Here is a 144179-nt window from a genome sequence, read left to right as displayed (position 1 = left end):
GTTGAATTAAGCAAGTATTCAATTGAAAACGACTTGCAGGTTTGACTGGTCAAAACATTGCTAAGATGGCAAAATAAGAAAATAAGGCTTGTCTGGACAATTAATCACTGCCAGTGGCCTGCTGAAGACTGGAAGACTGGTCTTACGTATCAACATTTGGAATCTTCAGTTCGTCATGTATTGTGGATTTACATGGTTTTGATACACTGCCCAATAGACAAAAGGATGGTACCTAACTGTGTGACACCAACTGTCAAACATGGAGGACAAAGCATGATGGTCTGGGGCTCTTTTGCTTGATCCAGAGTCTCCAACTTGCACAGAGTGAGTGGCACCCTGAACCAAAATGGCTACCACAGCATTTTGCAGCACTATGCAATACCCTCTGTTGTAAAACTAGTTGGTCAGGGGTCATCCTACAGCAAGATAATGACACAAAACACGTTATGTCAGAAATACTTTAGAAGAAATGAACAAGACGGTAGGCTTTAAATCACAGAATGGCAAGCACACTCTCCAAACATAAACCCCATTGAGCTTTAGGATGAACTGGGCAGAAGGGTGAACACAAAGCAACTTACAGGTGCAACATATTTGTGTGAACTTCTACAAAACTCTCCGGGAGAACTTTCTGAACAATATTTGATTTCCATGTTTAATACGGTTAGTTCAAGACCAGGCATTGGCTGTGACAATCAAGGACATTTACAGACTTGTCACAAAGCCACTCCAGCATTGTCTTTGCTGTGTGCTTGGATTCATTGTCAAATCTTTGAGTCCTTCAGCCTGCATATCAAATGCCTTTTACCCAGGACTGGCTTCCACCTAGCCACTACTGTTAAGGCCTGATTGATGGAGTGCTGCAAAAATTGTTGTCTTTCTGGCAGGTTCTCCCATCTCTGCAGAGAAATTGAAGCTCTGTTAGAATGATGATTGGGTCATCTCCCTGACCATGGCCCTTTTTTCACGGTTGCTTATTTTCTTGATGGTTCCAAAGGGAAACATAGTAAATAAGAAAAAGTTAAACAGATCAGTTGTGTTGTGACATGGGTGGGTTTGTATGCAGAAGACCATCATTATGTCTGTACTGTAGTAGTATGTCAAGATCAGCTCAAATAAGCAGAGAAAAACCTCATTCCATAATAACTCTAAGACATGATGGTCAGTCAATTGGGAACATTTCAAGAACTTCAATTGTTATAATGAAAATGGCTCTCATAAGGACCTCCACAGGAAAGGAAGATCCAGAGTTAATCAGGCCTTTATTGTTGAATTACTGCAAAATCAGTACTGAAGGCCATCAATAAGAAGACACATGCTTGGTCCAAGAAAAACAAGAAAAAGACATTGGTCTGATGAGTTGAAATTTGAGATTTTTGGTTCCAACCTCCTTGATTTTGTTACGCAGAGTGAGTGACTGGATGATATTCACATGGGTGGTTTCTACCATGAAGCACGGAGGGGGTGTGATGGTGTGGGGGTGCTTTGCTGGTAAGACTGTGATTTATTTAGAATTCAAGAAACACACAACCAGCATGGCCACCACAGCATTCTGCAATGATACACCACCCCAGCTGGTTTGTCCTGAGTGGGACATTCATTTGTTTTTCAACATGACAATGACTTAAAACATACACCGATCAGCCATAACATTATGTCCACTGGCAGGTGAAGTGAATAACACTGACAATCTCGTTATCATGGCACCTGTCAGTGATTGGGATATGTTAGGCAGCAAGTGAACATTCTGTCCTCAAAGTTGATGTGTTAGAAACAGGAAAAATGAGCAAGGATCTGAGCGACATTGACCAGGGCCAAATTGTGATGGCTAGACGACTGTGTCAAAGCATCTCCAAAACTGCAGACCATATGGGGTATTTCTGGCCTGCAGTGGTCAGTACCTATCAAAAGTGGTCCAAGGAAGGAAAAGCGATGAACTGGGAACAGGGTCATGGGCACCCAATGCTCACTGATGCCCATGGGGGGTGAAGGCTGGTGGTCTGATCCAACAAACAAGCTACTGTAGCTCAAATTGTTGAAAATGTTAATGCTGGTACTGATAGAAAGGTGTCAGAATACAGAGTGCATCACAGTTTGTTGCGTATCGGGCTGCGTAGCCGCAGGCCAGTCAGGGTGCCCATACTGACCCCTGTCCACTGCCAAAAGCACCTACAATGGGTATGTGAGCATCAGAACTAGACCATGGGGCAATGGAAGAAGGTGGCCTGTTCTGATTAATCACATTTCGTTTTACAGTATGTTCCATCTCATCTCATCTGAGAAGAAGATGATGAGATGAGTATGTTGAAGGCCAGTTGCGTGTGCGTTGCTTACCTTGAGAACACATGGCACCAGGATGCACTATGGGAAGGAGGCAAGCCGGCGGAGGCAGTGTCATGCTTTGGTCAGTGTTCTGATGGAAAACCTTGGGTCCTGTCATTCATGTGGATGTGACTTTGACACGTACCACCTACCTAAGCATTGTTGCAGACCATGTCCACCCTTTCATGGCAACGTATTCCCTGATGACATTGGCCTCTTTCAGCAGGAAAAAGCGCCCTGCCACAGAGCAAAAATTGTTAATGGAATGGTTTGAGGAAAACAGTGAGTTCAAGGTGTTGACTTGGCATCCAAATTCCCCTGATCTCAATCCAATCGAGCATCTGTGGGATGTGCTGGACAAACAGGTCCGATGCATGGAGACCCCACCTGGCAACTTACAGGACTTAAAGGATCTGCTGCTAATCTCTTGGTGCCAGATACCACAACACACTTTCAGAGGTCTGGTGGAGTCCATGCTTTGCCGGATCAGGGTTGTTTTGGCGCAAAAAGGGGACCTACACAATATTAGGTATGCTATTTGACCAAGAAGGAGCGCTGCGTCAGATAACCTGGCCTCCACAATTACCCAACCTCAACCCAATTGGGATGTTTATGGTGGGTCTGACTGCGGAGTGAAGGAAAACCAGCCAAAAGGTTCTCAGCATACTGTATGTGGGAACTCCTTCAAGACTGTTCCAGGGGACTATGTCATGAAGCTGGTTTAAAGAATGCCAAGAGTGTGCTTAACTTTATCAAGGCAGAGGGTGACTACTTTGAAGAATCTGAAATATAAATGTATTTAGATAAATTTTAACACTTTTGGTCACTACATGGTTTATTGTTGTTATTTCATAGCTTTGACATCTTCGCTATTATTGTGTAGGGGAAAAAACATGAAATACAATGTAGTGAGTACAATGTAAGCATGAATATGTTCACAGAACTCCAAACAAATTAAGGCAATCAGATGCCTTAATATTTTAAATTTAAATCTCCTGAACTTATAGGTTTATGTCTATTTACTCCATACTAGTTAAATTATTGAATAAGCACACACAAAAAATGGTCAGTTGATACTACTCAAACGGGGTCCAGATTTGAGTTGTATTTGGAATGGTGTGATATACTAAGCCACACCTACAATAACATTTCCCAGAATTTATTGCTTATTATATTATGCTTATATTATTATTATTTATCAGGTGAACTCTAGTTTCCATCTACCTCTGTGTTTGTTAATGATAGAGACATGGTTGTTGGACTCATTAATTTTCAGTCATTTCAATTCCTAGGCAATTCTTATAAATGCTCAACTCTTAATACTTTACATGTACAGGAAGATGGATTTGGATTTAATTGTAACAATTTCAGTATAGGATACAAAAAATGAAAAACTTTGGATTACTTTAGAAAAATGTATGTATTTTATGTTTGTGTAGCTCAGATGAATTAATCAGTCAATGTACATGCAACAAAGGAAAATAAACAACTCTAACTAAATATCAACTGAAGCAGAGCATACAGTACATCACATAAACATTCACTACACTATAAAGTAATTAGGAAAATTTCTCAAACTTTGAGAATTATGAGTAAAAAAAATACTTTAGGGTATATAGTCTAGGTGTATCCAAATGTTTGACTGGTACTGCAAGTGATGGTCAAATTAGAATTTTCTATGGTCAAAAGCAAATGTTTAATGTCAGTGTACTACACTTTACCCAATTCTGTGTGATATGTTAAGAATAAAAACATAAACAGGCGCATCTCAAAAAAATTGAATATTGTGTAAAAGTTCATATATTCTAGATTCATTACACATTAAGTGAAATGTTTGTTTCAATCTTGATGATTACGGCTTGCAGCTCATGGAAATCATGAAAAATATGCAATGAAAATGTGAATATTTGCAATGCAGAAATGTCAAACTGAGTAGAGTTCTAATCAGCTAATTAACTCCCTGAGCCTTCAGTACACACAACCACAATCAGATGCTGATTTCCTTTTCCAGCAGGACTTGGCACCTGCCCACAGTGCCAAAATGACTGGTAACTGGTTTTCTGACCATCTTATTACTGTGCTTGATTGGCCATCCAACTCCCCTGACCTGAGGAGGAAAATGAGATACACCAAACCCAAGAGGAAAATGAGATACACCAGACCCAACAACATAGACGAGCTGTTGGCCACTATTAAAGCAACCTGGGGTTCCATAACACTTCAGTAGTGCCACAGGCTGATTGCCACCATGCCACGCTGCACTGATGCTGTAATTTGTTCAAAAAGAGCACCAACCAAGTATTGAGTGCATAAATTAACATACTTTGGAAATCCTGCAGGTGTTTTGAGTTAATTAGCTGATTAGAGCTCTCTCAGGTTTACATTTCTGTATTATACACTCACCTAAAGGATTATTAGGAACACCTGTTAAATTTCTCATTAATGCATTTATCTAATCAACCAATCACATGGCAGTTGCTTCAATGCATTTAGGGGTGTGGTCCTGGTCAAGACAATCTCCTGAGCTCCAAACTGAATGTCAGAATGGGAAAGAAAGGTGATGTAAGCCATTTTGAGCATGGCATGGTTGTTGGTGCCAGACGGGCCGGTCTGAGTATTTCACGATCTGCTCAGTTACTGGGATTTTCACGCACAACCATTTCTAGGGTTTACAAAGAATGGTGTGAAAAGGGAAAAACATCCAGTATGCGGCAGTCCTGTGGGCGAAAATGCCTTGTTGATGCTTGAGGTCAGAGGAGAATGGGCCGACTGATTCAAGCTGAAAGAAGAGTAACTTTGACTGAAATAACCACTCATTACAACCGAGGTATGCAGCAAAGCATTTGTGAAGCCACAACACGCACAACCTTGAGGCGGATGGGCTACAACAGCAGAGGACCCCACCGGGTACCACTCATCTCCACTACATATAGGAAAAGAGGCTACAATTTGCACAAGCTCACCAAAATTGGACAGTTGAAGACTGGAAGAATGTTGCCTTGTCTGATGAGTTTCGATTTCTGTTGAGACATTCAGATAGTAGAGTCAGAATTTGGCGTAAACAGAATGAGAACATGGATCCATCATGCCTTGTTACCACTGTGCAGGCTGGTGGTGGTGGTGTAATGGTGTAGGGGATGTTTTCTTGGCACACTTTAGGCCCCTTAGTGCCAATTGGGCATCGTTTAAATGCCACAGCCTACCTGAGCATTGTTTCTGACCATGTCCATCCCTTTATGACCACCATGTACCCATCCTTTGATGGCTACTTCCAGCAGGATGATGCACCATGTCACAAAGCTCGAATCATTTCAAATTGGCACCTTGTTGAATCAATGCCATGTAGAATTAAGGCAGTTCTGAAGGCGAAAGGGGGTCCACCACAGTATTAGTGTTCCTAATAATCCATTAGGTGAGTGTACATTTTTTATTCTAATCTTGTGAGATACTGGATTTTTTATTTCCATTAGCTGTAAGCTAATTTTCTTTTCATAAAAAAATTAACAAAAAGGCATGAAATGTTTCACTTTATGTGTAATAAATCTAGAATATATAGGGTCACTAATTGATTTGAATTATGGACATTCAAAACATTTTTAGAAGCATCTGTACACACACACACACACACACATTATCCAGACATATTAAGTAAAAATACAATTCCAATTATTCAAAAGCGCTGCCTAGTGAGAATGTTTCGACTAGTGTGGTTCTGTTATTTCATTCAGACTGTTTGAGAAGATGATCAATAACATTGTGTGGGGACTGCATACTGTCTTCAGTGAGAAATGAATAGTAAGAGGATGGCTTGCATCAGAACTTGGCAACAGGAACAATCCATTCTAACACCCTGCTGTTTTACCAAATCCTGTTGTTTTCACTCACATCCTTTCTCAACCAACTGTAACGTATAAAAGCTATTAGTAACAGCACAATCCTGAAACAGTGAAACAATGTTCAGGTTTGTACTGAAGCTATAATTTTTCATTTTTTCAGACAGTAGCCAACATAAATGATTATACTTATATGTTTATAGTTCGCCTCTTAGTTTAACTCGTTTTGACAGCCTTGTCTTAGTCCTGGGAAGGGTGAGCTGTTGTGTGAACTTTTATAGTTTACCGCAAGGAAAATCTGATTTGGTTATAGAGTTGGCAGTGGTCAAGAGGAGCCTTCCTGCTGTTCTAACTGATTCCCATCCTGTGCCATTGAAACATGTTGTTACTTCCCCACATACAAAACCAGATTCATTACATTGAAGACCCCTACAATTAGCCAATAAATAACAGAAAGCAGTGGACTGTGCTCTTTGTAGTTACAGTACTACTACACTTTGCTCAGTACCATCTTGAGAAGTCCTATTTCCAGATGGTGGGCCTTTTCAGTGTTTTAGCACAATACCATTACATCTAAGGTTTAGAACTTTTCAATAACCTTAGTCCAAAACTAATTCTGTGCATTTTATATTTTCTGTCAAATATAACACAATGGTTTCAATAGTTAGTGTAGAAAGTAGAAATCATCTCTCCACTTCTATTTCCCATCTAGGACAAATCTGCTCTGAGATAACATACATAAAATATTCACATGACACATTAATTCTTGACAAATCACATTCTGTTGTACCTTATCCCAAAATTTGATAATAACCTTGACACACAGCGCAGTGAGAGATGTGACCATTTGGACCGGAGCCTAATGTACTGTAAGCTAAATATTTGCTCACAAAATGTTCCAAGCCTCCGTGGAAATAAAAACATGTTGTGTTTCAGTAAAATATAATGACAATCAAATTTGTTTCACTGTCTCTTCATTGATTTTTTTATTGAGTCTAACTTTTAATGTATTTAACTGGTTTGACTTCCTCACATGGGTAATTCAGAACACCCTATAGGCCTAGAGAGAGCTGTGCAGGTCAGTGATAAGATTATTGGGAAAAAGCAACAGTCTCTCTCAGGCATTTACAAAGAGTGCACACATGAGAGGTGAAGCAATTACTTTGGATCTCATACACCTACTAAACAGTCATGCAGTACTACCATCAACAATTTTGGTGTTTACCATCTTAAAATCAAGACAGCTACCAACAGATTTGTACAATGCAACTAGCTAGTAGTGCAATCAAGAAGCAGAGCCCAAATGTAGATTAAAGCAACAATTGTTTTTTGTTCAGTCAGATATTCTTCAGGAATCAATAGGTATGTATAATTCATTTAAATTATAACAAAAAGCAGCACACATTACAGATTATCCATGCAGGTAAACCTGTGAGCATTCCAAATTCTGATTGTGAGACCTACATCCTGCTGAGGGCAGTACCTTCTGACAATTCACTTTTGACAGGCCAGCCTTTTGGATGGAGAGTGCTATTGTTTGCTTTTAACAGGCTTTCAGTCCTGCCAGTAGTGCCTGTAAGACATCCATTATGGCCGGTGAGCCCCTTCCCTCCAATCATTCGCCCATTGTCAGTTCACAGCTGACAAGCTGCCTTATTATTTCTGTCTATCTCTCAGAAAAATCAATGCGATCTGATTTTGTGTCACCCTCGTGAGAGTGCTATCTGAGTAACTAGAGTGGGATTTGGCTGAAAGGCTGTCAGGCAACAGGCATGAGCACTTCCATTTTTTACACTACCGTTCAAAAGTTTGGGGTCACTTAGAAATGTCCATGTTTTCGAAAGAAAAAGCAAAAAGAACATACTGGACACAAGAAGATTGGAAAAAAGTTTATGGACAGACAAATCTAGCTTTGAGGTGTTCGGATCACGAACAATAACATTCATGAGATGCAGACTCCATTTTGCAACACCATGCCATACCTTGTGGACAGCGCTTGATTGGAGCCAATTTCCTACAACAGGACAATGACCCAAATCACAGCTCCAAACTATACAAGAACTATTTAGGAAAGAAGAAGTCAGTTGGTATTCTGTCTATATTGGAGTGGCCAGAACGGTCACCGGATCTCAACCCTGTTGAACTGTTGTGGGCTCCGTATGGTCCGTATGAAGTGACCATCAAGCCACTCCCTCTTGTGGGAGGTGCTTCAAGAAGCATGGAGAAATTACCTCAACAAATTGACAACTAGAATGTCAAAGGTGTTAGAAATCGGTGGTTACGTACAGTGGTCAGATAATGTAGAACCCATATCAAATCGAGGGAGAAGTTCGCTCAAGTTTATTGGAAAATTGCAGCACAGATGTCATTCGGTGAAAGTGCCATTATCTTCTCACTGTAATGTTAGTTGCCAGCTAGCCTATACATTAAGGGTGTTTCTACCTAGCAGAGATCATGTTTCTAGAAGTTAACCCCCATGCCAAATGGTCAATGTGAACATTCCTGGGGTTATCAGAGCGCAACCTACAGAGAGATAATCTAAACAGAGATGTTTCTGTTGTTCTCATTATCTAAGATCATTCACGTCCAGTGAAACGTACATATTGTAATTGTTAATGCTCAGATTCCACACTCCCCCCTATCAATCATTTAAAGAAAAACATTACATGTTTGAATTGAACATTACAATTAAATGCCTAATGAAAAGAAAAGGCCCATACACTTTTATTACAAATGACTAAGACAAAACAACAAAAGGAGTATCTGACCAATCAGGTCTCATTGTTCCTCAAATGAAAATGAATGTAAACAAGACAATTGACACACCACACTCCGACACATAACTCAATTTATGACAGTCATCAATCCCGTCCCCACCTCAGATTATAAGGGTCAAGAAACTGTAACGAGGACGCGTGTGGAGGACGCGCGCCATCCCTCCCGGTGTGGTATTCGGTGTGCGTCATCGCTGGCCTTCTAGTCACGCCGCTCCTCCTCCCACGGCTCTGTCATGTCTTGTTATTGCACACACCTGGTGTCCATTCCCTCATTAGGTTGCCTATATTAGTTCCTGTGTTTCTGGGTGTCTTTGTGTGGTATTGTTCTATGTTTGATGTATTGCATTGTGCGATCTACAGAACACGTTATCCGTTTGTTTTTGTGCTTTGACGCTTCCTTTCTTTTGGAGACTGTGTACGGATAGTGTTCAGTTGTTTTTCCTGGAATTTGGAATATCTTTTTACTTCGATAAAGTAATCGAATATTAAAACTCCAGCGTTTGGCTCCTTCTCCCTGCACATCACCACAACATCTGTTACAGAATACCACACCTTAATAATGGAGCCAGCAGGGAGCGACCTGCTGCATCAGCACGGCAACATGATCACGTCCATGGGGGAGGCCATGACCGAGATGGTCCAAGCATTGCAGCAGTTGGAGGCGAGGTTGCCACCTGAGCAGCCACCACCAACACACAATCCTGCTAGCCACCCGCGGACGCACCGGGAATGATCTGCCCCCTCCGGCACACCCCGTTGTCAGACCTGAACCTAAGGAGGTGGGAGGCGCCGCACAAAGGGAGACGGTGCGGCCTAGGGAGTGTTCCTTTTCTGCCTCCCACTGTTTCCAGCAGAAAAGGGTCGAGCGGAGGAAGCCTGACACCCCTACACTGAGTCAGGTGAGTAGACCACACACACTGTCAGGGCTCTCTGCGAATCACATGACACTTTTGGTGGCCTTCCCTGATTTCCTGTCTAATTCTCAGTGTAAGGCGCTCGTAGACTAAGGAGCAGCTGGGAATTTTATGGACAGCGGTTACACACAGAGACTGCACATTCCGCTGGTGGTCACGGTGCCCCTCACTATGACTGTACAGCACGCCCATACCGAAAAGATTTAATTTCATGTTATTTTATGTTCATTCTCCTGCTTTCCCTGTGGTGCTGGGTCTTCCGTGATTGTGGGGACACAACCCAACGATTTTCTGGTCGCAGAGAGTGTTGACAGGGTGGTCTCAGGGGTGTCAGGAGAGGTGTCTAGGTTTTTCCGTTGGTGCGACCTCGGTGGAAAGTCCAGACAATGTCTCTACAGTGCGCATTTCCCCGGAATATGCCGATTTAGCACTGGTCTTTTCTAAGACCATGGCTAGTCGTTTGCCACCACATCGGCCCGGGGATTGTGCTATAAACCTAAAAGGAGATGCTGTGCCACCTTATTATCATGTGTATCCCCTGTCGCAGGCAGAAACAGCAGCAATGGAGACCTATGTGGCCGAATCCCTGCGGCAGGGGCAGATCCGCCATTCCACCTTGCCCGCCTCCTCAAGTTTCTTTTTCATGAGGAAGAAGGATGGAGGTTTGCGTCCATGCATTGACTACAGGGCGTTAAATAAACTGACGGTCCGGTATTCATATCCCATCCCCCTGATTTCCCAATACATTGAGTCAATGCATGGGGCGCGCTTCTTCACGAAACTGGACCTCAGGAGCGCATATAATTTGGTGAGAATCCGAGAGTGAGACGAGTGGAAAACGGCCTTCAGCACCACCACAGGTCACTACGAATACCTGGTGATGCCATATGGGTTGATGAATGCCCCGGCACTGTTTCAGTCCTTCGTGAACGGTGTGTTTAGGGACATGTGGTTGTGGTTTACATTGACAACATCCTTGTGTATTCCACTACGTGTGCTGAGCATGTGTCTCTTGTTCGCAGGGTGCTGAAGTGGCTGTTGGAGCATGGCCTGTACGCTAAAGCAGAGAAGTCTGTGTTCTTCCAGCAAGCCGTCTCTTTCCTCAGGTTTCGGATTTCTGCCAATGGGGTGGAAATGGAGATCGATCGCATGTCAGCCGTGCGTAATTGGCCCGTTCCTACCACAATTAAGGCGCTGTAGCGGTTTATTGGGTTTGCCAATTTCTACCGTAGGTTTTTACGGGTCTTCGGCAAGGTAGCAGCTCCTATTACTTCCTTATTGAAGGGTGGGCCGAGCCGGATCACCTGGATGGCCGAGGCAGACGTTGCATTTTGCACACTTAAGAGAATGTCCAACTCTGCCCCAGTTCTGGCTCACCCCAATCCGTCACTGCTGTTCATAGTGGAGGTGGATGCCTCAGAGGTAGGGATAGGTGCTGTGTTATCCCAACTGTCAGGTACCCCTCCTAAGCGTCGCCCCTGCGCTTTTTACTCGCGGAAGCTCAGTGAGGCAGAGCGCAACTATGGCGTCAGTGAGAGGGAGCTGTTGGCTGTGTTTAGTGCCTTGACTGTTTGGAGACATTGGCTCGAGGGAGCGAGACACCCGTTTGTAGTCTGGACCGACCACCGTAACCTGGAGTACATCCGGGCGGCAAAGAGACTGAACCCTCGTCAGGCCAGGTGGGCGTTGTTTTTTGCCCGGTTTCATTTCACGCTTTCATACATGCCAGGTCCGAAAAACGCCAAGGCAGGCGCGCTGTCTCGGTTGTGCGACGCAGTTGTAAGGCAGGTAGATGAAACACTGATTCTGCCTGCCTCGTGCATTGTGGCGCCGGTTGTGTGTGACTTGGACGCAGACATTCAGCGAGCGTTGCGCAGCAATCCTGGGCCTCCTCAGTGTCCTGCGGATCGTCAGTACGTCCCGCTGGATGTCCGTGACCGTCTCATCTACTGGGCCCACACGTCCCGGGCATAGACCATACTGTACGTTGCCTTACCAATAAGTACTGGTGGTCTGGTCTGGCCAAGGATGTGAGGGCGTACGTGTCCTCCTGTTCGGTAAATGCCCAGTGTAAGGCACCTAGACACCTTCCGGCGGGTAAGTTACTCCCTTTACCCGTTCCACAACGACCATCGTCTCACTTGTCCATTGATTTTTTTAACCGATCTTCCCCTCTCAATACCACGATCCTGGTTGTTGTGGACTGGTTTTCAAAGGCCTGCCGGTTCCTTCCCCTCCCCGGTCTCCCGACGGCTCTGCAGACCGCAGAGGCACTGTTCACCCATGTCTTCCGGCACTACGGGGTGCCGGAGGATATAGTATCTGACCGGGGCCCTCAATTTACGTCTGAGGTTTGGAAGGCCTTTATGGGCCGATTGGGGGTCTCGGTCAGCCTCACCTCCGGGTTCCACCCCGAAGCTAATGGGCAGGTGGAGCGTGTGAACCAAGACCTGGGGAGGTTCCTGCGGTCTTATTGCCAGGAGTGGTCGGAGTTCCTGCCCTGGGCAGAGTATGCCCAGAATTCGCTCCGCCACACCTCTACTTCCTTGACCCCCTTCCAGTGTGTCCTGGGGTACCAACCGGTCTTGGCACTGTGGCAAAGCCAGCCCGAGACCGGGCTCCGGCGGTGGATGACTGGTTTTGGCGCGCCGAAGACACCTGGTCCGTGGCCCATCGACACATCTGGCGCGCCAGGGAACGCCAGAAGTCCGCTGCTGACTGCCGGCGTAGTGACGCCCTGGTCTACACTGTGGGCGACCAGGTCTGGCTCTCAACCTGGAACCTCCCTCTCCGTCTGCCCAGCCGGAAGCTGGGGCCGCGGTTTGTGGGGCCGTTCAAAATCCTGGGGAGAGTGAACAAGGTAACTTATAAATTACAACTTCCCCCTGATTACAGGATTAACACCTCGTTTCACGTTTCTCTCCTCAGGCCGGTGGTGGCTGGTCCCCTCCAGCAGCCTGAGGTGCAGGAGGTCCCTCCGCCGGTATTTCCTGAGGTGCAGGTATTTATCAGTGTAAACGGTGTTCAGCAGAAAATCTGACTCAACATGACATCATGATTAAAATATTTTCCCCAAAGTCCATTGAACAATCAAAACCCCCCTTGTCTGTATCATGATCCATGCGACAATATCATACAAAAGACTTCATATCCTGTTGTACCTGTGAAAGATTCTACCTTTAAAATAGGGAAAACATACCTTTAATAGGGACCCCTCATCATAAGGAACAATTCACTATCCAAACAAACCATGATAGCTGTCATAATTTAGATCATTAAGCATCACAACAAATACGCTGAAGTCCAATATTGGGATTGTCATGTACAGAGTTTCCCACCTGTCTTACGAGAAACAAACCTTCATACATATGAAATCACCATATCAGTTCATTTAGGAAAATCTCAGATTGTAAGAAAATAAGTTAGTTTCCAATCAAGTGTCCTTCAGTTCTTGTCTTCAGTTTTCTTTGTCTTGCATCAGTGATGAAAGTCCAATATCAGTTATTGCAGTCAGTGTGATGTGGACCCAGCAAATTGCCTGGTTGTCCTAACAAGTCAGTGTAGGTGTATAATGGAACAGTGAGTTTCCAACACTTCACTAATTCAAGATTAACACCACAACAGTGTCTTCTACTGTGTTGGGACCATGTGACCTTTCCAGTCAACTGGCCTGTGGTACTCTGACCTGTAGTATGTGGAGTCCTTCAGGACTCCGGTGGATTCTCCTCTCATCTCGCTGTCGTTGATTCATCCAGAAATGGAGTGTGAAGCCAAGTGATCTGACCCTGGCATCGTTCTGCCATGTGAGTGGTCAGGAAGATTTGGAACAGATTCCACCAGTGTAGTTGTAGAAATCCTTATTGAACATGTTGCTGTTACTCACACACTCAGTTATCTGTATCCAGTCAGTTGTGATGTCCAGATCTGTTGAAAGTATAACTGCAAAACAACGATTAGTGTGGTTCAACCGTCCATCAGACTTTAATCCTCTGGGTATGTTTCCATCAACCCCCAACAATGAAGACAATAGATCAGTCCTGAAAACTTGTGGATCTCAGAAGTTCCATCATCAGAGTGAAGCGTACACCCTATTCAGACAAGTTTCCATAAGTCTATTTCAAAGTTCCTTTTCCACCCAGAACTGGCTTGGTTTATGTTTGGTTCCTTGTGCTATATTATTGCCCAATAGCAACTAGCAGTGGAATAAGATTGTAAGACTTGACTTTGCTTAGCCAAATCAGAAATGGTTAGATCTATTCTATTCAACCATTAAAATGTTAGACCTTACATCAAACAAAACAATCTCCAAATAAACCAATTAAAAACATCCCGTAAATGGAAAATATAAAACATAACAGATGCCAATGCTCCATTATAACTATGCAAACAGGAGAAACATTTTTTTTTTACATAACTCCTTATAAATACCAATTTATTCAAGCCCTAAGCTCAACTCTTTCCAATCAAAATCAATTATCATTTCATACATCCCCCTGCCTTCACTTCATTAAGTCAACGGAAAATGACACCATGAGTGAATGCAGAACAATGACAAATACGGCCACAGGTTGCGCCATCCTGAACCCGCACAGGCCATCTTTTCAGGACGGACATGAAAAATAGAGAATCGCTAATAGGGACGGATCTATAATCCATTCAGTAAGGAGTTGCATCCTGTACATTCATCAAAACAAAGTGAACATGTTAAAAACCCGAACATTCACTAACACCATCAAAGACATCAATTTGCAACACGGTCGCTTGTTCGAAGGAATTATAAACCATATAACCTATTAACAAATTTTACAACATAGTAGCTAAACAGCTCTCAAATTTGACTTTCCCACGTTACCATCACACAGGTCTTTGAAATTGGGTATCATGCATTTATAATATCCTTTAGTTTCTTGGCACATTCCTAACTAAATTGTTTGTCCCCCTAGGGGATAAGCTGCACAATTAAATTGTAGGAGTGAAAAACCCCAGCCCATGTGGAGTGGTTTACCTGTTACAACCACCAGGGCAATTGTATTAGCATAGCTACAGCATACAAATTTAGCTTTTTTACAGGCAACGGCCAAACAACCTCATGGCAAACACCAAGTGTCTTGATTAACCTCTTAAATTGTAGGGAATTCACAAAGTTAGATACATTTTTATTCCAAATAGTGGCGGTCAGCCAAACCCTAAATCAAAACTATGCTTTTTCTTTGTTCTATCATCAACAATGGGGGATGACTTTAGGTCTCTATCCTCACTTCAGTTGGTTTCAAAATCATAAATTTCAACATTAAAGATAATGAGAGGAGAATATATTTAGCTTTCATTTAATGTTTGTTCATCCCAAAAGTGAATATGCTCGTGTTGGTGAAATTACCATAGATGAGACCAGTCTGAACACTTAACATTCAAGTCTATCACCATGCGAAAACACAATATGTTAACATTTTGTAAGACAACCATAAGACAATTTTACCACATTAGAAAATCATTGTACCAAATTCTAATTAATCACTAGGTTTCAGACATACCCACTTGTACTACGAACAGCTCAGCACGCAACAGTTGGGTTAAGGCCTACCTACATTGCTGTGAGACCCCCCTTGAGGCCTTAGGGTTTTAAACAGTATCATCAAGCAATAAATAAGTTTGACTAAAAACTACATAAGTACACATGACAAAGCGCAACAAAACAGGTTATTTCTTGAATACCCATTAAAACATGTTCAAGCATGACAGAACAAAACAGGCTATTTCGAATGCCTATTAAAACATGCTATATACCATCAAAGTGTTTTTCAAACTACATGTAATATTCAAGTAAATAAGCTTCGCTATTACAGAGGAAGGTGATCAGGTTTCCTTGATAAGTTCCAGCTTCATTTAATGGTTAGGTTCAATACATTTTAAGAAATAAACATTTAAGAACTCTGAATCAATGATTATGAAAGCTCACATCAGTTCCTAGTATCGTCCATGATTCCAGGATCCCATAAGTGAGACTCCATCTTGAGACTACTGTCGGTCAGCCAGGTGGTCAAACAGAATGAATCTTCGTCCATTTCGACTGTCTCCTTTCCCGCCTTTTGACTGTTGTTCTTTCTCGGCCATCTTAACTTTCCTTGGTCTTCTATCTTTGTCTGTACGACACTCTCCATCTCTCTATACACAACTTCCTCGGAATCCATCTTGTTTAGCCGGAAAACGTATTTTTCTTTCTGTCCATTTCGACTCCAGGCATTGTTGTTAATGATCCTTTTCGTTCTTGATGGTGTCCTATTCGCGCCATGCTATTTAAATATGAACGCATCCTGCCAGAGGCTGCACTCCTCTTCCCGTCGTTTTTGTACAACTGGACGGCATTATATAATACTTCGCCTAAAGCAATTCGCATTGTCAACGAAATACAGTTCAGCGCTACTCTCCAATTTATCCACCCCTGGAGATTTTTACACAATTTTATTTGTAGCCTAGTCAGGGACTAACCAGGTCTTCTTTCCAATTTATCCACCCCTAGAGATATTTTACACGATACACAATGTAATTTGTGGCCCAGTCAGGGAGTAACTAGGTCTTCTCTCCAATTTATCCACCCCTAGAGATATTTTACACGTTCTAATTCATGGCCCAGTCAGAGAGTAACTAGGTCTCCTATCACTACCTGTGCTCTTGTATTACTCGATTTGTTCGTTAAATGGTTTGGATTTCAGAATCACCAACTTTTCAGAATTTTTGGTAGAATCTAAATCTCCAACCATAAAGGTCACAGCAATCTTGACAGTTCTTTATATGGCATAGTTTTATGACTCACTGTTCAGTTGTTCTCAGCAACCAGTAATTGGGAAAAACTACTTCTTCCTCGCAATTGCAAATCAAGCCCCTAAGCTCTCCAGCCGAAGTTCCATAGAATCGGTAAAACTTGTCCATCCGGTCACGGCACCAAACTGTTAGAAATCGGCAGTTACGTATAGTGGTCAAATAATGTAGAACCTGTATCAAATCGAGAGAGAAGTTCGTTCAAGTTAATTGGAAAACTGCAGTACAGATGTCATTCGGTGAACGTTCCATTATCTTTTCACTGTAATGTTAGCTAGCCTATACATTAAGGGTGTTTCTACCTAGCACAGATCATGTTTCTAGAAGTTAACCCCCATGCCAAATGGTCAATGTGAACATTCCTGGGGTTATAAGAGCGCAACCTACAGAGAGATAATTTAAATAGAGATGTTTCTGTTGTTCTCATTATCTAGGCTCATTCACATCCAATGAAACGTACATATTGTAATTGTTAATGCTCAGATTCCACAAAGGTCTGCTAATATGTAATTGCTGCAAATGGAGGCCCAAAGTGTCAATATTTTGTGTGGCCACCATTATTTTTCAGCACTGCCTTAACCTTTTCACGCGTGAGTTTCAAATATTCCTTACCGACCCCCCAGTGTGAGTTTTTTTGCACGTGACTTCAGTACTCTCCAGCATTTGAACTCATGCCAGCATTTGAACAGTCACCTTTCTAGGTAAGGAACACTACATGCATTGCATTGCAAGCTTCTCTCATTGACTCCAATTCTAAGAGCTGCAAAAGTTGGTTGATTTATAACTGTAGCTAGAAAATGTCAGCTAACCGCTAGCAAACATCAGCTGCCCGCTAGCTAACAAATCGTGACCAGTAATTCAGTGCAGTGAAAATGAATAAACTATATAAAATGCATACAACGGGTAACGTAACTTCTAGAAAGTTTTTGCAATGGTTATGATCGGTAGTAGTCGCTAATATAATTTGTTTTTGTGTATTAGTGTTGGCTGTCTGTTGGTACGTAAGTAACACTTCTTGTCCCGATTTGAATGCTTTCTACCTGATTAATATCATAGTATGGTCTTGAAACAATTACAATCAGGAAATAAAGTTATAAACACTGTTTGAGCTAAATGTGAGTAAATAACAGCGCAGTCTGACCAGCCATTGTTACGTTACTTGTAGCTAGGCATGCTAATGGTGCGTTCTATACATGACGTTCTAATCACACTGGTGTGACCGTACGCGTCAAACGGTTAAGACTCTTGTGCATGTAGTTCACCAGAGCTTCACAGGTTGCCACTGGAGTTGTCTTCCACTCCTCCATGACGACATCACAGAGCTGGTGGATGTTAGAGATGCCCATTTGAGGATGCCGCACATATGCTCAATAGGGTTTGGCTAGCCCATCAGCTTTACCCTCAGTTTCTTTAGCAAGGCAGTGGTTGTCTTGGAGGTGTGTTTGGGATCGTTATCATGTTGGAATACTGCCCTGCGGTCCAGTCTCTGAAGGGAGGGGATCATGCTCTGCTTCAGTATGTCACAGTATATGTTGGCATTCATGGTTCCCTCAATGAACTGTAGGTCCCCAGTGCCTGCAGCAGTCATGTAGCCCCAGACACTCCCACCACCATGCTTGACTGTAGGCAAGACACACTTGTCTTTGTACACCTCACCTGGTTGCCGCCAGACACGCTTGACACCATCTGAACCAAATAAGTTTATCATGGTCTTATCAGACCACAGGACATGGTTCCAGTAATCCATGTCCTTAGTCTGCTTGTCTTCATCAAACTGTTTGTGGGCTTTCTTGTGCATCATCTTTAGAAGAGGCTTCCTTTTGGGACGACAGCCATGCAGACCAATTTCATGCAGTGTGCGGCGTATGACCTTAGCACTGACAGACTGACCCCCCACACCTTCAACCCCTGCAGCAATGCTGGCAGCACTCATACGTCTATTTCCCAAAGACAACCTCTGGATATGACGCTGAGCATGTGTATTCAACTTCTTTGGTCGACCATGGCGAGACCTGTTCTGAGTGGAACCTGTCCTGTTAAACCGCTGTATGGTCTTGGCCACCATGCTGCAGCTCAGTTTCAGGGTCTTGGCAATCTTCTTATAGCCTGGCCATCTTAGTGTAGAGCAACAATTCTTTTTTTCAGATCCTCAGAGAGTTCTTTGCCATGAGGTGCCATGTTGAACTTCCAGTGACCAGCATGAGGGAGTATGAGAGCGATAACACCAAATTTAACACACCTGCTCCCCATTCACATATGAGACCTTGTAACACTAACGAGTCACATGACACCGGGGAGGGAAAATGGCTAATTGGGCCCAAGTTGGACATTTTCACTTAGGGGTGTACTCACTTTTGTTGCCAGCGGTTTAGACATTAATGGCTGTGTGTTGAGTTATTTTGAGAGGACAGCAAATTTACACTGTTATACAAGCTGTACACTTACTAATTTACATTGTAGCCAAGTGTCATTTTTTCAGAGTTGTCACATGAAAAGATATAAGGGTCTACTCACTTTTGTTAGATACTTTATATATACTGTATGTACAGTGAACGGTATTGTATGTGCCTAAGTGCTGCTCAACATCCACACACACCCAAGGCCATTACAGGGGAATCAAATGAAAGAATAAAAAATAAACAGGTGGTATAAATCAAGTCCAGGTTATCTAAAGGCCAGGAGAGGGTTTTGTAGATCACTCAGTCTGCCATCTAGGCAACTCGGTCTCCACAGAAGAGAGCCAGAGAGATAGATCTGAATAGATAGGAGTGATGGGGGCGGCATACAGGGTGAAAAGCTGATCCTTGCGGCGCTAAATCTTTCACTGTTGTGACTGTACCCCCTGAGTCAGTGAATCAGTCTGGGCGCAGTGACTGGTCAAGGTAAGGTAGGAACCAAGGGAGATGGAGGGATCATAGTCACCTGCCCGCAGAGATCGAACCAGAGGAGGAGAAGGAGGAGGAAGTGACGAGAGCACTACAGGACTTAGAGTGGGTCTTTTCAGTGAAAGTGTAACATGATGTCCTGATAGAAAACAACGCTCTGAAACACTGAGAATGTAGCCCACTGCTGCCTTTCCAGAAGGGACCTCCAAACTTCTGTGTCAGCATTCCCACCTTCCTCCTATCAAATTTGCCCTATAAATCTTTGCTATAAACCCTGATCCCTCCCAGCCCTGAAAGGTGACTTAAGAAAACCTGTTAAGCAGGAAATTGAGTTGTGATTTTGTGGTATATATCACTGCCATGGGTACCTCTCTGGGGTGGGGGGGGTGGAGAAGCGAGATAGTACTTATAGGTGTATCATTGTCATGTCAAGTGGGGAAAAGCGGATGGAATCATCGTGTACTGGTCAGAGGAGCTGACGGATGTGAGCCCTTACCCACGTAGTGATATATTACTCCGTCTACCCCCTGGAGATCACTGGCTGAAGCCATCTAAAGCTTCTGTCCAAACACTCACACCCATCACCTTCAGCATGTATTACAGTACAGTTTACAGATGGCTCTTGAATGGTTACAGCAGGGCGGGTTCCATTTTACTACCTCAATATCATAAGTAGTTCATATGCCTCAAAGTTTGATAACATGGGCATAGAAATACACGCACAATGACTTCCTAAGTGACTCCTTAGGAAGGAAACTGTCATTTATCAGTACTGCACTATTTATCTCCCCCCTCATGTATTATTCAGAGCCCACTCCAGGTAAGAGGCTCAATAATGTATCAGATGAGCAGGATATCTGATGTTAAGTACGGGGCCCATATCCAGTGACCAGGCTTAAGTAGGATCACTTGATGAGCAGAGCACTGCTGTGACTAAGGCCACAATAATCTCAGCTAGCACTCAGACCTGAAAGAAGGCCTCCATGTATTAACTAAAATTGAGAAGACAGATTTGTCTGCTGCAGATACGATTTTTGCAGTATGGGGAGATTTATATTTTCTTCCCATACTGCAGTATCCACCTGATGATTTCACTTACACTTGACCCACTTCCTGTTCTACTGCAATTGTTTTTTAATTCCATCCCATTTAAATGCATACCAACATAAAAAGTAACACAATTTGTCCAAACAAAATATCATGCACTTGACAAATGTAGTATAAGCATTCATAATGTTAGCAAGGCTAATCTGTTCTCAAACATTTCTCAACATTTGTTGGATTGAGTTTAGTGACATTTACTGGATTAATTGACAGTGCTGGTCAAGACAACAATGTGGGAGATCTTTCAGGCATCCATAATGTTAAGTTTCTCAGAAGCTGACATTAGTCTGCATTAGTTTACTCTTAGAGAAGGACTGATGTTGTACCATACCATACCATACCATCTTCTTCCGCTTATCCGGGGCCGGGTCGCGGGGGCAGCAGTCTAAGCAGGGATGCCCAGACTTCCCTCTCCCCAGACACTTCCTCTAGCTCTTCCGGGGGGACACCGAGGCGTTCCCAGGCCAGCCGGGAGACATAGTCCCTCCAGCGAGTCCTAGGTCTTCCCCGGGGTCTCCTCCCGGTGGGACGGGACCGGAACACCTTCCCAGGAAGGCGTTCCGGAGGCATCCGAAAAAGATGCCCAAGCCACCTCAGCTGACCCCTCTCGATGTGGAGGAGCAGGGGCTCTACTCTGAGCTCCTCCCGGGTGACCGAGCTTCTCACCCTATCTCTAAGGGATCGCCCGGCCACCCTGCGGAGAAAGCTCATTTCGGCCGCCTGTATCCGGGATCTTGTCCTTTCGGTCATGACCCAAAGCTCATGACCATAGGTGAGAGTAGGAACGTAGATTGACTGGTAAATCGAGAGCTTCGCCTTGCGGCTCAGCTCTTTCTTCACCACGACAGACCGATACATCGACTGCATTACTGCAGAAGCTGCACCGATCCGTCTGTCAATCTCCCGTTCCATCCTTCCCTCACTCGTGAACAAGACCCCTAGATACTTAAACTCCTCCACTTGAGGCAGGCACTCTCCACCAACCTGAAGCGGGCAAGCCACCCTTTTCCGACTGAGGACCATGGCCTCGGATTTGGAGGTACTGATTTTCATCCCCACCGCTTCACACTCGGCTGCAAACCGTCCCAGCGCATGCTGAAGGTCCTGGTTAGAAGGGGCCAACACGACAACATCATCTGCAAAAAGCAGAGACGAAATTGTGTGGTCCCCAAACCTGACACCCTCCGGCCCCTGGCTGCGCCTAGAAATTCTGTCCATAAAAATTACGAACAGAACCGGTGACAAAGGGCAGCCCTGCCGGAGTCCAACATGCACTGGGAACAAGTCTGACTTACTGCCGGCAATGCGGACCAAGCTCCTGCTTCGGTTGTACAGGGACCTGACAGCCCTTAGCAAAGGACCCAGGACCCCATATTCCCCAAGCACCCTCCACAAGATGCCGCGAGGGACACAGTCGAATGCCTTCTCCAAATCCACAAAACACATGTGGATTGGTTGGGCAATCCATTGTGATCCATTGTGATCCCCCTATAGTTGGAACACACCCTCCGGTCCCCCTTCTTAAAAAGAGGGACCACCACCCCGGTCTGCCATCCCAGAGGCACTGTCCCCGACCGCCACGCGATGTTGCACAGGCGTGTCAACCAAGACAGCCCCATAACATCCAGAGACTTGAGGTACCCAGGGCGGATCTCATCCACCCCCGGTGCCTTGCCACCGAGGAGTTTCTTGACCACCTCAGTGACTTCAGCCCGGGTGATGGACGAGTCCACCTCTGAGCCCTCATCCTCTGCTTCCTCAATGGAAGAAGTGACAGCGGGATTGAGGAGATCCTCGAAGTATTCCTTCCACCGCCCGACGACATCCTCAGTTGAGGTCAACAGCTGCCCACCTCTACTGTAAACAGCGTTGGTAGGGCACTGTTTCCCTCTCCTGAGGCGCCGGATGGTTTGCCAGAATCTCTTCGAGGCCAGCCGATAGTCCTTCTCCATGGCCTCACCGAACTCCTCCCAGGCCCGAGTTTTTGCCTCCACAACCACCCGGGCTGCAGCCCGCTTGGCCTGTCGGTACCCGTCAGCTGCGTCAGGAGTCCCACAAGCCAACCAGGCCTGATAGGACTCCTTCTTCAGCTTGACGGCATCCCTTACTTCCGGTGTCCACCACCGGGTTCGGGGATTGCCGCCTCGACAGGCACCGGAGACCTTACGGCCACAGCTCCGAGCGGCCGCTTCGACAATGGCGGTGGAGAACATGGTCCACTCGGACTCAATATCTCCAACCTCCCTCGGGATCCAGTCGAAGCTCTGCCGGAGGTGGGAGTTAAAGATCTCTCTGACAGGAGACTCGGCCAGACGTTCCCAGCAGACCCTTACAGTTCGCTTGGGCCTGCCGAGTCTGTCCAGCTTTCTCCCCCGCCATCGGATCCAACTCACCACCAGGTGGTGATCAGTTGACAGCTCCGCCCCTCTCTTCACCCGAGTGTCCAAGACATACGGCCGCAGGTCAGATGAGACGACAACAAAGTCGATCATCGACCTGCGGCCTAGGGTGTCCTGGTGCCACGTGCACTGATGGACACCCTTATGCTTGAACATGGTGTTCGTTATGGACAAACTGTGACTAGCACAGAAGTCCAATAACTGAACACCACTCGGGTTCAGATCAGGGGGGCCGTTCCTCCCAATCACGCCCCTCCAGGTGTCACTGTCGTTGCCCACGTGGGCGTTGAAGTCCCCCAGTAGAACAATAGAGTCCCCAGTCGGAGCACTTTCCAGCACCCCTCCCAGAGACTCCAAGAAGGTCGGGTACTCTGCACTGCCGTTCGGCCCGTAGGCACAAACAACAGTGATAGACCTATCCCCGACCCGTAGGCGCAGGGAAACGACCCTCTCGTTCACCGGGGTAAACTCCAACACATGGCGGCAGAGCTGGGGAGCTATAAGCAAACCCACACCAGCCTGCCGCCTCTCACCATGGGCAACTCCAGAGTGGTGAAGAGTCCATCCTCTCTCAAGGAGTGTGGTTCCAGAGCCCAAGCCGTGCGTAGAGGTGATCCCGACTACCTCTAATCGGAACCTCTCAACCTCACGCACTAGCTCAGGCTCCTTCCCCGCCAGCGAGGTGACATTCCACGTCCCTAGAGCTAGTTTCTGTGTCCAGAGATCGGGTTGTCTAGGCCCCTGCCTTCGACTGCCGCCCGATCCTCTTCGCACCGGCCCCTTATGGTCCCTCCTGTGAGTGGTGAGCCCACGGGAGGGCGGCCCCACGTCACCCGTTCGGGCTGAGCCTGGCCGGGCCCCATGGGGGAAGGCCCGGCCACCAGGCGCTCGCATACGAGCCCCAACCCCGGGCCTGGCTCCAGGGTGGGGCCCCGGCTGCGCCATACCGGGCGACGTCACGGTACTCATAATGTTGTTCTTCATTAAGGGGGGTTTGAACCGCTCTTAGTCTGACCCGTCGCCTAAGACCTGTTTGCCCTGGGAGACCCTACCAGGGGCATATAGCCCCAGACAACATAGCTCCTAGGGTCACTCGGGTACTCAAACCCCTCCACCACGTTAAGGTGGCAGTTCTTGGAGGGGGTGGCAGTTCTTGGAGGGGGTGTTAGCTACCTAACATATTAGATTGTCTAAAGGACATTATCCATACAAGAGGCATCCCTTTTTAAACAAACATCAATGCCTGAAGTAGTAATGTTGTTACATGTAATAGCAATGACAGAATCACAGTTGCCTAAAGGCTTTAGGTAGAAAACTTTCAGACATTTGCAGCTGACCTAACATCAAAAGTCATTATTTTTGGCGGCTAAATGCTAACAATCAGCCTTGAATGTCATGTGCACAGTTGTGTGGGTGAAACAAAAACATTATTTTGATTGGTTAACAAATTTGGAAGAAACAGAACTCTGTTCAGCTCTCTCTCAGCTAAACAAGCCCAAGATAATCCAACCGACATGTTGGCACAACGTGTATAACAGTTGTTATCCTCAGAGTGTAATAAACTTTTAAAAGCAGTGAAGCTTTTCTTTCAAAGGTAATCTCATTTCCAGACACACCCAAATGTGCAGATTTGCTTGAATGCCTTGGGTTGTTGTTTTGTTGGAAGAACCAATTTTGCCCAGCTTTAGGTCCTTGACTGATACATGCCTGACATTCTGTTCAAGAATCTCCAGGTCTACATCAAAGACCAGGTCCAGAGGAAAAGGATGACCAGATCAGAAGTGACTCTTAAATATATAAGAGACTCATAAGACTCACTGATAGACCCTTGGACACTACAAGACCATACAAGGATAGAGTGAAAGATACACATTTCTGTTTGGAAGATGTCCAGGCTGTGGGGTCTGAGAACCATTGGTTGCCTATATGATCACTGACCGCCTCCTATGGATTTTGCCATAAAATAATAGAATACTTTGTCATCATTTGTTTGTCAGAAAACATGTACCATCTACAGACGGTAACATCTGTAACCCTAACTCATGCTTATAAAGATGGGCACCCCTAACTTTCTGGTTTTATGATTTTGTTCACAGATCAAAAGTAGACAATTTTTAACAACTGTGACCAAAAAGACAGAATGTTGGTCTAATCTGTCCACAGAACGGACTTCCAAAAACCTTCAGGTTTGCGCAGTAGGTTTCTGGCAAAGTTATTATGGGCAGTTTGGTTCCTATCAAACGTCCCACGAATACCATTTAAATTCCATGTTCTTATTGTTGAAGCATGCACAGTAACCTGAAATGCAGCAAGCAAGGTCTGCAAATCTCAAGATGTTTTGTTTTGGTTGGCATTTACCTGATTTCTTATTTTTCTTGTGGCTCTTGGGGATATTTTGGAAGGGCAACCACTTGTAGGTCGAGCTACTGACATGTTAAATGCTTTCCATTTGTAAATGATTTGCCTCTCAGTGGACTGATGGAGCTGAAATCATTTTGAGATGGTTGTACAGCCATCCTCATACTGATGTGCTCTCGCTACCTTATTGCTGATGTCCTCTGAGATCTCCTTTCCACTCAGCATGGTGTGTTTTCATGGGGAACACTAAAAATCTATAATTGCACAAAGGGTTTACATACTTTCAAGCAGCATTGTATACAGAGAGATAAGGTGCATGTATGAGGATATACACCAGATATACAGATGCAGATGGAATAAAGTGCTTAGCAGGTTCAGTGAGCAGCACAGGCAATTTTAAAGAGTCTGGAGTGCTCTTTTAGCAATTAAACATGGACTTAGATTAGTCGAGCTGAAATTGAATGACTCACAATATCTGTCATATCCCAGGATGTAAATCAACTGAGCGAGTGAAATGGGCTTATTCTTATTCTCAGTCAAAACTCTGGGTGCTATGTCTTATAACAGTATAATACGGTTTTGACTGACCTCTGGATTGATCATCATTCCAAATACACATACATCAGGAAACCTAGTAACTATCACTAGAGATACAGTATCACTATTACACACAGAATCAGTTGGCATAAAATGATAACGGCAATATAGCTGTGATTTTGATACTGTCTCAGAATACCCTGACAGTAAGTTCATATTGTTAGTCAAGAAAAAGGGTGATTTATCATTCTTTTAAATTCTTTGCCTGGTATAACAAAGGAAACATGTCGTTGATGACATGACCTGTATCATGCCTCAAACAATTTTCTCTGCAAAATACCCTGGTTATGGTTAAGAGTTGTTCATGGAATGTTGGATATCTGACAAACAGCCGCAATATACAATATACTTTTCATTGTTTCAAAAAGAGAATACAGTTTACTAACATACTTCGTCATAGAAATATGTCAACATTGAGTCCTTAGCCCCTGGGTGGTACAGTGGTCTTAGTCATTGCATCACTGTACAGCTGCATCAATGTAGCGTGATTGTGCCCAGGTGGTCAAGCTCTAGTCACGGCACACAGACAATGCCTACGGGTCCAGCATAGGGTGGCACCATTTGGCTCAGCGCAGCCCAGGCAGGACAGGAGGAATGTCAGACAGAGGTGTCCTGTCACATGGCGCTGAAGTGAATCAGGGGCCTGGGAACATTCTCCTTGGTGAGTGTGTAACAGCATAAACATCCTGATTGAGCAGATGTGCTTTGAGGAAACATGTCTCATTCTTCAACTATCCCGTACTTGCTATGGAGTTGTTGTGAGGCAATAATCATGAACTGGACATTATAAAATTGGCAGTGTATATAATTGGGGTAAAATATAAAAAAAATATATATATGTAAAATATATATGTAAAAAAATTATATTATATATATATATATATATATATACACAGAATCTAGAATATATTTAAAAAGCCTAAGAGTAAGGAGCTGCCACAGACTACCCGATCCTCAAGGCAAAAATCATTGCCCTGATTTCAGCTCAACCCAAGACAGAGGGCTTAACGCTTCCATGACTGGACTTATCGCGGAAGGAGACCCTCCACTTCCCCAGCTTTTCATGTTGATCAAGACTGCAATGAAGAAAAGGGATCCAGATTGTCATGGAGACCATCGTCACTTACGAGTGTCTCTGGGAGTTGCCCCCAGATATGCCGCAGATGGTTTGGCAGGAAGGATCCCAGGCTGCAGACCAACTGTGCCAGATGACTGAAATGTTCCATTCCACCACTCAACTGTCCAACAGATGGGTGGACTCCCCAACATCCCTGAGAAGGATCCATGACAAGTCGTCTCCGGTCTCCCTCAGGCCTGTCAGAGCAGAGAAGTGGGTTGCACAACAGGAGGGATGGAGAACAAGTCATGGGAGCTACCAGGCACCTTTTGGTGAGGCCCCGATCCACAATGGTCGGGTTCGCATTAAGGACGACTAGACCGGTGCCTATGCCCCAATGAGTAAGAACATCAGAGGAACATCGCTTCAGCAGGGAAACGGGAGAATGCTAGGGCCAGGGTAAAGAACGCTTCCAACAACAGTGTCAGGAAGAGCCAAAGACTTTTAGTACTTCCAGGAAGCAATCCCCTAAGACAGTACATCCCAGCAGCGATATTGACACCAACGAGAAGTCCCGTGGCCTGGGAGGACTTTGCCGCCCATCAGTTGTGGTGAGAGCTGATGACCCTGAGGTTCCTACAGAGGAGGTGCGCCCAGGACGTCCAGGAGCAGCCCTAGAGTACCAGCAGTAGAGCACCATGCCTCAGCCCCATTGAACCCCTGGTTGTAACCCCTGGTCCCAGAACTACGATGGGGCCAATTACGGTGAGTCCCATAGGGATGTCCGACAGTTCCCTCCAAAATATTAACCTACTACAGGGTTACAGGTCCAAGTGACCAAAGAAAATAGTCCCAGTTGTATCTGGAAGTTAAACTGTTGCCCGGTGTAAGTTTGGGAGCTCAGCACCACTATAGGTCTCATTTCCACCTCAGCTCCGGCTGGCCCCCACCCAATTTAACCCCTGTTAACTACTATATTGTCTCTGCCCTAGTTAAGCACCCTCCGGGTGGGAGCTCAACAGCTTTGAGCTCATTTTGGAGCTGACATGGGGGAGAGTAGACGTGATGCCTGAGGAAGAACAGCAGCTGTCAGCATGCTCTGAGTAGTGCTAATTATGTAGTTTATGACAGCTCTAGTCTACTTTATCTCCTCCTGCATGTACAGGACTAGTCAGAACAGTAATTGCTTATTGAGATGTTCTGATAATCTTTGTTGTGTTTTTACACAGCTAAATACCAAAAGATTTTGTTTCACATTTCGTATCACCTGTTTTGTTGGTTTTGTGAGACACTACTTTGTTTTGAAAAGATAAGGAAAACTTAACTCCTTCAATAAATTATTGAACCTTACTTACATCTCTGGTCTTCTACTTTAACTGTCCAGCTTTATTTTGGTGTTTGTTGGTTACGGAAATTCCGAACCATTGTAATGCACTTGCAATATCCACTGTAACTTCAGCATTTTTCTTAAAAGCATCAGTCTTCAGGCTTGACTTCCTGGCAAGACCCATTCAATTGTTGTCCTCAATTGAGAAAGCAATTATTTGAAGTTGTGTACTCTCAAAGCCTGTCCTCTCAAATCTAATTGTTTTCATTCTTCAGAGAATTGTGTGTTACATTTACACTATGGCATCCAGTGACACTACTCCTGGTAAGTAGCCTACCAGTCACACCAAAGGTAAAAGAACGTTAGTTACTAGTATATGGTAATAAGTTCTGCTTGAGTAGGCTTACATTCGGTTAACAAAAAGCCATGTGATTAAATGTGATGATGGTTTAAAGGCTGTTCATATTTACAATATTACATTACATTACATTATTAAGATGTTAAGACACTAACATTGGTGTATTACATTTCAGGCTGTATTTTATGTAGAATATTGGCTGCCTCCTGAATTCTAGTGTTTGACAGAGTGAGGGACAATAATTTAACAACTCTCTTTGTATGAGCTAAAGTTCTTTTTAATACTTCGGTCACCCTACTTTTAACCGGTTTCATCAAAATATCATTCACCTAGATGAAAATGTTTTAAAATTAAATTTGTTAAATGTGGACATTTGTAATTACAGTACAGCCAGTTATTACATTATAGTATTTTACAGCACAGTAATAAACAGTCCATTAATGTACAGTAATATACAGTATAGTAAATAAGAGCACAGTATTGTATGCACATGGCACATGGAAGAGCCAAAAAAGCCCTGAGGCATGATGAGCAATGAGGACAATAAGAGCCTTGGATGTACAATAGGTAAAAGGATGTGTTCAAACAGGTGGAAATCACCCAGTCTTGAACATGTCATCCTTCAGAGTCAGCATTCTGAATTTGTAGACTCTGACAAACCAATTAAGAGTCCTTATGTCTAGAATTGTACAAAAAATCCCACTTCTTTTGGGAACCAGGAAGTAGCAACTGTAGCAGTCATCCTAGGCCTCTATCATGGGAAATATGTAAATGGTATGTTTCTGCAAGTGAGAAAAAATCTCTCAACAAAGGACTGGTGTTGTCACCATGGGGACCGATCATGTGACTATGCTCTGAAATAGGAAAGTGAACTGGAGCTTGTAACTCAATACAAATGTCTTCATCTTCCAGGGCTGCACATTTGTGCCATTGGTCATTATAAACAGCAAACCAGTCACATTCAAATGTCTGTTTGTATCATCTACTCTCAACACGAAGTGCCTGACTTTATTATTTATGCCTTTGGGACTATAAGTGAAAGTTTTAGAAGACACATTTCGTTATATGCACAGATGTCATGACAGAAAGCAATTTCAGATATTTTCATATCTAAATGGTGAATAAAAAATTTCAGTCACGTCACCGCTGGATTTTGACGTTGATTCTGTATTTGTTCTTGTATCCATAGGGGTTGCCAAAAAGGTTTCCATATCCATAGGGGTAGCCAAAAAGGTTACCATATCCATAGGGGTAGCCAAAAAGGTTTCCATATCCATAGGGGTAGCCAAAAAGGTTTCCATATCCATAGGGGTAGCCAAAAAGGTTTCCATATCCATAGGGGTAGCCAAAAAGGTTTCGTTATCCATAGGGGTAGCCAAAAATGTTTCCATATCCATAAGGGTAGCCAAAAAGGTTTCCATATCCCTAGGGGTAGCCATGCATTCCATGTATCGACACTCGGAGTAAGGGACACTGAGACAAAGTTCTCTTTGTACATTATAACCGTTTTATTAACTATTATGCACAGAGACTATTATGAGAGATGCGTCAACCGCTTACACACACATAATCGTCTGAGGAGTCTCTAACTCAAAACATGTCCTTCAACAGTATTTATTACATAGAAAAAGGGGTGTGGTAAGATGCTGCCATCTGTCTCATGTCAATCAAACACCTTTGTTCTATCACACAAGTCAAATGCTATCTTCCCCCACCTTATCCTTCCTGCCATAATGTTTACTGTAGTGTTTACCTAAGCTTCACACAAAGGACAGCTCTCCTTCCCGCCATAAGTAACTTCTTCAATTCTAAGAGTTCTTACAGCATCTGGACAGACAATAGATGCCCCCTATGCAAATACCAGCTCCCCCACATTCCTGAGGAACAAAAGACTGATACCCTTCTTCTAGGCAGGAGGACATGGCCCAAATACCTAATAATCCTCTGATATTATACAGACATGTGTGTCACAATCAAAGTAAAGATCTACATATCAGCCAAATGGAAAGACAGACATTTCTCAAATGTACCTTAGTTCAAAATTATCATAATACTGTTCAGCCCTTCATCGCTGATGTCCTCGCAACTGTTTCCACCATCCTCACACTTAAGAGATTCCTCCAAGTTGTGGGTGTGGTACAGAAATATATCTAAATATGTCATATCTCAATCAATCATAGTTTCTGAATATTGTAAATTTTTTTGTATTCAACCATGTTGTATTGTGTGGGGAGGAGTGTATAACCATGTAGCATGTAAATTCTCAAGTAAGAGACATGCACACATTGACATTAAGTCAGGGAGGCTTAAACATCTTTGAGATTTGCAGTCTGTTTTTGTCTCGCTTTCTATTCCATCTTTGAAATTACAACCATAGAAATGTCCTCTAATGAGCTAGTGAAGGGAAGGGCCTGGATAATTCTGACATCTATATTATGGTAAAGCATGTGATTAATCGTTTTAGAAGGAATTACATAAAATGTATTTCCCACCAAAAAATGTCTGGTGCGGGCTCTTAAAAGCAATGTAAATGTCAAAATATAATATCCGACCAAAAGATTTAGGCTTCACAAAATGGGATTGAGTCATGACTCCCTGCTGCTTGTAGGCAAATTGAAGAGGGTCTATAATGTCTCAAACATTATTTTTTGTTTGTGGTAGAGAACCAAGGGCTCAAATATTTGTATTATGACACATGTTAATGCAACTAGACAAGTAATAATTAAGGACATCAAGATGAGTCTTATTGGCCACTGGGCATGAGATGATGCACTTCCACAGACCTGGTACTGTTTGCTCTCTCAGTGAGTACACCTAAAATGTCCTTGTGACAGCACTTCAGAACATGGTTGCTGATATAATCTGGGCCAGTGGCTTCCCTGCTTGGTATTCATTTTAATACCCTATGAACAGCATCTTGTGCTTTTAGAACCAAATCAACTTCCTTTAGCTTAAGATAACAGTACTCGCAAAAGCTCATCCTTCCCAATACTGACATTCACACTCAAACATTTTGAGTAAACAGAGATCAGACTCTTTAAATTCAAAGAGATGTCCTTTTTTGATTGACCTTATTGAGGTTGATGGGTAGACTAAAAAGGTTTTTAGGCCCTACCTAATGTTAGTTCTTCAACCCTCTCTTTGTATGACCTTTATGCTTTGCCTGTTTGACTTCAGTTCTATGCATTTCATAACAACTTTCATTTCCTTTGTAATCCAGGGCTTAAAAAATGTTTTTGAAGGGACAACTGTATCCCCACCAATAAAAAAACAAATCTGATAAAGCTTTATCCAGTGTCGCATTTCTGAGAACACAGTCCAATCAGTACTTTCAAAGCAGTTTTGCTGTGCTGCATTGAGAGTGTCATTCCACTTTTTTGTAGGATTAACAGAGAGCTCTGTGACGAGGAGGATTTCTTAAAGATTTTAGATGAAAGTGAAAGACGGACCGATCTGCATAGCTAGTTTGGATTTCCCACTGTGGAGGCTAGTTTATCCAGACAGCAGTGGTGGCGTGGCATAATGGCTAGTCTAGAACTCCCTTTATTGTGTACCACAGCAGATGGGGATTATTTGAGATGACAGCTTGGGCTCCAGGCACACCACACTGACTGTGGCTCCACTGTCCTGTCTGACTCTCTGCCTCTGCCTGCCTTACAGATGCTCCTTTTTAAATATTTTATCCAGACCTTCCTGGGTTACATATTATGTGTAATCATTCAATAACTTTAGCTGTCATCAATTGAGCTTGTGTAAAACAAATTGACTAACAGGAAAGTCCTGCGAGGTTAAATCTCAGATACCTTGCACCATAAGCAAGCTAAAGCCAAATAATTTGTCTGAGAGATTTTAAATAGTATTTGAACCCGGATATGCTTTTCTTCAGATCGATGCCATTGTAATGTCACATGCAATGCACTAGGTATTTAGTTAATGAGAGGAGTCAATGCTGTAACACCATGCACAATTAAATCACAGTAGGGTACTTCAAAATGTGCTGTTAGACAAACAAACATAAATTAAAGGTGCCTCATGGGCAATACAGCATCTATTAACTTCTGTGAGATTATTTATATATCATTTCTCTAGACTATAACCTGATATTATTTACTAATAATGTAAATAAAATTGCTGAAAGTTTTTTGTTTTACAAGTAATTTACAAATGCATTAGAAAATATACCTTAAAAATAATGCCACTGTTTTCAAAACTCCAGCGCCTTCTCCTTGTAAGGTTAACACTGAACCATTTCGAGATTAGAGAACACATTTTTGATGCGATTTAAGTCCAGACACTGAATTGGCATTTGCAAGATCGTGATCAATTAATTGTTTATTAGTGGATTTGTGGATCAGCATCTTATGCCAGTGTTTTTAAACAAATAACAAGAAAATATATATATTCATTGCTTTCCAGAACTTTTGGCCCTTCAACTTTTTTGGAAAGGAAAGAAAAAGGTGCAGTGGTCTCTTAATTTTTTACAGAGCTGAATATAAAGGCTATGAAAAAATTACATTGTTTTTAATCAGACTGAACTTATCATTTGAATCTGACCTGAAGTGAAAAATTGTCCAGAAAGAAAAAAGATGATTTCTGTGTGCCACAGTTATCCTGCATTTGATCATTTGGTCACCCTTCCTTTGCCAAAACAGCTCTGTGTAAGAAAACGACATGGACCCAGATGGTGGAGTGGTTCTCTACACAGAGCGTAGGTTTAATTCAAAATCCAATCAGCAGTAGGCAATGGTCAATACACAGCAGAGCAGAAAGGCATAGGTACAATATCAAGCAGGCTCAAAACAGGGTTGAGAATAAACAGGCAGGAAGACTGGTCGGTACACAGGAAAAGCTAATAATCAAAAAGCACTCTATAGAAAAGGCTTAGCATATCGTAGGAATACAAAACAACACCTCACAGAGAAAAAGGAGCATCAAACTAAACTAAATAGGGAACAACTAATGAAAACCAGGTGGGTGAACATGTGATTAATATTCTGGAAATGGGGTGTGAGCTGCCTTAATTGAGAATGAAGTACGCTGTGTTCTGGAGGCTGAGGATGTGAAATGACAGGTGAACAGGGAGTCGGTCTTACACTCTGAGTCATCTCCTATATTTTATTGAAAAGGTGGGAGAACACACGATGGGATTGGAGACCTTTTATCAATAAAGAAACTCCCCACATCCCTCAGAGTCCTTGGTCCTCACTTGTGGGCTCTCCTCTTCAGCTCACCCCAAAGGTTTTTAATGGAATTTGGGTCTGAGTACTGTGACGGCCATTGCAAAAGCTTGATCCCAATGGTCAGTGAACAATTTTTGGGTGGATTTGAAGAAATGCTTTGGATCATTGTCCTGCTGACAATGACAATCCATTTTTTGCATCCTGGCAGAGGCAGACAGGTATTGTTCTAAAATCTTGTTGTGCTTGGAGTCCATATAGCCATGTACAGTGCTGTGAAAGTATTTTCCCCCACGGGGACACAGGTTCTGTTATTTCTGGTATAAAATAAACACTGCATTTCAAGATAAGAAAATCCTCCCAAAAGTCAAACATGGTAGTGGTAGTGGGGTGGTGTGGCAATGCTTTGTTGTTTCAGAGCCTGGAAGGTCTGAGCCTCACTGTACCCACTCCAACCCATCAATAGGGCCTGGAGGACTTGCCATCATTGAAAGAACCATGAATTCTACTACCTGCCAGAATATTCTGAAGGAGAATGTCAGGTCATCAGCCCGTGATCTGAAGTTGAAGTGTAATTGGGTTATGCAGCAGGATAATGATCCAAAACACAAGAGTCCACTTCAGAATAGTTCCAAAGATATATTACATTTTGTAAAATGGTCTGAAACAATTAATTGCGACAAATATGCAACAGGAGAGGAAATCAGGAAGGGGGCAAATATTTTTTCACAACACTGTATCCTAAAAGGTTCCCAGTACCTTTGGAAGTAAACAGAATCACAGATCCACCCTTTCACAGTGGTCAAACCCACCTCTGGTGGGTTTGAGTCAAATCAGACCATAGAGTCAAATCAGACCATAGAATATGATTCCAGTCAGAAAAGTCAGATTTTATGTGTTTTGATTTCATGCTGTACATCAAAAAAACTTTATATACCCACTGTATATCAATTACATGTTGTTCATAAGATTTTATAGGGGTGCCTATGATTGTGGCACATGTTTTGAATTAAATAATTAAAAATTATGTTTTTTGTTGACTCAATAAAATGTTTAGATTTATATGATTATTTGAGTGTAAGTTTAACCTGGTAATTTGTTTTTAACTAACTTTATTGAGGACTGAAATCTGGGTTTCCAATAATTTAGATGCTAATACATTTTTATTTTTGCCAGAGCAATTGGATTAGTATAATTTCCCTGTGTTTTGAGATACAGTTGGGTCAGTATTTGTATTGCTTATTATATAGTTGTCAGGCCTAACGAATGAGGAGTCAGAACAGAGGAGCATCTTGAAGGAGTATTTAATAGTAACCTCACAGGCAAGAGGTAAATTACTCAACCCAACAGTAAAGGACTCCTAGAAAATAATAAAGAGGAGATAATTACACACAAAAACAATGGGAGAAGAGGGAATATATATACAGCTCTGGAACATTTTAAGAGACCCCTGTAAAATGATCAGTTTCTCTGGTTTTACTATTCATAGGTATGTGTTTAAGTAAAATAAACAGTTTTGTTTCATTCTGTAAACTACTGACAACATTACTCCCAAATTCCAAATAAAGATATTGTCATTTAGAGTACTTATTTATAGAAAACAACAACTGGTCAAAATAACAAAAAAAATATGCATTGTTTTCAGACCTCAAATAATGCAAAGAAAACTAATTCATATTCATTTTTCAACAACTAAATATTAATGTTTTAACTTAGGAAGAGTTCATAAATCAGTATATGGTGTAATAACCCTGATTTTTAATCACAGCTTTCATGCGACTTGGCATGCTCTCTTCCAGTCTGTCACATTTCTGTTGGGTGACTTTATGCCACTCCTGGCACAAAAATTCAAGTAGTTCGGCTTTGTTTGATGGCTTGTGACCATCCATCTTCCTCTTGATCAAATTCCAATGGTTTTCAATGGGGTTCAGGTCTGGAGATTGGGCTGGCCATGACAGGGTCTTGATCTGGTGGTCCTCCATCCACACTTTGATTGACCTGGCTGTGTGGCATGGAGAATTATCCTGCTGGAAAAACAAATTCTCAGAGTTGGGGAAAATTGTCAGAGCAGAAGGAAGCAGGTGTTCTTCCAGGATAACCTTGTACTTGGCTTGATTCATGCGTCCTTCACAAAGACAAATCTGCCCGATTCCAGTCTTTGCTGAAGCATCCCCAAATCATCACCGATACTCCACCAAATTTCAAAGTGGATGCAAGACTTGTAGGACTTTCCAGGTCTCAGTCTAACCATTAGATGACCAGGTGTTGGGCAAAGCTGAAAATGTGACTCGTCAGAGAAGATTACCTCACACCATTCCTCTACGGTCCAATCCTTATGGTCTTTTGCAAACTTCAGCCTGGCTCTTCATTGCTTCTCATTGATGAAGGGCTTTTTTTTCTAGCTTTGCACAACTTCAGCCCTGCCTCTAGAAGCCTGTTTCGAACCATCCTTGCCATGCACTTCACCCCAGCTGCTGTTAGCCATTCTTTTTGTAGGTCACTTGATGTCATCCTATGGTTGTTGAGTGACATTCAAATTAGTTGATGGTCATCTCGGTCAGTGGACAGTCGTTTTCGCCCTCTGCCAGTCTGTAGCTTTGTTGTCCCCAATGTCTGTTGCTTTTATGTTTGTTTACATATTCAGTGATTCTTCATTATTTACAAACCCAATTCCAAAAAAGTTGGGACACTGTACAATTGTGAATAAAAACTGAATGCAATGATGTGGAAGTTTCAAATTTCAAAATTTTATTCAGAATACAACATAGATGACATATCAAATGTTTAAACTGAGAAAATGTATCACTTTAAGGGAAAAATAAGTTGATTTTAAATTCCATGGCATCAACACATCTCAAAAAAGTTGGGACAAGGCCATGTTAACCACTGTGTGGCATCCCCTCTTCTTTTTATAACAGACTGCAAACATCTGGGGACTGAGGAGACAAGTTGCTCAAGTTTATGAATAGGAATGTTGTCCCATTCTTGTCTAATTCTTCTAGATGTTCAACTGTCTTAGGTCTTCTTTGTCGTACCTTCCTCTTTATGATGCGCCAAATGTTTTCTATGGGTGAAAGATCTGGACTGCAGGCTGGCCATTTCAGTACCCGGATCCTTCTTCTATGCAGCCATGACATTGTAATTGATGCAGTATGTGGTCTGGCATTGTCATGTTGGAAATTGCAAAGTCTTCCCTGAAAGAGATGACGTCTGGATGGGAGCATATGTTGTTCTAGAACTTGGATATAACTGTCAGCATTGATGGTGCCTTTCCAGATGTGTAGGCTGCCCATGCCACACACAATCATGCAACCCCATACCATCAGAGATACAGGCTTCTGAACTGAGCGCTGATAACAACTTGGGTTGTCCATGTCCTCTTAAGTCCGGATGACATGGCGTCCCAGTTTTCCAAAATGAACTTCAATTTCGATTTGTCTGACCACAGAACACTTTTCCACTTTGCCACAGTCCATTTTAAATTATCCTTGGCCCAGAGAAAACGCCTGCGCTTCTGGATCCTGTTTAGATACGGCTTCTTTTTTGACCTACAGAGTTTTAGCCGGCAACGGCGAATGGCACGGTGGATTGTGTTCACCGACAATGTTTTCTGGAAGTATTCCTGAGCCCATGTTGTGATTTCCATTACAGTATCCTTCCTGTATGTGATGCAGTGCTGTCTGAGGGCCCGAAGATCACAGGCACCCAGTAATGGTTTTCCGGCCTTGACCCTTACGCACAGCGATTGTTCCAGATTCTCTGAATCTTTGGATGATATTATGCACTGTAGATGATGATTTTAAACTCTTTGCAATTTTTCTCTGAGAAACTCCTTTCTGATATTGCTCCACTATTTTTTGCCACAGCATTGGGGGAATTGGTGATTCTCTGCCCATCTTGACTTCTGAGAGACACTGCCACTCTGAGAGGCTCTTTTTATACCCAATCATGTTGCCAATTGACATAATAAGTTGCAAATAGGTCCTCCAGTTGTTCATTATCTGTACATTTAACTTTTCCGGCCTCTTATTGCTACCGGTCCCAACTTTTTTGGAATGTGTAGCTCTCATGAAATCCAAAATGAGCCAATATTTGGCATGACATTACAAAATGTCTCACTTTCAACATTCAATTTGTTATCTATATTCTATTGTGAATTAAATATAAGTTTATGAGATTTGTGAATCTCACAATTTGTTCATTGTCCCAACTTTTTTGGAATTGGGTTTGTATTATAGACATGTGTACCTATGTACTTAATTTCTATCCTAGTAGGCAATCATTGGAATGTCTACAGTTAACAGATGTTTTGGTAACGTGTGAATGCAGCGACAAAAGGTTTGCTTGTTATTGCCTAGTTTGGTTGCTTCTCAAGATAACACTACTCTATTATATGAGATGGCCCCAGAACAGATTGGAATGTGTCTTTAATTGATAAGGGATCTATTCTTCAGGACTAGTTTGTTATCCTTAGGTCAGTAAACCAACCCCCACACATTTGGTTTGGAGATATAAACCAGAGTGGAGTTTGGGAAAGCTCTCTCTAGCATTTTCCTCACTTCTGTCTGCATGTTTGCTCTTGCAAACATCTTCAATCTCCAGAGAACTTTTATCTTGGATACTTGTACTGTAATTGTAATACTCTCTTTATAAATTAAGTTCATTTGTTACATTAATTAATTGCCTATTTGGAATTAATCTAAAACAGGTCAAAATCCAGTTCCTTTAGTACCCCTCCCACTCAACAAGGTACTGGAGGCCCCCCCCCACCCAGCGCCTCGAGTCAATGATGGAGCGCACGGAGTGCACAGAGTACAATCAATGGAAAGGTGAGACCATGGTCATTGTGGGATGGGCAAGGGGTGTGACTTACCCAATGGTAGCTGTCGGGGTGCCTTGCTTTGGGGGCACACACTGAGCAGGAAGAGACGTACACCCTCACATCCTTAAATAAGGCGGGCCACCAGTACTTACCAGGGCGCGCACCATCCGTCTGATACCAGGATGACTGGAGGAGGGACCGCAACCTGGTTGGCCCACCCTTAAGGAGAGAGGTGATCGGAGCAGCAACCTGGCTAAAGCCCCAGATAAACCTTCTTTAGTAATTGGCGAAGCCTAAAAATCGTTGCTCTCCCTTTACTGTGGTTGGGGTTGGCCAATTACACACGGGATCAATGCGCGGTTCCTCCATAGCCATGACTGCGCTGGAAAAACAGTACCCAAGGAAGAAAGTGGACCACTGGAAGAACACTTCTCACTTCTCGGCTTTGACATACATGCTCCAACAGTCTCACAATCACTTTACTCTCCAACGAAACAACGCGGGTAGCAGTGTATCAAGATGTCATCAATATACACCCACCACAACTCAACATTTCCCTAAACACATCGCTGATGGAGGATTGAAAGGCTGATGCAGCATTCATTAACCCGTACGGCATCACTAAGTACTCACTGTGGCCAGTGGTAGTGCTGAAGGCCTCTTTTCCACTCGTCCCCTTCCTGGATGCCTATCAGGTTATAAGCACTCTTAAGATCCAATTTTCTGAAAAAGGGAGCCTCGTGCATCTTCTCCACCTCCACTGAGATTAGAGAGAGAGGGTACCTGAACTGAATGGTGATTTTATTCAGCACCCTGTAAAAGCTCCCGTGCCAAATCTATGTATTCGGGTGGGGATTGGCACGGTGGGGACACTGTCTGGACTTTCCACCATGGCAGACGGAAAACACCCAAACACCTACCTTGACACCACAGGAATCCAGGGATTCTATAACGTCTGACTAAACCAGACCCTTACGGACGGTTGTTTAAAGCTTTAACAGGCAAAGGACAGGTGAGAACCTTGAGGGGAATGCGTGCGCGCAAGGCAAACGACCTATCCATGAAATTCCCAGCTGTGCCTGAATCTACTATTTCCCCAGATTGGGTAGCCTGCGGAAACCCGGGAAACCTAACAGGGACGGTGTACTGGGATGGGAAACTAGAGGAGAGCAAGCATGGACTACCTGGTGTGACACGGAAGTGTCTTGCCTGCCGCCTCTCAACCCAGCGGAGCGTGAACGAGGTGCTACTATGGAACGGCCTTGTCTCCTTTCGGAAGCTCTCCGCACCACACGTCCACGCCCTCTGCCCGGTAGCGCAGATACCCCCAGGTCCTTGGGGACGGCGGTGTCCTGATGTTGGGGTGGAACAGGCAGATCCTTTCCAGGACGTCTTCGGTGCAGTCAGCAAGTTGTCGAGACGGATCGACATCTTCACTAGTTGGTCGAATGAAGGATGGCGTCTCGACACGCTAGCTCCCTCAGGATGTCCTCCTGAAGACTGCAGCGGTAGTGGTCTATCAGGGCCCACCCAGACCCCGCTGCCAGTAGATGGTATAGTCGTTCGGGGTGGTTGGGGTGGTGGCTGCACTACCGGTCTTACAGAGTTCTGCTTGCTCAGTTAGGCGCCGCTATGGTCAGTGTTGTCAAGGCGGTGCTGCACCTAGACTGGCCAGCATGGCCGAATGTTCCTTCACCTGTTCCGCAACACCGGGTGCTCCTTGAGCTCCTATTTCGGCTCCATGGTTTAGTACGTAATTCTGTCAGGCGTAACGAATGAGGAGTCAGAACGGAGGAGTATCTTGAAGGAGTATTTAATAGTAACCTCACAGGCAGGCAAGAGGTAAATATCTCGACCCAACAGTAAAGGTCACATAGAAAAAGAATAAAGAACGGAAGCCTGATGTCGCTGCAGAAGAGACAGTCACACACAAACACAAGGGGAGAGGGAACATATAAATGACGGGGATGATGACTGGATGAGAATCAAGTGTGTGCAATTAAGGAGACAGGAGTGCTGGATGATGTGATGGGCAGGGCGGTGGTGTCAGAAGGCCGGTGACGTAGAACGCTGAAGCCTGCCCAAAACAGTGGGGGGGGGGCGTGTCCAAGCATGTCAATTACCATTAAACATTCTGTCAGATAAGCTGTTGGAGTAAATCACAAGGTTGTATAAACCTTTGATCACAAAGTAGTAAAATGTACAATACCAACATTAATGCTTGTTCATAGTCAGTTGCATAATAGTAAGACTAACAGTAGGGCGGTTTGAAATGTACAGTGTGGGAATCAGAGAGGCCCTCAAGTTAACAATCCTGACACATAGTACATGCTTATGCGTCTTTTACTGGAACGTTTATCGTAAATGCTGTATTTACAAAGGTTAATTTTACACATCACCCTCCTAAGTGATATTCAAGAAGACGTTGAACAGCTTAATATCAGCTACAGGAAACAATGGAGCTGTTTGACATTGAGGTGTTAGTGAATAGGGATCTCATACTTACCCTGGTCTTTTGTACTTGACCTTGAATTAGAAATAAATTATGCACATGAGTTGTAACAGATCCTACGACCTGCCTGCCATGTGCTAAAATCTCATTCCACCATTTTCATTATGCACAATGACCATGCCCCATAATTGATTATTCTGTCTTGTCCTGCAAACAGCGCGCACACACACACACACACACAAACACAGCAAATGGCATAAACAAAGGAGGAAAATACTACCTTTTTTCATCAGGGAGTGGTCCTAAGGACACAAAGGTTGGGGACAGGCTGGCAACATCTTTACTACTGCTAAATGCTTCCTTTAATTTCAGATAGCCAGAGAATCAGTTCAGGGAAGAACACACATCCTCTCAGACATGTACAGACTGTACACATCAACACGGGCCCAAGTGCATGTACACACACACACACACACACACACAAACAGTGAGAATATTTGTATTGTTATTCTGTGTGAAATTCCAGGTTTCTATTCAGGTACTTCTCTCAGCTCCCCACTTGATAAGAGCTATGATTTGGGGTCTCTGTCTGACTGAGTGAGCTATCCTGAGCCTTTGCTGATCTTATAGTTTTGAATGTGCTGGTCGTCAAAGACAACGGTGAAGTGAGTGTAAGGCTCTGGGAGAACAGCTTCTTCCCAGCCTGTTAGAAGACAGTGTCTCTCCCTACAGTCCTGCTGCATGGTGTTTAACCCAGGTGTGGGGGGTGGGGTTCTACGGCTGCTGGCCTATTTTATCACTCCTTTAAAAGCCTGCAAATGAATAGTTATCTGAAGGTCAGCAGCAGTTGTATTGTTTATATTTAGAAGTGTCAGAAGCATCAGAAACATTCCACAGAGCTATTACGTTGGTACAGTGTGTTGCACTGCTGGTTCACCTCTGAAGTCAAGCAGGGTTGGTCCTGATCAGTCCTTGGGTGGGAGACCAGATGCTGCTGGACGTGAAGGGTCAGCAAGCAGCACTCGTCCATCTGGCCTAAAGATTGAATCCAAATGCCTCAGGGCAGTGAACAGGGCATTGCCCTGGGTAAACAATGTTATGAATGGGACGTTAAATGGGTGTGTGGGAATCAAAGATTCCAAAACAATTACTGCACATGCAATCAATGTAAACCCAGGTTTATAGCTTCCATTGGTTAATTTGTAAAAATAAAATGTTTTAAGCACTTTAGATATTAAATATTTACAGTATGTATGTATGCATGTATGTGAGGTATTCTTTCCTAGGCTCTGTGCCTAGGAAAGAATCAAGACCAAAATGTAATGCAAGTCAAATCCATCTATTTTCCTCTAAAGCACTGCGATTTTGAGCCTTCAAGCATAGTCATACAGACACATCCATAGTGCCCCCTACTTGTAAAAATAAGTATGGAAATGTAAAAGGGGTGTTTAATAGTTTAATGATATGTGAAAAGACTTGGATTGGTTTCGGTTACTCCATAATATTTCCCTTCCATTTGAGATCAATGGCCACAATGTAAATAAGGATAAGCACTTTTTAAAAACGACTGACACAAAGAACCGGTATTGCTGCATGTGTAGTATGTGGAGATGTGTGAAACGTATTCCTCAGCATTGGAAATCCATATTTGCTGTACTGTTTTCCTCCCTATTCCAGACATATGATGGGGAGGAACCTGTACTCGCTAAACATGCAGTAACATTCTTTCCAAATTCATGTCCCAATGGCCATGAAACGTCCATGATCAGCCATATATGTCCACTGCCATAAATGGCAGATCATTTATGCAGAAATAGCTGTCTTTTGCCGCCTGCAGTAGTTATCAGTTTTGGCAGACCGTTTTGTCCTGAGAGCTGTTGCTTGTCCTACACTGCCATCTAGTGTATCAGCACGTTTCCAAGCAGAATTTAATGTAAATTTGCCTGGATTTTATAAATCCTCTCACTGAAATTGACTTGTAACTATGCTAATTAATATTGTCAAGTGGCTATAACAATTAATATCTTGATCATGAGAAGTAGTTTATTATATTGGTATATACCGTCAAAAAAGGCAAATTCTATTTTGATCGGAAAATAATTTAATGATAACCATAAAATCGGATAATTGCTTAAAAGTACAACCGTGTTATATCTGCCATGACTCATACCCTTCTTATTACCCTTGTATATCATGTTTGAGTTCGTTTTACTCTCACTTTTGTCTCGTGTCTGTTAGTTACCATGCCGACCCAGGTTTGGTGGGTGGAACTATTGAAACTTGGAAGCAATGGACACTGATAAAACAGAGCAAGTTTTCCGCACATAGTTTACATTTGACATGGCATCTTGCTTAGTGCCTGATTTTCCAGCTGTTCTTGTCGCTTTGGAGCATTTGGGGGAGTTAGGTAAGAAAACACGCCAAGCTTTCTCTCTTAACACTTTTGAATTCTGCGAAATGCATTGTGATGCCCATTGTGTAAGCTAATCTACTACTTTGTGTTGAGCCTTTAGAACTTCCAAATGACAGCAAACTTGATACAACTCGTTAACATTGATTTATTATTGCCTAGTTGTTTTATTTTAAGAAAAGTAGCCTACCTATCATTAAAATTACATTTATAACACATTTTACCTATTTGAACGTTTGATTTGACAAAGACAAACAGCTGAGTGATGAGGGAGTTCCATTCAGTCCAGAGGCAAGTCATCATTTGAGAGAAATTGCAGCTGCCATCACTGAACTGGTAGGCATATCCCAAAACTCAACCTGGTCTCAGGAACCTACGTAGACTATTTTACGAAAATCCATGGCACCTGATTTCGTATGATATGTGAAGTTACATTAGGTTACATTACAATGCGCCACCAAAACGTATGATACATTACGAAATTATTCAAACGTAACATATCTTATGAACGCCATTACAACGTATCAAATGTTTACGAGCACTATTAAAACGTAAAATAGAATACGAACGCCAGACAAACGTATTATACAGGTGCTGGTCATAAAATTTGAATATCGTCAAAAAGTTGATTTATTTCAGTAATTCCATTCAAAAAGTGAAACTTGTATAATGTATACATTAATTCCACACAGACTGATATATTTCAAGTGTTTATTTCTTTTAATTGGGATGATTATAACTGACAACTAATGGAAACCCCAAATTCAGTATCTCAGAAAAATGTTATATTGTGAAAAGGTTCAATATTGAAGACACCTGGTGCCACACTCTAATCAGCTAATTTACCCAAAACACCTGCACGTGCCTTTAAATGGTCTCTCAGTCTAGTTCTGTAGGCCAGTGGCTCCCAACCTTTTTCAGTTACTGTACCCCCAAAAAGAATTTGCACTGCTTGGAGTACCCGTGAAGTACCCCCTCATGTTCATTTCACTAGTAAGTCTATGGTGTCATGAGTGTTTTCAAGTACCCCCTGTGGGAAGGCCAAGTACCCCCAGGGGTCCTAGTACCCCTGGTTGGGAACCACTGCTGTAGGCAACACAATCATGGGGAAGACTGCTGACTTGACAGCTGTCCAAAAGACGACCATTGACACCTTGCACAAGGAGGGCTAGACACAAAAGGTCATAGCTAAAGAGGCTGGCTGTTCACAGAGCTCTGTGTCCAAGCACATTAATAGAGAGGCGAAGGGAAGGAAAATATGTAGTAGAAAAAAGTGTACAAGCAATAGGGATAACCGCACCCTGGAGAGGATTGTGAAACAAAACCCATTCAAAAACATGGGGGGAGATTCACAAAGAGTGGACTGCAGCTGGAGTCAGTGCTTCAAGAACCACCATGCACAGACGTATGCAAGACATGGGTTTCAGCTGTCGCATTCCTTGTGTCAAGCCACTCTTGAACAAGACACAGCGTCAGAAGCGTCTCGCTTGGGCTAAAGACAAAAAGGACTGGACTGCTGCTGTGTTATGTTCTCTGATGAAAGTACATTTTGCATTTCCTTTGGAAATCAAGGTCCCAGAGTCTGGAGGAAGAGAGAAGAGGCACAGAATCTACGTTGCTTGAAGTCCAGTGTAAAGTTTCCACAGTCAGTGATGGTTTGGGGTGCCATGTCATCTGCTGGTGTTGGTCCACTGTGTTTTCTGAGGACCAAGGACAACGCAGCCGTCTACCAAGAAATTTTAGAGCACTTCATGCTTCCTGCTGCTGACCAACTTTATAGAGATGCAGATTTCATTTTCGAACAGGACTTGGTTACCAGTACCTGGTTTAAGGACTATGGTATCCCTGTTCTTAATTGGCCAGCAAACTCGCCTGACCTTAACCCTATAGAAAATCTATGGGGTATTGTGAAGAGGAAGATGCGATACGCCAGACCCAATAATGCAGAAGAGCTGAAGGCCACTATCAGAGCAACCTGGGCTCTCATAACACCTGAGCAGTGCCACAGATTGATCGACTCCATGCCATGCCGCATTGCTGCAGTAATTCAGGCAAAAGGAGCCCCAACTAAGTATTGAGTGCTGTACATGCTCATACTTTTCATGTTCATACTTTTCAGTTGGCCAACATTTCTAAAAATATTTTTTTTGTATTGGCCTTAAGTAATATTAAAATTTTCTGTGATACTGAATTTGGGATTTTCATTCGTTGTCAGTTATAATCATCACAATTAAAAGAAATAAACATTTGAAATATATCAGTCTGTGTGTAATTAATGAATATAATATACAAGTTTCACTTTTTGAATGGAATTACTAAAATAAATCAACTTTTTGATGATATTCAAATTTTATGACCAGCACCTGTATTTTACGACCGCTATGAAAGGCGGGTTTTTGACAAAATGTTAGTCCTATGTTTCGAACCAGCAACGTTTGGATTAGAAGGCAGCTGGTATCAGTTACAGGTTCCCCAGTGGAGCAGTTGGTAGTGCACCTGTGTAAGATGCGGAAGGTTGCTGGTTCAAACCATGGTTAATGCTTTTTCTTTTTTTTATTCCGACTCTAATGATATTTTACTGCACGTAATATATCTTACGAAATCCCCTGGCTAAAATGTACGTAAAATAGTCTACGTCATCATTCTGAGACCAGGTTGCAATACTAGGCAATTGGGACAAAATAAATATATTTTTTAGTCAATACATGATTTAATGTAACAAAGAAATGCTTTACAATGCAGACTAAAAAACTATCCTCAGCTGATAATCTGAAGCGCGATGCTGGGCTATGAATGCCAGAGAAATTGCTTTACACACTCTTTATGAACCCTTTTTTTATACATAAGGAGTATTCTAGGAGAGCAACCCATGAAAAACTTGAGGTAGAAACTATTGAAACAAGCAAACTTCGTTATCAAGCCCAGAATATCTGTGATGATGTCCAGAAAGAGATTTCAGGTAATAACGTCATGATATGATTTTCCAGAGAGTACAAGCTTTGTGCAGACTCACTCCATACTGTGTCATTTTCTCTTTCAGCCGGTGTTGCTGCTGCAAGAAACATAAACATGGGTCAAATTACTCAACTCCAAGATGAACTGAACAGTGTAGTACAAGAAATAGAGTCTATGGAGAAAAAACAGGATGTCCTCGAAAAGCAAAATGCAGTTCTTTAGTAAGTGTTAAAGATAATGTGTGTTGGAGTCTGCTGTAGTGTTCTAAGCTCCCAACTCCAGAGCGCAAATACTGACATGACGGGTGATCTTGTCTGTCTCCTTCTACATGCCTGTTTCCCTACCCTCTATTTCATACTGTCCTATCATTAAAATAATATCCAAACAAAGATTTTTGATTATATATTTAATGAACTTGTAATGCAGAACAATCTATTTTTTAAGTGTAACCAATCATTTAGAGAGTATGGAAGCACTTAATATATATATTTCTTTGTATGATGTTATAACATTGTAATCTTTTTTTTGTAATCTTTTTTTAGTCCTGAGAGAGAGTTGGTGAAAGGTGACCATGAAAATATAATCAACCAATTAAACTACCAGCTGTCAGAGAAGGCCAATCAACAGATTCTGCTTAATGAAACGATAAATAAGATCCGGGAAGTGAAAACCAAGATCTCAGATGTGGAAACCGCTAAAGTGAAGCTAGTGGAAGACATGATTCAAAAGAACGAGGTGTTCATTGAATCAAAGGAGAACCTTCAGAGAGAGGTACATCCCAGCCACAGATAACCTCTTGTTATATATGAGATACTGTGTGAGAAACTGTTTTCATCTTAACCTCCCCTGCTGATATAGTACGAGGAAACCAACAGTAACATACACATGCAGAGGAAAAGCAATGCAAAGAAACGCAGAGAGCTGGATATTGTTTCATCGCAACTGTTGGATAAGGAGGACAAGGTTGCAGAGCTAAAAAAAGTATGTTAACTAATGAATTATATTCTGGCAATAAATTAATACATTATTTTCCACTAATGTTCTTGACTTACTGTCTTTGCCTTGTATATCATTTTGTAATATCATAGAAATCTGTAATTTCTGTAATTTCTCAATACAATTTTTGCAGCACGTTGCACAGTTAGTGCAGAGTATAGCTAGACTGACAGCATCTGAAATCCAATCAAAAGAGCAGCTGGTGGACGAGATCAAAACATTTCAGGAACTTGCTGTTCAAAAGTAAGATTTGCATTAATTGACTTACTGTAATGTATACATGAAGCACACCTGAGATGCAAATATTTATGCATGGATTCAATCTGAAAGCAGGGTATTGGCATTTAAACATTTAAAGGCACTGAATCAAGGCCTAGTTTTATATCACATGTGTTTCTACCCTTTAATTTATTTTATTAATCAACGGTTCAACAGGAAATTTCATGAAAAGGAATTGGCTGAAGTGAGAATGGCGTTTGAACTGAAAGTCAAGTCCCTACAGGACAAGATTGAAGAGGTGAAAAATCCTTTGGGTATTCCATTACATTTCTTCATCTTCCTCTTCCTCCATCCCCTCTTTGCACTCTGACAGCGTGTCCATGGTGGGAGGGACTTTAAACACCTGTATTATGATAGATTTGAGGCATCGATTTTCTGCCACTGCCAAAGGCCTCAGCCTGCTGTTCTGTAGTCAAGTTGATCTTTTTAGAAAGTATTCCTTTAAAGGTACTTTGTGCAAAATCTGACCTTTAAGAGTGTCAGTTTACTGGAGGGTCCTCTGATGTTTTGGAGTTCACACAGTCCAATAAAGGGCATAGCAACTGTGTCTGGCCACATAAGCTGATGAAAGGTTACCTGAACGTGAAGAATATGCCCTTTGAATAGAATTATCTTTACGTTTTTTTTTTTCAGTGGTCTGGGTGTATTTGCCAAAAGGCTGAATGATTTATCAAAAATATTTTTTTATCTTCAATTATTTTTTTCCACTAAACTGTGTTTTTTTTTGTAGCACTAATTCAGATAGTACCTAAGCATTTCAAAACATTTGTTTACACAGGGCTGGTCTGGTATGTTTTGTTGTATGCAGGGGACTGTCATGCATTATTGGTAGATGGGTGCTGTGTAGAAATAACTAAGGTTCGGTAATGTGTGCAGATGGATATTGAGTGGGAGGAAGGACAGAAAGTGAATGCCATTCACCTGGATTCTATTGTTAAGCTCTCTAACAGCTTCAAAGCTCAGAGGAAAGCAGAGGACGACTTTATGGCTGAACACCTCATTGTCTCAAGACGGTACTCCATATTAATATTTGCCATAAAGTATACCAGCCACTTTGTTTTCCCTTTCTTTGGCTAAAAGGCTAATTTTTATCAAATGTTTATGTCTGCTTTATTTTCAGGTTTGAAAAGTCCAAACTCAGACTTGAGGAACGTATTGCATCAATTGCTAAACATAAAATTGAGATCAGAGAAATGGAGGAGGAGATCAAACAACTTAATGAAACCAATATGTAAGAAATATGGTCTGTTCTATCCTATTAAGCAATATGCACCACTACATGTTTACACTTTTTTTAGTAGTTCCAAATAATTTTTTCTTTAGGGACATTATTTACCATTTGTTCAAATAAGAAATGTAAAATATGGCTCAATAATTACTTTAAAAATAACAGATTTCCTGGTCCACAATTGGGCTCAGCAGTGTCATAGAATCTTTACTAGTTTGCCTTCTGTTTCTCAGAGTTATTGCAGACCATTTTGAAAGAAATATGGAGGAGTTGCATGGACAGCTCAGTAAAGAAAAGAAGAACATGTGAGCAACAATTTATATTGTAGATCATTTCATTGTCTTCAGAAGTTGGACTATACAGTCTAAGGTTTTCACATTTGCATTTCAGAGGAATGTTTGAAGTTGAAAAAGAAGAACTGTGCCAGTCTCTTGAGAATCTAAAAAAAGATCACGAACAGCATGTGAAAGAGGTCAACTCTAATATTGATTTAGCCAGGAAAAGATATGAGGAACTGCTTGACGAGGTTTGCCTTTTGACTTCATTCTTTCATAATATATCAAGATAGTGCATACACATTGATATATATATATATATATATATATATATATATATATATATATATACACACAGGTGCTGGTCATATAATTAGAATATCATCAAAAAGTTGATTTATGTCAGTAATTCCATTCAAAAAGTGAAACTTGTATATTATATTCATTCATTCCACACAGACTGATATATTTCAAATGTTTATTTCTTTTAATTGTGATGATTATAACTGACAACTAATGAAAATCCCAAATTCAGTATCTCTGAAAATTTTAATATTACTGAAGACCAATACAAAAAAAGGATTTTTAGAAATGTTGGCCAACTGAAAAGTATGAACATGAATAGTATGAGCATGTACAGCACTCAATACTTAGTTGGGGCTCCTTTTGCCTGAATTACTGCAGCAATGCAGCGTGGCGTGGAGTCAATCAGTCTATGGCACTGCTCAGGTGTTATGAGAGCCCAGGTTGCTCTGATATTGGCTTTCAGCTCTTCTGCATTGTTGGGTCTGGCTTATCGCATCTTCCTCTTCACAATACCCCATAGATTTTCTATAGGGCTAAGGTCAGGCGAGTTTGCTGGCCAATTAAGAACAGGGATACCATGGTCCTTAAACCAGGTACTGGTAGCTTTGGCACTGTGTGCAAGTACCAAGTCCTGTTGGAAAATGAAATCTGCATCTCCATAAAGTCGGTCAGCAGCAGGAAGCATGAAGGGCTCTAAAACTTCCTGGTAGACGGCTGCATTGACCTTGGACCTCAGAAAACACAGTGGACCAACACCAGCAGATGACATGGCACCCCAAACCATCACTGACTGTGGAAACTACACTAGACTTCAAGCAAAGTGGATTATGTGCCTCTCCTCTCTTTCTCCAGACTCTGGGACCTTGATTTCCAAAGGAAATGCAAAATTTACTTTCATCAGAGAACATAACTTTGGACCACTCAGCAGCAGTCCAGTCCTTTTTGTCTAGCCCAGGCGAGATGCTTCTGACGCTGTGTCTTGTTCAAGAGTGGCTTGACACAAGGAATACAACAGCTGAAACCCATGTCTTGCATACGTCTGTGCATGGTGGTTCTTGAAGCACTGACTCCAGCTGCAGTCCACTCTTTGTGAATCTCCCCCACATTTTTTAATGGGCTTTGTTTCACAATCCTCTCCAGGGTGCGTTTATCCCTATTGCTTGTACACTTTCTTCTACCACATCTTTTCCTTCCCTTCGCCTCTCTATTAATGTGCTTGGACACAGAGCTCTGTGAACAGCCAGCCTCTTTAGCTATGACCTTTTGTGTCTAGCCCTCCTTGTGCAAGGTGTCAATGGTCGTCTTTTGGACAGCTGTCAAGTCAGCAGTCTTCCCCATGATTGTGTTGCCTACATAACTAGACTGAGAGACCATTTAAAGGGCTTTGCAGGTGTTTTGAGTTAATTAGCTGATTAGAGTGTGGCACCAGGTGTCTTCAATATTGAACCTTTTCACAATATTCAAATTTTCTGAGATACTGAATTTGGGGTTTTCATTAGTTGTCAGTTATAATCATCACAATTAAAAGAAATAAACACTTGACAAATATCAGTCTGTGTGGAATAAATGTATAAATTATACAAGTTTCACTTTTTGAATGGAATTACTGAAATAAATCAACTTTTTGATGATATACTAATTATATGACCAGCACCTGTACATTTGTATTTATTTTAGCCTTGGAAATACCAGACCTATAGAGCAGCATCGGCACCAGGTCTGGGATTTATTACAAATTCTCACTGGAAAAAGATGAACAATTCTCCCAACCAATCACAATGCAAACCTGCCAGAACATCACAGATCAGCCAAAGATAATTAAGCCAAAATCTTTGTAGTGGCTTTAAACCAGTCCCTTGTAAAATGCACTCCTTAATAATAACTTCTGTGATTTTTATGTTGCTACAGTAGCTGCTGTTTTGTGGGGGATGTTTACACTAAACAACTTGTGGATAATGCAGTGATGCAAAAATGTTGGATGGGCCAACTCCACTGTTTTTCTCTTTGCCAAACTGACGTTGTTTCCACACAGCACAGACATATATCCACAGACATGTTGCTGTATCTTCACCCGGCAACAGCCAGAAGAGGACTGGCCACCGATGAGAATCTCGTTCCTCTCTACATATCTTCCTAAGTTTCGACCCTACTAGGGAGTTTTTTGATTGATGTTACTGAAGCCCTGGCACATTGTCTAGAGAGATTGGATTTCACTTAATTTTTGTTTTATCAGGAGAAGAAACTCCAAGACCATTTATTGATGGACAAGTTGATTGATCATCTTAGCAACCAGATTGTTGAGGCCAAGGAGGGCTATGAACAAATGACCATTTCCTACAATGCAGAGATCCAGCAGCTGATAGTAAGTATGTTGATGTATTTTACATCTAAATCGGCAAACAGGCATTGGGAAGCCTCATCGCATATAAAGTGGGGAGAACAAGTATTTGATAAACTGCCGATTTTGCAGGTTTTCCCACTTACAAAGCATGTAGAAGTCTGTAATTTTTATCATAGGTACAAAAATCCAGAAAATCACATTGTATGATTTTTAAGTAATTAATTTGCATTTTATTGCATGACAGAAGTATTTGATACATCAGAAAAGCAGAACTTAATATTTGGTACAGAAACATTTGTTTGCAATTACAGAGATCATACGTTTCCTGTGGTTCTTGACCAGGTTTGCACACACTGCAGCAGGGATTTTGGCCCATTCCTCCATACAGACCTTCTCCAGATCCTTCAGGTTTCGGAGCTGTCGCTGGGCAATATAGACTTTCAGCTCCCTCCAAAGATTTTCTATTGGGTTCAGGTCTGGAGACTGGCTAAGCCACTCCAGGACTTTGAGATGCTTCTTACGTAGCCACTCCTTAGTTGCCCTGGCTGTGTGTTTCGGGTCGTTGTCATGCTGGAAGACCCAGCCACGACCCATCTTCAATGCTCTTACTGAGGGAAGGAGATTGTTGGCCAGGATCTCGCGATACATGGCCCCATCCATCCTCCCCTCAATATGGTGCAGTCGTCCTGTCCCTTTTGCAGAAAAGCATCCCCAAAGAATGATGTTTCCACCTCCATGCTTCACGGTTGGGATGGTGTTCTTGGGGTTGTACTCATCCTTCCATCTTCCTCCAGACAAGGCAAATGGAGTTTAGACTAAAAATCTTTATTTTTGTCTCATCAGACCACATGACCTTCTCCCATTCCTCCTCTGGATCATCCAGATGGTCATTTGCAAACTTCAGACGGGCCTGGACATGCGCTGGCTTGAGCAGGGGGACCTTGCGTGCGCTGCAGGATTTTAATCCATGATGGCGTAGTGTGTTACTAATGGTTTTCTTTGAGACTGTGGTCCCAGCTCTCTTCAGGTCATTGACCAGGTCCTGCTGTGTAGTTCTGGGCTGATCCCTCACCTTCCTCATGATCATTGATGCCCCACGAGTTGAGATCTTGCATGGAGCCCCAGGCAGAGGGAGATTGACTGTCATCTTGAACTTCTTCCATTTTCTAATAATTGCGCCAACAGTTGTTGCCTTCTCACCAAGCTGCTTGCCTATTGTCCTGTAGCCTGTCCCAGCCTTGTGCAGGACTACAATTTTATCCCTGATGTCCTTACACAGCTCTCTGGTCTTGGCCATTGTGGAGATTTTGGATTCTGTTTGATTGAGTGTGTGGACAGGTGTCTTTAATACAGGTAACAAGTTCAAACAGGTGCAGTTAATACAGGTAATGAGTGGAGAACAGGAGGGCTTCTTAAAGAAAAACTAACAGGTCTGTGAGAGACAGAATTCTTACTGGTTGGTAGGTGATCAAATACTTATGTCATGCAATAAAATGGCAATTAATTATTAAAAAATCATACAATGTGATTTTCTGGATTTTTGTTTTAGATTCTGTCTCTCACAGTATGATAAAAAAAAGTAGGAAAACCTGCAAAATCGGCAGTGTATCAAATACTTGGTCTCCCCACTGTATAAGCTGTCGACATCACACATCATGTATTTATTATCTTTTTTAAATTTTCTTCTATGGAAACAGACTGAAGCTGAGTCAGTGACACAAAGCCGACTGGTGGAGGAGGAGGGCCTGATGAGTAAAGAGTCTGTCTTGGTAGAGGTGGAAGCCCAGTTTGATTTTGACCAGTCCAGACACAAAAAACTGAAAAAACATACCTCAGGTATTGCCCAAATGACAGTTGAATAAGTAAATATGTTTTGTTTTTATATTTAATAGTCCAACATATTTCTTCTCCAGATTTAAAGAGTAAGAAGAATCATCTAGAATTCTCAATTCAGGATATGAAAGAGAACATTAATACTCTTCTCAAACCAAAGGTGGGGATTACGCAAACTACAGTATGAATATTTTTGTTACCACACGCTAACAAGGCAAACAGTGCTGTCCAATAGTACTGAAAGAGTCTGGCTGTTACTGACAGGAGAAGATGAAGAGGAGTCTGGGGAGTTTACGTGAGAAACACATGGAGCTGCTTAGATCTCATGCTTCAGACATCAGTACCACTGAGAAAAACATCTATGAGAACGGATTAATGCTGGAACAAGTCAATATGGAGAACAGCAGGCTGCATGTGGTAAGACGTGTGTTACTCTCTCACAATGTGTTGCCATACTGAACTAAACCATTCACTCACCTACTAAGAAAAAAACTAAATGTTAAGATTTTTTTTCAGTGTATTGAACAAATGAAGGAGGACATATCGAATGCCAGGAAAGACAAGGAAAGACACAGCCAGGAGATTGAGTGGTTAAAAGAGGAGGTTCACTCTCTATTTGGTGAGTATCAGGGTTCAATAATAGGAATTACGTTACAGAAATCTACCACCAAACCCACTCCAGTTTACAGAGAGCCAGTCATTGTGAGAAACTAGTAAATTATTATAATTTATGTATACGACATAAGGATGTAAAAATTATAAAATGATGTGTTATATTTAAATATGGCATCCCTATGGCATTTGTGATGGCAATTTCTAAAATTCCAAAGTTCTATGAAAATGGTAGGTAAGACAGGAGAAATCAATTGCGCAATAAACGGTTTTAATCTTGCTTGCAAGGAGAAAGTATACAGGTTACAAAGTAACGGTGGATAGTTTCTAAATAAAAACATCATTTCGACAGTATTTATTACATAGGAAGAAGGGGTGTGGTAAGATGCTGCCATCTGTTTCATGTCAATCAAACACCTTTCCCTTTGTTCTATCACACACGTCAAATGCTATCTTCCCCCACCTTATCCTTCCTGCAATAATGTTTACCCAAAGGGGCCAACTGACCTTACTGCCCCCTGTTGTATCTTCTCCTATCCTGTCCTAAAACCCATTGATCTCCATCTGGACAGACAATAGATGTCCCCTATGCAAATACCAGGTCCCACACATTCCTGTACCTATCTTAACAGTGGGACTCCATCCTTTATACAGTCAGAATACATTGTATAAGAAATTTCCACAACAATCCATCCTCTTGATACCATGTCAAACCTTGGTATCAAACCTTAAACAGTTCACTCATTAGGATGTAGACTGCAACAAAACAGTACTCTTTAACAACATGACCCATTCAATATTATTATCCTTAATGATTAGAGAACTGAGCAAACTGAAATGTCTGAGTCCTCCTTTACATTCTTCTAGATCAGTACCTTCCGTATAGACACCAAGATCTCACATTGTCATCATACAGAATCATAACATAGTACAGCAAAACTTTTATGTTAAAATCATCATAAACACCTATCACTGAATGCATCCTTCAATTCATCACTGTTACAAAGTTCTCTCATGCCAATTGCTCAATTCACTGAAAAGTCCTCTCCATGGTTCCATTTGGATGTCCTTCCAAAGTCATCACAACTGTTCTGCTCTTCCAAACGTCAGACAGTCAGTTATGAACCATTTCTTTGAAAGGTCGATGTAACAGAACGAAAAAGTCAGATGTGTATTCCAAGGTGTTGTCCTTCACAGCTCAAATGCAGACACAGCTCTTGTTGTCTCCATTCTAGCTGCTTTATCAGCCAGGCCAGGAGAATCTGTGTGTTCTCCCTGGTGAACTCCAAGATGACCAGTTTTAGCTAAAGGTTCTAGAGCTAAAGGCCATGTAGAAAGTGACTGGTTACGAGCACCAGAAAATTCACTTTCCCTCAGTGACTTCAATTCACTGCGTCTAACCTTTCAACACTGCAATCCTTGTGTAGCGTGTCGTCGACCCCAGGTTCCTCTCTCAGCTACCTGGACAGCAGATGAGATGTACCTGGTATGGGCCCAATCAGCGTAGCATGATGTTGTGCAGTAGATCTTTCCTACGCCTCCATCCTCTCGGTCGGAGGTTGTCTTCTCCATCACATTGCAGAACCAGCAGGACTCAAATCAGTTCAGCTCACAGGAACTCAGCATCCTGTAGACGTGCAGCACCTAGACGTGCAGCGAGCCAGAGTCGACTCCTCTCTCAGCTGTAGGACAGTCTGTCTGTGTGTCTGTGTGATCCATCTCACCTCAGCCACCCCACAGTTGTCCTTTTAAGCCAAGCTCAGTCTCTCCCAGGGCTCCAACAAGTCCTCTCTTGTTGAATCGCTTTCAAGTGTTCTGTATCTGAATGTGTGAATTATCCTTGAGAAGATTAGTTCCAACTGCATAGTACATCATCACATATGTCCATCACGCAGTCCAGCTGCTGCACGGGAATTGGTGTCAGGACATGGAACAAAAACGACATGTTTCTAACTACAGCCGCCCTGACTGCAATACTCAAAAAAACTTCTAGTCACCATACTTACTCAAATCCATCTATCAATTTCTACAAAACCATCAAATCTGACTTACAAAAACAACCACATTGTTTACTAAAGCATATGAAAACTGTATTAAGGAACAATCTCACCGGTTGATGCTCCCTCTGGTCCCCTGTCTGACCGTCCGCACCCCTCCCTCAGGCGGTTCAGCGTTCCTGCGTGTTCCCGTTGAATCACTCGCGGCAAGGCCAAAGAGATTACGGGTGTGTACACCTGGTGTGTACAACTCCCCACTTTTGGAACTTTTCTTGAAACTCGTAGACATGCTCAACACTTCCAAAGCGGAGCAGAAAACGGCCTCCAGCGGCCCACAGCATTTCCACGTTCACAACGAAAAAGTCCACAGAGCTTATGACTCCAACGATGCAGTGTCCCGATCGGGCCTCCAAGGAGACCCACCTATCGGTCCAACTGAACTCCGCGGGGTGGGGTGACGGGCGATCAGAGGAGAACGAGCCATCTAACCTGAGCAAAAAAAAAACTACAACACAGATCAATATACTCCACACTGTCTACACACCGTAGCCTACGCTTTCCAAACAACTTTTCATACGTTACCACGGCCATCTACCTCCAATCAGCCCGACAGGCCGCGCATCCATCACCGAATGAAAACGCCAGTCGCCGGAAAACCTAATAACACTCAAAGAAACATTGTTCACATGTCCAAACACCATATACGTCAGTGATAATTTTTGCCGGTCCAGCGTAAACACGAGAGACCGGCAAAGATTTACTGTCGCACGTCCCCATGTTTCAGATTTACCCAGTAAATCTAATTTATACTCAACCAACCAGAAAGCGAAGTCAAGCTCGTCAGCCCACAAATGAGATTTTAAAAGGTCCAACCTTTTACTGCAGATTTTAAACTATAAAGTCCAACTTTAAGTTTTTAGACCGAATTGCGTTCTTGCCTCCAAATTCAATTTCCGCAGGAAACCTGTACTGATCAAGCACGAGTCACAGCTCCCGTCAGGCACTCTTTCTCAGCCCGTCAAAGGATAAGAAATTTCCACAACACATTCTCTGCTGTGACATCTGCATCAAATCTCAATATGGGGAAAGAGTGTGGAACGCTGTCCACAATTCATGTATGGCGAGATCCAAAATATATTTTTTTAAATATCTGTATTGCATGTAAATGGTACAATGACAACGGGGTTAGAGTGCAGACCGTCTGCTTTAATTTAAATGTTATTAATTTAATTGAACTATTTTCTAATTCTAACATTTTGTATGGAGTCCCCCGATTGTAGACAATTGCCATTTGTCCAAATACATTTGGGAACTTAAAATGGGAAAGTTATACACTATAATTCTTACAATATAAATGTACTGACATTTCTAAATGGTTCAACCACTTCTGGTTTGGTTTCTTCAAGTTAATTCCACTCATCTGGTGTCCCAGGTCTCTGATAAGGAGAGGATGAAAACCAAAAGTGTTCCAGTCCTTTTATAGTTATATTATAGATTACAGGGGTATTCAACTTTGGACCTTAAAGCCACTCCATTTTTTCATTGCAACACTCTGATCAGGGACTTGTTTAGACCTGGGACACCAGGTGAGTGCAATTAATGAGGAGGTAGGACAGAAAACCTGCAGGCTCCAGATCTCATAGGATAAGAGCTGAATAACCCTGGTATACAATGCATAGATATATATTATTCATAACAGTTTCACTTCATACCTTACCTTATGTAATTTGTAACATGCTGTATCATATGTTACATGTAATTCATACCATTAAAAAAATAATAATAATCGTAAAGATCTTGTCTTACCGCCGATCGCTAACTCATGCTGTGTTTTGAAGATCACCCACAGCTAACGTCTAATGCTTAGCATTTCATCTTGATGAATCACTAGTTGTCAGCTCTGAGACAATCAGAAAACAGGAGAAGAAATTGTGAGTACAAGTCAACAAGAGCGAGAACAGGTTATTTCTTGCGCATGCTCAAAACTGAGAAGTAGGCAGCGTGAACATGATGATCTCTAATCGGAATGAGGAGCTAATTTCTCTTGCGTCTGCACGTTAACCAAAAGCCTGTATGTGCCCAAGCCTCAAGGTATTTGTTTTAGTAGTATTCATAACATATGTTTTAGTAACACTTTATAGTGTACCCTAATGTAATGTCAAAGATTTACATATACTAAGTTACGTATTTCTCTGAGACCAAGTTGTCATACCTTGTTTTTTCCCAGGGAGTTTACTTGATGCTCAGGCAGAAGACATGAGGGTGACCAAGGTAAGGACCCTTAAAACATGACTGGACAGCCCAACAGTTTACTATAGGGGCGAGTGGGAAAGTTGACCCACCCCCTGTAACTAGACAACTGTACACAAACGTTGTCATTTGATCATTTAATCAGGAACAACTGACAAATGGCAGTGATGGAGAAAGGCTCAGAAAAAAGTAGTATTTCTTTCCCAAAAAACAGTTTTCTTGATTGTCAGTAAATGTTTTTCTCGTCAGGCATAATTAATGTTAAATCAAAGCAAATTTATCCAGGTCTAAAAATATATATCATACATGTTGGTGAATTGCCACTGTATAAATTAAAACAATAATTGCTAAGCTAGGCAATCTTTCCAAAGTGGTGGCTGTGGGGCAAGATGTGCCAAAGACCGGGGGGTAAGTTGGACCAATGGTTCACTTTGCCCCACGATGAGATAAGTTACGTTTCTGATGGATCAAATATTATTTCAATATAAAACTGCGTACCTTTCAGTTTATTTCTTATTTTAGTTATTGTAGAAAAGCTATCATGACACAACGTTTGTACATCTGTGGTGTGTCTGTTATTGGAATTCCAGTGGAATTGACTTGCCCAATGATGAAGAAATTTAATAGAGGTTTTGTGTAGACCATGAGTGTGAGCTAAAAGCTTTCTATCCCTAGAAACATATTTCTCTGCCTTTTGTTTTCATAGTTTGCCATCCAATTGTATTTCTGTATATTGTGACGTGTACCACCTATTTTCATCCACAGCTGGATAGAGTAGTACATAATAAAATAGTAAGGAATGCCGAATAATATTTATTTGATTTGCTGATTTTCATTACAGTGTTGTAGGTAGAATTCCCATAACCAAAGATGCCACAGTTCGCCCTCGCCAGGCTCTTTAATGGACCGAATGTGCATGGGCTCAGCCCAATTTAACCCCTAATTGTTCCTTTAGTAAAGTAATACTGTTTTGTATTCATATTTTCTGTTTTGAAGGTAACTTTTAACAATATAAAGTTTTAATACTTAATGTTTTAATGTTTGTCGGAGGTGAAACAATTAAAAATAAATCTGAGTAATTATCCAATCTAAGGGACACTCCCCATACCGTAGTGTCCAGAATAAAAAATAAATGAATCAAATGACACTGAACTACCGTAAAACCTCACATATCATAAACTTCTAAAAAAAAGTCAACATTGATTCTCTCCTTTAGTTACTTTTGTAATTTTAAACATTGTAATGAAGACAGAAAATATGGAACACTGTTTGGAAAGGGAATGCATTATCAAATTATATTTGAAAAATAATTAGGAATTGTGTTCAGGTTTTTATTTGTAAAAAAGGATCCACGTACCCCTACCTGGGGCAGGTTGAGCCACGGGACAACTTATCTTTAAGCCATTATGTCATTGTTGTGTTGTTGCCATTTCACAGGACAGATGTCCTGAAATAAGGGTTTATGTATGTTTTATTACTATCTCTTCCCCTTGTGACTGTGGGACAACTTAAGTAAAAATTGGTTCAACTTACCAGACTCTCCCCTATAGCCATTTTAATATGTACAACTGGTGATGTTAATTTATACTGTACTTGCTGACATAACCTGACCAGATTTCTCAGGAAAGTGTAGAGTAATTGATAGAAGCCACAGTGTAGGACAAACTACAGTATGACACTCATGACACAATCATCCAGTGACTCATTTTAACTCTTCAGAAATCATCAGAGAAAGACCAGAAGATTCTGGAAGCTATCCACAGACTCATGACCAAGATACACAACAGGATGTTCAAACTGGGGGACATCAACAGCAGGATACAAGAGGAACTGAAGGGCATGGGTTCTCTGTTGGCCAGTAATAAATCAAGTATTAAACCTACACAGCCAGGTATCTAATGAAACATTAAGAATGAGTACAAAACACGTTACAAAAGAAGTACAAATGAAACATTTTAGATGAAGTAGATGAGTACTCTTGTGATTACTTCACTACATTTATTTTGAGCAAAGCAACATTTCTGACTGAATGTACAACCAACAGTCAATTGTAGCTTATCAAGTCCTTGTTCAATGTTTTAAAATTCATACTGTGGTATGATGATAAACATCCAACTATTTTTTAAACATACCATCTAATAAATTCACAATTTGCCTCCTATTCAATGTATTTCCACCACAGAATTTTTATTCAATTTTTATTGAAGCAAAGCAATGGAACTTCATCTATATACAATTCCAGGTTATAATGAACTATTGTATCTGCTTCAGGGCATAATGCATGTGTTCAGAGATTTTTGGCACATTAGATTATTTCACGAGCATCTAACCTATTGGACAATACAGAGACCACCTCTGATGTCACAACAACCAAGGGCTAAAAACAATTAACAGTAACTTATGAAACAATGCAGAAAATGTCCAGTATAACCACCTCCATACAAACATAATAACCACATTCAAATGTCCAAAAATCAACACAATTCAATAATTTAAAACATAATAAATCTCATTCTACAGATGGTTTATCCAAAGCAAATTTACAGTAATGCGTTCATACATTTTAATGTGGGTGGTCCTGAGAAACAAACCAACAAATCCTGGCATTACACTTGGCATGTTCTACTGACAGAGCCTTACAGAACCTTTTAAATATATGGAGCCTTATTTACAGACATATGTACACAGTGATCTTTTTTCTCCCTTGTCATCATTTGAAGTGTACTGCACTTTCCTGTTAAAGCAGTCAAGGCCACTGCCCATATACAGCAATTGCACAATATTTCGTGGATCAATGACAGGTGGATAATATTGTCCACGTTTCTCTATAACAGTTCTAGTGTCCATTGCCGCCTTCCGACAGAATCCGGCTAGGTTCAGTAAACTTGGCAGTGAGCAGGTAGAATAGGGCAGGTCCAGGTACCAGAGCCAATAGAGGGAGGTCCTGCTCCAGTTTATCCAATCGGGAGATGGAGATGATGCCATACGCATGAAGGAGCCAATGGCTGAAGAGCACCACCAACCTCTTCTTCTTAGCAATGAGATTCTTAAAGGACTATTAGTACGAGGAAAGAAAAATGAATGCCATAATTGGTCATATAATGACAGAGTCAATGTAAATCTTTTAAAATGTTGGTTAGGTAAACATAAGGAGCATCTTACCTGTATCTCTGACGCTGACATGTACACTGCCAGGGTAACCAGGGACAACACCAAAATAATGTATGGAAAGGCATAATCTGAAATAAACAGGAAAATAAACTTATAGCAGCCAGTTGATCTGAGGAGGGTGAGTGAAAGGACTCCAGGTTGGCATTTACAGTGAGGGAAAAAATTATTTGATCCCCTGCTGATTTTGTACATTTGCCCACTGACAAAGAAATGATCAGTCTATAATTTTAATGGTCATTTTATTTGAACAGTGAGAGATTTTCTTTTTCAAAAATGTTATACACTGATTTGCATTTTAATGAGTGAAATAAGTATTTGATCCCCTCTCAAAGATTTCTGGCTCCCAGGTGACTTTTATACAGATAGCGAGCTGAGATTAGGAGCACACTCTTAACGGGAGTGTTACCTGTATAAAAGAAACCTGTCCACAGAAGCAATCAATTAATCAGATTCCAAACTCACCGCCATGGCCAAGACCAAAGAGCTGTCCAAGGATGTCAGGGACAAGATTGTAGACCTACACAAGGCTGGAATGGGCTACAAGACCATTGCCAAGCAGCTTGGTTAGAAGTTGACAACAGCTGGTGCGATTATTCGCAAATGGAAGAAACACAAAAGAACTGTCAATATCCCTCGGTCTGAGACTCCATGCAAGATCTCACCTCGTGGAGTTGCAATGATCATGAGAACGGTGAGGAATCAGCCCAGAACTACACGGGAGGATCTTGTCAATGATCAAGGCAGCTGGAAACATGGTCACCAAGAAAACAATTGGTAACACACTACACCATGAAGGACTGAAATCCTGCAGCGCCCGCAAGGTCCCCCTGCTCAAGAAAGCAAATGGATAGACCCGTCTGAAGTTTGCCAATGAACATCTGAATGATTCAGGGGAGAACTGGGCGAAAGTGTTGTGGTCAGATGAGACCAAAATTTAGCTCTTTGGCATCAACTCAACTCGTCGTGTTTGGAGGAGGAGTAATGCTGCCTTTGACCCAAAGAACAACATCCCCACCGTCAAACATGGAGGTGGAAACTTCAGGGGTGTTTTTCAGCTAAGGGGACAGGACAACTTCACATCAAAGGTACGATGGAAGGGGCCATATACCATCAAATCTTGGGTATGAACCTCCATCCCTCAGCCAGGGCATTGAAAATGGGTCATGGATGGGTGACAATGACCCAAAACACACAGCCAAGGCAACAAAGAAGTGGTTCAAGAAGAAGCACATTTAGGTCCTGGAGTGGCCTAGCCAGTCTAAAAGACCTTAATCCCATAGAAAATCTGTGGTGGGAACTGAAGGTTCCAGTTGCCAAACGTCAGCCTCAAAACTTTAATGACTTGGAGAAGATCTGCAAAGAGGAGTGGGACAAAATACTTCCTGAGATGTGTGCAAACCTGGTGGCCAACTACAAGAAACGTCTGACCTCTGTGATTGCCAACAAGGGTTTTGCCACCAAGTACTAAGTCATGTTTTGCAGAGGGGTCAAATACTTATTTCACTCATAAAAAATGTTGACATGCGTTTTTCTGGATATTTTTGTTATTCTGTCTCTCACAGTTTAAATAAACCTACCATTAAAATCATAGACTGATAATTTCTTTGTCAGTGGGCAAACTGCAGAGGATCCAAAAAAAAAATCCCCTCACTGTATGTTCTCCCTGATCAGCCGCTCTTAACGGTTGGACCAGCCCAGCCACAATATACTTTGTTTGATAAGTGAAAACATGACACATTCTCATGACCCCACTACACTTCATCCATTTTAATGTTCAAATAATGCAATCCACATACAGTGAACCCCGAATGTATTCGGACAATGACATTGTTTTTTTGCCTCTGCATTGCAGAATTTGGGATTCTCAATGGACCGGATATTGGGTTGAATTGAAGGTTGTCAACCATAATTTGAGGGTATTCTTTTCCCATATCAGATAACCATTCACTACGGTACAAGTTGATCTTCATCTGTCTATAAAACGACTAAAGGCTCTCTAGGTACTTTTTTAGCAAACAGAACTGGCCATTCTGTTCTTAAGGCTTGCTAGTGGTTAGCATATTGTACTTTACCTTATAAAGTTCTATTGTTGTACTCTTCCGCATGTGGTTGTCTGACTAATTTTGTCTACCTTCTGGAGTGTTCTGTTAGACTTATTTCTTTCTTCACCATTCTTTGGTAATATTCCTTTCTCTAAGAGAGAATTTACCATTGCTAAGCTCACCAGTGTTTCCTTTCTTCTTAATGTACCAAACACTTGATTTTGGCACCCACAATGTTTTGGCTATGACAGATCTCTTGAGCATGCATCATCAATGCAAACAAACACACCTGCCAAATAGTAGAGAGCTGTGAAGCCAATTGCCCAAATACTTTTGTACCCTAGAATTCGGGTGTCTATTTGATTTTGCAAAAAGAAATGCCTCATCTAAAATGTACAGAAATACCCTAAATCAGTGTCTCCCAACCCTTTTCAGTTACTGTACCCCCAAAATGTTTTTGCACTGCTTTCAGTACCCCTGAAGTACCCCCTCATGTTAATTTCACTAGTAAGTCTATGCTGTCATGAGTGTTTTCAAGTACCCCCTGTGGAGAGGCCAAGTACCCCCAGGTCCTAGTACCCCTGGTTGGGAACCACTGCCCTAAATAAGCTGACATTCTGCATTTAAAACCTATGAATTCAAAGTTCTGGAATACAGTGCGAAAAACAAACTGTTACTGTCCAAATAAATTCACAGTAATAGATATCAAAGTATTTGGACAGTAAAAATGTTTCTCCTTCAATTTTTGGCAAATACACATCCAGGGATTTTCCTGCATATAAAACTCAAAGGCAGCTGCCTTCCCAAAATCTCGCACGCCTCTGTGTGTGGGCATGGTAAAACATAATTTTCGGCTCACATCCTAAACAGCCTACCAGTGAAATACTGCAGCAAATGTGACAATAGAAGGAAACTTTCATATTGGCAGTGTTGACAGGTGAGTAGGTTTCCCCCACTATTGGGCTATTATTTTAATGGGCTTGGGCGGGTCAACATACAGAGAGCGTTTGTTCGGATTTCACGGTTTACTGACAGTATCTGGCAACTTCGAATACAGGACCTTACCAGTCCTGACTTCGCGGAGATGAGTAACATTAAAAAAACAAGTGGAACCTAGTTCTTTTACACCCATGCGTGTCAAAATATTTAAGTAAAACTTAATAGCACCTAAACTACATCCAATCCGCATAACATTTGTTAACGTTTCAGATGAGTTCTAGTAGAATCACAGATTCTTTCAATGGAGTTCACGAGACAGACAAAAATGACTGGTGAAAAAACAATTAGATTAGGGTATGTAGGCTACTGTCCCCAACAACATTTTATATGCAATATACAGTGTAAAGACATACAACTAACATTTATGTCACTAACAATATAAATACATGAACGTGAAGACACTGCATGAGCACAAGCAACCTACAGCTGAAGAAAGCCGAGAGAGGGGGATAAATGATGTGGCATCAAGGCAAGGATGGAGGAAAAAACAACGCAACAAGGCTGAAATGTATAGGCCTGTATAACAAGGCTGTAATATGTCAAATTAACAAGAACATAGTATAACAATTAAAAAAGACAACAATAATATTGACTGATTAATTATAAAGCTTGATGAGTGATTTTTTTTAAAACATAGTTTTGATGCTCAATTGCAAAATGTTTTCAGGTGGCTCAGACATAACAAAGAGGGAAGGATATGCTATACATGCTAGAAGCATTGTGGAGCCAATGTGTTTGGGGACTAAGTGGAAACTATAGGCTGGGTGCGCTTAAATCCAATAAAATGTCTACAAGTCCCGGACAGGCAGAGGAAACAAATGTATTACTTGTTTTTTGGTTACTACTGTATTAGGGAGGAGATAGTAGCATGCATTAGCTGCTCAAGTGGACATGGACAACAGGGCAGATTTAACAGTATAATTGTTTTTTGTTTTTCAAACAGCCAGATATTATATAAAGTATATCACAGAGGGGCGACCGGTAGAGCGTGGGGTAGGGGTGTTGGTGTACCACCTTTGATACATTTTCAGTCAGGAAAAACCTTGACATCTAGGGCTGCACGATTAATCGAATCATCGAAACTGCTAAATTGACATGGGCAATATCCAAATCGCCAACATCCAGGATTTTCATCTCCAAAAAAAAGGTGAATGAGGTGCCCTTCACGTGAGGCAACGGGCACGCATCGTATGTCTGTAATAGTTTTTCTTGCAGAGGCTGTAGGTATTTTTGTAGATTAACACTGAAAGACCATCAGGTATTTAAGTAGTTTGAGTTAACACTGCAGCTGCTAGCAAAGTCATCTGCTTCAAGCTAGTGAGTGGCACCAAGATATTGTCCCACATAGCTTACAAAACAGCATGATTATTTAAATTCTCGGCTTCAATGCTGGTGCAATGTATGGCAATGGCACAAGTGTAGCAATTAGCAAATGACATTGCATTAAATGGGTAGGTAAACAAATAGCCCTTTATATAGGACAATACACCGATCAGTCATAACTTTATGACCACCTGCCTATCAGTACCAGCATTAACTTTTTCAGCAATTTGAGCTACAGTAGCTCATCTGTTGGATGGGACCACAATGGCCAGCCTTCACTCCCCACGTGCATCAATGAGCCTTATCTGCCCATGACCCTGTCGCCAGTTCACCGCTTTTCCTTTCTTGGACCACTTTTGATAGGTACTGACCTCTGCAGGCCGGGAACACCCCACAAGGTCGGCAGTTTCGGAGATGCCCTGTACCAATTGTCTAGCCATAATAATATCCCACCCACTGACAAGTGCCATTATAAGATTATTAGGGTTATTCACTTCACCTGTCAGTGGTCATAATATTATGGCTGATCGGTGTATGTAGGCTATAATCTCTAATTTAAAATTGAGATTATCTACACTGTTTACACCATGTTTGAAAATCGCAAATCATAACCGTAACTGCAATATTTGTCAAAGAAATCACAATAAAATTTTTCGTCCAAATCATGCAACCCTACTGACATACATAAACATATACACAGCTAACTCACAGACACAAACTGAACTTCAGCTGAAAGCATACTCACAAAGCAGACCACCTCCCACAGCTTGCAGGACTGTTAGGATGGGGAAGAAGTAGAGAGCAGCGTAGATGCTCTTGAAGCGGTCCGATTTCCCCAGACCACAGGCAATCTTTTTGACCAGGAGTGGACGCAGCAGCATCATGAACACCAGACAGAAGGCATAGTAGATCAACACTATAGTGTACCTGTAGACAAACAACACAAGCCATATGTTAGTAAATCACACTGTTTGATGGTGTGCACCCTGCTCTGAACATACCAACTACTTGAATATGTTCAACTCATTAACGAATTCAGTTCATTATGAGACTGTCTCAGACAGAAAGTAAACCTGGATGAAAAGCAATGTCAGCATTAGTTTAGCGCCAGGCTATCTGGGAAAGCAGCTCTACATTGCCATCAGCATGGGTCTAAATCGTGACCTAGATCTTAGGCTACTCACAGCGGAAAAACAGCTTCCTGTGTGCAATGCAGAGTGGTGACATAGTCCGGGCTGGGATTGTACAGCATGGTGTACCAGTCTGACAGCATCTGGACACCGCAGGACCTGATGGAAAGCAGACCTACTGGGTCGTTGACCAGCAGAGTCACCACAGCCGCAGCACCGCACTCAAACAGGGCCGTGATGTGTTGGAACAGGGCACTGGAGCTGTAGAAAATACAAAGGCACACTAAGTTGATTTACTGTTTTAGTAATACCCAGCCACTTGACATTCCTTAAAAATTATATATATATATATATATATATATATATATATATATATATATATATTATCATCATCATCATCATTATTATTATATATATATTAATTATATTTCAATTAATGGTTGTCTATGTCTTGAGGCAGAGGATTTACATTTTTTTGAAGATTAATTAAATCTGTGTGGCTGAATAGCAGAAACACAAGTTATCAGTTAGTCTACCGCAGGGCAATAAACCCACCCTTTTCAAAATCTCTCTACATAACACAACAGGTAGCTTATTGGACATGCGTTAGTAGTATGGGCGAAGAAGTCATTGGTTACAGCTGTACTTACACTGACGAAGAATGTAAACACAAAATGCAACAATTTCAAAGATTTATAGTGCAAAAGATTGTTTGTTTAATAGAAATCTATGAAACAGGCCCTAATCTAGGAATGTCACAACAGAGAATAAACATGCATCTGTTAGTCCCAGACACATGGGACAGAAAGGTAGGTGGTGGACCAGACCAGTCAGGTGGTCTAAAGTCTAAGCCAGTGCCTCTGACACACATACGAAGATTGATTCAAATCCTGATCACTGCTTTTTCAACAAAAACACCACTTCCTCTGTCATGCCCCCCCAAAAAATAATTACAAATATAAAGCTTATTAAGTGATTGAACACTACTGACTGGCATTTGCGAGGCTTTGGATATCTTTTTATATCCTTTTCAGTCTTTCTAAAGTCCCATTACCTTGTTAAGCGGGTCTTTTGACAGTTCATTTCTGCTCCCCATGGCTCAGTATCTAACCTGCTCAGTGCATCCACGTGAGACCTAACAAACTCATTGACTATTTATACACAGACACTAATTGCAATTTAAAAAGCCACAGGTGTGGGAAATGTAACTTTAATTGACATTTTCACCTGTGTGTCACTTTGTGTGTCTATAACAAGGCCATGGAAACCTTTGATCAGAGCTATTTGGGTGATTTCTGTTATCATTATGATTTAAAAAGGAGCGAAACAACTATGAGATAACAAATGGCTTCATATGATCACTATCCTTAAACTAAAAAAAATAAATCTTTATTTTCAAAATCAATGCCAAAATGTCACCTTTTCTGCCAGGGTATGCAAACGTATGAGCACAACGGTATATACTTCTGAACATGTAAATCCAGAGCATTCTAAACATGTACACTGGGTGACTGAAAATGAGTAACTATGCATACAGTGAAAGAAGCAGGAAATGTTTCCAGGAGATGTGTATAGATTCTTGCATCACGGGGCTGTACATTATGATACCAAAACACGAGGTGATGAACAGCACGACAATCAGCCTCAAGATATTGTCACAGTAGACATTTTTTGGTTGTACAAACAGTTTTATTCAACCAATCTTGCAGGTCAAAAGGTTGGAAATTAAGATGCTGGTTTGGTTGCACACAGTTTGCGGGTTCTGAAGCCAGATGGATTAAATGCTAAAATCCCTAAAACAAAAGTGTAGTTGGCTTTTGGTAAATAAATAAACATTCAGTTGCCTGGCAATAGCTCTGGTGGACATTCCTGCTTTCTGTATGTTCATTCCACACTCCAACAAATTGTTAGGGCTGGATGTGTGTGGCATTACCTTTTCTTTCCAGAGTACCACTCGATAAAGAACCAGTGCAGAACAAGTGGCAGCATTGCCATGAAGCCCAGGTACAGCCAGTCATAGAGTTCTGGAGATTCTTTACATTTCTCACAGATCTTCTGGATGTTCGTCCTCTGACCTCTGGGACATACCTGACAGATCAACTACATTTCAGTGTTTCGGCAAACTATTATGTTATAGACAGTGTTACAGAGAGTTGATGTAATAGCGTGACAACATACACAAATAAGTTGATTACTCACCCCACATTCCCCATCTAATGAGCCATTTATCAACGTCTTGCCGCAATACAGTCCCGGACATGTTGAACTCATAGCTACGGCTGAAATAAAGAACCCAACAAATTGCCAGATGAAAATACGGTTATACGGCATACGACGCGTCTAAAGTGCTCTTTGGCATTATATCTAGCAGTCACATAAACTAAAAATTACGAATGAACGCACTCGCTAGAGAATGCGTTACGCTAACTGAACGTACGTACTAGCTGAAACCGCGACATGACGATTTACTTTTCGAGTAGACGTTTAATCTGAGTCTACGAAACCGTCCTAATACAACATTGTTAGTTACATACCCATGGTTTTAGTAAAACTCCATACGATTGAGCTTTAATACTTGGTTAACTATCTTTAGCGTTTACAGATGATCATGTTGATGTCTGCAACGATTTCATTTCGGCTAGCTAAATCAAAACGCTTGACCGGAAGTTTATGCAACAACGGTTTCAGTTTTCTTCTTCGCAGCTTTTGGGAAGTATAAGCAAGAGAGAAGCGATATCTGCCACAGCGTCCCCCATGTCTGATGTTCTCCAGAAATACTTGCAATATTTTTAAAGGACATGCATACTGAAATCTTCCTTTATATTAAATTATATTAACATTTACAAAAGCGATAGATGTTACTTCTATCACAAAAGACTGATATCTGAAAATCCTATCACATGACTTCAGTGGGAATCACTTGGTTTCAGTTTAGCTCTGGTGTGAGTGGACCGGTGGGGATATCGGCTCACATATTGGTTTTAATGTCCAATGATATGCTTTATGTAATCCCCCACCGAATGTAAATCTGATATATCTTCTGATTCAGCAAGCAGCAGGTCAGAGAGATTAGATGGTTTGTTGTTAAGGCTTTTTAAGTGATTAAAATATTGTTTATCACAGAAATGACTTCAATATTTTTTGAAGTTGGTGAAAATATTGTTTATCACAGAAATTACTTCAATATTTGTTGTCCACTTTGTCCTATTCCAGTCTATTGTATGTGGTATATGTAACTTAATTCATACATCTGTCACAGCCAAATTTGTATGATACTGTATGTTATGTTATTTTGGGGTACATTAGAATGTGCTAACACAATGTACAACCCCATTTCCAAAAACATTGGGATGTTGTGTAAAATCTAAAGAAAAACAGAATGCAATAATGTGCAAATCATTCAATAGAAAATAGTACCAAGACAACATATCAAATGTTGAAACTGAGAAATTGTATTGCTTACATTGTTCTCCTGAGGAAGATGAAGCCCTCCACCTGTGAACTGGACCCTTTTCCCTCAATTTTAATTAAAAGTCACTCTTCTGTGGTAAGTCCCATGATCACCAAGATCATTAATCAGTCTCTTCGGTCTGGCCAAGTCCCTGCATCTTTGAAAACTGCGGTCATCAAACCTCTGCTTAAAAAGCCCAGTCTTGACCCCGAAGTATTTGCCAACTACCGACCCATCTCCAACCTCCCATTTTTGTCAAAGGTGTTGGAAAAGGTAGTTTCTGCGCAACTTCACAATCACCTCATTACAAACAGTCTTTATGAGAAGTTCCAGTCTGGCTTTCGCTCTGGCCACAGTACAGAAACTGCCTTGGTTAGGGTCACCAACGACCTGTTGATGGCGGCTGATGCTGGATCTCCATCACTTCTCATCCTTCTAGATCTCACTGCAGCATTTGACACTGTGGACCACCATATCCTTTTAAACCGCCTTCACTCTTCCATTGGACTTTCTGACACTACTCTGGCTTGGTTTACTTCATATCTCACGGACAGAACAGAATATGTATCTTTGGGTGGTGCTAAATCGGACACACACTCTGTCACTTGTGGTGTCCCTCAAGGATCAGTCCTTGGCCCCACCCTTTTTACACTGTATATGCTCCCCCTGGGTCATGTCATTAGCCGGCATGGAATATCTTTCCATTGCTACGCTGATGACACGCAACTGTATATCAAAACAAACCCAACCCCGGCTACAGCTCTCTCCACACTTTCCATCTGCTTGGAGGAGATAGAGACATGGATGGCGGATAATTTTCTGCAACTAAACAGTTCAAAAACGGAAGCCATTCTTGTTGGCACTCCACACCAAACCCGGTCATCTACCATCACCAGCATCACCTTCTCTGGTCACGATATCCACCTCTCATCCTCAGTCACAAACCTCGGTGTTAGAATGGATCCCCATTTGACTTGTGACGCCCATATTAAACATCTGTGCAAAACCTCCTTTCACCTCAGGAACATTGCAAAACTCCGCCCTACACTTACTCTCCCAGATGCTGAGAAACTTGTCCATGCCTTTATCTCCTCCAGGTTGGACTACTGCAATTCACTCCTCATCGGGATCCCAAGCAAGAATATCCAGCCGTTGCAGTACGTCCAGAACTGTGCTGCTAGGATCCTGATGGGGGTGCGGAAGCACCACCACATCACTCCCATCCTTAAATCGCTTCACTGGCTTCCTGTCCAATACAGGATTGAATTCAAAGTTTCCCTTCTGTCCCATCAGTGTCTCTATGGCACTGCACCATTATACCTCAAACAAATCATCACTCCCCTTTCTGCCTCACGCCATCTCCGCTCTGGACAGGCTAACCTCCTACAGCCTCTGAGGACAAGGCTGCGAACAATGGGTGACCGTGCCTTCTGCTCAGTTGCACCAGCTCTGTGGAATGCTCTCCCTGTTCATCTAAGGGCCCCACAGACTGTGGACTCTTTTAAAAAGGGCCTGAAAACCCATCTTTTTAGAAAAGCCTTTTTTGTTTAATTGTGTTATTTTAATGTCGCTGTTCTATGCTTTTAGGCTAATGCATTGTAGCACTTTGAGGTCATTTAATTGATATAAAGTGCATTATAAATAAAATGTATTATTATTATTATTATTATTATTATTGATGATGTGACAGAAGACAGAAGCAGCATGAATTTGGAAATGTAAAAGGGATATATTGTCTGCTCAGATTCAGATGAATGCAGCAAAGTTGATTGGATGGTGCCTCACTTTACAGATGGACAATGACCCAAAACATACTACAAAAGCAACCCAGGGTTTTTTTAAGGTAAAGAAGTAGAATATTCTGCAATGGCCGAGTCAATCACCTGATCTCAACCCGATTAAGCATACATTTCACTTGCTGAAGATAAAACTTAAAGCAGAAAGACCCACGAACAAACAGCAACTGAAGTCAGTTGAGGTAAAGGCCTGGCCAAGCATCACAAAGGAGGAAACCCAATGTTTGGTGATGTCCATGCATTACAGACTTCAAGCAGTCATTGCCTGCAAAGTATTAAAAATTAAGATTTTATTTATGATTACGTTAATATTGTCCAATTACATTTCAGTCCCTGAAATAAGGGGACTGTGTATGAAAATGGTTGCAATTCCTAAGCATTTCATATGATATTTTTGTTTGTCAACCACTTGAATTAAAGCTGAAAGTCTGCATTTCAATTCCATCTCATTTAATATCCATTGTGGTGGCACACAGAGCCAAAATTATGAAAATTGTATATATATATATATATATATATAAATGAGGGAAGATACTTCATTACCCCTATTCAAAATTTACCTCCTATGTTTGAAAAAAACATAACAGAAAACCAACATTTTCTCTGGCTTTTCAAAATCGATATTCTAATAAGAAACCTTTATTAATTGTTTAAACAGCTATTCTAATGGCTACCCTACCGTATAGGCTAATTAACTTTACCATAGCAGAATGCCTGAAATATCAACCATTCAGCCCCAAGTAAACTATGAACATTTTGGAGAATGTACCGGTTACCTCAACTTTGCAGTCTTTCTATTAACAGCCTACTTTGGGCAACCAACCGAGCCATCACGTGATTTCCTATATACGCAAAACAGGGAAAGCCTATAAAACTGCACAGATAAAATCATTCAGAAAGTGCGTAAACCCGCAGAAAAGAAAATCATCACTGAGACCATGGCAACGGCTCTTAACGTCACAAGGACACAAATTGTACGCAATGAAGGCGGGGACTCTAGAAAATTGGATACAGGTCAGGATGGAAAACAAGGAATGAGAATACCAAGCGAGAATTGCAATCTGGGGCGCTTTTCTATCGATATCCTATTTGTAAGGGAAATTGATCCCAGTTCGAATACGCTATTATAATGAAGAATATATTAAGGAGCCTATAGTGCTGTTGCAGAGGGGATTTAAATGTAATTTATGTGCCATCTCTAAGTCGCTGCGTCTAAACTATTAGAGGGATGAATCTCCTTCCAGTCTGTGGAGGCCCCCCATTCATGACCGATGGATTACCCCGTGAACACTGCATTACTCGGAACCAGCAACTCCACCGCTCCGGACAACACTACTGGCACGGGTTTAACGCTGCAAATAGTTACCATAGCACCGGCGTTACAAGGTATTTTTACGCAGGCCAGTCTTGGAAACATTACGGCCAGAGGCGAGGAGAACCAAGAACACAAACTTGTGCAGAACACTGATGGGAATTCGGTCCTCCGGGACATAACGGTGGCAGCTCAAGCTTTGGTGCTTCTGGCCATCTTCCTCCTTTCTAGTTTAGGAAATTCTGCAGTAGTTATCGTCATTATTAAACATAGACAGCTGAGAACGGTTACAAATGCTTTCATCATGTCCCTTTCATTGTCAGATTTTTTGACCGCAGTTCTTTGTTTACCGTTCTCGTTCATGATGCTTTTCAGCAAAGATGGTGTGTGGATGTTTGGAGACCGCTTCTGCGTAGCCAACGGGTTCTTCAACACATGCTTTGGTATTATTTCCACACTGACAATGACTCTAATTTCATTTGACCGGTATTATGCCATCGTGAGGCAACCTCAGGAGAAGATAGGCCGGAAAAAGGCTGTTCAGCTTCTGTTGGCTGTGTGGTTAACAGCGTTGTTTTTCTCCATACCATGGTACCTGGTGATGCGAACATCCAAGGATCTAGTCGTCCATAAAAGGGGCTTCTACCACTGTATGTACGTATTTCACTCTGGTACCTCTAGGATGGGCACTTCATACAGTATAACTTTAATAGCGGTCTGTTATCTACTCCCCTTTGCGCTCATGTGTTTCTGTCATTACAACATCTGTAAGACCGTTAGGTTGTCAGAAATAAGGGTGCGGCCGGTGACTACATACGCATATTTACTCCGGTTTTATAGTGAGATGAGGACTGCCACGACAGTGCTGATTATGATCGTTTTTATTATATTCTGCTGGGGCCCCTACTGTCTGATGGGTATTATCACCGCAGTCGGGGATTACTCCTTCAACCCCATCATGGACACAGTGGCCATATGGATGGCGTGGGCAAACGGTGCCATAAACCCACTGATATACGCAATTAGAAACCCAAACATTTCGATGCTTTTAGGAAGAAGCCGAGAGGAGGGATATAGGACTAGAAACATTGCTGCTTACCTATCGACACAAACCCAAAGCAGGGATGTCAGAACGAGGACCGACCGAATTAGAGACCGGTATGTTAGCAGGCAGGGTACAAACAGTTGGTTGTCTTCCTCCAGCCCCGCAAACGGAGGAGAGGTTGCGATGTGGGCTTGCAAAAACCCCGCGGTGTTCTTCTGTAGGGATGCTCAACCTGATACGGTGTCCGAGCCCGCTGTACCAAAAGTTGAATCTGCAGATACCAGTCTGTGATAACTCTTTTTCGTCAACAAAAATGATGGTGAATGTCAAAAGATTAAAGCCATTTAATACTTTGGCGGGGTGGTCTTTTGATTAGTTATAAGGGATGAAGTGCCAACGCGCAATTTGGCACTGTTACGCAGTGCCAAGCGCTCTACACACTGTGATTGAATAGTGCACTTTGGAAGCACATCTACTGTGTATATAAAGGGAACATTTGCCAGGTTATTTTTTAACAATTTAAGAAGATTCTGAAATAGTAAGATACAATCATAATGTCATTTAAATATACTGTGGATTAAATGTATTATTTTATGCCTTACTAGATAGCCTACGTGTTTATTCCGCAAACTTTGCTTGATGAGGTTTGTGCTTTCTGACAAAAGGAATCGAAAAAAGTTTATATAACTTTATTTAGAATATTGTATTTGTTTTTTAAATCGAATTTCCACCAAATAAATCCTATGCTACATCATAAATAAAATGAAATTATAGGTTTCGATTCCAGGTGATCTTTGGTTCTGCCTTGGGCCTAAGAACAACCCTATTTGGGTGTTTTTACCAACCATTCATGGGTTCTTATGCCTTATTGCTTAAATATTAGTATTGACCATACTTTGTGTCACATGTTGCACCAGAAACAACTAAACCTATTGGACAATACTGAAGTAAAAAACTGGATAATTGCCAGTTGAGGCAATTTCTTTTTGGGTTGATGATACAGATCATTTATAATTTTTATGAAACCTTTACAAACAGTGAATGTTTTAGTTATTTATATGTTCAAAATGTCATATAGGGCTTTGCTTGAACATGAATTGAAACATAAATTATCCATAAGTAGAACAATGACATGCAAGCACAATATTTTGTATTTACCTGTATTAAAAAATGTAGCCTGTGTTTTGAATACCATATTCATTAAATTATCCATTTTCGTTTTAGTAATTTAACTGAAACTAACTTATCCAGACTGACTTACATTAATGCATTTAGTAAATGTAATAATGATATTGCTTGCCATACAAATAAAAGTTTTGAAGCATCATATATTTTTTATGCATTGTGTTTTATCTGCAGAACTTATATGGAGTCTTGACAACAGGATGTGGTGAACCAGGAGGGATACTGTTTCCATAATATTGGCAGTGTTTTTATTGGTGGCAAGGTCATTATTCAGGCTTTCTGAATATAACAGTGTCCAAAGCATGAAGCAGCTCAATCCCCTCAAGGACTGTGTTGCAAAGGCCAGATGAGCACATTGGACAATACTTTCTAATTAGTTGCTTCTGGGACTGTTGTAACCTAATCAGATAACGGTCAGATGTGTTCAATTTCAGCTTCTAACATTTGTTTTCAGAAATCCTTTAACACTTTGACAGAAACAACAGTATTTCAGAAATTGAATTTATAGAATGGCGAGTCGTGCCCACCGGCCATCAGAGGAAGCTCCTCACAATAGCTCTTGAGATGAATACACACCTTTCTTTTTTTGCAGAGTAATTAAAAAAAGTAAATGGCCTGTGTGGAATCAACAGTTGCAGTTTTGAGTGGGAGACAAACATTAAAGAGATGAATTGACATCCAGGTTTATTACTTTAGTCTGTTCCAAAATAAGAGATTGTTTAAATAATAATTAAAAAAAAGCTGTTTTGAAAAAACCCACATACACATTAAAAATGCTGTTACACAGTGAAGGAGGGTGACTGTGGAAATGGGAGTAAATATTTTAGAAGGTCTTTCCTAATTGAGGCAGACCAAATAACAGAAAGGCTCCTGTAGGACACGTAGTGAGGCGGTGATACTGGAATTGGCATATGTACATAATATACACATACATAATAGTATTGAACAAAAACCACCAAGACAAAACTCAACATGTTGGGCTGCATAGTTTCCAGTCTGATATCCACAGTGTGTTAGGATGACCAGAGGAAGAGCAATCCTTTTTGGCAACTCTTCAAATTAAATAGAAAGTGATGTTTTATGTCTATTAAAATCAGCAGACCTTAAACTAGGTCCTAATATTCTACAATACTGTATATACAGTAACATATTTTTTGACCTATCTTTTGTTGCATTTTGAATGCATTATTTTCTAAAGTTAGGCTCTAATAAAATGGTAATATTGCATCTGAGATTTGGTTTTGAATATGGAAATTAGGTCTTTGCAGGATTGTAATAAAACTGTATCAAAATGTGTTTTCACTTACAAAAGAACCTCACAATCACTCATACATGCTAGGTTGTGCTTCAGGAGACAGTATTAGTCTGCATAGGGTGGACATCCTCTTCTACACCTCTCTAGGGTGTCTGACTGACTGAACACAATAGAAGGAAAGATTTTCCACTTTCTCCCCTTAATAAAGGAGGAAATGTGTCACAGCCGGTGTGTCTGTCTGTGCACGCACGCACTTGCTTGCTTTCCATTCAACTTCCCGTTCATCTTTGCAGGCAGGAAACGTCAAAAGGTGTCCTATGCCAAAAGTCCACTTCCCCAACATGAGCAAAACTATCATTTAGACCACAGCATTTTAAATGTAGGTTTTGGCAATTAACACATAGCTTAGAGACATTCCCCTGATCCATGGTTCATGGTATTTAGAGGAGGTAATACCTTATGTCTGTTTCCAGACAGACACAAGGTGTGGGTTATTGTTGCTTGAGTAGCAGAAGATTAAGTAGATGTCTTTCCATCACCTTTTCTGGTCAGGTAAGTTTTCAGCAGTGAATTCTGTCCACTCCGAAATAAGTGGGTGCTAGGCCCATGCCAGGCCACCAGAGGGCAGATATAGCCTAGCCCAAGTTAGTTGTCAGTTGTTTTGATTCAGAAGTTCAGTTTGGTGACGGGTCGCTCCCTGCTAGTGTCAGTTGATGAGTTGACCCGTTTGCGGTTGCGTTTCATCTTGGACAGGTCCTTGTCAAACACCTCCCCAGAGCGCAAGGCTGAAACCAGATCGTCAAATTCACCATCCTCCTCACAGTTCTCCTTCGCCTTCCTGGCCTTGCGCTCCTTCTCCCTCTGCTCCTTCATCTTAAAGAACAAAAGAGGAGGGAGTTTGTGACTATAGAATACACACCTACAGTAGCCCAGCAGGTTATTAAATTTACTGAGCAAATTAAAATACACAAATGCTGTAGAAGTTTGCGTATGACAGTTGCGTACGACAACAGATAACCGTCTAGTGTTTGCAGGTAGCCAACTTATTTGAGTATCTGACCTTTAACTAAAAAGGTTACTAGATCGAATCCCCAAGCAGGCCAAAAATAAATTCCTAAGTTATTCTGCACTAGAGCAAGGCTGTTCATCCTAACTGCCCTCCGGGTGACTGAAGTGGCATATCACTGCACGCCTCCAGTATCGGAGGAATCCCCCATTTCCTAGTCCCCTTTAGGTGGAAATGGACAGTCTTACTTGTGCTTCTATACGGGCCCGTCGTTCCTCCTCTTCCTTGCGTTTGTGCATGTTCTCATTCTCCTGTTTGGCATCAGCGAACGCCTGTAGGAACTGGTCGAATATTCCAAAGAACTCGTCTGGCTGCATACGGGTTGCGTCCTCACCGAAATGCTGCACTGCTTTCAGAAACTACAGAGGGAAGAATGTCAGGCACCCAATAATTCAAAAATGGGCAAATAGGCTTTCCTGGAAAGGAAATATGTATCGTAGATCTTTTGTGAAAACGAAATAAAATCCAGTCAAAGTATGACAGGTGAACCTTCTTTCAGTATTAGAGGGATGAATGTGACCTTGGGGCCGCTGTGGATTAATACAGATTTAAACTAGCCCCGTCACACGTTAGTTCAAATGCCATTTGAAATCACATTTAATACTTTTTCTGAGCTCGACTGAGCTTGTCTGATACACTGTAATCGTCAGAATAGTCACAAAGCTGCAAACACCCGAACACTGGCACTTCCAGGAAGGGAGGGGAGAATCACAGTTAAACCCAGGTCTGCTCCCAGCAGATGTGGTTTCCTCCTCCCTTCCATTGTAAAGTGTAACTTGACACATAAATATCCCTCTATCCACTGGACACTGTAGACACATCAAATACATTCCACATGGCACATTGTAAAGAGTGAGGAATGGGGGGGCGGGGGTGGGGGGGGGGGACTGTGGCTTTGAAACTGATAGCCTTGACCCATCTTAGTTAACCATTAACTGCCTATATTCAGTGGTTCCAATGTTCATGCAGGTAGACTGTAACCCATGAACAGATGTGGCTTACCACGTCCTCCACATTGTCACACAGGGAAACATTAGGCATTTCCAAGTCTATTAGCTGATTCCAACTTCAAAAGGTGACTTCAAAGCTGTATCAAGAACACTGTACGCAACCTTATGTGGCCAAGTATGAAGTTACTGTATTTGCAATTGGTGCTGCCCTCATAAAAATATTTTAAGGCAACCAACTATTACATTTAAAGCTCAGTTAGGGACCTACAGACAATGCGGCTCCAACCACATAGAAATATAATTAGTAGAATGGCCATTTCAGTCCATATTCAGTAATGGACAGGTAGTTCAAGCCCCATACTGAGGGTCCCAAATTAGTTCCTTGCAACATGCCGTGGTCCGAAGGGATTTGTCTGTTCTAACTATTGTGTTTCTATGCCTGATAATCAAGGACAGACGGGCAGGCCTCCAGACCTCCGCCCCTTTCTCACCAGCTCCTTGGACTCCGTCAGAGAATCATCCACGTCTGAGAAGCTGAAGCTGGCCACAGTGATGAACTGGCTCACCACAGACACAAACTTATCCCCCGAAACCTGAGGAAGTCCCCTCTGGAACGCCAGCTCCTGCAAGGAACAGCACTCGTTCACTCTATGACTCATCAGACAACCCACAACACCAGAGTATCATGATAGAAGTGTACGTGAGCTGCCGCGTGCATCATGTGTGGCTCCATTTAAGGGCAAACCAACAGAAATGGCCACTGACCGTCTCCACACTCTTCAAACCGGAACGCAGGTTGTTGATGTCTTTCTCCAGCTCTGTCATGCTGTGGTTAAGCAAAGGGGAAAGATAGTGTAAAGTTTATTCCCATGAAACAATTACAAATCGTCTGTACTCCAATCAAGCCACAACTTAGAGGAAACAGGAAATGTTAGGTTCAAATCTAACATCCTCCCTTCTTTTGGAACCTGTTTTCATACTGTTTAAGGTTTCCCTAAATCTGAAACTATAGCTTTTTTGTGGTAAGCCAGGAAACACCTTGACTGACTGAGGGGTTAACGAGTTATGAGGTCACACGTTACACATTTAAAAAAACAATCACTCTGAAATTGGGGCAATAGGGACAACCTGTGCCTCTGACACATCTAGAGCATAAACACGATCATTGACCCTCTCTGTAAACATGTAGAGTAACACACAGCAATACGGTATTAACCCTTTTCACCCTCTCTGTTTAAACCATCAATCTGGTTCAGAGGGGAATACTCAACTATTACAACGTTAATCCCACTCAGTTACTACACAGACATGAGAACAACTTAGGTTTATGAAACAGTGTGGGTGGTGTGTGTGTGTGCGCTCATGTTGGATTTGATTCAGTAATCTTTAGCAGCAGTTCTTACTTGACTTTGGCTGCCTCTGGAACACTCTGAAGCTCTTCTTGGAACATGGCCACTTTGGGATACTTCTGCTCCAGTATAGTGATCAGGTAATGAAGCAGAGTAATGTTCCTACAAAAACATGTTAACATCAACATCATGCATGTCAGGCACTATATACTGTGAATCCAAATCATGTGTCACACATTATAATCATCATCATCATCATGTGCTCATGCATGCATTCACACACACACACACACACACACACACACACACACACACACACACACACACACACACACACACACACACACACACACACACACACACACACACACACACACACACACACACACACACACACACACACACACACACACACACACACACACACACACACACACACACACACACACACACACACACACACACACACACACACACAGCTCTTTACTCTCATATAAAACTCATATTTCGTTGTGTCATTTGGACCAGTCTTCTAAGCACAATATTGTTTTTCACATGAATGGAATTTCTCCTGAAGGAATTAAACACACAATGGGCTCAAGCCAGACCAGCCGATTTCTTACTTGTCAATGCTGGACTTGGTGTCAGCGATCTTGTTGAGTGAAGACACTTTGAAACCGTAGGCATTCCCCCGCTGTCCCTTATTCATGTAGTTACCGAAGGCCAGGACCACCTCCAAAAGCTGCTTGAGGCAGCGGCTCTGAAGCACCTCTTTAGAGGCCCTGGTCAGAGCTGGAGTGAAGAACAAGAAGTTACCACATGAGGACAAGACATGTCCCAATCAACAAGCTAGGTCCTGCACCAAGGCTATTAACGCCAGCCTGGAAGGACCCTGCACAAGGGCTAATAAACTACAGTTCCCCAAATCCTCTACTTCTCTACTCCAGATGAATACAATTAACTATCAGGTAGAACCAAAAAACGTAAATGTTAAACCCATTCAGGGCCAGAGTTGAAGAATATTCTGGATCTTTCTTACAGCAGACTAAAGATTTTTAAATAACAGGTTCTGAATCAGTGTGTGCAAGATCACAAAGACAGCATATTACATAAACAACCAAATACCGTACAATAGCATAGTAAAATAGGTTGGACATCATACAAATTAGGGAAAATAGAGGTAAAGAAACACATTAGCAGATGAACACAAGTTTTAGAATCTTCAGTGTGGAGAAAAAGCCCCCAGAAAAGTTATCAACTACACTGCCTCATGTACACTTTAACACAATACAAATTATTTTTTTCTATATTATCATTCACCAAGCAAATTGATTAAAAGGTGACATTTTATTTATTAAACTTTTTCTAATATTTCGATGATTAATTATAAAGGAAAGCGGGGAAAGCCCAGTGGGCCTGATTCGAAGCCATGGACCAAACCACGGCAAAAAACATTGATAATTTGAGCATGGAATATTGTAAAAATAATAATCCTACCTTCAACTTTAGGTTTGACTTCTGAGATTCTTTCTGCAAACTTTTTTTTAAAGTAAAGAGACTGCAGCCTCTGTTGGTAGTGGTTAATTCTGTGTTGTAGAAAGAAGTGAAAATGATTATTAAAGTATGCATTGACACAAGATTCCACCGAAATTGTGGTCTATAATTACTAATATCAAAAGAACTTGTTACATTCAGGCATTTTCATCAACACAGGAGTTTCATGGCCTTGCGGTTCTGTGACCTGACAAAACGCATACATCCAACTAGATCAAATATCCAACATGGAAAAATCTGAGAACACTAAATAAAGAAGCTCTTTACACAAATGCTGTTCCCATGGTTACACTGTTTTCAGGAAGTCAAAACAAACGAGAAACGACACCAGATCCTGGAAGGAAGTCTCTATTCCCATAGTTAAAAGCCTGATACATCATGGAAAAAACTGTGCTGGTGCTAAACTCGTACAATAGCACCTGCACATTGCTTCCCTTAGTAATCCAACCTTAATTTGCAACACAGAGAGGAATATGCACCCATTAGAGAGAGTGCTATTTAAACAGTGAGCTCTAGGCCTGTGGTTACTGTCTTTGTTGCTGGGCGAACTGAGAATGTCTCTGGTGGGGGAGGTTCATATTAATTCATTGACAATAGAGGCCGGCCATCTACACAGCAGCCCTGCCCTAAATCACAGTCTTTGCCTCCAGTTAAACAAGTCCCCTGACTCTCTGTGGTCACTAAAGATCCCATGACACTGATCAGAAAAGTGTTAACCCGCAGTGTCACAGGATCTGATTCAGCAACATTCGGTTACCGGTCAGATGCTTTAACAGCTAGGTTTGCTTACCACCCCGAAATCATAACAAATGACTTGCTTACATACTGTATTATACCGTGGCTGTCTACCGTGCAAAATGCAGCACAGTGCATGTTATTGACTGAAGAACGTTCCCATCTCTGTCTGGTTAGCCCAAGGGTCCTGTGAAGAGCAACAGGACTGCATCTTTATCTGATAGATGTGGCTCATGTCTGGCGCTGGTCCCTCGATATTTAAACATGTCTGAGTGACTTATGTCTGATGACGGGACATCCAGCTATCATACGACCGTGCCATGCTGTTTCCATATGCCCCCGGTGTCATTGCAGTGATGTATCAATTACTACTAACAGTTGATACAACGCTAGAAAAACGCAGAACACATCGCTCCAGGAATTCCGCAAAGGAGAAAAGCTTGCGTTGTCATTCGAAAGCACCTGAATATTTCCCCCCTCTAAAGTACACAAAGGAATGAAGGACAATACCGTTAAACCAAGTGAAGTCCGTACCTGCTCATCTCGTAAAGGAAGCGGTCAGCTTTGGCCATGCGGTCCAGCTCATGCTTGTGCTCCTCCAGGAGATCCACGTCAGCCTTCTCCGGGACGAACTTCAGAAGCTGGTGCGAACAGGACAGACGGAGAATAAGACCATTGTCAAGTGGGTCCACCTATAGGCTCACCACTCCTCCACTGTATTGGTCGATGTGTGGACGCTCTGTACCACGAGATGCGCAGTGTTTTTTTAAAGTAAAAAGACAGTTATGAATTGCTGTCACTGAAAAGACATGAAGAGGTGTGTTCACATCTGCCGCTGGGAATAAATGGTGTCTGCGCTTCCAATCCAAATGACGTTTAAATGACTCAGATGTAGAACTTTGACAATGTTCCACAAAACAGATGTGTCAGGATGGCAGCTGGACTCATTTAACTTCAAAACTCAGAACAGACATGGCAGGCAGGCAGTCTTCCCGCTAACAGAATTCAGATGCTTTCAAACCTTGCTAAATAACCTCCACCATCCAGTCAGGGTGTGTCCACGCCCCACCACTACAAACACCCCATTCCATCACTAATCTAGTCCCCATGAACACTGCAGATCATCTTTAATTAAGGCCCTGGATTAAAGAAACAGCATTATAAAACTGGATTAGGCTTCAATTACTCTCACATCTACTGGAAATTATTACAGTATTTCACATAGCTCTGCTCAAAATTAGGAGGCATTAAAGAACAGGAAGGCCAAATGGTTTTGTGGAAATGTAAGATTATTTTAAAATTTTAAAACGATTATGATAAAAGTGAGTCATTATTATTTATTTGCATGGATTATTAGAAATAAAATTTATTTTATCAGTCTTCCATTGCTTCCTGATGTACTGGGGAAAGAAATATCACCATAGGCAAAGGCAAAGATAAAAAAATTTAGGCAATGGGTAAAATTTTTTAAATAAAAATGCAACAAACGGCTTTCGCACTGTAAGGGCAATGGTCAAGAAGTTCATCTTGCCCCCATGCGCAGTGAGGTGGTTCGGGAGGCAAATAAGATAAGTTAGAGTTACAAAACTTTGTCTTGGTCACCAAGATCCCAAACCTACAATTGGACACCATCTCCATGTCAATAGCCCACATAGAAGGGTTACCAGAAAAAAGCCTTTATTGAGAGGAAATAACAGTAGGCGTTTAGAGTTTGTTAAACAGCTTTGGAACTTTGACTGGAACCGGGTGCTACAGTATGGTCAGATGAATTTAAACTGATCTCTTTGGCCACACACACCCATAATGGGTTAGGCGTATGCAGAAAAGAACTTCATATGCCATTATAAAATATGGTGGTGTATCTTTGATGTTATGAGGCCAACTTGCCCACTGGTTACGTGATAGGGTCAACAGTATAATGAGCTCCTAGCACCGGGACATTTTAGCCAGAAAATGGTTTGCTTCTGCCAGGAGACTGAATCATGGCCGCAAGTGAATCTTCCAGCAAGACAATGATGCCAAGCACAAATCCAACTGAAAACCTGTGGTTTGAAATGAAGAGGGCAGCCCAAAAGTACACACTGAAGAATACTTAGAAATTTATGAAAAAAATTGCAATTTGGTGGATAATAATGTACAAATATATTCTAGAGTCGGAAAATTACAACATAGCTCATTACCGGTGTTATTTTATATATCATATCAGAATTTTTCAAGGTGACCGTATTTTCAATATTCAGCTTTAGAGGGTTGGATAATGTGTCTCCTGGGACCTGCTATAAGGCATAAACCCGATCAGCTGCTTGATGAGGAGAGAGCGGAAAGCTATGTGCTGTATAGGTAAGTGGAAGGCACCATGTTGTATCATTGACAGGAAGGCCCACCTGCTCTAGCATGTCTTTGGGTAGATCTTCCTGTTCATCCATAGTCAAGATGGCCCTCTTGATCTCCTCATTGGACAGCTTCAGCCTGGAACACAACAACAGAAGGATCACCACAGAGGAAACACACAGGGGTGACAAAACAGGAGCAATTCGGGTTAAGTGCCTTGCTCAAAGGCATACAGTGGGGCAAAAAAGTATTTAGTCAGCCACCAATTGTGCAAGTTCTCCCACTTAAAAAGATGAGAGGCCTGTAATTTATCATAATAGGTACACTTCAACTATGAGAGACAAAATGAGAAAAGAAAATCAAGAAAATCACATTGTAGGATTTTAATGAATTTATTGGTAAATTATGGTGGAAAATAAGTACAATTGTTTGTTTTTAAAGTAATCTACAGCGCATTCATGTCATGTACTCTTCTATATATGGCATCTCATAAAGTAACTCAGAAAGTCTGCCACTTTCAGTTCGAATAAGGTTCGGCAACCAGTAACTAGTGCTATACATTCAGCAGCTGCAGAAACACAAAGCAACAATCACCCGGCCGGTCAGAGAGAGCAGGTGGGAGACAGCCGGAGTAAGGAGCCCAGTGGTTCTGCTCTTTGAAAAGCTCCACTGCCACACATAAATCATCTGCCAGGAAAACCCATGAGCACACGGCTCTAAAAGACTTGGGCCGAAACCCAGGGCAGCCACACACAGACAAACAGACAGACAGACAAACACACAACCTCTGAAGAAGCTTGCCCGAAAGTCCAGCCTACCACAGCTGACAACTGTGCTTTCTGACAGGGCACTGGAGATTTCATAGTCAGAATACCTGATTTAGGCACACATAAATGACAGAGAAATTATAGTCCAGTCATGTCAATATGATTAAATACATGCACGCCTTATTTAAAGTGTTGGCGTGGAGTGTTAATGTTTAATTGCCAAGAATATATCTTCAGGTCTACACGTTGGCAGAGAAGGAATTAACCACCATTCGTAACCACAAATATTGAATGAGACTTTAAATACAAAAAGCAATGTAAATTGCTCAACCCCTTGAACTTTTAAGTTTCATTCGCCACTGTTAATGATAGCTACATGAAACCTACTTTGCAGAAAGGACACAGGCCGTTATGTTTTTGGTTGCTGCCATGGAGACCAGGGAGGACAGTAATTAAACAGAAAAATGTGGTTCCTGGCTGTTACAAAATACATATCATTCTTGGCTGCACTTAATGTTTAAACACATTGTCAAATTTGACAAATGATCCTTCAACTAGACTTTAATGTAAATATAGAAAAGCACAAGATAGATTAAATCAGCATTTAATGTAACTTGGCTATGTAAAGTACAAATTTAAGGATGTGTGTGTGTTTGTGAACAGCTATTTCAAGCACCCATTAGATTGATACAATCACATTAAAGACGCATTCTGCGATCTTTGGCTGAAAATTGGGTACTGTATGTGCAGACTTCTGCCCCGTGTCATTAAAACCACTCGCATTCAAACTGTAACGGCTGAGGTATAATCGTGATTCTACTAGATTATGCATAAATTACACATCCAGCATAAAAAAGATTTAGAAAATAATTACGTTAATCGCAACAATGCATCTTTAAGTGATCCCCACTAATAAAAGTAGTACATGCTTCTGCTGTGAGTACAAAGTTCAAACACTAACCGAGAGAGGAGGATGTTACAGTTCTGGGCTCTGCGACCGTCGATGACGGACAACTCCTTGACCTTCTTGGAAGTCAGTGTGTCATCCTCAGACTCTTTCTGGAAGGAAACCATTTAGGAGGGAGGTAGAGGAATTTGTAAATCAACAGTAATACTCAGTGGACACAATCAAACAGCTGTACATTCGGTTCACATAAACAAACTATACTGACTAATTTATCTTACTAATGCAATTTTGGATGAAGGCCTGTGTGCTGAACGTAATTTATTATTGTTGTACTGCTGTACATGCCCTTAAATGATACTCCTAACATCGGGTTAGGTTTAGACAGCTTTAATGCAACACCCAATTGTAAATCATTCATCCTACTTAAGGACTACTGGATGCAGTATTTGCTGAACACAGCAAATGCTTGTGACCCCATGACCTTCTAGATACTCTCTCTAGCAAGGAAGTGACACACCCAGTATTCAGGTTAATATAGGGAAAACAATAAGGAGAGTATCTGATCGTACAAGTCCAAGCATACCTTCCCTGCCTCAGTCTGTCCAACCCCCCCCCCCACCACCACCACCACCACCACCACCACCACCACCACCACCACCACATGTTCCTACTGAGTGTGATTCAGGAATCGGTGTCCAAAGGCTATGCTAAGTGGCGGCCTGGAGACGATTCATACAGGGAAGCTGTTAATCAACAGCAATGGGAACACGTGTTTTTAATAAGGCTTCTTCGCCTGCACCACCTGCTATCTTATAATACCTTGATCATTATGATGGTGCATAGAAACCAGTCCACAAAACAGACAGCAAAACGCACACAGGCAGACAGACACACAGACAGACAGACACAGACACACACACAGACAGACACAAATACACACACAGACAGACAGACAGACAGACAGACGGTATTTTATCCAAATGTATGACAGCTGGGAAAGACTGTTTGAAATGCTGTGTTTGGGGACCAAATTATTGTTGTTATTTAGGGGGCATCGTCCAAGAATACAGGATCATTTTGTTTTTGGAAAAAGGATATCTGGCACTTTTTAAAGTTGCAAGACTCCAGCTGCTTGCAGAATTGAATGAGCGCCACAAAACCAATTTGGCTAATTGTGCTAAGAAACATCTTGAAATGCTAACCACTAAAAGTGAAATACTTCATTCAAACAATGTGGTGGTGTGTTTAGAAGTATATTCCAAAAAGACATAATCTGGCGGTTAGTCGTGATTGAAAGAATTAATCCACACACCAGATTCACAAGTATTTCACCCACCCACAAACAGACAGACACAGACACACACACACACACACACACACAAACACACAGACAGACAAACATTTCACCCTAGTCCCAAACACCTAAGGTTAACCCTAACAGACTGACAACATTTCCCCAAAAACACATTTTCTTTTGTGAAAGTGTACATGTCAGTATTTGTGGTCCTAACAAGTATAGAAAGCCAAGGACATGCACAGAAAGAGTAAGGAGCATTACGACAGACACTTCACAGAGGCAGAGAAGGTTAAAGCTCACAGAGGGGTCAGCCGTTTAAGAGGTCACTCACCTTGTTATTGTTCATTGTTAAGAAGTCCTAAACAGGCAGACAGGTAGGAAGCAAGGAAGATTCAGCAATAATTATTAATTAGAACAAGCTGGCATGAGGCTATGTATGGTGAATTTTTGCAATAATTGCCCATTCAGCAGATCAGTGGGCTGGTGCATTAAAGGAAAAGCTGAATCATGAGCAGCAGAGTGATTCAAAGATGCAATTAGACATGATAAAACAGCATGTTTTCAACAGCACGGCTCAAAACATCTACATTCCTTATGCAACAAATGGAATTACATTTGACCCAACTTACACTGAACAAAATTATAAACGCAACACTTTTGTTTTTGCCCCCATTTATCATGAGCTGAACTCAAAGACCTAAGACTTTCTCTATGTACACAAAAGGCCTATTTCTCTCAAATATTGTTCACAAATCTGTCTAAATCTGTGTTAGTGAGCACTTCTCCTTTGCCAAGATAATCCATCCACCTCACAGGTGCGGCATATCAAGATGCTGATTAGACAGCATGATTATTGCACAGGTGTGCCTTAGGCTGGCCACAATAAAAGGCCACTCTAAAATGTGCAGTTTCACTGTATTGAGGGGGTCCGGGGGGGTCTAAAAACCAGTCTATCTGGTGTGACTACCATTTGCCTCACGCAGTGCAACAACTCCTTCGCATAGAGTTGATCAGGTTGTTGATTGTGGCCTGTGGAATGTTGGGCCACTCCTCTTCAATGGCTGTGTCAAGTTGCGGGATATTGGCTGGACCTGGAAAACGCTGTCGTGTACGCCGATCCAGAGCATCCCAAACATGCTCAATGGGTGACATGGCCGGTGAGTATGCTGGCCATGCAAGAACTGGGATGATTTCAGTTTCCAGGATTTGTGTACAGATCATTGCAACATGGGGCCGTGCATTATCATGCTGCAACATGAAGTGATGGTCGTGAATGAATGGCACAACAATGGGCCTCAAGATCTCGTCACGGTATCTCTGTGCATTCGAAATGCCATCAATAAAATGCACCTGTGTTCGTTGTCCATAACACACGCCTGCCCATACCATAATCCCACCGCCACCATGGGCCACTCGATTCACAACATTGACATCAGCAAACCGCTCACCCACACAACGTGCAAGCATGCAGATGAGCTTCCCTGAGACAGTTTCTGACAGTTTTTGCAGAAATTCTTTGGTTACGCAAACCGACTGTTGCAGCAGCTGTGCGGGTGGCTGGTCACAGACAATCTTGGAGGTGAAGATGCTGGATGTGGAGGTCTTGGGCTGATGTGGTTACACGTAGTCTGAGGTTGTGAAGCCGGTTGGATGTACTGCCAAATTCTCTGAAACGCCTTTGGAGACGACTTATGGTAGAGAAATCAACATTCAATTAACGGGCAACAGCTCTGGTGGACATTCCTGCAGTCATAATGCCAATTGCACGCTCACTCAAAACCTGCGACATCTGTGGCATTGTGCTGTGTGATGGAACTGCACATTTTAGAGTGGTCTTTTATTGTGGCCAGCCTAAGGCACACCTGTGCAATAATCATGCTGTCTAATCAGCATCTTGATATGCCACAACTGTGAGCAATGGAGAAGTGCTCACTAACAAAGATTTAGACAGATTTGTGAACAATATTTGAGAGAAATAGGCCTTTTGTGTACATAGAGAAAGTCTTAGATATTTGAGTTCAGTACATGATAAATGGGGGGCAAAAACAAAAGTGTTGCGTTTAAAATTTTGTTCAGTGTATATTGTAACATTAGTTACTAATGATAATATTTTCCAAAGCACAATCATGTTAGGTAGGTTATTGGAAAAGTTACACGATAAATGATAACTGTAGGATTTCAGTTGAACTACAGTAGACACTTCTCAGGCAACACTAGCAAACTATCCAAGGACTGTGTTCTCAGCATGGTACAACTTCTGGTTCCAAACATTCCTTCTGTCTGGTTCCCAGTAACAGTCATGATTCATTTGAACTGACCCAAAAAAAGCTAGCCTAGTCCCGGATCTGTTCGTGTGGTATCGCAATGCCTTATAGTCGTTGTCACTATAGGAGTTGGCAAGACTGCACAAACCGATCTGAGACCAAGCTATAAAAAAATAAAGCCCTGTATGGGCCTGATATCCGTCTGAGCCAGTTCCAGTCAACGTGTTGAGAAGTGCTGCTGGAAGGATTCAGTTACAGAGTGCAATGGCATGCATATGTTTATCACTAGCTAGCAGTGTTTGTTGGAACGGCATGGTCGGTGGCCATGGAAACGCTCCTACAAGTTACATGCAAATTGTCAAGGAGGGATTTCGGGGTCTTGTGTCCTAACCTTAAGGACAAATAGATGTGTACTGAAATGCCTTTTTCCTAATATGTTGTTACTATGTTGAGGTTGTTTAACGGTACCTGCTGTCTCTGGTATGCAGAGAAGGTCTTCTCGATGTCTTCCAGGTCCAGGACTTTGAAAACCTTGATGTCGTCAACGTCCGTCCACACAGTGCCCTCCAGTTTATTCTGCAACAAAACAAGCCCCCATTCGTAACTAAAACTGCAAAAGCTGATACAGCAGCCACAATGACAGACATCAATCCCTGTAACGAAGTTACAACAACATGAAAACATGCTTAGAGCTTGTTTGGCATATTGATTCCATGTCATTGTCAAACAACGCAACAGATTAAGCAGTGTGTCAAAGAGAATTCCTTAGGCCTTATTTCCATGGGTAGTCAGATGCACAGTATTTTTCCTCCCCGTCTGTTACAGCAACAAAACACTACCTCTGTAAAGAGGACAAAACTATTTTACCGGATTAGTCTCAAATTACAGCGGATTTGCTATCAAGTAAATTACTTTTGAATGGGATTTAGGGGGATCCGTTGGTAAGTGCACCTTACAGTCACAGGGTTTTATTTGGGACGTCATCTTTTACAGCCCGACTAGGCGGCACTCACTGACCTCAGCCAGTTTGGCCCAGTTGAAAGACTTGAGTGGGTTGGAGGGCTGAGGGATGTTCTTCTTCTTCAGCCCAAGTCCCATAGGAGCTCCGGGGGGAGGCGGCGGGCCGAAGGGAGCCATGCCCGGGGGAGGCGGGGGTCCACCGGGTGGAGGCGGTGGTGGCGGAGGCATGCTGCCAGGGGCTGGAGGGGGTGGGGGCATACCGGCCTGCATGGGTGGGGGTGGTATGGGACCGCCGGGGGCGCCGGGTAAGAACGGAGGGCCGCCGGGAACACTTACATTAGGCTTCTGAAAAAAGACGGGACGCACATGAAATGCACAGTACATTCGATTAGTCCTGGGCACACCACAACACACGTCCTGTTATGTCCATACCACAGCTATGGCAGTTCAATCAACCCGCATTGATTCGGAAGAACAAGGCTACGATACGCCGTGTGTCACATCCAGCTGCTATTACCAAACATCCTGCAGATCTAACCCGAAACTAAACCGCTAAAAGGAAAGGACGATTCATACCTGCATACTGGGAAGCTGTAAATCGACAGCAATTGGAACAAGTGTTTTAATAAGGCTTCTTCGCCTGTGTGTTTAGTAAACTCCCTGGATGGTTGTTTAGCATGACCATGACTAAAAGAGTTCACAAGATAAACTGGAATCAGACTAAGGACCGATGCCTTGATGTTCTCGCACGCACGCACACACACACACACACGTTTTTATGGCTATCCTCATGGGGACCAGAAAATTGAAATCGCAAGCTTCCTTGCCCTAATCTTAACCCTAAGCCTAACCATAACACCAACCCTTACCCTAAACTAACCCTAATCTAACACTAACCCTAACAGTAACCTCAATAAAGTGAAATGTATGCCTAAACTTTACCTAGATGTAATGCCTAACCTTAACCCTAAACTTAACCAACAACGCCTGGACCTTAAAGAAACCCAAATTCTAACTCTAAAATGAATTGTAAGTATGACACTAAAACTAAACCCTGAGCCGGAAATTGACTTTTGCCTCATGGGGATCGGCAAAAGGTTAGTTAGACCTAAAACACACACACACACACAATAAATAAAACAGTTTAAAGGGACGTCAAGGATGTAAATGTGATAGTGACAGAAAATGATGGATAAAAAAAAATTAATAATAGCTTTTTCTCCTGGAAGGTTAGGCCCTTTGTGAGCTAAAAAAATACCCAAAGAAATGAGCAAACGTACGGTGCTGAGCTCATGCAGACGGGCTGAGAGGTCGGTCACTTGCTGCTTGGCCTGCTTGTGCTCGCTGGACTCTTTCTCCAGCTTTTCCTTCATTTTATTCAGTGTCTGCATCATGTCCTCCTTCTCTTGGGTCTTGGCATCGCACTCGCGTTCCTTCTTGTCGAACTTCTGCTGCAGCTCGTAGTGCTCTGAGGAACCAGGGAACCGGGGAACAGAACAGTCAGTGGAATGATAAAGCAGGGTACAGCAGGACCTGCCTTCAGACAGTTCCATCATTACATAGAAACCAGAGACCATAGGTGTTTGTACCTTTTCTCATTTTCTCAGCCTGTTCCTTCCACTGTTTGACTTCATTCTCGTTGACCAGCCTGTGCAGACAAACATAGGTTAGGTTAGGAATTGGAGACATTAGACACCATAGCAATATCCTCCTAAGCATTATCTGCAACTTCAGGTTTAGACAGTCTCACTGGAGATCAATGTTACCAACAGTAAACATGTAAACCTTCCACTAAACCTAACCAGACCGAGACAATGAGATTGGTGAAAAAAAACACAGGATGAAGAGCTCAGGATTATATTTTCTAAAATCATTAATATACTGGGTATACACAAAATGACTTGCTGATGGTACTGAGTATTATTAAGGCATTAAGGCATTCATGATGGCCTAGAAGACAGTATTGAAAGGGAATGTAAAATAAAGGTGATAATGGGGCATTTATTACGATTTTTAAGGCCATTGCCACTGAATTAACCCAAGAAATAAAAACAGCATTCACTTTATTTACCATCCCCATATTTGAGTTCAAAGCCATGTCTGCAAAAAGGCAAGCTATACAAGTGGAGATGTCAGACAAAGAAATTCAGTCCTTTGTTATGCGAGGTGAGGAGGATGCCAAACCAGCGGGACTCAAGCAGGTCAAAACACTTATCCCTCTCTTGCTCCTCTCCTATCACTCACATTCGCACCACATTCTTCACATTGAAGTTCTCCAGAGGGGTGACGTCGGGGTCATGACCTTTGTCATTCTGCAAGACGAGCTGTTGGACGATACGGTCCAGCAGGAGCCAGTACTGCACCGTGTTCCCACTGCGCTTGTCTGAGACACGACAAGAGAAACACTTTATTAATACCCATAAGGGAAAACGTGATTGCAGCAGACAAACATTCACATCTAAGGCTGGATTCCTAAACACAATCAAAGTCTAGTCTCAGAGTAAAAAGCATTTGTAATGGAGATTTTCCATTGAGAGTGCTACTTACTGCAGTATTTAGGCAAAACCTGTGTCTGGGAAACCATACCGCAAGCAGGCACACACATACACATCAGGCACACAAGTCAACGCCCTTTAGACAACACACCCAAAGTTAACGCATTACAGAGGGGCAACATTTATCACCGCAGTGGAAAAGTTATCCTTAACTGACAGAACACACAGTAAGAAATACCTCAGAACATCAACAATCATTTTCAGGTATTTAGCACTAGATAAAGAGGACACATCCCAAAGACACTGGTCAATAACACGTTGCGTCCCTAACGGAAAACGAACCAGTTCAGCTGTGGAAGATGTGACCTGAGGAGGCCTGAAGACGGGACGACAGGCAGGGAGAACTTACAAGGCATAAGGAGGCAGTGCTGTAAGACGGAAAGAAAGTGCGGGTGCGCGTCAGTGTGGTTCATCTTCTTCTTTATAAGCTCAAACACTTGGGTGGCACTTTTTGTGTCAATATGTACCTGCAATCACAAACAGTTGACATCAGAACAAGCAGAACCGCGGAAACGACGGGTACTGTCTAGGTGTGGGCGGAAGCTAATATCACTCACAGAGTCGAAGCGTTTCGCCAAAGCCAGCTCGTCCTCGTTTCTCAGCATCTCAAAGAAGTCCAAATGCCTGGAAGAGAATCTCTCACAGTCAGCCACAATCGAGTGCAGTTAGGTGGAAATGGCCTGGGTCTGAACAGCGCTACTCCAGTTAACGACGTTCACTCACCTGTCTAACGTTGCGTTTTCGTGGGACCTCAGTTTATCTATAACAGGCTGGATTCCCAACATGAGGAACTCGTACCGCAGGTGGATTCTGAACTCAAAGCTTGACTGTGAAGTAGAGTACACAACACAGTTAAAACTGTCTGTTGAAAACTAACAGCATCATCAGAACCTGAAGACGATGAGGACCACTCACCTCCCCTGCACCCTGACTGAGCACTGCGTTGATAAAGGACATGATGGCCGTCTTCAGGCTGACCTCGTCCCTATAGCGGCCCGTACTCCTGTCTAGGTCATTCAACAGACTCTAAGACAGAAGGCGAAAAGGAGTGATTGAAGGGCCAAACATTGATAAAGACAGGCATTCCACGTATATGGACATCCGAAAAAACACCCGAAAAAACAAGTTTCGGAGTAGGTTTCCGATTGCAATGCAGCTTTTGTGGCTCAGGATGTACACTTTCAAATTTGGCCAATGCGAATAATGCTAATTCCAGGCTGGAACAGGGGTGAATAATGGCTTATTGTGAAAAATGACACCATGGGCCTTAAAGAACATCTCAGGGTAAGCCAAATTTCACCCAAATATGAATCTAGGTCAAACTATCCCTTAATGTTGTTCAAAGATGGTGCTAATCAATTAAAGCAAGATTGAGAAAGCCTTTGGGTGCAACACTTTGGAGTGTTACGTCCATCACAGCTACAGGTTTGGCCACAGTGGTGTCTATCCTCCTACCTGGAAGCGAGTCCTCTCGCAGGCAAACTTCTGGTAGTGCAACATGGCCTGCAGGATCTTCTTGTGGCCTCCTGGCACCAGACAAACGGCGCCCATGATCTCCAGAACGGCCACTTTGGTCTTGACGTTCTCAGTGGCCAGGCTCTGGGCGATGATGTTGATGCTCTCGGTGTGAGAGAGCACGTGCGAACGGCCCTGGGAGTTGTTCATCAGGGCCTTGATGCAGCCGATCAGGGACGTGTGGATCTGGGACTCGGTGGTCTCATAGTCCATGCTTTTCAGGAAGTTCAGGATGCACGTCAGGCCGTCCAGGTCGATGAACCGAGTCACAAATCTTAATAGGGAGACATGTATTGAGGTTTACGTTCAGAGGAGACTGACCACGGTGTAAGTAAAACAGTGCCATTTCAGATGACCCCAGAAACAAATTACCTTTACTACGAACCCTGTTCTGTCCCTGAACATTACATGATCAGTGCCAACTGTAGCCCACTGTTTTATTTTATTATAGCAAGAAACCTCATTCTACAGTTGACTTGGTTTCATAAGAAAACGGGGAGTTGGTGAGATTAAAAACTGTAAACAGTAGTGAAATTGCCAAGGGGCAGGGGGGGGTGTGGGGTGGTCTTTTCCCAGTCAATGTGATGTCCATGTGTGATGTGATCACTAAAGATTTATTTGATTTTAGGTCACTTTTTACCCTTTACAGTGACAAAGAAACTGTTAGAGAGTTGCACACGTGTGTGAAGTCTGTGCCTGACGTAAGCTATTCAAATTGCACCTTTCATTCAGTTAAAACAAGAACGGATGAAAAAATAAACACTGTTAGCCAATAGTCAAGCACCATTTAGTACAATATGACAGGCATGAAGAAAACAGACAGAGCTCCACAGTGATATACTACTATGACCCCTGGGAAGGGTTAGAGGTTAAAGGTGAAAAGGGCAGTGTTGACCTAAACTACAGAGGACCTTAAGGGGAACAAGCATTACCTTGTGTGTGTGTGTGTTTGCCCTGCATGTGTGGGTGTGTTTGTGTCAAGCTACTCCCGGCGTGGGCATAGGTCTGTGATATCATAACAAGGCAGTGGTGTTTGGACTAGAGGGAAGTGGCAGCAGAATGAAAGAACGGGGGGCTGTTGAATGGCTCTCAACACAAAGCCCAGCCTAGTGATTTATCATATTAGGTCACTCTAATGATGATGAATGGGGCTGAGAGACTGAGCACAGTGAATTAACCTAACCCATTTACTTTGTGCAAATATCAGACACACTCTGCCGTATTCAGATAACTCAAACTCAGAAGAGAATACAATTTATCATAATTCAAAGCTGATAAAAGAAATGGAATCAGGTCATCTAAGTGGATGTTACTGTAATGGGTGCATATCACAAGCCAGGTTAAAAAGTGCAGTGACAACACACTTGAGTATTTCATAAACACATACATAACACACATCCGAATAGAAAGAGGGGTTGTGTGATTGTTGGTGTCATGGATATACCTCATGGGCTGTGTCCTCAGAGCCGTCTTCAAGCCCTCTATGGTCTTGTTTCGCTCTTCCTCGTCCTCCATTTCCAGCGCGATAAGGGTCTTCCTCTGATGAATTTAGAAAATGTTCTATTCAAGGCATCTTAACGACAATGTGCACGCAAATGGAACAAGGCTAGGTGGTACCAGGCTCTACCTAAGGCCCATTACGGCTCTTTATAATTCCCAGGCTCCATGACGTAATGACAAGTAATGAACTTTGACTCCAAGCAGCCACATTACTGGGACGGAACCAGCACCAATCCCTGAGTGCAGACCACCATCAACAGGAAGCTCTTCAGCCATTATCCCAGCAGCCAACCGGCAGTTTCTTATGTGATACACGACTGGAGGCCATTTCCTCTACAATCTGGGGCACTTATGTAAGTTTCAGGTTAGGGATTCAACACCTGACAAAAATGAGCCACAGGGTTCCCTACCTGGACTAGTGCTTTAGAACCGGAGGAAGGGTGCGTAGACATATCACACCTCACAGGTTGAGAAAACATTCATGGAGCATAGATTAACGCCTTGTCAAACCATACATTGTCAGGTGAACAAGCCTTTTCAGGTTGTCATTTGAAAAATAGCATGCGCTCACAATAACTCACCAGATAAAATAAAAACAAAAGTATGTTTGTATGACAAAGATGTTTGCAGATGACAGAAATATGTAGAATTATGACAAGACACACACACAGACCTCTCCCCTCCAGCCAAACCTATAAACACCAATTGATATTTCCCCCTAAATTACTCTAATTTCCCACAGATTTTGTATCAGACCAGAAGCTTTTACAAGGAGAGATGCCCATAAAATAGAGGGTCTATAAAGCACTTAGTGAAACACCAAAATCACATGGCTCTGTCTACACAATGTCTGCATGGTTCGTTGTAGGGAGTTACTGCATCAGCAGTTGTATACAGAATACGATGAGGGAAGTGGTGTACTTACAGCAGCCATGGAGTTCAACTGGTCGATGTAGAACTCCGGCCAACTAGTAGCACCCTTATTCTCTTCTCCATCCTGAAATGGAAAACAGACAGTGATTCATCACACAGACAAACACCTTTACTACATTTTCAATGCATATGGTTGCTATGCAGTTTCATCTTTGCTCACAGACTTCTAGAAATACCCTGTGCATCGCTGGAGAGGAATTAGGCTAAACTGGACCATAGTCTTACTTGACGGCTACTTTCCCTCATTTGACTGGGTTCTCACAAGATGGTAGTACTAGAATTCTATAAACGCAGATGAACTGAAACAATGCCATTTTACATCATTCATCGTGTTAAGGCAAAAAAAAAAGAAATCTACAGCTGCTCCTCTTTAAATCACAGCAGACGTTTGGCCAATGTTGAACATGACAAGACATCCATCGAGCCCAGCCTTCATTCCACAAGTTTGCTCAAACATTCTCCCACAGTCATTTCAAAAGAGAAATTCTCCCAGATGCTCTTTCCCTCTTCCAGTTGAGAGTCTGCGTTCCACATATTTTCCAAGCCCAGGACGCGTCATCATGGAAGTGTTAGTGTGTCCCACCAAGTATGGATACTGTAGGTAGGCTTCTAGGTGAAATGGGCACTTTTGATTTCACTGACCAGCCACACATCCCAAAGCAGCCGAGAACACCAGCAAACCAAAGACAGTATGGCTGATCTAAAATACGAATCACTAACATATTCTGTTCATTACTTATTGTAATACATTGAATACATTCCCCTTCTAAATGAAGTAAAAACATTTAATAGGTAATATTCATTTCCATTTTAAATGCCAGGATTCTGTCGGCTTTATCCACATTGGAGATTTCATAGGGACCTTAAAGAGCAATGGTTTCATAAGGACCGACAATATATCAAAATATATCAAAAAATTCCCTGATATGGGACCATGAATGGTTAGCAATGTGCATATAGATGAGCATCCATCACGGACCACAGAAAGGCCGGTCCCAAACCTGACCATACAGTAGACTAAAACCAGGGTTACACACTCATAGATGGAGTTCTGACAGTGTTAAGGACTGGGTCAGCAGGATGTCAGTAGTAATGACTTGTCGTGAAATATAGCACAGTGCTGCTCAGTACTCACTGGGAGACTGGCAAGCTGGACGCTCTCTTTGTAGGTCAATAACAGAGCACAGAGAGCACAGCCCTTAAGAAAGCTACCGACACTGAACAACTTGGCAGTTGGGGCTGCTAGGTTCCAGCCAAGTGAATATTAGACCTGGTCTGGAACCTAAACTGAAATTGGCAAATTGTCACTATTGACACTGATAAGCAATATTCCAAACAGAGTGATATTAAGCTTGAAAACCAAACAAAATAATAAGACAAGAGCTTGACCCTAGGATGGGCACTCAGTGAGGTCATGTCGATGTTAGCCAACTAAGACCCACTGCACATATGCACGCGATCAAATTAAAACAACCTTGTTTTGTTTATTTTACACAAATGAAAGTGCCAGTTTGCTTCTTTCTGGTGATTGAAATAAAGTTTCAGCTTCCATATGCCTGAATCTAGGTTTTTACAGTTAGATTTAAATGACACAATTTTCACTACTCCCACTGACTTGTAGTCTGTGGAATCTCCCCCTGAAAGTCTTGCAAAGTTTCACTTCTGGGACTAAAACCTCGGTAGGAACATAAGTTATGCATACAGGAAATGTAATGTAACGTAACAGGAGGTGAAGTAGAGCTACCTTGGCCCAGAGAGACAGGCACCTGCTATTGGCTACTGGCAATGCTACTAGGCGCCCACCATGGAGAAGACAGCCTGCCAACTGGTCGTCAGACAGCAGCTGCACTGGCGTTTCTATGGGAGCACTGCAGCTCCCACTCTGGTCTCTTTCTCTCATATTAATGAGGTTTTACGGGTAGGACTTGCCAGACAACAGAAAACCACCAATTACAGAGCTGTATCAGACCAGGGGAGACCTCAAATTCATTCAAACCCTCTCCTTCATGAATTCAATTCCATGTAAAACTTCACTGCTTAAAACTCCTGTTTAGGTTTAAGTCTGTGTTAAAATGACCTCAGTGTGTACTTCAAAAGGGCAAACCAGACAGTATTAACTAGTGAGATTTATAAGCTACAGTCAGTCATGACAGATGAAAACATGCCTTCCTGGAAACAAACCCAATCTATTAAAGAGCCTAGAACAACTCTGGGGATAAGTTCCTATTAGAGTACTGCAACACCAGCAGAGGGCTTTGATGTGTTGACTCTGCTGAATTGGGGAAAGGGCATGGTGGTGGGGAGTAGAGAGTAGGGGAGGGAGCATAGCTGCCCCATGTTTTGTCTGGCAGCCATGATAAAAGACCTCTTTCACTGAGACTGAAGGAACACACACACACACACACATGAAACTTACATTCTTTTTGCTGAGGTACATCTGCCATTTCTTCTCAGCTGGTAGGGCAAACATAACTTCCCTGTGTTTTTCTGAAAGGTCCAGCTCATCCTGCAGGAAGAGAGGAAACAGGACTTTGTTAGTGGGTTAACAGGCACCTCTAGACGTGACACGCTCTTGAACCTGTGGTAAGAGGGACTATCAGACCTTTCCAGACACAGTACATGCGAAACATATGATCACATTAATCTGATTCAAGATCACTCAGGAGCACTGTATTCATACACTGGGAAAAAAAATGCTACTTCAATAATAAAAACAAGCAGACAATTGAGTATTCTGTAGAATAACCAATTCAAAGCTGAACGGTTATTCTTGTTTTCAGATTTTTACAATTATATTGTCTCATTTAAAGAATCAAGTTGTCTGAATTTGACTATGCAACAAAACTTTCTAACCCTGTGCTGGCAGATTAATCCTTACCATGTAGGGTTAGCATGTTTGCTAATGCTAAATTAATGTATTTACTTGTGAACCGCTGGTCCGGTTGATACAGAATGTTTACATGTAAAGACTTTGAAACATTCATTAGCAAATGTGAAGGGGGAGTAGATTTGTTGTTGTTGCTTGGCTATTTATTGATATGGCCTTACATGTAGGAAACTGGTTCATCGCTGCACCGCAGCTATAATTCGCAATGACATTTTTCACAAAATGTTTTTGTTTTCTGACGTCAAAGCGGTTTGGTTAGAAAGATGGAAAGCAGATTAATCAAGATGAAGATATGAGGAGATCTGCTGATAATTCAAAGCTACAGTATGAACTCAAAATCCCTGTGTGCGCGTGTGTGTGTGTGTGTGTGTATCTGCATCAGGATACAGGCTACTCGCTTCATGTTTGTTACCAATCATTACCAACCAAACATCAATTGTCCCTGGAATATCACATCACTATTGACATCCATTAGAATTTCATTGGACAGTGTGCGGACAGCACAGGAAGGCTGCCAAGTGGAATATGAAAGGGTTTGCATATTGAGAGTGACCCGACAGCACCCCATTTCTATGACAAGACCCATAATGCATCAGCAATCCTGGCTGGGCTGGTCGGTTCCCAAACCAGATGTTGGGGTGCTATTATATTAACTTCACATGTAAATTATTACAGGCAGCCTGGTCAACTTCCCATCTCGTCATGACAGCACGGCAGTGACAGGAGGCGACAGAGGAGAGGAGTGAAAAATAAAAAATAAAGATGATGAAAAACACTGTTCTGACCGACGGACACCGTGCAACCTAAAAACACAGCTAAACCGTGTGGCTAGACCAGAGTAGACAGTTCAGTGTGAACAACAGGCATACCAGAACGACAACGTCACTACCAGATGCCACATCTCTTCTCCAGGTCTGCCAAGCTACAGGCCTGATCTTATCCAGACAAGACCTACGGAGCTCCAAGGCAGGGACACACAACCGGCTGGTGTATCAACAGACAGACTGACGGACAGAATGGAGGTCTGAAATAATAAAGTTAACCACAGAGCTTCCTCAACTGGTTAGCTGCCAACCCTTGAAGTAATATAAATAACATCAAAAGAACAAACATTCCCCTCTCTATGTATAATGTACTTCTTCCTAATTTCTCCTCCGTCACGGCCCCTTCACGATTCGGGATGTTTTCATCCGCCTGGTGCCCACTGAACACAAGCCGAGCCATATTTCCTTCGTTGTGCGGCATGGATCCGTGGAGTTTACCAGGCAAGGATTAGGCTGACACTGTTTGACATCTCTGTTCTGGCCCATTGTGAGAGGTCCTGTGAGCACACAATGGCCGCAGATGGGTTCTCTGCAGGAGGCCTGTTTGGCCAGTGCCAGGAACGCCGGACTCGGCAGAGCGCGTGCAGCCCCGCGAGTCGAGGGCCCCGACCGTACCGTGGGCTGCTGCTGCTGCCGGGGAGGGACAGGGACAGGCACTGTCACTCGACGGCGGCCCCTGCCAGCACAGACGCTCACTGGCCCCATGCTCGGCGGAGTTTGAAGAGCTAAATGAGAAGCGGTATTGTCTCACTCGTCGCGGCTAACCCTTTAAAGGGCCATTAGTAAGCGGAACAAGGAGATCACAGAGACGTTGGGATCATTAGGAAAAGCACTAGGCATGATCACTGGCCGTACGTTAACCCTGTGGTGGCTCCACAAAGAGGGCCGCATGGCCGTGGAGCGGAAATCTGGCCTTGTACATTTGCGTGTGCTCAAGCTAGACGAGGAGTGGCTTTATATTGCGGCCTCTGACTTCACTGGAAGCGAACAGAATATTTCACAGGAGATGCATGTATGAAAAGTAAGCTCCTCCTTTGGTAAGTTCTGATGAGTCAGGGACAATAACACAGCCTTACAGTGATGACAGAGCTCAGGACAAACAAGTGTAGACTTGGCTGCTGTGCCTTTCCATATGGCAGCCATCCATGCATCCCTCACACATGATTAAGATAGCCAATTACCTCACAGTCCGGAAAGCTTGTGGCTCGACTGTAATCGTGTAATAAATTATAGCCAAACAAAAAAGATTACATCCAATGCAATAATTCTGTTTAAGAAGCCACCATTAGGTTGAGCGTTTTTGATGTCAAGATCTCTTTAGTCATCTGTTTATACTGAAGAGATGAATCGACTACCAACCAGCAGCTCTTAATGAGCGATAAACTGGGGGGGGGTGGGGTAGCAGAAGACAGGCAGAACAGACCAGGAGAGAGGTAGAACACAGCCAGAGAGGCAGAAGAGAGGAAGTTTGTAAACAGAGACATAAGATAGTGAGGAACGAGAGAGAAACAGAAAAAAGGAAAGAGGCAGAAGAGAAAGAGAGACGCAGAAGAGACAGACTGACAGACAGACACACAACAAGAGGAAACAGGTTTCCATGGCACAGTGCCCAGCCCAGGAACAGTACGTACCACCAGCTCAGAGAACATGGCATCCAGCTCCTCCTGGGGTGGCATGGGCTGGGTGGGCGCCATGGTCTGCAGGGTGAAGTTACTGTCATGGCGAAGGCGGTAGGTGATCTCCGGGTGATCGCTCCCTTTAAAACAGCAGAAGATATCCGAGATGCCCCGCCCTGGACGCTTGCGAGGGGCCATGGCGCGGGGGTGGCCGGGTTTGGGCCCTTTCTAGGGTATGTCACCGTCTCTCACCACGGCTCCCTGGAGGAGAGACACAAGGCTCACTGTTAGTGAAATACGGTCAGAATGCAGTTTTGCCAAGACATTAATCTCAAACGTTTTTGCTTTGTGAGGGCGTGATGTGCATCACTTCTAAACAGAAAGACACCGCATATAACCCCTCAGGGCTGTAGGTCTATGTCAGTGCCCAGGCATGGCGTTTGTCACACAGAGAATGTGATGCAAGTCAAATGGGCCTGACGCAGTTAAAGCCAAGGCCTAAATGAAAAATTACACAACCAGACATCCAACTTCAAGGATTCCCCATAAAGAGAGAAAAAGCCCCGTATACTGACGGGACAGAGACATTACAGGGGTCACCTATAGTGGAAAAATCACAGTTTCCCCGCTCTGTCTTCTCAGTCTCATTTCTCCCCCAATCATTCTCTCAGTGTGGATTAGGAGGTGACAGATCATCTGATAACTAGCACACACACACAGACACACACAGACACACACAGACACACACACACAGACACACACAGACACACACAGACACACACAGACACACACAGACACACAAACCATGACCATATAGAGTTGTCCCGACTCATCCAGCAAAGCATCACCATCCTACCATATTTGTCCATGTAGTTGCGCGGCTGGCTTGGGTCCAGGGCCAGTAGCATAAACCAACCAGACTTTTTACCGTCTGAACTTTGAACATACCTACCAGATGTTTCACTTCACGATCCTCAGATAGTCTTCAGGGGCCCGGGCAGCTATAGCGCTTGGCACTTTGAGTCTCTCATACTCCAATAAGGTGATGCGAGATGAGGTAGTTAGAAACAGAAACGCAAAGAGGGCGCTAGATTGGACGCAGCGTTCTGTCACGAGGCCTCGGCCTGCCATGTCAGTGACCCTGCACAGCAGCACATGGACATGCACAGAAAAATGGGGGGGGGTTACTGCGCTGACTAGGTTGAATCCCTGGCCGCTTCTCTTCCCACAGGGGTAAAGAGGTCCTAGTACTTTCAAACAGATGCACTCAATCATGAGCATTGAATGAGTGGTGAAGGAACGTTGAATACACAAATCTCCCTGTGAATTTGCCTTAGCTTCCATTCCCCTGCATGGGCCTCAAAACTGAACGGCGTACCGTTTTGAACAGGTTCAATTTAGGGGCCCTGCGCTCAGAAGTGGCACAGCGTTTTATGGCATTCTTTCCTAGGGCCAAGCTGTCCACCAGTCCAGTTTCAAAGCCTTCACCACGCCACAGACTGACATGTGGCTGGGAGCTTCATGAGGTGACGCATATTGGTGAAGCTTTAACCGGGGTGGGGGGGTGGCATTGTCAGCAGGGGTTTTACTCATCACGCTCCCAGGACTCACTTGAGACCATAGGCCAACCGTTACAATGCACGCGAGGGAGCACTTCAGTGGTACTCTGCACAGGTCAAAGTTCAGTTGGTACAGTTACTAAGAAGCGAGTGATATTCAACGATCCCGACTAGGCCTGTCAAAACAAATGGCAAGACATTAGTCTTTGAAGAGGGAGCGATGCGGATGTTGTGAGAGGTAATCATGCAACTCTGTTCTGAGAGCATTCATTAAACAGGAGGCAGACTCAACTCCTGCTGTTTCTGCTGAAGTAAGATACCGAGAGAGAGGAATAGGGAGGGGAGCATGGAAAGAAATGAAACACAAAGCAGAAAATCTGAAGAAATCACCTCAACCTAAAATGCACAGATAAATGGGTAACAATCAATGAGACTTTCACCAATGAGGTTTCACTAAATCTCTGGAGATGCATGCATTCCTTCTCTGTTTTCTATAAGGAAGCTAACTAACTTGTACTGTTCTGTAAATATTTTGTACTCCGGATAACTGCCCCAGAGCAAACAGATTTTAGGCCTGGGACTCTGCATGGGAACTTTCTCAACCCTCCGGTTATCGGGACCTGTGAAAATAACAGGTCACTGGAAACAGATTCCAAATAAGGCTTTCTGGTTCAAACCAGGTAGACACTACCACACTTATTCAAGGGTTCCCAAGTCACCAGATGAGTACCATTCTCGTCTCTAATCAAAAAACATCAAAGTGGTGCACTTTATAGGGAACAGATTGCCATTTCAGGACAGGAAAGTTAAACCCAATATGTGAAGACAAAGCAGTCCGTGTCAGGTTAGGATCAGAAAGCGTCAGGCTGGTAAGGTTTATTCACAAAAGGCAAAGGTTAGATGAAAGGAACATGCATTCGTCATTTCTCCAGAGAGAGAATGACCAGCTTCCAAAACACTCAAGCAAGCTGTACTCTGACCTTCCACAAATCACTGAGCGAACACCATTCAGCATTTTCAGTTGCTATGAATAGGGGTTTTCACTAAGGATGTGTGGGTGTTTAGCTAGGCTAACTCCTGTGGCTGTGAAACACACACAACTCATGCAATCCACACCATTGAAGTCTTGGAGTACTAGAAAACAACTTTACCACTTTGTTACAGTAGGGACGGACAACAGAGAACAGATCAAACAGCCATTCTTCACAGCAGCCAGCCTGCATGTGTTTGAAGGACCTCAATGGAAATAATATGTTGAGCTTTATGGCATTACCTTTGATGATTCCATATGGGGGCATTTCAGTCTAAAATGGTTTTTTTATATGGTCGAATACATTAAAATCAGTAAATGTATAGGCTATTTCAGCAGAATATGTTTGAGCAGCATCTGTTTGAATGATATGACACTGTAGTGTGGCCTATGATATTTCCAAACGACTGTTTCCTCACTGAACCACCCACTTACGAAGGCTGGTGGTTTGAACATGTACGATGGCAATAAAGATAATGGCCAAGTAGAAACAAACATATGCTGCATGTAGACTGCCTAACCTAAACATTACATGAAACAAAGATGTCTTTACACAACCTCAAAAAAAAAAAAACTCCTCAGCAGTCATTGCAAAAACGCCAGACAGTCTGTTTGTTTACATACAACCTTGTCCTTCCGGAATGAACTAGCATCATCAGCACAAAAGCGGTGTCCCATTTGACACCATTTTCTCTTTTTAGTGCACTAATTTCACTAAGGTTGAATTGTATGAGTCACATGCCACTTGGGTGCATTTGGGACGGAGCCGGAGTGTGTTCGACATGTGTTCGACTCCAGTAGATTGGTCTGTTCCTACCATAGCAGATGATCCCTTTGTGAACTTCACATGACGTGTCCTCGGAAAAAGGGCTTCTCTGTGTCAGGGAACTAAAGGGGGAACCAAAAGGTGGATAGGTACAGCATGTATAAGAGCTGCAGCAAAACTTGGATCAGAGCCCTCTGGATGGAGAAACCATTCCCCTCTGTCTCACCCAGGCCAGTTTAATGAAGAAAAAAAAGGCACACACAAGAACACAGTCTTCAGGAAAGAAATAGGCTACTCTTTGAGGCACAGCCATCAATTGATGTTTTCTTCTCCTTTTTCTTCTACTGCTTTTTTTCCTTGCTTTTATCCAAAAAGTAAGAACAAAGAGACAGACTGGAACATTTCAGGTGATGGGGGATTTTTAATATCTTCCATTTGAAAGAGCAGCTTGTAACAATCAGAATGCTGATAGCAATGCTAACGGACACTAACTTTTATCAGTCTCATTAATATCCTTTTTATTTCCTTTTCCTGACAAAAACAATTTATTGTTCATCCCAGAAAATATACAATACATCCTAAAGACAAAATACAATGGGCCTACAGCTTTAAGACAATATACAGTAAATTATCCTGAAGAGAATATACTGTACATCCTAAAGTTAATATTCTGTACATTGTAAAGGGAAATTCATACAGTTAATCTAAAAGCAATATAGGCTATACAGTACATTTAAAGTGAATATAAACTAAATTATTTATAAACTAAATAAGTCAATAAACTGTGTAGACTAAAGGAAAAAATATACTGCACATCTAAAAGTAACATTTACTACATCCTAAACAGAAAAAACTGTAAATCCTAAAAGGAATATACATGGCGCATTTAAAGGGAAAACACAGTTCATCCTAAAGAGAATGTACACCCTGAAGGGAATAAGCACAGTACACCCTAAAGGGAATAAGCACTGTACACCCTGAAGGGAATAAGCACAGTACACCCTAAAGGGAATAAGCACAGTACACCCTAAAGGGAATAAGCACAGTACACCCTAAAGGGAATAAGCACAGTACACCCTAAAGGGAATAAGCACAGTACACCCTAAAGGGAATAAGCACAGTACACCCTAAAGGGAATAAGCACAGTACACCCTAAAGGGAATAAGCACAGTACACCCTAAAGGGAATAAGCACAGTACACCCTAAAGGGAATAAGCACAGTACACCCTGAAGGGAATAAGCACAGTACACCCTAAAGGGAATAAGCACAGTACACCCTAAAGGGAATAAGCACAGTACACCCTAAAGGGAATAAGCACAGTACACCCTAAAGGGAATAAGCACAGTACACCCTAAAGGGAATAAGCACAGTACACCCTAAAGGGAATAAGCACAGTACACCCTAAAGGGAATAAGCACAGTACACCCTGAAGGGAATAAGCACAGTACACCCTGAAGGGAATAAGCACAGTACACCCTGAAGGGAATAAGCACAGTACACCCTGAAGGGAATAAGCACAGTACACCCTGAAGGGAATAAGCACAGTACACCCTGAAGGGAATAAGCACAGTACACCCTGAAGGGAATAAGCACAGTACACCCTGAAGGGAATAAGCACAGTACACCCTGAAGGGAATAAGCACTGTACACCCTGAAGGGAATAAGCACTGTACACCCTGAAGGGAATAAGCACTGTACACCCTAAAGGGAATAAATGGTACACCCTGAAGGGGTATTATGGGAGGTATGTTAGAGGTATGTTGCATGTCTGGTATATACACACTCCTTACATTTACCCAGGATGCACTACACTTTTAGGGCCATCACAGAGGGACACATCCAAACATGGATGGTGACTAATGTATCATCGCCATTTCATGTGTCAACAAAAGAAATTACATGCTGATACAACAATATACCTTGCTTCTCCTAAAACACGGTCCCTCAGCAACAAGACAAACCCTGTTTTGTTGCCAAGGTGAATCAGCAGGGGAAAACAGGGTGTGACAAGTGCCATAGGTTCATTCACACCCACACGTTCATAATGCAACAGCAATTTGGACTGTATTGAACCAGCTGTAAAACGCCTACCAAATAAGCTGAGAGTCATTTCAATCTGGCTTGGGACCCATTTATATAATTCAATAAGGAAATTGCCCTGAAATTGACTAATTACATTTGTCCTAATACTTATCCAAACGCACCCTTTTGTTTGACTGGGACTGCTGACGCCGATGACCGACATCCTACTAAAAACGCCTATTAAAAAAGTACCTAGGCTATAATAGTGCAGTATTATTTGGATCACTGAAACACAGTTTTAGACTAACCGTAAAACGTTGCAACAAGTATGACTTACGATTTGCAGAATCAGTTTAAATGATAATCTTGAGATCCTTAAGTGTATTCCTCTTTTTAGACATCAAACCAGGCATACTGTTGACCTCAAAGCAAAACCTGATATATGCTCAACATGTTCAAGAAGTAATTATAGAAAGAGGACTACATAGCTGGAGATGTTTTTTTGTTTTTTTTACACATATTGGGTCCAGATGTCAAGAAGGCCCATGAATGGAGCTACAACCCTTCTGGAAATAAAATAAATAAAAAACAACAAATGAAGTCCTTAGCGATCACATGATGTCCGTTGTCTTTATCTCCTGACAGGCTGTACATTGATATTCTCTCCAGAGCTCAGCTGAGTACAACTTCTGATTAAAGATGACTCACTCTTTCTTTTCTGCTATTCTTCCCCGTTAGGCCTTCTGATAATAGCAGTCACTAACATAAACACTGTTAGCAGCTCCTTTATATGAATGCAATATTTTTATAGCTGAATAATTGGAGCATTGTTCACTGTTCATATGAGACTGGTTTCCTGGACCCATATTGAGCCTATTCCAGTTCTAACCTGGACAGTCAGGGAATTTCAGGGGAGCTGGGCAATCAGATCAACTCCCCTGAGATTAGTCCAAAACGATAGACTGAGACCAGGAAACTGACCTCACTCAAAGACAAATCTCGTGCACGGGCAGTAGCTAAGGAGGGCTCCAAACGAGACAGGAAAGGCTGAAAGGAAAAACAGCCACTTTGAAGTGGATTGCTCAGCAGCTCAGTGGTAAGTCACACATGATGTAGTTCTATTCCAGTCATATGAAACAAGCCGCAGAGGAGATGTGGCACATCCTGCTGTTGCTGATCAACCCGTTAGACCAAACCAACCAACACCACCAAAAAGGCAAGGCAGCCAGGCAAACAACACAGCAAGATACAGTAAGAACATCTGAACTGTCTGGGGTCCATTTTGTCACAACCTAAACAAAGTCAGTATTAAAACGTTCTTCGAGACTCCTCATGTATTTTACATTACACCAACTATGCTATGCCACAATAACCATGTTGTTTGACTGACCAACAGATACGCAAAGCTACAGAACCAGGCGTTTCAACAACTTAACCGCAGAGTGGTTGAACCGTACCTGAACCCTGTCAGGATGATTAGTAAATAGAAGAGCAGAACCAGTTTACTTGGCTGCTTTGTGAAGACAACAAGTAGTGGTCTATTCCACTGTATAATCAACCAATGCACAACTGTCTGAGATATTTTTCCCCCAGCAGAGACAAGTTGCTCAGCGTGTCCGACAGATAGCGAGACATGAGCTCCTCATGTGTTCTCCTCGGCGCCTTGCACAGGATGTCCAAGATGGGTTGCCAAAGACCTGAAGTTATGACAGCCAGACACTGTAATTACAATCATGTAGATTATTATGATGATGGAAGTCTTAATCTCTCTCGGCCTGAGCGTTTATTATTTCCCTGGTCATCTCCAAGTCAAATACTCATCCAGGGAGGAGTCCCAAATGGCTCCCTATCCCCTGTAGGCCCTGGTCAAATGAAGCACAGAGCTAGGGCACCAAATTGGGGCAGAGGCAAATATATGAACTAAACACTGTATGAAACTGGAAGAGGAAACTCCAACAACCGACCAAACGTAAAAAGTAAATACCCGTGGGGTATTTGCGGCATTGACAGACATCCCTCCTAGACTCCTACCACGAACGTGGACCGGCATCTGCTAAGAGCACGCCGCCTGCTAGCCGTAGTAAGCCTGTGCACCGCAGAATGGTTTTGTTTGGGGCCGAGTGAAGCAGCGCGCTAACAGAAAACAGTGAATTCACTAGGCCAGGCTAACCCGTAGCGGAACCAGCCTGGGGGCTTCCCCATCACATGACAGCCCTGGCTGTGAATGACAGGCCAGCCAGAGCCACAGTTGAGCCTCCACTTTAAGCCCCATGACGCACTGAACTCGAATGGCACTTCGCTGTCAGATACTGAGGCTGGGATTCTATTAACTACCGCACGGTTGAAACAAAGGACCACTATAATATGTGGGCTTCGCTTTTATTGCCAGTTTTTATTGACCAGTATCAGTGGAAAACTTTCCACAATCTTCATCAGCATTCAGATGCTCTGAAGTCCAACCTTTTGATGTCTTATCGGTGTCATCTGCGGGAGGATATCTGAAGCAGAGACCCTTTTAATCCCAAGTCAACAGTACCAACATTAATCTGATGATAAGCTGAGAAGTGCAGCATTGCATTAAGAACTGCGCAAGCCCACCCCTTAGAAACCAGACCATTTAATTGGAATCAATGATTTCGACAGCATTGCCAAACCTTTTTAGACATTGAATGAGAGGGAAACAGACAGACAGAAGTCAGGCGGTCTAGTCAGTCCCCAAATTGATTAGACCTCCATCACTATATAATCAAAATGGAGCGTGTCAATATAGTACTCATCGGTTGGCGAAACAGTAGACACTATGTACCATGTGACCCATTCACTGATGGAAAACTAACTCACTAGCTCCTAACAAAGCACGCACAAACGTCGCCTAGCCTGTCTCAGTTGTTTCGGGGCTCTCCTGAATGCCATTGGGATCAGATCACCCACTCCGGTGCTAGGGAGTTGCTGAGATAGATATTAACAGGGTGCTAAAATGCCAATCGGCCCATATTTCACCTAGCCTCTGCCAGAAGGGTCATAGGTCAAGCCCCTAGGGGCATGCGTCCAACCCCTCTCCATCCCTCATTAAATAACCAGAAATGCAGGGAGTCCCTGGTCCCTCCAGGAATGCAGCTAGACACACCACGGCTGGTTTAGATGCCTCTCATGACAACCAACCACACGGCCTCACCACACATGCAGTCCCACCCTCTGGCTCACCCACAGACGAGCCAACTCCCAGTTTTCCAAGCTCATCCTCTGCCACAGCACCCTGGACACCCCCCGCCCCCTCCCCTGTTGCCAAAGCTGTTTCCGACTCAGTGCCCTGCATTACATGCGCTAATCCATTGGGATTGAACGGGGACCAATGGGAGTAATGAGTTTTTCCAGACTAAGCTCGAGAAACATGGGGGGCCCCAGCTGCCAGTCAGGGATGAGTGGGTGTCTCTGGGTAGTGTTTGTAGTAGGGTGTGTGTTTGTGTGTGTGTGTGGACCACCGCTCCAACCCAAACAGCTTCCTGATTATATATGGGCTAAGCGTCCAGCGGCATCCATTCAGTCATCCACTCCCATGGACGTTTTATTGAACAGCTATATTCAATCATGATGACAAAGCCAACAACCACTGCCCCTTGCCCTTCCTCTTCATTGGCCAAGTAGTAACTCAGAACAGTGAGGGGTATTAACAAAAGGCCAAAGTCCCTGGCCACATCGACCTGACGTTTCTAAATTCTCACAGTGTAACCCCAGTGTTGTAATGTAGAAAAAAGAAAAGAAAAAAAAACTCAACTTCCAACGAAATTAGATGGTGAATGGCAGACCAATTCCAGTTGAACTGCTAAAAACCACGATAAATCACAGAAAACCACAATGACACCCAGACATGCTAAAAACAGCAGCACATAACAGTGCACTTATGATAAACAAACTGTGTCGCTATGTACAGTACCTTCCAAAAGATGACGTGAGATATTTGTAAGAAATATAAACTGAAATGTGTTGTTTGCATAACTAAGTAAATACTTGTTCAACACATAAACATGAATATTTGGTTAAGCCACTTTTCGCTGCAATAACAACTCTAAGTATGTACCGGCTTTGGACAGTGTCAGAGTGATCATCCATCACTTGTAATTCAGTAAAATTAGAGAATGGTCAGGGGTTTGAATACTTTTGCAAGACACTATACGTATGTCCATCGGCAATGCCTGTCTGTAATGTCTGTCTGTAATGTGCGTACGTGTGTATGGGTGTGTGGTGTGCGTATGTTGGCACACCCTGGGAAGAAATGCATACAAGTCTCATTCCACTCATAATAGGTTTTCTGTTCAGGTCTTCCTGCGTTCACAGTTTACACCGCATGGAGACAGATTGAGTGTTGTTTTCCCTTGAGTCATGACAGACACATTCTGAGTGCAAACCTGCCCAAATAAAGAGGGAGTAAAATTCCACTGTGCCTGTATCCTTCTACTCATACTTCCTTTACAGTTAGTTGTCGAGAGCTGAACAGAACCAGCTACAGGTTTCCACTGTTAATGTTACTAGCATTCTTGTTACCCAGGCCGGCACAACGCAAATAACATAAAGCGTTTAGAAAACGTGAACCTATCATCTTACCTTTTTACACAACAGCAATAGATCCACTTATATGGTTAAGCATTTTGTTTTTAAAGTCCAGTCCGGACAGTAAACAGGCTCAACAGTACTGAGCTAGTCCTGCTGACAGTGTGAGGAGCTGAAGAAAGGACTTCCTACATCTCCAGTAGTGAGATGCCCATCGTCACAGTACAGGCCAGGAGAGAAAAGCATGCAGCTCCAGCCTCATCTAAAAGAGCTCCCGGAAAAGACACTGATCTCTTCAGCTTGGACATAGCATTATAAAATCCACGGGTTGAGTCAAGTGTTGTCACGTAGCTGTAGTTGAGCCAAGTCCTCTCCCTGCAGATAGACACAAAGCCTTGCACTGTGTACTACAGAATCCTTTTGTGTTCCAAAAAAACCCAATTTAAAATAAAAATCGACGAACTATTCATCATACTGAACTGTCCTTCTACATAGCAACACTGAGAGCAATCAATCTATCGAAAATAAGTGGAACTCCCTTTAATCCAGTATAGTCTCCAAAGTCCACAACCTCTCGAGGCTACGCTAAATCGTAGCACACAGGCAGTCAGTTCAGACTGCTGAGACGATTATATGGACAGAGACACACAGATGTTGGCTTCTGCTGCCGCTGCTGTCAGCCAGCCCTCTTCTCTTTCCCGTGCCACAACCCTCAGTGACCAACGATGTTTCTATTGGAGAGTCTCGGAGTTAGGCCCCTCCCGCTGTTCTCAGCTTTCTTTCTCCTCTGAGTGTGAATGTTAGATCATGGGAGAGAAGCTTCAGAGTTGTGCGCGTATTACAGGATAGCTGATAGCTCCGCGTGCAATGTTCCCACAGGCTGGCGTGTGTACCTTGGTCCCATTTCATTAGTTTCATAATGGAAATCTCTCGGTTTAAAATCGTGGGAGTTTACAAACCTACGGCTTATTACAACAGCTGGAGAGGATAAAATCAACAGTAGCAGGTGATGGTACAAAGCCTTCATCTCAAACTTGCAGGATTATTAATATGCCACTCAACACAAATCGGTCAGAAACAACATGAGCACATTCCTATATGTAATGAGACAGTGGGAAGCAGTGAGGACGTGTCAGGTAGTCAGTGCAACAGAGACAGCTAAGGACAACAGCCCCTGTGGCATATCCAGTCTTGTGACCCGCATCAAGGACAACTGGTTTGTGAGGGAACCATTTCCTGCTCTATTGACTCCCCTGAGAGAAAGATCAATGATGTTTGTGACATGGACCATCTGTCTATTCAAATTGGGTTAAGAGCTCTGTCGTAAGTTTGCCTCAATTCACACAGTATGGTATCTACTGCATCACTGTCAATTAATCATTTCATAGAGCAGCACTGTCATGCCTACATTCAACAGATTTCCCCAGAATACTAAACCCATCAGGCCTTTCCTCTGCAAAAAGATCATATTACCATCCAGTCCCACCTGACGACGGACGTACGGACTCACACACACTCACACACACCTGGAACAATAACTTATTGTGGCTTTCAGTTTTGATCTTTCACCAACCACAACCAGTGATGTTTTAACTTATGACTGCAATTCAAGTGGTTAATCACTTTAAGCTAATCATAGTCATTACCATTTATTCAATTGAGTCATTTTGTACACACAGAGTATATTTCCATCCATGGCTGTAAAATAGAACTTTCCTCTTTTGGCAGTATGAACATCATCAGATCTAACCCTGTAATTATACACCAACATTATAAATGCTATATTTTGAGGGAAAGGTTCTGAATTGTCGTCTTTTCATGTCTCTGTCAAGGAACAACACAAATTATTTTGTTTGGAGGCTGATGTGAAAATATAAAATATTCAATAAAAAGGTAAAAAAAAGATTTAGTACCACCCTTGGGATCATACTACGTTCTCCACACCCATTTAACTTAAAATATTTAAAATGTAGAGAAAAATGAGAGAATCACTCCAACACTACACACCAATAATGTATACTGATATCACAACAAGCATTTTAAATGTGCAAAACACACTCAAATTACATACAACAAATGCCTAAGGTTGAAGCTGAAACAAAAACATGAAAGTAAAGGAATGTTTGGTCTTAAAGGGTTATAGTACACAACGCTCCATGTTGGTCCAAATTGCACCTTACAGGGTGGCATGACTTACAAGCAGAGCCTTTAGAGAGCCAGTCAAAAGTAGTTCACTAAATAGGGAACAGTGGGTTAATTTCTGATGTAAGCTATGTCCACTCCAGCCAGTAAACAGCATGCTTAGGTATCAGTGGATGACTGACCTTTGGCCAGATAATACAAGCAGCAATCGCTATCATGTTTGTTTTCTCAGAAAGTTGCTAAAGGAATGAAAATTATTTTCTTTGTTGCCAGGATCCTCTTTGATGAGCAAATGGATAATGGCTCACTGATAAAAAAAACTAAACAACAACACTTAATTATATCAATATTCTTCTATTAATATTTGCAAAACTCTTGTGCAAAATGTTATATTAATTAGAAGTACAGCATCAGCCCCGCAGTAAAGGTGCATCTTTGTGAACAGCAGTTTGAATCCCAGATGAGACATTGTCAGTGCTTGCAGGTCCCACACAAGGCAGCGCAAATTGGTTCAGCCCCATCCAGGACTGTCGTGCACGAGCATGTCCTTGCGGTAGGTTAGGAACCTGCAAGCTCTACTGTGTTTGTTGGCCAGAGATGGCCCTGTCTTTCAGTACGTCCTGGTTGAACAGGCAGAAACTGGTTGAACGAGGAGCATATTGTGAAGCAGAATGGTTTTGCAAGATACCCATTGGGGGACACATTTCGAACTTCGTCTTTCCTAACCCAGCAGGGGAGTTGTTGTAAGTGATAAAGCCATGATCATTAATTGAAAATTAAAAACCAAACATTTGAAAATGACAAGATAGAAAGCCATAATTTCATTAACATACTGTCCAATATCCAGGACTAAGAAGCAAAAAACACCTTGTTGTCTATACTCCACCATGCTGTGCGATGAAAGCCATACAGGAATACTTCGACAAAATTCACAGACAGCTGGTGGTCCAGAATCCACTAGTATGTTGATAACCACAAGTAATTCAAAAGATGCTCACAGTTTCAAAGTTACTGGTGCCATATGACAGCAATCTAGTAGAGACATGAGCGATTCAATAGACTCAGCAATCCCATCTAGAAAGAGGACTTTGTCCAGGTTAAAGACAACACAGAGGAAATGAGTGATTGCCAGAAGTCAGCACCCCAGCTGCCAGACCAGACTGTAGACGGTTGGCTGATACCAACTGGTCAGTGGTCAGTGACTAACATTCCCCTGTTAGGCCAGACAGCTAGGGACAGCTCTCCCTCAGTACGGTTCACCCAGCATGCAGCCCGCCAGGCTCCTAGCAAATAACTTTGGCATTATAAAAAAAAAAAAAATAGCCTTGGAACCTTCTAGAGCTCAGCCATATAGATGTACGAACATTACATATACTGTATTCAAGCCATTCGAATGACAGTGATTGAAAAGCATGGAAAATAGAACAATATAAATTATCAAATGTACACTGTGTAAGTCAGACCTTTATGGTTGAATTGCTGCTAAGAAACCAGTACTGAAGGACACAGGGAACTCTTTCAAGACTGTAGGAAATCGTTCCAGGTGGCTACTTTATGAAGCTGGTAGAGAGAATGCCAAGAGTGTGCAAAGCTGCCATTAAGGCAAAGGGTAGACATTCTGAAGAACCAAAAATATGAAATTTATTTTGATTTGTTTTACTCTTTTTTTGGTTTCTACATAATTCCATGTGTTATTTAATAGTTTTGATGTTTTCACTATATTTTACACTATGTGGATGAGGGTATTTGAATGTGGTGTCCAAACTTTAGACTAGCCTGAATATGTACATACACAAAGTACATCTACACACTCCTAAAGTAATGGGGCGAGACACAGAGTAGAACACAGGGCTAGTGTTCTGGGGCCTGAAGAGCCATTCAATTACAAAAAGTGGCAGAAGGAACATAATCAAAACTGAAATGTAAAAACCCATGTGGCGGGGTACAGCATGCCACTCTACTTTCTCTACTTCCACTCCTGCTGCCTGGAGCTGCTTTCCTGGGGCCCTTTTATCCCCCCTGATGAGGCCTGATTGGGGGCAGGTGTGCCTCGTCAAGGCGTGGCAGCTGAGCTGCGTTCAAGGGCTCCTTTATGTAGACCCAGGCCAGGTGGTTCTCCCTGGGACACTGATACAGGAGAGGGTGCGTTCATGCCACATCATGTAAATGTTCTATGCATGCTATGCTTTTAGATTAGATATAACAGCAGAATTTTGGAACTAGGTTTTGGTAAACAGTTATTACAATATTATGTTAATTCAGAGGTGAAAGTGCATTGCCATTTGGATCCATTGTAGTTACTAAGTTACGATGCTCAGCCTGTAAACACTTTTCTATATGACTGAGACATTCATTGTTGTTTTCCTTATTACAAAGTTACCAAACAGCAAAAGTACACCTGACAAAATGAATAAGGAGTTTGAACAAAAGCAGGACCCAATCTCTTGTCACACAAAGCTTGGTACAGTGTGTTTCACTGTGTTTCAAACATGTTCAGTAGTGGCAGAAACAAAATGTGCACAGCCTACTAGAGTTCAGTGTTGAAAGATTATCTACCTGAGCGAAACAATTTTCGACCAGAAGTTTCCCCAAGTTAATGTTTCTTTGGTATTTAGCTACATTGTTTTATTAACATGCTTGTTGGTTTTCACTTAGTTTGAATTTAAAGGACACCAGGTAGCGAAGACGTCAGAGGACCGTAGAGTCAGATTACAGAAATTCTCTAGAAGTGCTATCAGAATGTGATTGAGTTCAAATGGATTTACCCAACTAGAACAAACAGTAACTGTCTAAACAAAACTTCTCAGAACAAGTACACAAAACGTGGTCAATACACAACCTTCTGAGGCTAAGATACAATGTATCTATATGCACTAAAACAGTTTTAGATATCAAATTGATACGAAAAGAAACAGAAAACATAAAGATGAGCCAAATAAATATACAGTCAAATGAGGTACAGTTAGCCTTGCAGAGAATGGTTCATGGTTACATAATCTGTGTCAGTAACACCCCCTCCCTCCACTCCACTCAATATATAGGCTGTTCTGCTATCTTAACGTCTCATCTTCATAAACACAGAGAGCTGTGTGTGGAAAAACAAGTCGTGAGTCCTTTCTAGGTCATGAAATAGGATTGACTGAAATGCTTTATTTGAGAGCTGGCTAACTACTTTATAATGGTCAGGCTTCATACCCTGGTAAAATAAAGTATGCATATTGTACTGTAAGGGTAATAAGGAACATTGTTTCATTTGGAGATTATGCGCTTCACTTTTCACACTTCTTCTGATGCTCATTCGCCTTCACAATTGCCCTTATAGGACTAAATCAATTCAATTATGGAGAGAAAACACTAACCCCCCCCCTCAGTGTCTGGTTCCTCTCTAGGTTTCTTCCTAAGTTTTGACCCAATTAGTGAGTTTTTCCAAGCCACTGTGCATCAATTTGTTGTGTTGTCTGTGGGGCTTCAGGTTGGCAAACTGTAAAAGGCTGATGTAAAAAGGCCTTTATAAAATTTAATTTGATTCACTGACTGATAATCATGAAGAGTTTCATGAAACCTCTGAACAAGAATACCATTCCACAGTGAAAAACACATGGTACAGATTTTTGTTTGGTTCCCAGTCAAGCTGTGAAACAGGCTGTGGCCTTTCTCTGCCCTCAGCATGGCACTTAGGTTAGTCAGCGGCTGTCCCATTAGCACTCTGAAGTGATCTTTTGGGCACATCTTAAGTAGCCATAACACTGTTCCCAACCAGAAACATATTTAATTCTCTGGGAGACACACACACACACACACACACACACACACACAGACACACACCTTGTGCACTCCTCTGCACATATGTACAGTAAATAGCATTTATTTGGTGTAAGCATAGGATGCATTTCTACTATGTTTATTCACATCAGTGAGTTTTCTTTAAAATGGAAAGTACACAAAAACTGTAGAAAACCAGGAGCCAGTCACTTTTTAAATGCTGTATACAAACAATATTCAAAGAAATACGTACAGTAAATTACCCAATCACACCTCACCTCAGCTGACTGGAGACAGTCAATTAGCAAGAGGCACACTTGATTGATCCCGCTGTTTGGAAGTAGTCTTGTTTTACATTTAAGTTAGCATGCGCTCTTATGCACAGCAACTTACATCAGTAAGGGCATACATTCTCCTACTACTTTATTTTTACTGGCCCCCTATAAGAATCAAACCCACAACCCAGGTGTTGTAAACACCACGCTCTACCAACTGAGCTATATAGCCTACTTAATGGAATTAAATTGACCTACAGCCTGAGGATGAACATGAAGTTAAAGAGTCATTGAGGATACAAAGTACAAACACATGATGGATGATCAGTCTTTCAAAGAGGTCCACTGTTTATATTTTGACACGTCCCGCCAACATGGCAAATGTTCTTCAGGTGGATTCAGAGGCCAAAAAGTAGCCATCAATTCTCCTTCCACCTGTTAAAAGAATCAGAGCTACACCGATCCACGATACAAACATTAATAACTACAATGCATTTTATATTGGAAAGAAACCCAGACCTCGATATCAGACCTCAGTCAGCAGGATCTTATTTGAGGTGGACCTTTATGCTGGACAGTCAGCCCGCCCACCTGCCAAACATCTGGCCAAAGCAGACAAGAGGTACCAGTATGACATCAAATCATATTATAAAGGTAACAGTGAGGCTGAGACACAGCATGCCTATAATGAAGGATAGGTCTACCTTTTTAACAACATAACTCAAAGCACCTGCAGCTTGCAACGTTCAGATAAAATGAAAAAATATACAAATATTTTTCCAAGTGATATACCATGGGAAAAAAAAATATAAGTAAAGATTACGAAATGTAAAATATATTAAAAGAATAATCAGAAAATAGTTCACAATAGTTATGAAAAATTAACACGTTCAATGACATTTACAGGCAAGCTAATATTGTGGCAAGCCAATAGTGTAGATGTTAAGTACAGAGCACGGGGAATGACTGACAGGGAATTAGTTAATTTAATCCGCCAGCCAAAAGGAAGTAGCTGACTGTAAGTTGCTATGGATAAAAGCTTCTGCTAAAATGTCATAAATGTAAATTTAGTAGCTAAAGCTGAATTGATGATATCCACTGCACATGACATATGACTGTAGCAGCACTGCAGTAATATGGGTCCCCAACCGTCATGGGGAAAGTCTACCCTTGTACACTCACATATCACTAATTAAAAAGGTATTACATTACTTTCTTCAAAAGTTATAGAACTCACATCACATGTTTTATGTAAATGGTTCCTAAATATATATATCCCAGGTCTTAGCAGGTATACTGGGGTAAAGCAGGGATTTCCACCATCTTTTTACAGGAGCTTTGCTCCCTTACCATTTCTTTAGATAAAAACAATCTCTTCAGTTCCTACTGGTAAACAAAGCACACAGACAACCCAGAGAAATGACAGGTTTGAGTCAAATGCACCTGAATATAACACACAGTGAAACTCTCCATGTATTGCGGTGGCAGCATCATGTTATGGTTTGCTTTTGGCAGGACTAAAGAGTTATTACTATCGAAAGATAGTGGGGGGGGGGGGGGGGGGTTCCTCTTAGAATTAAATTCAAGTCAGCAAAATATTAAATGTGTGTGACAGGGTGTAGTGTAGCCTTTCACTATCCACTGTAAGACTGCAACATGACAAGGCACATTGCTTCAATTCTTGGAACACTCCCAGACAGTTTGAACAACAGTGTCTGTGAGGTGGCCTAGTTGGAATGTGGTAACAAACAAGAAAAGTTAATCAAGCTGATTTACAGTGGAATGCCACCTGGGCTCTATGTTAGCATGTCACAATCAGATCTAAATCCCCTCAGGCCTGGCCCTGTGGTAAACCATTCTGGTTCCCAGTTTGATCAAGTAATTATTGCTCAAACTAAGCTTTTAGTGCATATTTTGGGATAAGAGTCAGAGCCAGCTTAAATTCTTATGTGAGGGTATCATGGTTTCTGATGGTGATATAATGGTTTAGTTCCACTTGATTTCAATAATGTTTTGACAGATTTGGACCAGGTCAGGAAAACATTCTTTGTTCTTATTATAAATGCTCATGTTAACCTACATTATCTGAAACCCATGTTTAGACACAATTTTAAATAATTGTAGATATGTGTTCTGCCTGCTATTTAGTTGAAACAAAGCATATTCTTGAATGCAGCCTGGGTATTATTTCAATCATAGAATTAAGACTTATCCCTTCAGACCATTGCAAATTAAATGGTAGTTTATTAAAATGTGTGGATATCCAAAATGTGTCAAACCATTTAAATGTTATGTGCATAGTGAGTATATACATCTATACATTTATTAATCTAGTCTATTGTGTTGTGCAGTGTTTTATTGTATTTATGTGTAACAGAATGTTCTCTTGCAATGGCTATGCCTTTGACCTGGGTGTCATTGTAAATTAGAATTTGTCCTCAATCTAAACAAAGGCGAAATAAATTAAAATGTAACTTTATTCCCATTTTAATAGATGTTTCAGCCAGACAATGACACATGGGCATGCAGGGCCTATCACAATGAAGATTAGCAACTAGATTAACCACAGCTAATCTTGGTAAATCATCAATAAACGCCAAACTCCCATGCACATCTGATTTCAATTGCAAACATCTATGGTTACCCCTTAACACGATAGTCAGGATTATGTTTTACTCATATTTGCATATTGGCCTCTAGCATTGGAAGACATTAGTAAGTACAAATTTGCCATTTAAAGGTTTCCTTGTTAACCACAGAAATTAACTATGGTGACATGGCCAATGTTACACATTATTTGCATGGAAAATAATGCTACAAAATTATTTTTCAATTATAAAATCCATGGATCATTTAAAGCTACTAAAATAAAATATAGCCTTTTCTTCCACGCAACTTTGAAAAAACATAACACACAGTTTGTAATGCAATCATGTTAAGTCATTTATGCACTGGTATTGAGGAGTAATTTAAATGTTACTATCTGATCATCTCTACCATGGGCAAGTATCTAAAGTTTTGTTCAAATCAACATAGATGAATGCCTGTTCACAGTCTTTACACTAAATGCTCTTTTACACTATGTCCTTTTGCCAAATAACTAAGTTTAATGATTGAAAGCATAGTACAGCAACACAATTGCCAACTATGAAAGATTATTCAAAGCATAAGCTCTACACCAGCCTCAAAGCAGAGGATATTTCCAAGCTTCCTGCTGCTCACACCCACTCAAAAAACTAAGATCAGAAAGAGAAAAAGTACCTTTTATGCAAGAGAGACTTTCCAGCTCGGTATTGATTACTATACAACAATGTGAAATGCCTCTCCATTTCTGGGGTGTACATGTTTATGCAGTGTGGGTGCTGAGAACTGCCTCTGGAGGGTTAAGTAAGGGGAGTGGGGGATCTGGATTCATTGATGCAGTCCTCTGCTCTAGAAGGTTTATGTTAGGGGGAGTTGGGCTAGAGGACCAGGGTTAGGGGGAGCTGTGGCTCAGAGGCATTGGGGTGGGATGACAGGTTGGGCCTCTGGCGAAGAATGAATAACACCAGAACACACCATTGTCTAGCCCCACTGAAGCACACAGGCAGAGAATAGGAAATTCAAACAGCTACACTGGACCATTGTCGAGCCTCACCGGACTGACAGGGCCGGGCTCGATGGGTGGGTCAGGGCATGTAGGACCGGGCTCGATGGGTGGGTCAGGGCATGTAGGACCGGGCTCGATGGGTGGGTCAGGGCATGTAGAACCGGGCTCGATGGGTGGGTCAGAGAAGGCAGGGCCAGTTGGGTGGGCCAGAGCAGGCAGAAACATTTACATAATACATTTATCATTTTGCCCTTGAAACATTGAATTCCTATGAACGCCTGTTCGTACTAGGGTAAGGCCATACGAACATGCCTGGTCAACAAATTGACGACATATGTTGTGTCAGCTGAGTCAGTTGGGGAAGAACAGATCAGTCAGTTGTCTTCATAAAGCCCACCATCTATGCTTGGAAATTTGAAACTTGGGACTATATATATCTGAGGTTAATAAAAACATTTTTTTTTTTTTACAAAATGTAGCCTTTTAATCCTGTAGTTCCACATCTTCTGTGAAAATCACTGTGGAAAATGTTGCTTTAGCTGTCCACCTTTGGCTGATATGGGCTACGCTACACTATCTAGCTACTTTCCTCTCTTTACTTCAGGACAGCCATGTTGTGTTGTTCGGCTCGCAGCAAAAACAAATCATCCCCAATCAGCAGTAGACGATCACGGTGACATCCAGATGGTTACTAACATTACCACAATATTACATGTTATTTCTTCAGTAGGCTGCTAGCATAACTCAAATGCAATCAAGTGGGATGGAACAAATTGGCCATGTTAGCAACCATCATCGTCATGCGATACAGTCGCCTGGGAAAGCAAGTCTGCTGTACCCAGTGGGAAATCAGTCAGTGGCCAGCACCTCAATACAACACTGTTGTTCCGGTCTGTGAAACATGCTACTGTGAAAATGCCAGAAACGGTGGTTGCTGCACCAACAGCAAGCTAATGCTTCTGCAATCAGACAGATTTTGAATGCAGTGCTCCGGCTGTTACCACCTCTTTACATTATGCAACCTGTCTCCACAACATGCAAATACAGCAAGTCTAGCGCACACACAGACGCACGCACGCACGCACGCACAGGTCCAGCAGAGAACATCCAAGTACAAATGCGATCATTCACCAGAGCAGTTTACGAGCAAAGGGGGGAAGAGTACTGACACAAAAAGAAAAATAATAACTTGCTTGGTTTCACTGACTCATCTATCCTAACAACACCAGAGCAATGTTTTAATAAAGCAACAAACTTTTTCCCACTACAGTACACTAAATTGAGAGAGAAACAGTGCCAACAAGAGCCATAACAGATGGTATATTTTTTTGGAGGTAGCTCCCCTAAATAGCAGAAGGGTTTCCAGTGTCAATGTTTTCTCAAGTGACATGATTAGATCAGGCCCGGCAAGTGTTATGAACTACAAGGCCAGTTAGAGGAGAATCTGGCAGTTCTAGATGGACATAAAATGTGCATGCAAAATTCACAACTTTAAAAGGTGCAACACCTTTTTAAATTGTAATTTCAGAAAATGTCTGTAATACAGCCCCCTGGAAAAATGTTTAGACCACTGCACCTTTTTCCTTTACTTTCCAAAAAAGTTGAATGAGAAGGTTTTGAGTGAGGAACAGAAGGGTTAAAATTAACAGACTGAAATTGAGACCGAAATTAAGAGACTCAGATTGAACGCTTCTGTTCCTCACTCAAAACCTTCCTTTTAAACTTTTTTGGAAAGGAAAGAAAAGTGGTCTCTTAATTTTTTCCAGAGCTGTATATCTCCATTAATTGTGAATGGGAGAATTGGCAGGGATAGTCCTCTATTAGTTTCTCCCCCTATGGATGACATTGTGTCAAAAAGTGAATGGGGCAAAAAGAAATGTAAAAAATCATGAATGTTCTGATTGATGTTGATGTGATAACACATTTACAAAATAGTTCACTGAATCAGTCAACCATCTAAATCACTCCGACATTTGTTTTCAATAATAAAATGTGTCTTGCAGTTTAAAAGACGAAACCCAAAAGTTAAAAGTCAAGCACAAGTCTCCATGGAGCAGGGGAGGGGTTTGGTTACGAATAGAACACAATGTTCTTGAAATTCAACTATCTTCCACATGGGGACATATCCCATGTGTAGCACCTTCAAAGTCTCACAAATGAAATAGAAATTAAAAACTTTCAATGTGTCTACAGTATCTATTGGCAATATTGTATAGGCCTACCTGATATTAGAATGATTAAAGGCTGCAACTACCAATTTATACCACAAAATCATGAGGAAAAACAGGATACAATTATACCAAAAAAGGAAAAATGCACTCAAGGTCTATTCACAGACTGTTAATTCACACAAAACAAAACATAAACACAACATGCAACCATCTTAAACATCTGGTAAACATTCATCTGTGATTCTTCTCGGCAGAATCAAAATATGCACCTGTATACATAGAGCGGTGTTGCTCACAAATGACAACATTGAATTTACATCCCAGTGCAATTAATCTTGTGTAACAAGCCGCAAATTGAGTTGACATCCATTTTACCAACACCGGCATTGTCACATCTGGCATAGAGCCTATAGGAATGCATCTTTATTTAGTTTCCACAAAAACCCAGGAGTCAAGCAGACATGGATATCATTTCTAGAAAGCCGTGGCAAGCCTGAAAAAGTACTGACAGTTTTAAAAAAAGTCAACATATGACTGTTTATGTGACATGGAAGCGTTTTACATATTCATGAGGATTTAGTTAAAGGACGTACCATTCTCTGAAATGCCTGCTGAGACTAAAAATTGCATTAGAACTCTGTAAAGTTTACTGGACATTTCATTTTACGGAGTTCCTGCCTGGTGCAGTTGAAGCCCAGGAGTCATCTGTAAAGAGCACACTTCTCCAGAGTGCCAGTAGCCATCAAAGGTGAGCATTTGCCCCATACAATGAAAAAGTCAAGACCCTGGTCTACAGCAATCATAGATGAGGATCCTGAGACAGTTACTAGCAGTGTGTGCAGAATGCTTTGGTTGTGCAAACCCACAGTTTCATCAGCTAGATGGCTGGTCTCAGACACTCCAGCTGGCAAAGAAGCTGGAGCTGTAGGATCTGGGCTGGTGTTGGTAGACGTGGTCTGCAATTGGAAGACCAGTTGGGCATATTGCCAAATGTTCTAAACCAACATAAGAAGTGTCACACAGTAGAGAAATTCATGTAAAATGATCTGTCAATATCTCTGGTGGACATTCCTTCCATCAGCATGCCAATTGAACACTCTCAAAACATGAGCCATCTATGGCATCGCATTGCAACAAAACTGCACATTTTAGCACAGCCTTATTTTGTTTCTAGCACACAGCACATCTCTGTAATGACCATTACAGTTTAATCAGATTCTCGATATGCCACAGCTGCCAGGTGGATGGATTATCTTGGCAAAGGAGAAATGATAACAAACAGGGATGTAAACAGATTTGTATAAAATTTGACAACATTTTGTGCATATGGAAAATGTATGAGAGATGTTATTTATGCTCATGAAACATGAGATCAACGGTGTACTTGCATTTAGATTTTTGATCAATGTACTTGTACATTTTCAGAGGGAATCCTAATTTAACATTTTTTATGCTATCAACCAATCCATAGAGTACATTCCAAAATAAGGACACTAGACAAAATCCTGAAGCAAATATATTCTACATTATAGGTGGTTTGAATCCTGAATGCTTATTAGCTCAAAGTCCTGGTATGAGGTACTCATCTATTATGCATCAGGAATTTCCAGGACTTCTAAAAAAATTTATTTGTACGCCAAAATATAGACCGGATGGCTAATAAGGAACATGGCCGTCTTCTTTCTCTACCACATATCAACATTCCTCGTACTTCCTGTCTATTATTAGATGTCAGCCACCAAAGAGGAATAACTGAGCTTTTTGGGTGTTTTTCGGTATATTTATTACAAAAGTTGCATTAATATGTCTTGGATAAGGAATTTCTCTATTACTTTGTGACTATACATCAGGGTGCTGTTATGCATGACTGGGCTGTGGCTGGGGCAATGCCTGGGGATTTGAGCACAGATTTAGAGTCATTTCAGGGGTTGGGAACATCACAGAGAAACACAAACATCTCTCAGGACTCCTCCTTGCTCAGTATCGGTCCCTCCAGTGGAAAGTAGTCCCAGTATCACATCTTGGCACAGATGTGACATTCCTTCATTCCATCAGTATGACCTCACTCATTTTAATTGAAGACTTCTCCTACTCCCACACTTGTCAGCGATTCTAGATCTCTCACTAATTGAGCCAAACAAATCCCTTTGCGACTGTCTGCTGGATAACCACACAGACAGACAGACACAGACAGACAGACACAGACAGACAGACAGAGACAGACAGACACAGACACACAGACACACACACACACACACAGACACACACACACACACACAGACACACACACACACACACACAGACAGACACACACACAGACACACACACACACAGACAGACACACACACACACAGACAGACACACACACAGACAGACAGACACACACACACAGACAGACAGACACACACACACACACAGACAGACAGACACACACACAGACAGACACACACACAGACAGACACACACACAGACAGACACACACACACAGACAGACACACACACACACAGACAGACAGACACACACAGACAGACAGACACACACAGACAGACACACACAGACAGACACACACACACACACACAGACAGACACACACAGACAGACACACACAGACAGACACACACAGACAGACACACACACACACACACACAGACAGACACACACACACACACACAGACAGACACACACAGACAGACACACACAGACAGACACACACAGACAGACACACACAGACAGACACACACAGACAGACACACACAGACACACACAGACACACACAGACACACACACAGAGAGAGAGATAGAGCCCCAGTCCCCCAGACAGGGGAATGCAGAGGTCAGTAGGAACCTGTGATTCAGGACAAGTAAAGCAGGGGAAATGTCAGCCTGGGGATGCAACAGGCAGCAGACAACCCCAGTGCCCGGCGTGTAAGGTATCGGAGGTGTTACTAATTAAAAGGGCTGAGATTCCACTAACACACAGGTCTCCTTTGAAATGGATACTGTATTAATCTCAGTGATTGTATGGCCGGCTGACTTGCGTGATTTCCACGTGTCCTCCTAAACGGCTATCATATTTCCGAACGAAAACATGTTTTTACAGCGCTGCTTGTGTTGTTGTTAGAAAATAAATCTTGGGCACGATCCGAGGGCTGCAGGTACCATGTAAACTACTTAGTGTGTGATAGCATTTACAAGCCAATGCATGTCTAAGAATCAGAAACATCCGTGCAGTGTAGGAGGATATCCAGGACATTATCCACCATTAATACACACAGTAATTTAGGATGGATGGAATGCAGATTGTTCAGCCATCAAATGTTTGTTTTTTACACTTCACCTGATAGTACGAGAACAGGGGCAAAGCTTCCATATGGAAGGGCCTTTTTTAATTGATTAACAACAAGCAATTTCAGCTTAGCTAGATTAATGACTTTAATAAATCTGTTTGCAGGAGAATCTCCGACTAGGTAATTACTAATCCCCAGGAGGGGGTCTTACAACCTCAGCCAGTCAAGTGTAGTTACAAATCTCTGACTTTTATAATGTAACTAAAAGCATTTAAATTATTTATAGTTCCTGTTAAAGACTGGAGTGAAGGTAAGTAGGTGACTGAAGCCAGTCAAAACAACTGTCACCACCCATGAAATCCAGGTGTGGCCATCCAATCGGAAACACCTCCAACATCTGAAATTATGAACTGGTTAATCCACACCATGAAACCTTTTAATGAATGGTATCCCTGACACCTGGGGAACAGTGACATGGTATACAAACCAGAGACCATGTACTAACAAATATCATAACGACAACAGTGTCTTGTTGATAATAGGAAATCACTGTCACCCCTGACAACATTGAAAATAGCTTCCAACTGACGATCAAGGTATAATATGACGAAAGGCAAATGGCACCATAACACTGTAGAGCTATTTATACAGCTACAGTAAACAGAGAAATAGGCTAAACTGCATTCATTAAACCACAGATAAAAGCATCGACTTTTATTAAAGCATTCACTTAGCTCAAGTACAATTTTCTTAACATGAACACCAATTCCATGGACGCACACCGGCTTCCTCGCATAAATACGATTGATAGAAAAATCACGAAACATGCAAACGCAACAGTGTACTGATATTATTCACATACCACGGTGATTTGATCACCGTTTACCGTGCACCATTTTTGGAGAAAACGGTTGTGGTGGCCGTTCACATAGATATTTGGTTTGCAATGTTGCCGGTAATGTTATCCGTTCGTCCCACCCATATAGCCTACCCTCAATCATCGTGTCTATCTGTGTCGCTGTATCGACATAAACCAAGTCAAATAATCTATCTGGAATATATTCGGTATGTGGAAAAAGTTCAACACCACGACAGCGTACGTTTTTAGTGTTTAGTAATGTAGTATCGTTTTAGCTTACCTTCTACACAAAACCCTCATTGAAGCAGTTCGATCGGTGCTTTATGCTAGTACACAATAGTCATTGGGCTGTTGCAGGTGACATCATCTCTTTTGGCTCGCGTGTCAGCGCACACTGACCAACGAAAACAAAGCTCATGTTTTTATGGGAAATGTAGTTCCAGGGAATATAGCTTTTTTTTGTCAGCAGGTGTAAATAGTTAGCCTTGGTTTTTCAAATATCTATCCTGATTTATATAGTTCTATTGGATAGGAATATATTCATAATTATAGAATGGGAAGCCAATCAATAGTTTGTCCGTTTAATTCATTTTATTTCTATTGAAATCATGTTCGATAGGCTAAATCCAGGACCCTACATTTATGTGGCTGTGCCTAGAGTTGACCGGACAAGGCAGTGAGGCAGAAAAACATCAATGGTAATGTTTGCAGGTACTGGAGGATAGCAGTTTTTTCCACTTTATCTCTAGACCCATTTTCAAAGCAGGCAACCCCTAGTTTGGAAAAAAACTGTCATGCATAAGTATCTGCCTTTATGTATTTCAGGTCTTACTTCTTTCAGGAATATTTTTTACAAATCAGTGTTAAACAATTTAAGGGACTGTTAATGAAAACAGTAATTGTGTAATACATCAATTTGTTTTGTATTGACTTGCAAAGTCGTTTCCTTTTGCAGAGCTGTCGGAGAGCTATTGGGGGATGGTGTACATTGGATTTATTTAGCCAAAAACAGGGCACAGAGAGAATTACTGGGGATTATGGGAATAATGGTGGAATAAGAGCTGTATGTTGGAATTAAAGCAATGACAGCATCTGGTGATGCGTGCAGTGCAGCACTGACCGTAGCTCTCGGATTATTGTCAGTTTGGAGATTTACTACTCATTTTGCCCTAACGGGTTTACTGTTCTTTTTATATGTTTTAACAAAAGAGTTTGTCTGTGTAGCTAGCTAGATCAGTGATTGTTCCTAAACTTTTAACCCTTCACTCCTTTGATCTGGTGTAGCTTATGAAGGGTATACTAAAAACCCTCAGGTTCTTCACTTACCCCTTGCATTTTCTTCATCAGCCTCATTGATTACAGTGGATGAGGAGATCATCACTTTGACATACCATTGATTACAGACAACATCATTCTTATTGTTTCCCTCATAACCACCATTATATTTGTGCCTTCCCTTAGAGGCCTACTTACACTATGTTCCGCTCACCCGGACCAGGCTACAGCATGGAAGGCATGCAGGGATGATGACAGGGGACGGTTGGTCTGCTTTATGTAGTTGGCAGCACTTTCAAAGCCTGACCTGGGAATATTAGCAGTGTGTAAAAATTTTAATTGTCTTGGCCTGCTTATCGTTCCCAGCTAGGGGGCTAATGGAAGTATGTAGTCATAGTGTACAGACTGTAATGTTTCTCAAGGGATCACGCCTCTCTACAGACAGGCTGCTTTTGTCGTCAGATCAGGAAGATTTGTAAGGTCAAACTAGAGACCACGATATAATTCAGAGATTAATTGCTGGAGGAAATACCAAAATGATTAAATATTGGGAAATATTTGGCTATCACCAGAATAGAGTTGAGATCAGTTTGGTCAACTACAAACAACGTAGGCTTCCATTGAACTGTATCAGCGAATTGATACAGGATTGTGTCAGGTATAGCGGTGGCTCCAGGTTTACTTCAGTTAGGTTCGGAGAGGGTGGAGGTGATTGCTACAACTTTAGTTAAAGTAACTGTGGTGAGGTTGTAATTAGAAATAAAATATTGGAAAATGATGCAGCATCATTATGACACTTTCTGTATGCCATACCACTCCCTGAATCAATTCACTGTTGAGATGTGAGTTCTGGGAGCACTTTGTGAGGCATATATAACATAACACAACTGAAGCAAACGTTTACTTTATGCAGTTTTTATTTCCAGAACATGATTTATAGTTTTAAACAAAAGGGGAGATCCATCAAGACTTGTCTACACACATATCCAGACATCAAAGGTGGTGATTGATGGAGGATTAATGATTGATACAATATTCACCCTATCAGTGGATCTGGGCTCCCTGCTCCTACCTGCACACTAACAACATGATGGATAATGTGTCATGCTTTGTTTAAAAACTACAGAGATTAATGGCGTTGTACTGTAACACTATTTCCGTAAACAAGTCTACTGTATCGGACCTATCAAACAGAACCAAGGAAACATTCTTTAACAGGGAAGCAAACCGTGTGGTTATTTTACAACGCAAACATACAGACTTCAAAAGTTGGACATTCTATAGGGAACTGGGTGCCATTTAGGTGCATGTTTTGAAAATGTGGCAGAAGACAGCTTTCTTATAGGTGGGATATCATTTCTGTCTCAGATTTGAGCCCAGATTAATGCTTAAAACTGCATCCCCTGTGGAAGGGATAATAGACTAGGAGTGAAGACATGAAAATAGTCATTAAAAAGCACTTTAAGGAAGTTAAAAAGCTTCATCACATCCTTGTAGTGGATCTCAATGACTGTTGTTTCCAAAATATCAGTGTACAAAGAAAGGAAAAATAAGCCCCATCATTTAGACTATATAATCTGACATTTTATACTAATGCTGAGATCATACTTTAGTGTCAAGACATTTCATTAGTGTGATCGATGTACATTTTATTAATTTACATGTTACTGAATTCATCTTAAGATAGCAAAGTGGGACAAGCAACCAACCAAAACAATGTACTTTTTATTGAAGTGCAAGCATTAGTTCATGAAAGGCAAAAGTTGTGATAACTCTTTAATAGCTAGGGCCTTGCTAAAGAAACTGTGCCATAAATGTACAGTAAACCTGTCACATTAAATGAATTCACATTAGCAGCAGCAGGGTAATCTTAGAAAACCTTATGATTAGGCTAATTCATTAGAAGAATTAGCTTCTCTTTTTTACTACATCTGTTTTGAACTTTTATGCTGAATTTAAGAATGTCTACTCTTCGCAAATTACATATTTGATTATATCTTTTCATGTGACAACACTGAAGAAATGACACTTTGCTACAATGTAAAGTAGTGAGTGTACAGCTTGTATAACAGTGTAAATGTGCTGTCCCCTCAAAATAACTCCACACACAGCCAGTTTAATTTGGACATTTTAACTTAGGGGTGCCCCTCCAAGAACTGCCACCTTAACGTGGTGGAGGGGTTTGAGTACCCGAGTGACCCTAGGAGCTATGTTGTCTGGGGCTATATGCCCCTGGTAGGGTCTCCCAAGGCAAACAGGTCTTAGGCGACGGGTCAGACTAAGAGCGGTTCAAAACCCCCTTAATGATGAATCAAATTTTGAGTACCGTGACGTCGCCCGGTATGGCGCAGCCGGGGCCCCACCCTGGAGCCAGGCCCGGGGTTGGGGCTCGTATGCGAGCGCCTGGTGGCCGGGCCTTCTCCCATGGGGCCCGGCCGGGCTCAGCCCGAACGGGCGACGTGGGGCCGCCCTCCCGTGGGCTCACCACCCACAGGAGGGACCATAAGGGGCCGGTGCGAAGAAGATCGGGCGGCAGTCGAAGGCAGGGGCCTAGACAACCCGATCTCTGGACACGGAAACTGGCTCTAGGGACTTGGAATGTCACCTCGCTGGCGGGGAAGGAGCCTGAGTTAGTGCGTGAGGTTGAGAGGTTCCGATTAGAGGTAGTCGGGATCACCTCTACGCACGGCTTGGGCTCTGGAACCACACTCCTTGAGAGAGGATGGACTCTTCACCACTCTGGAGTTGCCCATGGTGAGAGGCGGCGGGCTGGTGTGGGTTTGCTTATAGCTCCCCAGCTCTGCCCCCATGTGTTGGAGTTTACCCCGGTGAACGAGAGGGTCGTTTCCCTGCGCCTACGGGTCGGGGATAGGTCTCTCACTGTTGTTTGTGCCTACGGGCCGAACGGCAGTGCAGAGTACCCAACCTTCTTGGAGTCTTCTTGGAGGAACGGCCCCCCTGATCTGAACCCGAGTGGTGTTCGGTTATTGGACTTCTGTGCTAGTCACAGTTTGTCCATAACGAACACCATGTTCAAGCATAAGGGTGTCCATCAGTGCACGTGGCACCAGGACAACCTAGGCCGCAGGTCGATGATCGACTTTGTTGTCGTGTGTCTTGGACACTCGGGTGAAGAGAGGGGCGGAGCTGTCAACTGATCACCACCTGGTGGTGAGTTGGATCCGATGGCGGGGGAGGAAGCTGGACAGACTCGGCAGGCCCAAGCGTACTGTAAGGGTCTGCTGGGAACGTCTGGCCGAGTCTCCTGTCAGAGAGATCTTTAACTCCCACCTCCAGCAGAGCTTCGACTGGATCTCAAGGGAGGCTGGAGATATTGAGTCCGAGTGGACCATGTTCTCCACCGCCATTGTCAAAGCGGCCGCTCGGAGCTGTGGCCGTAAGGTCTCTGGTGCCTGTCGAGGCGGCAATCCCCGAACCCGGTGGTGGACACCAGAAGTAAGGGATGCCGTCAAGCTGAAGAAGGAGTCCTATCAGGCCTGGTTGGCTTGTGGGACTCCTGAGGCAGCTGACGGGTACCAACAGGCCAAGCAGGCTGCAGCCCGGGTGGTTGTGGAGGCAAAAACTCGGGCCTGGGAGGAGTTCGGTGAGGCCATGGAGAAGGACTATCGGCTGGCCTCGAAGAGATTCTGGCAAACCATCCGGCGCCTCAGGAGAGGGAAACAGTGCCCTACCAACGCTGTTTACAGTAGAGGTGGGCAGCTGTTGACCTCAACTGAGGATGTCGTCGGGCGGTGGAAGGAGTACTTCGAGGATCTCCTCAATCCCGCTGTCACTTCTTCCATTGAGGAAGCAGAGGATGAGGGCTCAGAGGTGGACTCGTCCATCACCCGGGCTGAAGTCACTGAGGTGGTCAAGAAACTCCTCGGTGGCAAGGCACCGGGGGTGGATGAGATCCGCCCTGGGTACCTCAAGTCTCTGGATGTTGTGGGGCTGTCTTGGTTGACACGCCTGTGCAACATCGCGTGGCGGTCGGGGACAGTGCCTCTGGGATGGCAGACCGGGGTGGTGGTCCCTCTTTTTAAGAAGGGGGACCGGAGGGTGTGTTCCAACTATAGGGGGATCACACTTCTCAGCCTCCCCGGGAAAGTCTATGCCAGGGTTCTGGAGAGGAGAATATGGCCGATAGTAGAACCTCGGATTCAGGAGGAACAGTGTGGTTTTCGTCCGGGCCGTGGAACACTGGACCAGCTCTATACCCTCTACGGGGTGTTGGAGGGTTCATGGGAGTTTGCCCAACCAATCCACATGTGTTTTGTGGATTTGGAGAAGGCATTCGACTGTGTCCCTCGCGGCATCTTGTGGAGGGTGCTTGGGGAATATGGGGTCCTGGGTCCTTTGCTAAGGGCTGTCAGGTCCCTGTACAACCGAAGCAGGAGCTTGGTCCGCATTGCCGGCAGTAAGTCAGACTTGTTCCCAGTGCATGTTGGACTCCGGCAGGGCTGCCCTTTGTCACCGGTTCTGTTCGTAATTTTTATGGACAGAATTTCTAGGCGCAGCCAGGGGCCGGAGGGTGTCAGGTTTGGGGACCACACAATTTTGTCTCTGCTCTTTGCAGATGATGTTGTCGTGTTGGCCCCTTCTAACCAGGACCTTCAGCATTGCGCTGGGACGGTTTGCAGCCGAGTGTGAAGCGGTGGGGATGAAAATCAATACCTCCAAATCCGAGGCCATGGTCCTCAGTCGGAAAAGGGTGGCTTGCCCACTTCAGGTTGGTGGAGAGTGCCTGCCTCAAGTGGAGGAGTTTAAGTATCTAGGGGTCTTGTTCACGAGTGAGGGAAGGATGGAACGGGAGATTGACAGACGGATCAGTGCAGCTTCTGCAGTAATGCAGTCGATGTATTGGTCTGTCGTGGTGAAGAAAGAGCTGAGCCGCAAGGCGAAGTTCTCGATTTACCAGTCAATCTACATTCCTACTCTCACCTATGGTCATGAGCTTTGGGTCATGACCGAAAGGACAAGATCCCGGATACAGGCGGCCGAAATGAGCTTTCTCCGCAGGGTGGCCAGGCGATCCCTTAGAGATAGGGTGAGAAGCTCGGTCACCCGGGAGGAGCTCAGAGTAGAGCCGCTGCTCCTCCACATCGAGAGGGGTCAGCTGAGGTGGCTTGGGCATCTTTTTCGGATGCCTCCGGAACGCCTTCCTGGGAAGGTGTTCCGGTCCCGTCCCACCGGGAGGAGACCCCGGGGAAGACCTAGGACACGCTGGAGGGACTATGTCTCCCGGCTGGCCTGGGAACGCCTCAGTGTCCCCCCGGAAGAGCTAGAGGAAGTGTCTGGGGAGAGGGAAGTCTGGGCATCCCTGCTTAGACTGCTGCCCCCGCGACCCGGCCCCGGATAAGCGGAAGAAGATGGATGGATGGAACTTAGGGGTGTACTCACTTTTGTTGCCAGCGGTTTAGACATGGCTGTGTGTTGTGTGTTGGAAATGGCACGATACATTCTATAGAGTGCACTATACTGACTAGGGACACCATATTCTCTAAATACTGTACAACTGTTTCAGTGCAAAGATATCACCACATTTGGCCTGAGCGTCTCTGGGTATACAACGGACCCTACACATGGAACAGTACCCATGCAGGCCTTAACGTATTGTATTATACAGTGGGGAGAACAAGTATTTGATACACTGCCAATTTTGCAGGTTTTCCCACTTACAAAGCATGTAGAAGTCTGTAATTTTTATCATAGGTACTCTTCAACTGTGAATGACTGAATCAATTATTTGATACATCAGAAAAGCAGAACTTAATATTTGGTACAGAAACCTTTGTTTGCAATTACAGAGGTCATACATTCCTGTAGTTCTTGACCAGGTTTGCACACACTGCAGCAGGGATTTTGGCCCACTCCTCCATACAGACCTTCTCTAGATCCTTCAGGTTTTGGGGCTGTCACTGGGCAATACGGACTTTCAGCTCCCTCCAAAGATTTTCTATTGGGTTCAGTTCTTGGGACTGGCTAGGCCACTCCAGGACCTTGAGATTCTTCTTACGGAGCCACTCCTTAGTTGCCCTGGCTGTGTGTTTCGGGTCGTTATCATGCTGGAAGACCCAGCCACGACCCATCTTCAATGCTCTTACTGAGGGAAGGAGGTTGTTGGCCAGGATCTCGCGATACATGGCCCCATCCATCCTCCCCTCAATACGGTGCAGTCGTCCTGTCAGAAAATCATCCCCAAAGAATGTTTCCACCTCCATGCTTCACGGTTGGGATGGTGTTCTTGAGGTTGTACTCATCCTTCTTCTTCCTCCAAACACAGCGAGTGGAGTTTAGACCAAAAAGCTCTATTTTTGTCTCATCAGACCACCTGACCTTCTCCCATTCCTCCTCTGGATCATCCGGATGGTCATTGGCAAACTTCAGACGGGCCTGGACATGCGCTGGCTTGAGCAGGGGGACCTTGCGTGTTGCAGGATTTTAATCCATGACTGCGTAGTGTGTTACTAATGGTTTTCTTTGAGACTGTGGTCCCAGCCCTCTTCAGGTCATTGACCAGGTCCTGCCATGTAGTTCTGGGCTGATCCCTCACCTTCCTCATGATCATTGATGCCCCACGAGGTGAGATCTTGCATGGAGTCCCAGACCGAGGGAGATTGACCGTCATCTTGAACCATTTTCGAATAATTGCGCCAACAGTTGTTGCCTTCTCACCAAGCTGCTTGCCTATTGTCCTGTAGCCCATCCCAGCCTTGTGCAGGTCTACAATTTTATCCCTGATGTCCTTACACAGCTCTCTGGTCTTGGCCATTGTGGAGAGGTTGGAGTCTGTTTGATTGAGAGTGTGGACAGGTGTCTTTTATACAGGTAACAAGTTCAAACAGGTGCAGTTAATACAGTGGAGAACAGGAGGGCTTCTTAAAGAAAAACGAACAGGTCTGTGAGAGCCGGAATTCTTACTGTTTGGTAGGTGATCAACTACTTATGTCATGCAATAAAATGCAAATAAATTATTTAAAAATCATACATAGTGATTTTCTGGATTCCATCTCTCACAGTTGAAGTGTACCCATCATAAAAATTACAGACCTCTACATGCTTTGTAAGTAGGAAAACCTGCAAAATCGGCAGTGTATCAAAAACTTGTTCTCCCCATTGTATTTAGAAACATACTAATACACTGACTGAAATATACTCCAGAGTATTTTTACCAGAGTACTTAAGAATGGTATTTGAAAATATCCTTAAATGGTCAACTTATTTTTTCTTTTTTTACAAATAACCACACACATGAAGGTACTTGTTAAGGACTGTTTACTATATTTGAAAATATGTAATTACACAGAAAAAAATATTTTTACTGTCATCATACTGTCATCGTTTTACCATTGGAGACTTTACATTGCATGTAATTAGCGAAGAGAAGACATACTTATATTCAGCATAAAAGGCTAAAATGGATGTAGTAAAAAAGAGAAGCAAACAGTTTTAATGAAGTAGCCTAATCATAAGGTTTTCTAAGAAATTAGAGATTACACTGACATCTGTTAAACTTAAATTGTATATCAAATAAACAATGAATTCCAGATCATTCATGCTTATTGCTAACAAACAGAATGGTGTCAGAAGGAAAGCAATCCACAGGTCTGTTTCCAGTACAACCTACAGTGGTGTACCGATATACAGAGGCAACTTCACAAAACTCTTAAGATCAGAGGTCTCAAACCGGTTCCATGGAGGGCCGAGTGTCTGCAGGTTTTTGCTCTCACTTTGTACTTAATCGTTTCTACCCCCACCTGGTTGTTTAGGTCTGAACCGGGAACCAATTTAAAGGAAAACCCAAAAACCTGCAGACACATGGCCCTCCGTGGAACCGGTTTGAGACCTCTGCTTAAGACCATAAGCTTAGTAGAAAAATACACACAAGGAGTTACTTAAGCATGACTTAGTTATGTCAGGTCACTAATGTCAATTATCAAGTATCTTGTCAGTGACAAAGAGTACCACCTGCTGGTCTCAACCAGCAACTACATTTGAAAAGCTCTCTAAAAAAGGCTGTCAGAGACCAACCAATCACAATTAGTTGTAGCATTTGTCAATACTGTGAAAATGTAGATAACCAAAAACAATTAATCTGTCCTCATAATCTTTCATTGAAGCCATGACCTGGTCAGACTGTAATAGCCTTGTCCAAACTGTACGTGCTGCTGCGAAGTGGTCTACCTTATCACTTAACTAGTTAAAAGTATCACACTGTAGTATAATGGAGATGCAGGAGAGTCTCCGTTCATCTGTTGAGGACCTTCCTGAGATGCCGCAACTCTGCCTGGTTGATGCTGCTCCCTCCACAGACGATCATCACCAGGGGACCTGACAGGGGAGCTGGCAGCTGGCCCTCATCCTGCAGTCTCTGGATGACTCCACAGTAGACGGCAGCTAACGCAGCCCCGCAGGCCAATTCCACTAGCACCCGCTCCTCGTCTGGACAAACAGAAACACACACACACGCACAGACTTAAAATAAAGCAAAGCAATATAGGGATATGGACGGAAAATGTCAACAAAATTCTAGTAGATATTCTGTCAGAGAACACTGGGTGCTAGTACCACACTCACCCAGAAACATCTCCACAGCTTGTAGTGCCTGCTGGTCGTTGACCAGCTCTGATATTATGTTCATGTTGCCCTCCTTACTGTACTCAAAGGCCTGGCTGCACACTGTCTTTGCCCCCAGACACTTGGCCTCACTGACAATGCAACCATCATTACAGATCATCAGAATGGAATAGAATGTGATCCAATAGGTTTTAATATAAAATAATAGTAAATTCAATAGGTCCTCTACTCACCTGGTGATGTCCGGTAGTGTAACTATTTTGCCAGCCTTTATTGCAGCGTTAAAGCAGTCTGCTCCCTTGGTCTCCATGCAAATGATGGGCACACTGTCCCAGCCAACCTGCTTCATGCCTTCCACTATCCCACAAAGCAGCCCTCCTCCCCCCACAGATAAAACCACACCCCCAGGCTTGGATGGAAGAGAGGCCTTGATCTCTCTCACAACACTGGCATGGCCTTGCCTTGGAGAAAACAAATAAATGTATTTACAGTTTATTTTAAGTCTAAACAAACTTTTCACAAAATACAAAGTTTTAGACAAAGCGAACTTGTCAAACAATAGGGGAAAGTGGGAAGGAAATCAGTTCAAAACAAACAGCAAATGCTACTCCAAATAGAAGAATGGTGTTCATTTCACAAACAGCTCAGAGTCAGTCGTGCCCCTTTGGTGTGACTTAAGTCTGTTCTCACCAGAGCAGCGGATGGTCAAAGGGTGGGACAAAGGTCAGGCCATCCGTCTGGGTAAGATACAGGGCTGCCTCATTAGCATCATCCCACACCTGAACAAGCAAAATGAGACATTAAAACAGCAAGCATGGGGGAACCTAAATGGGGGAAAACAGACTCACCTGAAAAGTCTAAATAAAATGTGTCAAAGGCAAAACCTCTTGAGTGGAGAAACAACAATTAGCAGGCATACCTTTCCCACAACTCTGACTGTGGCTCCCTGGTCCTTCAGTTTCTCCTTAATCAGCTCAGGCGTGGATGAAGGCACAATGATAGTTGCCGGAATGTTTAGTTTGCGTGCCACATAGGCTGTGGCCATTCCAGCATTGCCACCTGAACACAACATACCAATATCATCATAATGAGGAACAATGGGACAACTGGGAAGATAATCGACCTATTTCATAATTTGTCTACTACCTGAGGCGCAAACAACTCCTTTGGACCCTGATCCTGCCATCTGGAAATAAATAATTTAACTAATGTTATTGAGGTTTTTTGGTACGGAGAAAGTGATTATATAAGAGATGTCAATGCTTTCATTTGTCTTTATTACCAAACAAGATATTATGCAATTAGACTTTTCTTAGTATTTATTCTGAACTACATTACACTTTCACAAGTGAACACTAAGGGGTGCTGTCGCATAAATGTAACAGTAGTACTAGTAGTAGTGAAGAAACCCATTACAACGTCGTCCATTTTACATATTCCGTGAGGCACCTATTTTTCATAGATTGGAGACTTTCAAAGTTATATGTGAAGACTTTTTCTGATGTAGGTCCATCGCTTGTGTAAAACAATAAGCGTTTAACGTTAAGCTTTACCATGTGTAAAGCTACATTACCTGCTGTAATGTAAACTGCATTTACGAGAATGTAACGAACCCATTGATAATACTTACCTTTTGACACAGGTGTCCGATACCTCGGATTTTGAAAGAACCGGAGGGTTGGGAACTTTCCATTTTTAGATACACATTGGTGCCCAACCGTTTTGACATGTTTATGCTCTCCAATAAAGGAGTATTTATATAAAAACCTTCCGGACTTGCCATGGCTCAGACGCAATTTAAATGATCGATTAAACGAAAATGTCAATCTCGCCTTGAATCATAGAAAGCGGTGCATACGAGTAAACCTATGTGCAAAACGGGTTTGTTTTCTTTTCACCCCAATGACCAATCCACAGAGTCGCACTCGTTGTCAACAAAGATTGAAATTCCGTTGCGGATGACAAGGCAAAATAGGCTACGCAAGTAAAATGTGTATTTTGAAGGCTTATTGTGCCATTATCACAAGGTAGCCAACTGCGACTTCAGTAAATTACTCCCTCCTTTGCAACCCCATAAACTGGACCCTAGACAAGCAAAATCGTTAATGTTTAGCTTCCAAATTGATCATTATCGACCCGCCCCGTTATTTTATGGCCTGTCTCGTGTAACCATAAACATTCTGCATAGGATAACGTTATTACTACAGTACTTAACATTCTATATCGAAGTAGTTCTTAATCACATTTTAGAGTAATCATTATTTATTTTGTACATTTCATGGCCATATTGTTTGATGTTTGTTTACATAAACCATACGCAACCAACAATTCGAGCCAGCGTCAGTCAACAGGTAGGCTTCACTCAAATTGTGTACCACTTAACATGATGAGTATGAAACAGACAACAACCAACCGGAAACAAAAAGAATATAATAAAATTTTACTTAATATTAATATGCACTCCCATGAGAGAAACTGCACCTTTTGTTTGGGTGATAAAGCATTCATATATTGTAGGCATTCGAGTGTTTAATGAGCTTAGTTTCCATTCACACCCACTGATAGCTTCGTATAGGTATTACATCAGTAAAAGAAAATGCTGCACCTCTCACTTTCCCATCCCAGCATAACCCCTTCACTCATTCCTTCAGAAAACATTTTGGTTTGCAAAAATAACACCAACAGTATTTGACTTAACATATTTTTAGTAGCTTTAACTGACAATAGCACCTTCTGTAACCTTCTGTCACTTTCTTTCCTTTCTTACATCTCACAGAAACAATCTCATGTGTTACTTTCTTTCCTTCACTAAGACCCTGACGATTTGGCCTCCAGTCAGCTAACAGTCTTCTTCTAACGTTGTCCTTTGGTTCAAACATACTAACTCATGACTGCGTCCATCCTATCCAATCCCTTTCCAGAGAACATCCCATTCAAGTCCTTACTTGACAGACACACAGACCAAATTTCTTAAGTGAGAGGGGAGAGGGCGAATCCCAGACCCAGAGGAATAACGGCTGAATGAACGGGCGGTGGCAGGGTGATCTTCTTCTGGAAAAAATAAAATAAAAACATGGCGCTTCATTGTTTCACGAACCAATGATGATTTTTTTTTAATCAGTCTGGTCTGGCGGATGAGGCCAACATTCAAAATGCAGATAGAGATCCCCAGGTGGTGAATTCTGCTTCTTTGATAACTGACGACCATGATAAGTGTCCACCAATATCAAGCCTATCTGTCTGCCTGGATATGACCCACTCTGTCTGTGCCCTGGTCCATATCCTTTGTTCTGTGGTGGAACAGACTGACACAGAGACGTCACTGTCAGGGCACAGCCAGCTCCAGCTTTGAGCCAAGTCACAGCACAACAACGTGCACTATCTTCTCAGCAGCGTGCGCCGTCTTCTCAGCAGCGTGCGCCGTCTTCTCTATGCCAGAGAACGTTGTCTAGGCTTGATCCTCGGATACAACTGTGACAGGAAACAATTATTGTACATTTTATGTTAAGATCAAGAAAACAAAGAAATAAAGAATTATATGCACACTTCCCATTAGATGCATATTAAACTATTTTGTCTCCGGCAATTTCCATATATTGGTTTTCATTGCCTATTTTTTTCAGACCACAGGTAAATATAGCATTTAACCAGACCACAGTTCAGTTTTCATTAAGAAATATTTTCAGATGCCACTTTAATCATGGGTGAAACATCCCAACCAATCAGATAGCATTTAATTAACCTCATTTAAAACAATAGCTGGGAAATCTACACTTCACACTGGTTACACCAAAGAATGAAAATGAATAATAGGAGTTCTTTGATATGAACATCCTTAACATGGGTCCACAGTTGAACCCATTGTGTTGGTGAGCCTCACCCCTAGAAGGTTCCGCGGCACATAGCCCTCCTTGTCCTGTAGTCTGGCCCACCACCACTCGGTCTCAGCGTCGTCCCTGCGACTCACGATGGTGATGGCATCCCCCTCGCGGAAGGACAACTCGTCTGAGCTCTGGGCCTCATAGTCCCACAGCGCGTAGACCGAGCCTTTATTCATCACTCCCAGCTTCTCCTGCACCCCTGGTGGACAGACAGAGGAAGGCTGTCAGCTCACGCAGAAACCCCACTGGAAGGGTCTCTCCCCAGGAACTCTGCTCACCATAGAGGAACTGAGAACACTGCGTGTATCCCTCCTCCATTTCCTCGCACTTATCAGCGGCAGTCTCCACGTCACTGATGGTGGTGGCAAAGATGGCCGCCCCCGACTCCACCAGCAGCTTACAGAGATGCACACTGTTACAGGAGGCTGCGCAGTGAAGCGGTGTCCTGTATAGACAAGGCAGAAACAGAGGGCGCAATGTTCATAGAGACCCTGTGTCGTCTTTACCCGTGTGATATTACAACAGTACGCATAGGCAATGTAAACAAGAATGTTCAGAGACGACTGGTCAGAGCAGGAAATGGTCGCGACGTCCTCACCATCCATCGCTGTCAGCCGCATTGACGTTCACTCCGAAGTCGAGCAGGAACTTGACGATGTGGTGATGTCCGGCGCACACCGCATTGTGCAGGGGGGTGATGCCCTCGTCATTGGCCGTGCTGGGGTTCTCAACCTGCGACGGGAGAAGGATCGACCAATGATTTAGGGATCAGTTTCATGTGTTTGTAAGCCCATTTTACATCAACAGTCATCATTGTGCGCTGTTGTATAGAAGACTTAGAAGTCAGTTTGAAACCCCTAACAGGGTGTGACAGATGTAACATGAGAAGACAATTTCTTTCTCTACTTGGATTATCAAATTTGATCTGTGTTATAGAGCCAGTGATGACCTCATAAATGATCCTCTGCACTAGGTCAAACTCTCCCTCCAGAGAAGCATCCAGTAGCAGGGCCAGCGGGTTGAACTTGACCCGCA

At 42.5% G+C, this 144179-nt stretch overlaps 6 protein-coding genes across 15 annotated transcripts in view; 2 read left to right on the top strand and 4 right to left on the bottom strand.

Moving 5' to 3' along the window:
* Positions 1–43471: 43471 nt before the first annotated feature.
* On the top strand, positions 43472–61475 carry ccdc175 (coiled-coil domain containing 175). The gene is made up of 19 exons (XM_010905006.4): positions 43472–43605; positions 43859–43944; positions 46456–46567; positions 46649–46784; positions 47106–47334; positions 47422–47544; positions 47693–47802; positions 47995–48076; positions 48715–48851; positions 48959–49069; positions 49300–49371; positions 49457–49592; positions 51881–52009; positions 53686–53824; positions 53902–53981; positions 54086–54238; positions 54338–54440; positions 58658–58701; positions 60400–61475. The coding sequence occupies exons 1-19, from the start codon at positions 43539–43541 to the stop codon at positions 60577–60579; spliced, it is 2229 nt and encodes a 742-aa protein (XP_010903308.3). The 5' UTR covers positions 43472–43538; the 3' UTR covers positions 60580–61475.
* jkamp (jnk1/mapk8 associated membrane protein) lies at positions 60842–70040 on the bottom strand. The gene is made up of 7 exons (XM_010905005.5): positions 69880–70040; positions 69545–69624; positions 69279–69433; positions 67400–67606; positions 66961–67142; positions 61843–61919; positions 60842–61735 (listed from the first exon to the last, which is right to left on the bottom strand). Exons 1-7 carry the CDS (start codon positions 69881–69883, stop codon positions 61517–61519), a joined length of 924 nt encoding a protein of 307 aa, XP_010903307.1. The 5' UTR covers positions 69884–70040; the 3' UTR covers positions 60842–61516.
* Positions 70041–73439: 3399 nt separating this feature from the next.
* Positions 73440–76269, top strand: LOC105030885 (G-protein coupled receptor 135). Its single transcript, XM_010905004.5, has one exon. It carries the CDS (start codon positions 73864–73866, stop codon positions 75238–75240), a length of 1377 nt encoding a protein of 458 aa, XP_010903306.2. The 5' UTR covers positions 73440–73863; the 3' UTR covers positions 75241–76269.
* Positions 76270–76354: 85 nt separating this feature from the next.
* On the bottom strand, positions 76355–129773 carry daam1a (dishevelled associated activator of morphogenesis 1a). 4 transcript variants are annotated; one of them, XM_013137397.3, is made up of 26 exons: positions 129692–129773; positions 103415–103660; positions 100489–100578; positions 98065–98136; positions 97084–97178; positions 95580–95913; positions 95040–95150; positions 94848–94951; positions 94682–94748; positions 94474–94591; positions 93814–93952; positions 93159–93217; positions 92850–93037; positions 91627–91914; positions 91078–91185; positions 88677–88703; positions 87103–87200; positions 85428–85512; positions 83578–83684; positions 82252–82340; positions 81378–81546; positions 80809–80916; positions 80171–80231; positions 79897–80028; positions 78644–78814; positions 76355–78262 (listed from the first exon to the last, which is right to left on the bottom strand). In XM_013137397.3, the coding sequence occupies exons 2-26, from the start codon at positions 103595–103597 to the stop codon at positions 78056–78058; spliced, it is 3210 nt and encodes a 1069-aa protein (XP_012992851.2). In that variant the 5' UTR covers positions 103598–103660; positions 129692–129773; the 3' UTR covers positions 76355–78055. The 4 variants fall into 4 exon arrangements, with proteins under 4 accessions (XP_012992851.2, XP_019909728.2, XP_012992850.2 ...); XM_020054169.2 differs by lacking the exon at positions 129692–129773 and adding an exon at positions 123142–123162; XM_013137396.3 differs by lacking the exon at positions 129692–129773 and adding an exon at positions 113380–114024.
* Positions 129774–138465: 8692 nt separating this feature from the next.
* On the bottom strand, positions 138466–141573 carry sdsl (serine dehydratase-like). Its single transcript, XM_010892904.4, has 7 exons — positions 140894–141573; positions 140410–140449; positions 140183–140322; positions 139954–140042; positions 139497–139724; positions 139264–139394; positions 138466–139128 (listed from the first exon to the last, which is right to left on the bottom strand). Exons 1-7 carry the CDS (start codon positions 141044–141046, stop codon positions 138935–138937), a joined length of 975 nt encoding a protein of 324 aa, XP_010891206.1. The 5' UTR covers positions 141047–141573; the 3' UTR covers positions 138466–138934.
* Positions 141574–141688: 115 nt separating this feature from the next.
* Positions 141689–144179, bottom strand: part of ppp1r13ba (protein phosphatase 1, regulatory subunit 13Ba) — a 38356-nt gene continuing 35865 nt past the window's right edge. For all 7 annotated transcript variants that reach the window (XM_020054264.3, XM_020054261.2, XM_034297351.1 and 4 more), the window contains 5 exons: positions 144094–144179; positions 143743–143876; positions 143423–143589; positions 143144–143343; positions 141689–142734 (listed from right to left, as the gene is read on the bottom strand). The exon at positions 144094–144179 is cut by the window's right edge and continues 52 nt beyond it. In XM_020054264.3, the coding sequence (XP_019909823.1) occupies positions 142693–142734; positions 143144–143343; positions 143423–143589; positions 143743–143876; positions 144094–144179 (629 nt within the window). In that variant the 3' untranslated portion in view covers positions 141689–142692. The remainder of the gene's footprint in view (positions 142735–143143; positions 143344–143422; positions 143590–143742; positions 143877–144093) is intronic.

Source organism: Esox lucius, chromosome 15, assembly GCF_011004845.1.
Source record: "Esox lucius isolate fEsoLuc1 chromosome 15, fEsoLuc1.pri, whole genome shotgun sequence".
NCBI classification, from domain to species: Eukaryota; Metazoa; Chordata; class Actinopteri; order Esociformes; family Esocidae; genus Esox; species Esox lucius.
This window is presented reverse-complemented; position numbering and strand designations above follow the sequence as displayed.

Bases quoted from the DNA above. Each gene is read 5' to 3' on its own strand.
- ccdc175 (XM_010905006.4), top strand. From the start codon at position 43,539: ATGGCATCTTGCTTAGTGCCTGATTTTCCAGCTGTTCTTGTCGCTTTG. The intron at 49,070-49,299 runs GTAAGAAATATG...TCTGTTTCTCAG, and splicing joins CAACTTAATGAAACCAATAT to AGTTATTGCAGACCATTTTG. The intron at 49,593-51,880 runs GTTTGCCTTTTG...TTGTTTTATCAG, and splicing joins ATGAGGAACTGCTTGACGAG to GAGAAGAAACTCCAAGACCA.
- jkamp (XM_010905005.5), bottom strand. The intron at 61,920-66,960 runs GTGAGTATGCTT...TGTTTATTTCAG, and splicing joins TGTGGGAGGTGGTCTGCTTT to ATTATGCCTTTCCATACATT. The intron at 61,736-61,842 runs GTAAGATGCTCC...TCGTACTAATAG, and splicing joins TGTCAGCGTCAGAGATACAG to TCCTTTAAGAATCTCATTGC.
- LOC105030885 (XM_010905004.5), top strand. From the start codon at position 73,864: ATGGATTACCCCGTGAACACTGCATTACTCGGAACCAGCAACTCCACC.
- daam1a (XM_013137397.3), bottom strand. From the start codon at position 103,597: ATGGCCCCTCGCAAGCGTCCAGGGCGGGGCATCTCGGATATCTTCTGC. The intron at 93,218-93,813 runs GTGAGTGATAGG...TTGTCTGCACAG, and splicing joins GTGAAGAATGTGGTGCGAAT to GCTGGTCAACGAGAATGAAG. The intron at 78,263-78,643 runs GTAAGACTGTCC...TTGTTCTTTAAG, and splicing joins GGGCCCGTATAGAAGCACAA to ATGAAGGAGCAGAGGGAGAA.
- sdsl (XM_010892904.4), bottom strand. From the start codon at position 141,046: ATGGCAAGTCCGGAAGGTTTTTATATAAATACTCCTTTATTGGAGAGC. The intron at 139,395-139,496 runs GTGAGTAGAGGA...TTGCATTGTCAG, and splicing joins ACACTACCGGACATCACCAG to TGAGGCCAAGTGTCTGGGGG. The intron at 139,129-139,263 runs GTGAGTGTGGTA...CTGTTTGTCCAG, and splicing joins AGCTGTGGAGATGTTTCTGG to ACGAGGAGCGGGTGCTAGTG.